A 141796-nucleotide genomic window follows, 5' to 3' on the forward strand; every position below is an offset into this window, starting at 1 on the left:
GGGCCACACCTGGAGAAGCAAGAGAGGGCAGGTGACATCAACCGCTGGTTATCCGGCTTCCATGCAAAGGAATAAGGAGCAGCCCCCAGGCACAGGCTGGGGGTTGAGGGGGTTGAGGTAGATGGGCCTCTCCAGGATGAGGACGGGCCCCGGGTGCAGGGCAGGCCTGTGATGCCACCCGCGATGGCCGTGGTCACCAGAGAGACCAGGGGGGCTGGGTGTGGTGCGGACCAGCCTGGGGGCCAGAGAACTGAGCCAGGCCTGGACCCACACCCGGAAGTGCGGCCACCCAAGAAAGGGTGTGGGTCTGAGCTGGACCCCCACAGTTGGTTGTCCATCCTTCTCCTGCATATCACACCTTCTGTTTCTGTTTCTGGGTCTGTCCCTGTCCCCCTAGACCATGAGCTTCCCCCGATTGGGGAGATCAGGGGTCGGGCATCACTCAAGCTCATCTGAGAGCTACATCCCAACAGGGGACCACACTGCACACCTCTAGGGGCACCATCACCTTCCTATCATATCCAAGTTTGTCTATTCAACCTGACAGCTTTCCAGCAGATGGCAGGGGAGCGTCTTGGGGACAAATGCCCACAAACCACCATCAGGGCTGCCGCTCAGTGATGGAACAAAATAACATGAACCCAAGCTGGGCTGGTGGCTTAGGCTCTTAGGGGCCAGGAGCTCAGACTTGCTGAAGGCAGGGAGGCGACTGTCCACCCCAGGCTGGGAACCTGAGCGTTCCTGGGTCTTCAAGCCCAGGAAGCAACCGGAAGACTGGCCCAAGTTCATGTTGAGGAGGGGCGGGCACCCACCCTCCCACTGGACCTTCCAAGAGGGCCTCTGCCCCGTGGCCTGCCACTGCTCAGGAGGCATGTGAGGAGGACATTCCCGAGCTGTCACTGGGGTGGTGGCTCTGAGTCTGGCTGGGGGAAGCATCACCAGCTAACATGGTGGCAGTGATCTCTGTGTCCCATCCGAGATGCAGGCAGACGGGGCATAAGGCAGGAGCACGTGTTCCTCCAGGCTTGGTGGGGCTCCTGGGGGCCTGGTTCATCCTCATTCCACAGCAGCCTGTCTGGGGGCAGTGCAGAGGGGATGCCAAGAATTGAGGCCCTCAGGAGGTGCTTCCGGAAGAACAAGCTGCTGGCTGAGGGTGGCGTCCCAGGAGGGGTGGGGACATCCGATAGCTTCACGGTGTTCCTCTCCAACTCGTGGTGATGCTGGGTCCAGGCTGGCAGGCACAGGGGAGCCTTGATGAACTAGTTCCTAAGAGGACTGAGGCTCTCGTGGATGTGCTGAGGGGAGCTTCCAAGGGGAGGTGCTGCGAGGTCTGGATAAGAGCAGTCCTGCCATGGATGGAGAAACTTTGCAAGGGTAAGAGGAAATCGGGCAGAGCTTAGAAAATGGAGAGGGTTCCTAAGACAGACGGGAGTCTGGAAGAGCCCCAAACACAAGAACAGTTCACTCGACCCAGAAATCCCCTCCACTGAGTTTGGTCAAGAAAACAGCAGTAGGCGTAGGGGATGATGAGTAGAAAGAAAGCGTATAATCCCAGCCACTCGGGCGGCGACTGGTTCCGGGGGCTCTTCCAGAGTCTAAACAAAGATCTTTCACCCTTCATAAAAAATTAACTCGAAATGGATATAGACCTGAGTGTAAAAAGCAAAATTATGAAACTCCCAGAGGATAACAGAGGAGACATGACCTTGGACATGGTGATGACCTTTTCTTTACAACCAAATGGATAACCCACGAAAGAAATGACTGATAGGCAGGACTTCGTTGAAATTTTCTGGGACACCTGGGTGGCTCAGTCGGTTGAGTGCCCAACTCTTGATTTCGGCTCAGGTCATGATCCCAGGGTCGTGGGGTGGTCGAGCCCGCGTTGGGCTCCAAGCTGAGTGTGGAACCTACTTCAGATTCTCTCTCTTCTTCCCTCTGCCCTGCTCTCTGGCTCAAGAGCTCTCTCTTTCTAAGAAAGAAAGAAAGAAAAGAAAAAGAAAGAAAGAAAGAAAAGAAAGAGAAAGAAAAGAAAAACTAAAAATTTCTGCTCTGCAAGTGACATTATCAAGAGAACGAAAAGATAAGCCACCGACTAGGAGAAATATTTGCAAAAGACACATCTGACAAAGTGCTATTATCCAAAATATACAAAGAGTTCTTAAAACTCAACAATAAGAAAGCAAACAACCTGATTTAAAAATGGCCATTATTAACAGACACCTCACCAAAGGAAATATTCCAATGGCAAAGAAGCATATGAAAAGATGCCATACATCAGAGATCATCAGAGAAATACAAATTGAAATAGCAAGGCAACACCACCACATACCTACTAAAATGGCCAGGATCTTCAGGGAAGTGAAAAAAACCTTATGGATACGTGTCATTGTACATGTGCCAAGACTCACAGAATGTACAACACCAGGGAGGAAGCCTAGTGTAGACCATAAGGCTGGGTCTTAAGACCATGGGTGATAAGGACACGCCAATGCAGGTTTATCAACTGTAGCAATGCCCCACTCTGGTGGAGGATGTTGATGACGGGGGAGACTGTGCATGAGTGGAGGCAGATGGGATATGGGAAGTCTCTGTGCCTTCCTCTCGATTTTACCGTGACTCCAAGATGTTTCTTTAAAAAAGATAGTCTTTTTGGGGGCACCTGGGTGGCTCAGTCAGCTAAGCGTCTGACTTCAGCTCAGATCATGATCTCACAGTCCGTGAGTTCGAGCCCTGCGTCGGGCTCTGTGCGGACAGCTCGGAGCCTGGAGCCTGCTTCGGATTCTGTGTCTCCCTCTCTCTCCTCCCTTCCTCTACTCACATGCTCTCTCTCTCAAAAATAAACATTAAAAAAATTTTTTAAAAAAAGATAGTCTTTTGAAAAACCTGGGTACCATTAATAAAGAGCTGGAAACCACCGACTCTTCTCGGACTTAAAATAGAGGCTTTCAGAAAAGGACGTGTCAAAGGGAAGTCTGAAGATTCAGAACAGGTGGAGCGGGCAGCCAGCATCGTAAGAAACCTTCAGTCTTCAGAAGATGTGTCAGAACACATCGCTGTCACGTACCTGCAGCCAGAACAATCTTCAAAATACATCAGAAGGAAAAAAAAGGACAGCTTGGGACGACGGTAAAGACGCTTTGGATGAAAACGATGACCTTCAGGGATGCGCGAAGTTGATTTCACAAGAAGCCAAAGAAGGGAATAGGAGGGCCAGTGAACAGATGAAACAAAGTGGAATGTTAGAAAACTCGGAAGAGGGGCGCCTGGGTGGCTCCGTCGGTTAAGCGTCCGACTTCAGCCAGGTCACGATCTCGCGGTCCGTGAGTTCGAGCCCCGCGTCCGGGCTCTGTGCCGACGGCTCAGAGCCTGGAGCCTGTTTCAGATTCTGTGTCTCCCTCTCTCTGCCCCTCCCCCGTTCATGCTCTGTCTCTCTCTGTCTCAAAAATAAATAAACGTTAAAAAAAATTAAAAAAAAAAAAAAAGAAAACTCGGAAGAAAATCAGATGACGCCTCTAGGTGACCGCTCACCAAGGAGGAGCGCCTGGGTGGTGGTCTCGGGGGAAGATGGCCCGGATGGTGGGGCTGGGGACCCGGCGTAAGGAACACAGGAGCAAACAGACGCTTCCTGGACAAATCGAAGCACTTTTGAAGAAACCGGTTGATGCCACTGAGTTAAAAGCGTTATTTCAAAACACTTGAAAGGAAATCAGATGCACACTAAATCAGCCGAGGAAGACGAAGTATAACCCCGCAGATGTAGAGTCTTCAAACTGCGAAAGCTTCGCCGAGGTCAGGAAAACACAGAAAGGGCGAGGCAATAACGCCAGCAGAAGTTTTGAGTCCTTCCTGAGTTACAGCGAGACAAACAAACGAATGCTCAGCAAATAGCCAAGCTGGAAGGAATCTGCCCTTTAACGGGAGAGGAGAATCTTTCCAAAGCAGATGGCAGGACCGGCCGCGCTGGACAACTGCGGAACAGGAGCCAAAATTCCATCGGGAAAATTCAAAAGGATCGTGGGCCGTTACCGAAGCCGGTTTATTTCCCACGAGAGAAAAAACACTCTCGGTGATGGGCGGAGAGCACTGGCGGCTGGGAAAAAAACGCTTGGAACGTTGAGAACATTCCTACATCCAGATGTAAGTCACTGGGGAAGAATGTATGTATTTGGAAGAGTATTCTTACATCCCCGATGTTCCACGGGGACATTTGGCAGAGGCCAGGAGGACCCCTGGAGAGGGTAGCCCGATAAAAGGCAGGATGCCCAGGTGAACTGACCAGCGTCTCCTCAGCCTGGTGGTCAGCAGCATCAGGGGTGAGGCATGTTGATAATACGTAGCTCTGACATGACGCGGTAAGAATGACGCTTCACCTCTGGTCCTCCTCCCCCAACCCCCTAACCCCCATCTAATGGTAACAAGCACATCAGACAAATCCCCCAGTGGGACTTTCTACAAAATACCTCAACACTGTCAAGGTCATCAAAAACAAGGATAGTCAGGGGCGCCTGGGTGGCTCAGTCGGTTGAGCGTCCGACTTCGGCTCAGGTCACGATCTCACGGTTCATGAGTTCAAGCCCCGTGTCGGGCTCTGGGCTGACGGCTCAGAGCCCGGATCCTGCTTCGGATTCTGTGTCTCCCTCTCTCTCTGCCCCTCCCCTGCTCATGCTCTGTCTCTCTCTGTCTCAAAAATAAATAAAAACATTAAAAAAAATTATTTTTAAATAATAAAAAAAAGACAAGGAAAGTCTGAGAAACTATCACAGCCAAGGGGAGCCTAAGGAAATGTAATTACTATCATGTGGGATCCTGGGTAAGATCCTGGAACAGAAAAGTCACATTAGCTAAAAACTAAGGAAATCTGAATAAAGCATGAACTGTAGTTAATAATAGTATATCCATATGGATTCCTGATGTGAATAAAACATCTACATGTAAGATGTTAATTGTGAGGGAAATTGGATGTGAGGCATCTGGGAACTGTCTGTCCTTTATATGTAATTTTTCTGTAAATCTAAAACTGTTCTAATAAATGAAGTTAATTTTTTTTTAATGTTTGTTTATTTTGAGAGAGCGGGGGAAGGGCAGACAGAGAAGAGAGAGAGAGAGAATCTCAAGCCAGCTCCACACTCAGCGAGGAGCTCAACGCGGGGCTCAGACCCACAAAACGTGAGATCATGACCTGAGCTGGGATCAAGAGTCAGATGTTTAACCGACAGAGCCACCCAGAGCCCCTGAAGTTAAGTTTTTAAAAAGTTACTGGGGAGGGGCGCCTGGGTGGCTCAGTCAGTTAAGCGTCTGACTTCGGCTCAGGTCATGATCCTCCCGTTCGTGAGTTCGAGCCCCGCATCGGGCTCTGTGCTGACAGCTCGGAGCCTGGAGCCTGCTTCGGATTCTGTGTCTCCCTCTCTCTGCCCCTCCCCCGCTCATGCTTATTCTCTCTCTCTCTCTCTCTCTCTCTCTCTCTCCCCCTCAAAAATAAATAAAAACTTAAAAATCATAAAATAAAATAAAAAGTTACTGAGGATACAGGAGATTCAAATACTACCAACCAACCTGCCGTAATCGACATTTGTAGAACTTAAAACCCCAAACTGCACAAAATACACAGTTTTTTCAAGTGCACGTGGAATGTGTGTCAAGATCAACTGTATACAGGATCACCAAGTGAGGCTCAACAAATCTGAAAGAAAAAGTATTTAAATTATTTGGGGTCCGTTCTCTGACCACAGTGGAAATAAATTAGAAATCAGTTACATAAAGACAGCTCTCAAATCCCCCAAATATCTAGGAATTAAAAAACACTTTTCACAATGATCCTGTGTCAAAAAAGAAGAAAGAAAGAAAGAAAGAAAGAAAGAAAGAAAGAAAGAAAGAAGAAAGAAAGAAAGAGGGAAATGAGAAAGTATTTTAATATAAATGAAAATAAAAACCTAATATATCAAAAGTCATCCTGGCCTCCGGCTTCTTTATCCAGGTGACTTGACCTCGTCCCATGACTTTAAATTCTGTCTGTAAACTGCCGAATCCCACATTTTTAGCTCCGGCCCAACCTGCTTGCAGAGTTCACAAATCAAGCTGCTGTTTGGTATCTCCTGGATGCATTATGAGCATCTAAAACCCCAGATGCCTAAGAAGATTCTAGATTCCCCTTCCATTTCCCCATCATGCATCCTATTCCTTAGCCCTCCAACCCAGGAATCATCCTTAGGAATTCTCTTTCCTTCCCACCTCCCCATGGATCCAATCCCTCCCCACATTCTTCTGACTCTACTTCCAGCCCATCTTGAATCCACCCACTTCTCTCCGTATCCAGAAGACAAAGCCTCCCTTTTCAGGGACCCTGTCAACCCCCCCCTGTGTATCTCTAGTGCCTGGCACAAAGCAGGTCCTCAATTTATAAAACTTGGCCGGGGGGGGGGGGTGGCGAAGGGAGGGGGTAACTCTTTCCCAGTCAGGGGACGTAGAAAGCTCAGTTGGAAACTGGAAGGTTGGTGAGCGTCCAGCAGGGCAGAAGGGTGGGTGACGACAGGGCAGAGCTGAGGGGCTATCTCAGCAGATTCTGGAAAAACCTGATGACGTCTCCTTGACTCACCAGCGCATCTCTCTGTTGTCTTGTTTGTCCCCAAGTTCACGCGTCCCTTCCTTAGCTTTGATTCACTGCCATCCCCTGGCCGGTAGGTGACCCTACTCAGTGTTGGCTGAATGAGTGAGTTTCTACAAGCTGCCTGGTCCCCACCCTCTGAGCATCCACGTTCTACCTTCTTCCCGCTAACACATTCCCTCCTCACCCCAGGGCCAGCAGGATCCGTCAGGTCTCCCCTTCCTTCGGCTTCACCGCATTCCCACCTCATGGTTCCCCACTTGTAGGTGCTCCTAAACCTTCTAAGCTCGTGTTTACAAACATTTCTTAGAGTAAGCCCTTCATTTCAACCATCATCAAGCTTCATTTCAACCAAACCATTAAGTTTCGTTCTAAAGAGAACATTCATCTACATGGATTAGTCCCCTAGAGCTGCCCTAACAAGTACCGTAGCCTGTCTGGCTTAACCGTAGGAAATTAGTTTCTCAAAATTCTGGAGGCTGGGCGTCCAAGATCAAGTTGTTGTCAGTGTTGGTTCCAACTGAGGCCTCTCCCCTTGGCTCGTAGGGGCCGCCCCCTCGCTGTCTTCACGTGGTCTTCCCTCTGTGTGTGCCTGTGTCCTGATCTCCCCTTCTTCTAAGGACTCCGGTCGTATCGGATGAGGACCCACCCCCAAGCCCGCATTAACTTAATTACCTCCTCAAACATGCTGTTTCCAAATGCCATCGCGTTCTGAGGTAGTGGGGTCAGGACTTCAACTTGGGAAGGGGGGGGGACCCAATTTAGCCCAGGACGCTATGTGTCATCGATTCCTAGGCTTGCTCTTTCGTATCGACAACAATAATTACAGCCTAAAAAGATGTCATTAAGCCAGCCCGAAAGACAGCTCAAAGCCAAAAGAGAAATGCCTCCCACACCCAGGCCAAAGCCCCGACAGCCACATTCCGGTAACAAGAGTCACTTTCTGGGCCTGCAGACCCCACTTCCCCACGTGATGAATAGGAACTGTGCTCTTTCTTGTGGGTGAAACACAACAGCATTGTAAACTATGGCTATGAAGGAATGCACAAGGCAGTAAGAACGTATATATTCCACTTTTCTCCTAACTGAATTTCCACTTCTGTAAAGAAAAGACGGGCTCCGGACTGGACAAGAGCGAGTCGTATCTAGCTCGCCCGTCTCCACGCGTGGACCTCTCGTTCCCCTGTCCCTCCATGGGACACCTCTTCACCTGCCCTGGCCGCTAGCCAGTGCTGGCCACGCCCACCGCCTCTGTTCCTGCTTTCTTTTCTTCAAATTATTTATTTCTCTTGGAAATAATCACATTGACTTACTTGATTATCTGTGTCTCCTTTCACTAGAATACACTGTGCAGGGGAACAGTGGGGCCCTTGTCTGTCTCGGTTCGCGTTTGTATCGCGGCGGCCTGGCCCCTAAGATCTGTCGCATCAGCCGATTCGGAGTGAATACATAAATAGCTGCTACATTTTCAAGTGGCGGTTTGGCTTTAGGGTGACTTTTTCATATTCATCTTCCGAGGTGTATTTTGCTGAATCCAAAATGTTGAAAATCGTTTGCCTTCCTTCACGGGGAGGTGACTCGACAGTCTAGCCGGGAAGGTGATGCCTGCGTGGCATTGAAAGGCAGCAGAAGCGCCACACTGGTAACGGCCACCAGGGGGCGCCACCGAATCGCCGTGGCAGGCAGCGGAGGCGGCAGCTCGGGACCGCGGGGCGGGTTGCGGGTGGAACTGGGAGTTCCAGTTGTCCGCGGCGCCGGTGCGCTCACGCCCTCCAGGTATCCCAGGGGCAGCAGGAGGGGCCCGGCCTGCTACGGGGTCCCCAGGAAAAGAGTCGGCCCCGAAAGCATTCCCTTCACGAGAACAACGACGAATATACAATACCTGGGTAAAGATGAGCCACAAGGGGCGCCTAGGTGGCTCAGTCAGTGGGGCGTCCGACTCTGGATCAGGTCATGATCTCACCGTTGGCGAGTTTGAGCCCCGCGTTGGGCTCTATGCTGACTGCTCAGGTCCTGGAGCTCGTTTTGGATTCGGTGTTCGCCTCTCCCCCACTCACACTCTGTCTCTTCCTATCAAAAAGTGAATAAAAAATTTTTAAAAAGTCACAAAATTTAGGGGGCCCTAAAGCTTAAAATAAATGGAGAGACAAACCAAACTCCTGGATAGGAATACGCATTCTCCCCCAAATTAAAGCAGCCCCCAACAAAAATCCCAGTAGGGTTTTGCAGACAACTAAGGAAATTCATTCTAAAATTTGTCTTGAGAAGCCAATACATTACAACTGTCAAGAACTTTTTTTTTTAAGTAGTGAGTAATGTTTTCGATGTTCTATATATAACAATGCTAGAAGGAAATATTGGTGAATATATAAGTTTAAAGAGGAGAGAGTCTTTCTAAGTGCACAGGCAAGGAAGAAATCCTAATGGAAAATGTGATGAATTTACATATCAAAACAGTCCGTGAATGCGATAAAAAGGCAGATGTCAAAATGGGAAAAATACCAGTGACTTCTGGTGGACGGAGCTAATAATCTTAATATGCAAAGGAGTCTTCTCTGTGTTTTTATGAGATAAACACGGGACTGGAAAAACGGGGAAAGGACACAGGCAGGGCCTCACGGAATAGGATCTGGAGCCCCCTGGCTAGGGCCTTGCGGTTTATTCTGGGAAGTCCCAGAAGAGGCGGGCAGGGTCTGATCTGCGTTTTAAGGTGCGCCCTCTGGCGGCTGTAGGGAGAACAGACTTTGAGGGGGCGGGGCAGACCCCGGTCAGGTCAAGGTGAGAAACCAGGGAGATGGTCCACGTGAGAAGATGATGTGGACCAAGGTGGGGGAAGGGGTCCGATTGGATAGACTTTGGGGACAGAGCTCAGGGAACCTGCTGAGAGCTTCAGTGCGAGGTGTGAGGCAAAAAGGCAACAAGGATGACTTCAAGATTTGACCTCGGGGCGCCTGGGTGTCTCGGTGGGTTAAGCGTCCAACTTCGGCTCATGTCATGATCCCCGGGGCTGAGCCCCACATGGGGCCCCGTGCTGACAGCTCAGAGCCTGGAGCCTGCTTCAGATTCTGGGTCTCCCTCTCTCTCTGCCCCTCCACCACTCACGCTCTGTCTCTCTTTCTCTCAAAAATAAGTTAAACATGAAAACAAAATTAAAAATAAAAAAGGTTTGACCCCGGCTGCTAGAACGGAGCTGTCCTCGCTGAAGTACGGAAGGCTGGGGAGGAGCAGGTATGGAGGAGAAAGTGTTTTGGCGGCGGGAGTGTGAAGGGTCACCTCCCCGCGTTTCTGGAGGGCAGATTGTCAATATGTGTCAAAATATTTTGCAAGACACGGGCCATTTTAAACCAGCGGACCCACCTGCAGCCAGGAATCCAGAGAGCACTCTGCATATGGGCATCTTCGTGGCGGCTCTGCTTGAAGGGCAAACGTGGAAAAACAAACATTCTTAGATCCATAAAACATGGCTCATCAAAGCACAGAATTCTATACACCCATTTAAATATCATCTGTGTCTGGTCACGTGGAAAGGTGTTCAGAACATTTTGTCCAGTGAAAAAAAAAGCAAATTAGAGAACTGTATGATTCCATGTTTTACAAAATAAATTCCGCGAGTGTTCGTATGCGTGTAGAACAAACCTGGAAGAAAATACACCAACTGCACGGTGATGGCGAGACCAGCAGTCATCCTAGGGAAGGGTGACTATGAACAAGGCTGCTGTTACGCGTCGAACCGCGCCCCCTAGAATTCATATGTTGAAGTCCTAAGCCTCACAGGACCTTAGAATTTGACCTTATTTGAAAATAGAGGCAATGCCAAGGTAATTAGTTAAGATGAGGTCATTAGGTTGGGCCTTAATCCAATATAAAAGATGTCCTTGCAAAAAGGGGAAATTTGGAAGCACACACACACACACACACACACACACACAGAACACCTTGTGAAGAAGAAGACAGACATCAGGGTGGTGCTCTACGTACCAAGGAGCAGCAGAGATGACCAGGAAACCAGCAGAAGCCAGGGCAGAGGCCTGGGGCAGACTTCCCCTCACAGCCTCAGAAGGAACCATCTGTGGCAACAGTGTGACCTTAACTCCTAGCCTCCCAAACTGAGAAACCCTACATTTCCGTTGTTTGAGCTACTCAGTTTGTGGGGCTTTCTTCATTAAGGCAGCCCCAGCTAACTAATACAGCTGACTTTCTCTACTGTCTGAAGTTTCTGCAATGTGCATGTACTGAATTTATGCTCAGAAAAAGAAAGCATCTCCCTTTTAACTAAATTTTCATTGAAAATTAAGTCTCTGATGTCATGTGATAAAACAGGTAGAAACAATTTGCCTCGAAATCTATTTCTTTTTTTTAACGTTTATTTATTTATTTTTGAGAGACAGAGATAGAGAGCGAGCAGGGGAGGGGCAGAGAGGGAGACACAGGATCCGAAGCAGGCTTCAGGCTCTGAGCTGTCAGGACAGAGCCCGACGCGGGGCTCGAACTCACAGACCATGAGATCATGACCTGAGCCAAAGTTGGACGCTTAACGGACTGAGCCACCCAGGCGCCCCAAGCCTAATATTATGATTTAGTCATTAATACCTATGAAATGGGATTACCTATTTCCCCGAATCTGAACATCAGGAAAAGAAAGTTCATCTTCAGTTGCAATGAAAAGAAAAGAAAAGAAAAGAAAAGAAAAGAAAAGAAAAGAAAAGAAAGGGAAGGGAAGGGAAGGGAAGGAAAGGAAAGGAAAAGAAAGGAAAAGAAAGGAAAGGAGGAGAAAGAAAAGAATACACATGAAGAAAAGAGAAGGAAATTAATTTTTTAAGGCAGAAATAATTAGAAAACAGGGGAAAAAACAGAACTGATAGACCCAAGAGGTAATTCTTTTTAAAAAGTACATAATTAGCAAATATCTGGCACTTTAAATTATGTTAATGGAAAAATTGACAAATTATTATTATATCAAAGTATACGTTTTTACTTATCAAATTAAAGGGTACGTCTTATGTGACTTCCCTAAACGTTGGTAAGGGCAAGATGTAGCCATTTCTCTCCAGTATGGCTGATGATGAATTGAAAGCACATTTCCAGAGAGAAACCGGGCGACGTTTATCAAAAGCCCATGAGATGGGGCCAAAGATCTACATACACAGATGTTCGCGAATACGGCGGAATTGTTCATCGTGCCAGATGTATTTGTTTTCTATTGCTGCGGGAACCTTATCGTAAATTTCACGGCCACACAATTCCCCATCTCGGAGTTCTGTTGGTCAACAGTGTAGGCAGGCTCTGCCGTTTGCTCTGCTCCTGGGCTCACAAGGTCAAAAGCAAGGTGCCGGCCAGCTGGAGCTCCAAATCTGGAGGGTCTGGCAGGGGAGGGGGGAAGGCACTACCCGGGTTCATTCAGGTTGTTGGCAGAACTCAGTTCCGTGAGGTGCCTGGACTGAGGTCCCTGTCTTCTTGTCCTCAGCTGGGAGTCTCTCTCTGCACCCGAGGGGCACCTGCATTCTTGTCACGTTGCCCCTGCCCCATCTCCAATCGGCGACATCACCCCCGTCTTTCCATGCTTCAAGTCTGTCCGAATTCTTCTGCCTCGCCTGTCTCACTGGAGCCAGAGAAAGTTCCCGATTCTAAGGGCTCCTTTGATTTGATGAGAGTGGGACCACGCACATCATCCAGGATGTGCTCCCTACCTTCAGGTTCCTACCTGAGTTATTTCTGTGAAGTTCTTTTCACAATGTGAGGTGACAAATTCACAGGTTCTGGGCAAGGTGGGCGAGGTGGGGTGGGGGGATTCTGCCCACCTCTGAGAAAATGCTGACTTTTTTCATAATAACTTCTTTTTTCTTTAAGTTTATTTATTTATTTGGAGAGAGAGAGAGAGAGAGAGAGAGTCCCAAGCAGGCTCTGCACTGTCAGCACAGAGCCCAATACAGGACTCAAACTCACAAACCCTGAGATTGTGACCTGAGCTGAAACCAAGAGTCCGTTGCTTAACTGACTGAGCCACCCAGGCGCCCCTGAAATTATTTTAAAGAGAAAAAAAGCAAGATATTAATCAGGGTTTCCCAACCTTGGCCCTATTGGTATTTTAGATTGGATAATTAATTCTTTGTTGTGGGGAGTAAAAAATAGTGGGTGAAAAGTAGCAAAGTATTCACAGTGGTTATTGTGGGTTTTGTCGTAATAGTTGTTTTATTCTCTTATGCTTTTCTACACTTTTCAAGTTTGAATGGCCATTACTTTTAAGCACTATTTTCCAGAGCAATTTCTCCTCAGATAGGTTTTCCAACATGAAATCTGTGTCTTTCTTCTCGGGAGAAGTTCTACTTGACGGCACTTCAATGCCCTCCTCCTGTACTGTTGCATTTTTTGTATATTCATATATTTTTGCATATTCATAGCTAAAATTCTATTTTTCTTGTTTATTTTGTCAGATTTCTGTGTCAGGATATATCATCTGTGCCTAAAATAAACAGAAGCATCCATAGAAGTAGCCGTTCCTTCATTATGAAAGAACTATCTAGTTAAGGGGTCTGCCTGTTCAGACCATTTTTTGAGATCATTTCTTTGAGAACTTTCTTCAGTAGCTTCCTTGATTACAGGGCATTATGATATTCTAATTCTTCTTTAGTTCATGTTGGCCATTTGCACTTTCCCATAAACTCATCTAATTCAAAATATGTATATTGATCAGATATGATTGTATATAAAATAATTTATAACATCCACCTTATCTATAATTATATCTTTCTCACTGAATTAATATTTTCTCTCTTATTTATTACTAAGATGGTCTATAGATTTGTCTCTTTCCGCTGATTTTTCCAGAAGAACTCTCTCTTCATATAGTCATCAGGTATAGCAATTATGGAAAACAGTATGGAAATTCCTAGAAAATAAAAAACAGACCTATCATATGACTGAACAATTCCACTACTGGGTATATACCCAAAGGGAATGAAATCAATGTCTCAAAAAAGATACCTGCACCTCTCTCTGTGTTCCGTGCAACATTATTCACAATAGCCAAGACTTGGAAACAACCCAAGGGTCCGTCGACGGATGCATGGATAAGGAAAACTATATATATAATGGAATACTGTTCAGCCATAAAAAAGAGGAAAACCCTGACACCTGGGACAACATGGATGAACCTGGAGGACATCATGCTAAGTGAAATAAACCAGAGGGAGAAAGACTGTACGATCTCATTTACATGTAGAGTCTGACATAGTCAAACTCATAGAACCAAAGAGTAGAATGGTGTTTACCACAGGCTGGTGGGGGGGGGGGGGGGGGTCAAAAGGTACAGATTTTTAGTTCTAAGATGACTAAGTCCTAGGGATCTAAAGTGCAGCGTGGAGACTAGTTAATCGTACTGTGCCGTATACTTTAAATTCGCCAATGGAGGAGACCTCAAATGGTCTCATCACACAGACACGAAATAGCAATGACGTAAGGTGGTGGATGATGTGTTAAGTAACTTAATTATAGTGATCACTTCACAATGTATACCTACATCAAACCATCACACTGTACCCCTGAAGTACATACACAATTTTCGTTAGTCAATTTTACCCCCATAAAGCGGGGGGGGGGGGGGAGGAGATAGTTCAGAAAAAAGAAAAACAATATATATACTTACCAGTTCTTCCATTTTTCCATTTTTTCATTAATTCATTTCCTTTCTTCTCGTCGGATTTGTTTTGCTGTTCCCTCCCTCGGTTCTTGGTGTCCATACTTAAGTCATTCACTTCATCTTCATTCCTCGTATTATTAATTTGTTGAGGTTTGGTTTACTTTTTTTTTAGTAATCTCTACACCCAACGCACGCTCCTCTGACTAGTTCTGGAAATAACCAGAACGTTTCCTGTTTGACATCCGCCTCTCTGTTTCATACATGGTATTTTCATATATGTAAATATATCAAAATTTCCATCACGATTTCTTGCCTCGTGTAGTTAGAAAATTCTCCACACCAGTATCTTCTTCTTCTAAATTTCAGCACACCATTTGTTAGGTTGAAACTGTAGTCATTTCTTCTTTCTTTTAAAGTTCTTGGCGATTGCAATGACCAATTTGAGAATAGTATTTCTACTTGTCTGCAAAAGGCTGTTAGGATTTTAATTGGATTTGCTTTGATTTGGAGGGGAATCAACATTTTCGTCATCTTCCCATCCAGGAATACCGTTCGGTTCGCCTCTCCGTTCTACTTAGGCTTTCTGCCTTCAGGAAAACGTTGTGCCTTTCTCTACACAGGTCATCAAGTTTATTCCTAGGAATGTGACGTTTGTGGTTTCGCTCTCTTGAAGGGAATGTCTCACCCATCACAGCGCCGACGGCCTGTGCCAAAGCTGCTAGGTTGATGTGACGATTTGCAGGAAGCCTTTTTAGTGGGGTCACTGCGGGAGAGTCCCCTGTCCCTGCGCTCCCACGACCTGGAGAGAGTGAGAAGCCCCCGGAGTTAGCAAGGGGTGGGGGTGGAGATTCAGTCCCAAGGGCTGTATGGCCGCAGCCCAGTCACCATCCCACCTCTCTTCCAAAGTGACACTTTCCACCAAAATACTTCCACGGCACCGATCCAGCTTTGCGGGTCACACCGAAGGCCCTGGGTGTGGCACGAGGATAAAAGAAAGGGCTGGCGGAAGATTCCAAGTGGATAACCGAGAGCTTTGTATCCCGCCCCTCGGCCAGGGTGGCTCTGGTGGAACGCGCTCGCTGCCGTGAAAGTCTCGCCTTCCGGTCTGTGGCCTGACGACGACACACTAAAAAGGAAACCCGGCCCCCAGTATGTACCCAACAGTAACGGGTGGACCGTTCTCGAAGGAAGGACGCTGTAAGAATGTGCACAGAAGCTCTGTTGGTAAGAGCCCCACACCGGAGACAACGCAAGGGTCTACCAGCAGGAGAGCGGATGAGCACATGGGGGTGCGCTCAAGGCTGAGCCAGCCCCCAGCACCCTCCCCGCGGGCCACCCTCACGGTCGTGACCTTAAAGATGCCAGAGGGTGGGGCGCCTGGGGGGCTCAGTCCGTTAAGCATCTGACTTCAGGTCAGGTCATGATCTCGCGGTCCGGGGGTTCGGGCCTCGTGTCAGGCTCCGCGCCGACAGTTTGGAGCCTGGAGCCTACTTGGGATTCTGTGTCTCCCTCTCTCTCTGTCCCTCCCGCACTCATGCTCAGTCTCTCCATCTCTCAAAAATGAATAAACATTAAAAAAAATTTTTTTTCTTAAGATGCTGGGTAGAAAAGAGCACACACTGTGAGATTCGTGTGTAGGTAAATTTTTTTTTTCAATAGACAAAGCTCCTCACTGGGCGGGAAATAATGGTTACTCTTGGGTCCGGAGTGGGGACAAAAGGGAATGTTCATGTTCTGTTTCTGTCGCTGCTGGTTACATGCGTGCGAATATTTCTGTTTTGGTTTGGTTTGTGAATATTCCTTGAGCTGCACACTTATAATCTAAGAACATTTCTGTATATATATTATACTTCCATAAAATGTATTCCTCTCCCTCTCCCCCCCCCCAAAAAAAAACTGTCTAAATCAGCAGTTCTCAAATTTTTTGGACTCAAGACCCCTTTAAACTCTTAAAAACATCAAGGAGCCTAAAGATCTTTTGTTTATGTGGGATATACATTTAATGGTACTTAACATATTGAAAATTAAAACTGAGACATATATGGGATATTTATCAAGTCATATAAAAGTAACAGCACAAACCTATTACATGTTAATATATATAACATTTTGATTTTTAAAAACTGTGTTTTCCAAAGCAAAAAAAAAAAAAAAAATCGGACGAGCAGTGGAGCCTTTTACTTTTTTGCAAATATCTTTAGTATCTAGCTTCAGAGGAGAGAGCTGGTTCTCCTACTTGCTTCTGCTTCCAATCTGTTATGACACCGCATGTCATGTAACCTCTCAATTACCCCCACTGTACTCTCATGAGAGAATGAGGTTGAAAAAGGCAAATAACATCTTAGCGTTATTAGAAAAATAGCTTTGGCCTCCACATCCTCACAAAGAGTTGTGGACATGCCCAGGTGCCCCCAAAACACACTTTGAGAACCAGTGATCTAAGTAGATTAAAATTTGGGGAGGGGGGTGTCCAGGCTCCTACAACTTTAAGCCAAACTTACGGGCACCTCACTGCTCCCTTATGAGAATTTTCTGGTGGTGAATCGACTCCCAAGAATGTTTCACCTGTTCTTCCTTCACAAATGGCACGTGATCACCAGGCCAGCTTTATTGTATTCTCTCTGCAGTGTGCTGAAAGATCCAGGCAAAGGCCTTGGTCTAGAGTTCTCTCTTCTGGCCTGCTGAGGTCCCGAACTTCCACACTGACCTCTCCACTCAAGATGTCACCACCTTGATGATTTAGATGGCATGGGTAAATTCCTTCCAAGACACAATTTACTAAAACTGACTAAGAAGGAATAGAAAATCTGAATAGCCCCATGTTTCTTAAAGAAAATGAATTCATAATCAAATGCCCACCCATCATAAAGATGCTGGATCCCCATGCCTTTATTGGTGAATTACATCAAACATTTTAAAGAAGAAATAACATCAGTCTCAAACTTTCTCAGAAAACAAAACAAAACAACAAAAAAAACGGAGGCTGGGAAATTCCCTAACTTATTTTATGACGTCAGCATAACCCTGATACCAAGAACCGGCATTACAGAAAAGAGAGACTGATAGCCCTCGTGAACATAGATGAAAACAAAACAAACAAAAAACTTAATGAAATATCAACCAATTGACTCCAGTAATATATAAAAAGATCAATACAAGTGAGGTTTATTCCAGGAATGCAAGACTTTTTTGATATTCAAGAATCAATTAGTAAATTCATAATAAGAGACAAAACCCATATGGTGAAGATAATATATTTGACCGAACGTAATACCCATTCATGATTAAAACTCTCCGCAAACTAGGAAAAAAAGAGAATTTGCTCAGTCTTATTAAGGATGTTACAGGTTGAATTGTGTCCTCCAAAAAGATATGTTGAAATTCTAACACCCTGTACATGTGACTATATTTGGATATAGGGACTTTTCAGATATAACAAAGTTAAGATGAGGTCATTATTGTGGGCTCTAATCCAATATGACTAGTGTTATTATAAAAAGAGGAAAATGGGGCGCCTGGGTGGCGCAGTCGGTTAAGCGTCCGACTTCAGCCAGGTCACGATCTCGCGGTCCGTGAGTTCGAGCCCCGCGTCAGGCTCTGGGCTGATGGCTCAGAGCCTGGAGCCTGTTTCCGATTCTGTGTCTCCCTCTCTCTCTGCCCCTCCCCTGTTCATGCTCTGTTTCTCTCTGTCCCAAAAATAAATAAACGTTGAAAAAAAAAATTTAAAAAAAAAATAAAAAGAGGAAAATGCCATGTGAAAACAGAGACACAGGCAGAAGCGAGCCATGTGATGATGGAGGCAAAGATTGGGGTGATGTGTCTGTGAGTCAATAATGCCAAGGTTGCCAACAAATGCCAGAAGCTAGAAGAGGCAAGGAAGGATTCTCCCCTACAAGAGGAAGAGGGAGCATAACCCTACTGAAACCATGATTTTGAACTTTAGAGCTTCCAGAAACTTGAAACAATAAATTTCTGGTTTTAAGCCACCCAAGTTGTGATGTCAGCCTGTATGTCAGCCCTAGGAAACTAATACAAAGGACATCTATGCAAAACCTATAACTAAATTACATTCCTGGTGAAATAATGAACATTTTCCCTCCTAAGATAGAAACAAGGTGAAGATGTCTACTCTCACCATTTTTATTCAACATTGTACTCGAGTCCTGACCAATATGGCTAGGGGAGAAAAGGCACAAAGATTGAGAAAAAGAGTAAAACTGTCTTTGTTCTCAGATGGCATGAGTATATTGTAGAAAACCCGAGGAATCTATAAAAATACCGTGACAAAGAAATATATTAAATTTGCAAAATATAAGATTAATTTTCCAAAATCAATTGTATGCCTATATACTACCAGTAAAGAATTGGAAAATAACATAAATGATAAGTGCAATAACATCAAAAACAGAAAACACTTAGGAATAACTCCATCAAAAAATATGCAAAACCTCTGCACTGAAACCTACAAAATATTGGTGAGAGGAATTAAAGAGCTAAGAAAAAAGGAGATCTACCACGTTCATGGGCTTAAATTCAATATTGTTAAGACCTCAGTTTTCCCCAAATTGCTCTCTAGATTCAACTCAAACCCAATTTATATTTAACAGGTTTTGTTTTGTAGAAATTGATAAGCCAATTCTAAGGTTGTATGGATCTAGAAGGGCCAGAATTACCTTGAAAAAGAATAAAAAGATTTACACCTGATTTAAGACTTAATAGAAATCTACAGTTAAGATAATGTGAAGTAGCATAAGGATAGAAAAAAAATAGAGGAACGTAACAGAACAGAGTGCAGAAATAAGCCAATATATAAAGTGTCAATTGATTTTGAAAAAAGTGCCAAGGCAATCCGATAGAAAAAGGAGTTTCTTAAATGAACGATCCTGAAACATCTAGACAAGTGTATAGAAAACAAAACAAAACAAAACCTCTACTCCTGTACACAAAAAAAACAACTAAAAATAGATCATAGACTTATATGTAAAGCCTAAATCTACAAAGTTCCTAGAAGAAAACATACTCAAATATCTTCACAATTTCAGGGTGGACAAAGAGTTTTTAGACAAAACCCTGAAAGTGCTAACCATAAAATTAAAAACTGATACATTGAACTGTATCAAAACTAGAAACTTCTGCTCGCCGTAAGACAAAGTTAAGAAAACGAAAAGACCAGCCACAATCCGAGAGGAAATATTCACAATAAATATATATGACAAAGGACTTGTCTTCAGAATATACAATGAACTCCTATGAATCAATCATAAAAAAGATAATCCAACTTCTAAAATGACCGAAAGACTTCAGCAGACAGTTCACAAAAGAAGTTACACAAAGGATCAATACCGTAAGATAACATACTCAACATCATTAGTCATCAGGGAAAGGCAAATTAAAATCACAATAAGATATAACTTGTTATATCAACTAAAAGTGCTAAAATTAGACAGGCTGACAGCACCAAATGTTGGTGAAATTGTGGAGCCACTGGAACTCTCATACATTGCTGGTGGAAGTGTAAAGTGATACAATCCCATTCCTAGGCAGTAGGATACCAAGGTGGGGGCAGGGCCGTGTGACTGGTCTGGCCCAGGTCAGTCTGCAAGGGGGTGCAATATCTGTGGAGAATTTAAAAACAATAATAAGATGAAACCAACTAAACTTGGCTCACTTTATATTATTTCTAAACAATGTCATGTGATAAAATATGCCTGTCTGCTGGAGTGGACCATTCCCACCTCACCCTTTGTGATGTTCTTTATTCAAGACAAATGACAATAAATGTCAACCGAAAGTGCCGTGTACACAAATGTTCACAGCACCTTTATTCATTATAGCCAATGATGGAAAGCAACCCAAATATCCATAACCAGGAGTTTGGATAGACGACTGCAGTATGCTAACAAAATGGAATATTACTCAGCAATAAAAAAAAAAGAACAAAGTATGGGTAAATTTCATGAACATTGTGAGAATTTGGCAGGTGGAATGTGATTAGGTCCTTGGTTGCAAAGTTGCATCTTAGGGCTTTCTGTGTTCTGCCACAGGGATTAATATAATGCTTGATACGCAGGGGCACTTAGGAAACTCTTTCTTTTTTTATTTTATTATTATTATTATTATTTTAATTTTTAGAAAGAGAGTGTGAATTGGGGAGAGGGGCAGAGGGAAAGAGAGAGAGAGAGAGAGAGAATGAGAATCTCAAACAGGTTCCATGCTCAGCACGGAACCCGATCCCACAATCCTGGCATCGTGACCTGAGCCAAAATCAAGAGTTGGTTGTTCAACCTACTGAGCCAACCAGGCTCCCTGAAAAACACTTTCTGAATGGAGGAATGTATGTTGGGGATGCTAAGTGGGAATCTAATCAAGGGTTGGGACTTAACTCTTCAAACACCAAGATTCATCTAGGAGTTCTTAGAGTTGGTTAACAAGAGTCCATAGCCCGTTCCTCTCTGGCTCTTGTCCAAACCAAATTTGTCTCCAAATTATCTTCTTCCACCTTCCCTTTCCCTCTCCCAGTTCCCCAGGACAGTGACCTTAGCATCAGGTCAACCTTCCTTCTTAACGTGTTTGTCCTCAAGTCTGATAAATTCATCCAAGACCTGAACCAGGATGGTGGAGTCTGGGATGTGGGTACCCAGGGCTCAACACAGCCACTCAAGACCTGACAGGTAGGACAGGTCAGTGGAGGGCTTCAGACTGTCCTCAGCAAGCTTTCAGACTCCTCTAACTTCCCCTATCACCCCAACTGCAGAGCCAAAAGCCAGTGTTCAGCCCAAGGCTGTGTGTGTGTGTGTGTGTGTGTGTGTGTGTGTGTGTGTGTGTGTGTTGCTGGGTGTTGTCTCCAGTCCAGTCTGGACCAGGAACAGTAAGGAAAGATCCAGGGTTGGGGGGACAAGAGATGCTCCAGTAACACAAGCCCCTGGTCTTACACAATACCAGTGAGGCTTTGCAGGGGCAGTCTTGTCTGGGACCCAAGCCTCCAGACACCCGCCCCGCCCATCCTCCCACCACCCTAGATCCTTCTGGATAGGGGAGAAATGGGCAACAGGGCTTGGCACTCACTAACCGACGCTGCAGGCTGCCCTTCTTTCTCTACTCCCAGCATCCTTAGCACACATCCCCAGAGCCCCTCAGGAAGGTTCTACAGGAATGAAAAATGAAGGAAAAAGGATGATGGAGAATGAAAAGAGACGTGGATGGATGCAGGATGCAGGCAGGCAGTTGGGCACCTGGACTTGAAGCCTCCTCCTGGGTCAGGACAGGTGGGGAGCAGTGGGGACAGGTGCAGTAGGGGCAGTCAGTGTTTCCAAAGAGGAGGGTATGAAAGGGAGCAGGAGAGACGGGGCATTTGTGTAGAAGGCGCATTTGCTGGGCAAACATTCTTTTAACAAAGGCTGTGTTACGGGGATGCTGGTCTCGGAGAGGAAGCTAGAAGGAAAAAGTCTGCGAAAGGGGCTTAGTCCATGGGTGATTGGATGGATGGATGAATGGAGTGAGTGAGTGAGTGAGTGAGTGAATGAGCGAGTGTGTGAGTAAACCTCAGCCCCCCCTCGATCGGAGCAGAGCGCCCGGCAGGGGTCACTGCGCGCCCCAGGGGCTGGAAAGGGGGCGCAGGCGCGGCCAGCGCCAAGACCCTCCTGTGGGGGGCGGGGCGGGGCGGGGCGGACTGGGGGCGGGGCCAGGGGGAGGGACGCGAACCCCGTCCAAACTTCCGGTGCCTGCAGAGCGCGGAGAGGCGGCTGCACAGATAGAGGCTGCACGGGCAGAGGCTGCAGGGCGGACGCGCGGCCGGGCGCAGCCATGGTGAAGATCAGCTTCCAGCCCGCCGTGGCCGGCATCAAGGGCGACAAGGCCGACAAGGCTTCGGCCTCGGCGTCGGCCGCGGCTCGGGCCCCGGCCGCTGAAATCCTGCTGACGCCGGCTCGGGTAAGAGGGGCCGGGGGTCGAGGCGCGCCCCGCCGGCCCCGGGAACTGCTCTAGGTGCATCGGGGTCCGGGAGCCGTGATCGGAATGGAGTGAGGGTCTGCAACGGGCCATTCATCCCAGAGTGGGGAGGGGGCTTGGGTCCTCTCTTAAAACGGCAACCGAAAGCAAAAGTCCGAAGAGTGGGAGGGGTCCGAGTCACAGGTCCCCAAGGAGGGAAACGCTCGAGGTCTCTTCCAAAAGTGGAGGGGCTAGGCGGCTGGCCCCAAGACAGGGGAAGGGGCTGGTAGAAATAAGTTGGAGGAATGTTGGTGGGGGGTATGCGTCTGGTTCTAATCAAGGAGGAGGGGCCGAGAGAGTCGAGTCCCCCGGTGGGGGATGGGAGAGGGGTTGGACTGGGTTTCCCCAAACTGGGGGTGGGTCATGATTGGTAGGGAATAGCGGGGCGGGGGGGGGGGGAGTCTGGTGCCAACGAAGGAGGAGGGGCCATTGATTTCGTCCCTAATGGGGGGTGCTGTGGGGGGCGGGGAATGTGCTGCTGGTCTGCACCTAAATTGGTGGACAAGAAAGTGAAGAAATGGAAATAAGCCAGAACCGGCCCGGCTGCACGTTTGGGATTCGAGGTTCGAAATTATGAGGCCAGGCGCCCTGATCTCCCCACCCCATGCCGTCTGGGTCTCCCTGCTCCCGGCTTCCTTCCTCTCCCGGCTCTCGTTCTGGGCGGCTCTCTCCATCCCGCCGGGAGGCTCCCCCACTGCCCCGGTGCCCTCCCGCATCCTGGAGGCTCTTTGTGGGGGCGGGCCTCGGTGCAGCCCGCCCCCTCCGGCGTCCTCCCCCTCCTCCCCCTTCCCTCCTGCCTGGGGGAGAGAAGGCATTTCCGCCAGTGGAAAACTGTCTGAGCTGCGTGGAGTCTGACCCGGAGAGGGCAGGACGCGTGGCGGGCAGGGAGGCGAGGGGAGGGAGAGCTGGTCCGGCCAGGCTGTATTGTGCCCCGGCAAAGGTGTCCACGTAACCGTCGGTAACCGTCGGCTGCGGCGGTCTTTGGGCGCGCCAAGCAGTTCCGTCGAGACTGGACTTGCGACGTCTTTGTCCACCCCCCTTCTCTTCCCCCTGCTGGCTTCTGAGTCTTCCTCGGGGCAAGATCCCTCCCCAAGTTTTGTGGCTCAGACTCAACCCTGCCTGGAGTATTCCGGGGGCTGCGGGGCAGGGGGGGAAACCTGGGCCCTGCTGGAGGGCACGCTGGAGAGGGGCCTCAGGTGGGTGTCACAGCCCCAGCAGAGACTCTGAGTGTGAAATGCACCGAGCAGCCTCAGGCCAGCTCCCCTGCCCTGGTGTGGTTACTGCATCATCCAGGACCACCTGGGCTGGGTTGGGGGGTTGCTCTGCACCCCCAACCAGAGCAACTCGGTCTTTATCCAATGTTTAGATGGGAGGGGACATTCCGTATTTGAAGACCATGGTCTGCAGCTTTAAAAGTTTGCAAGGGTCTCTTCAAGCTTCTTTCCTCCCTTCACCAAGGAGCCCACCTCCTCCCCTCCTCCCAGCCCAGGGAGGGAGTGGGGATGGGACCTGGCTGGCCCCTCTCTTCTCCCAGGGCCTGCTGCCCAGCTCAGGCCTGGAATTCAGGACCCTGCTTCTGAGAGCTACAGGCTTCAAGCGGAAGGGGAAACCAGCCAGACAGTAGGAGGATGTAATTCAGACTCTGAGAAGGTCCACCAAATTTCACCGGAGTGGCACATTCTCCAGCAGCCTCCTGATGGTGCCGGCTAGATGGCAGATGCCAGCATCCTCTTGGCAGTAACTGACAACCAGCTTCTGGCTCTGACATCGGGCATCGTCTTTTCCCCCTCACCCAGTGTGAAGTGGAAATCTCAACACCTTCCTGGTGCTGTTTGGAATGGCCTTGGGCCTGATGAGCCAGCCTCCTCTCCCAAACCTTGTTAGCTGGGCGGGTCCCCTAGCTGTCTTCATTGGCAAGGAGGAGCACTGGGGGCCCAGGAGGAGGATTAACCACCCCCCCACCACCACCACCACCACCACTAGGACAGAAGTGCATAGCAGTAAACTATCGAAGCTTCCCGAGGCCCTGTTGGATGTTGCCTGTTGGCTCTGACAGTTGCCTGATGGAACTGGAGCGGGGAAGAGAGTTCACGACTCTGAGCCCCATGTGCCCTCACCTGGCCAAGGGGCACACTTCTCACGTCCAATAACCAGGGGGCGTAGATCAAGTCCCCTCTCCTGCCTCCGGCAGCGAGCGCAGCAGGCACCCAGCATTCAGACACAGTGCCACCATTATTAGGGTACCATTTATTAGAAGGAGAAGGTGGGTGGGACAGACAGGCAGACTGGGAGGCCCGGCCATCTGCTTTGTCAAGACAGAGCGTTTGAGGTTTGCCCCGTGCTGATGAGGATGCGGAGGAAAGCTTTGCAGAAGGTTTCCTCTGGCTGAGGGTGACCCGAGAACCCTCCTTGGCCCCTGAACTGGACTCCAAAACCAGATTTAAAGCCCCAGAAGGACCGCTTGATGAACAGATGAGTTTGCGAACGCCCTCAGCAGTGAGCTCCCCCGTGGCCGTTAGAGCAAAATGTCCACCTGTGTACGGGCCGACAGGGCCAGGGTGAGACCTCAGCAGCACCCCCACAGCGGGGCTCCCCCTGCTTCTGAGCAAAAACTGAAATACAACGAGGATTCTGTCCCCAGACCTGCTGCTGGAAGGAAGTGCCTCAGTGGGCCGGGAAGGGATGGGGGTGGGGGCCCAGCTGGGCCTCCAGCTGCCCACCCTCCCCTTGGCGCTCGCCTCTGAGATAATGAGAAGCCTGCGCTGATGGGCGACTGGCCGGAAGCCAGCTTGGAAAGTGGGTTGGCCGAGAAGCACCCCCTCTTAGCACCCTCTGGCCAGCCCTGCACCTCTCAGCCTGGCTCCCCTCTCCCGTCCATCTGCTTGTGCTTGAGTGCACACGTACACACACACACACACACACACACACACACAGCCAGGTGTGGGCGTGTACACACGGGACTGGGCTGGGGGGCTGCAAGTGGTGGTGGGGGGGGGCTGCAGGAGGAGAGAGACATGTTCAATACCATCATCTTCTCAGCCCCGGGTAATTTTCTCCTTGGCCTTGCCTTTGATTAATGGCTCCTGTGTCGCCCCCTCCCCCAGCTGCATACCTGGGGATCAGATTTCACTTTCCGAGTCCTGGCCTCGGGCCCTTGGCAGGCGGGAGCTGGGTCTCCCGGAGTGGTTGGGGGAGGGTCCCCTGCCAGCCTGGAGGGCGGTACTGGTGGGCGTGGAGTCTTCCTGCCCCAGTGCCCCAGTACCCGCTGGCCCTGCCCGCTGAGCTGAAAAAAAGGACCTTTGTGGACAGGTGGTCCTGTTCCTGGTCCTATCTCGTAGAGGGGTGGGGGGTTTGGCCCCCTTCGTGGTCTGTCCTGGGCCTTCCCAGAGGGGCTTTGGCTTTGGGGCACACAGCACAGTGGTTTTTCTCTTCCCTCTCTAGTTCCCTCTCTTTTCTACTTGCTTTTCTGGGCCGGTCCTTGCATGTTTCAAGGCTGTCAGTACCGCCAGGGAGGATGAGTTCCTCTTAGAAGAAAAAAAATGTTTATGGTAAGATCACGGAAGCACAGCCTGGCTATCCCCCAACACACACTCTCCAAGTTCTCTCTCCCCCAGGAGAGCTCTGTCAGCAGCCAGCTTTGCTTCTCATCCTTCGGAGCCTTTGTTCTCTAGAGTCTCATCTTGACCATCAGGACCGGAATAGATGAGAGAATGGGCCCAGCCTGGCCAAGCAAAGCAGAGGGTGGTGCAGGGGTCCACGCTGCGCTTACTCACCCGGCGTGTGTCCAAGCCGCTGAGCCACACGATAGGAATGGGGTTCCACTGAGAGCGAGTCCATGAGTCCCCGTGGACATTTGTACATAAAACATAGCTGTCTGTGCTCCTGTGGACAGTGGGCATTTGCCCACTCCCCTCACCTTCACTAGGTCTCTCTCTCTGTCTCTGTCTCTCTGTCTCTCTCTCTCTCTCTCTCTCTCTCTCTCACACACACACACACACACACACACACACGTTGGTGCCCTTGAATCTGTGGTCTGCAGCCTAGGAAAGAAAGATGCTGAAGAAGAATGATACCAAGGAGGCCGGTCAGGAACCCCTCCCTCTCCAGCTGTCAGCCTGGGCTACAGCAAGTGCATTTCTGACTCCCCTGCCAGCCTCCTCCCAGCAGCCTGCGACTGTAGTTTAATCTGCTTGCAGTTAATTTGGGCATTGTTACTGAGAGGCTCTAGCTGGGGGGATCTCCAGGAGCCGTGGGAATCCGCTGAGTTAATGCTCCAGTTGGCTGGGTTCCCCTTGACCGCCGTGGCCCTGGCTTTGCTAAATCATTTAATGAGCGCCATTGCGGGCCTCGGTGCCGTGGGCAGAGGAGGCCCGGGCCCCTCCGGGTCCCCGCACGGCTGGCTCACGTGCCCCACACGAGTGCACAGCAAAGCACTTTGCTCAGAAAGCCCAGTTGCCTTGGAGACAGTATGCAATGTTTTTCCACTTTCCAAGTGAAAGCCCCCCCAAATGTCTGACTGTTCCATGCGGGGGTGGGGGGTTGGGGGGGGCAGCATTTTCCTGAGTCTCCAGCCTAAGCGAAGCAGCTCAGGGGTCTCGGGAAGCAGGCTTCTCCACAGTCCTTCCGGGTGAGCTGGACAGCCAGGAGTCCCCAGGTTCTCCGTTGTGGAGCTCAGGGCCCAGCAAGCAATGCCGGGCTTGATGTCTGAAGTGCCTTTTGTCTCCAAGCAGGGACATCCATGGCTTCCAGTCTGCTTCCTGGCAAGCTCTGGTCCTGCTTTCCCTTCCTGCCTGCTGCTCAGCCCTGAATGTTCTGAGGTTTGGGCCCTGCAGGCGGGAGGGGTGTGGGCTTAGGGAGGGGAGCAGGGCAGCTGAGCCTCAGGCAGGCACTAGGGGGCGTCAGTAAAGGTGGGATAGGGAGCTCTGTGTTAGCCCCAGACACGTGAGGGGTATGTCCCCACACACCTAGGACAGCCGGGGATCCTCAACCTTCACCGTGACCCCCACAGAGTAGGGACGGAGAGTGGTATCCAGGGGGCCCGCTGGAGGCTGCGTTCTTCTCGGCCCTAGAGCCGCAGCCGTGCCCCAGGCACTGACCCAGCCAGAAGCAGAAAGGCTGGAAAGGCTGCTCTAAAACCATCGGCCTCCTTGTCTGTGAACTTCGTTGTGGAGCAGGCCCTCAGGCTCTCGCTTGTGGCCCTTTGGCTTTGTTTTGTTTTGTTCTTTTTAAAAGCAGTTCTCACAAGCTGGCTTCTCTGGTTTTCTGACCGCATGGCCAGGGTGCAGTGTCTACAGCTGGCCCTGGCATTGGCCCTGAAAAGGAAAGTCTCAGCTGATAAAGGTCTGCTATTTTTATCTAGCACTTCATCCTTGACAAAGGGCTCTCGGGTTCCTGGTCTCCTTCAATCCCTGCCTCTTCACACTTCCTGAGAGATGCTCCTCTCGCGGGGGATCCCGGCCCCCGCTGAGGCCTCTCTCAACTTGGGGCCACCACTCACCCCACTGTCTGTGAACGTCCAGCCCCAGGGGCAGGACCCGCAACTGGCACAGCAGCCTGACCTGTCTCCTGGGTCCGCCACCGGTGGAGGAACAGAGACGCCACCATCCTCCTCCACAGAGGCCCCCAGGTGGCGTGTGCCTTGTGGCACTTGGGCTGTCAGGCTGCCCCGTCCTGCGCTGCTCCTGGGAGCCCGCTGAAAGTCAAAACCATTATAATCCCCTGGCTCCTGTCGGACCTTGGTTAGGGGGCCCGAGCGTGTGGAGGAGATGCCAGCCAAGTGGGTGGTCTCATGAATTTAACTCTCTGGTCTGGATCACAGGACCCCTGTGGCAGGGCCGGGCTGGGGAGGGTCCCCAGGCCTGCAGAGGGGCTCAGCTAGTGAGTTTGGCACAATGGGTTTGACCTCCCACCCGCGCCAGGCGACCTCCCCGGAGGGCAGACTGCGGCGTTGGGGAACAAGATGGGCCGGGGCACCTGTCCGTCCTGTGTCTGTCCCGTGGTGCAGAGGCGGGGGACCAGCTGGTCTGGTGATGGGTGTGCCCAGTGAGGGGGAGGGTCCTCGTGGTATTTTTGTCCTTTTCCTGGGCTTTGAGGGTGTGTGGGAGAGCCCCAAGCGGGAGGCATTTGCCCCATCTGATGGTTACCCCTCCACTCCCTGAGGCCTGGGCCCCAAGCCCCGTATGCTGTAAGCCAGGGGGCCTCAGGGATTGGGGCCTGGCCATCACAACAGGCCCCGTGCCCCACCCCCACCAGGCCAGGCGCCCTGTGCTGGGCTAAGAGATAAGGGCTTCTCCAGGGTAACTTGGACCTGAACTGTGTCCCCAGCCCCCCAGCGTAAAGGGAGACAGGAAACCTGGCACAAAAGGGGCTAAGCAGACAGTTTGTGGCTTACGTGGAGACTGGAACTCCTTCCCTTCACCCACCCTGCCTCAGCTCCTGGAGGGTGGGGAGTCCTTGGGCCTGGACTCTGACCTCACCGTGACTGTGTCTGGACGTCATGGAGGAGGGTGTGAAGGGTGGACAGTGGAGGCCGAGACAGGCCTGGGCTTTTGCAACATCTCCCAGGGTGGGTGAGGGCCCGGGTTAGGGCAGGGGTGCGAAGGAGGACGTGCACAAACAAGAGAGATGGCCAAGGCTCATTAAGAGCCTGAATCCTTAGACTCTCAGTCCAGTGCTCTGGGTAGAGCGGTGTCACCGAGATCTACGCACACACCTTCGTCCACCAGCCCAGACCCGTGTGCCCTGAAGTTCAGTCAGTTGAACTTGCTGCTTCTTGGCAGACCTGTGGCTACTGTTCTGAGCCCAAGTCTGGCTTCCCCAGAGCAGGTTTTGTCCAGGAGCCTCCAGACTTCAGCCTTCAGGCTTCACTCCTGACAGCCTATTTAACACTGCCAGCCGGTGCCTGTGTGGGGCCGTAGCTGAGCTGTGCCCAGCATGGATCGCAGGCTTAGGGCCGCTGGGTCCGAGGGAGACCAGCACTATGCCCAGACCCCATGCGCCTCCTGGAGCCTCTGTTTCCATCAGCCGGTGACTACTCCCTGCCATGGCCTTCTGGGGGGAGCCCAGCAGGCACCTCCCGCTGCCCCAATTCCAGCCCACCCTGTGCACCCCAGCTTTCGGGTGGATCCAAAGCCTTCTCTGGCTCCCAGCCTGCCCAGTGCACCCCATTTCCTATAGGTTCCCAGGTCTGGTGCAGTTATTAAGGCCACATCTGTGCTTCCCCCATTCTGTGTTTAAGAGTATATATCGTGGTCACAGCCGGCATAGTAAAGGGTACTAATGGCATGGATAATCCAAACGTGCCCGCTTAATCCCAGTGGGTCGTTATGTATGGCTTTGATGCGGGTCTCAGTTTCTCTTTACCTGGGAGGAAGCTGGGAGGACCCTGGGGGGGCATCCCTTCCAGATGATGCTCGTGTGTCCTCGGCCCTGTTCTCCCCTCCCCTTTTTCTCAAGGCTCGCTCCCGGCCGGCAGGGTGAGATCTCACTTCGGAGAAGGGGGTGGGAGGGTCCCCAGAGGTACGGGACCACCACCTGTCTGGCTGACCCAGCACTGCTGTCCACAGGAGGAACGCCCCCCCCACCACCGCTACAAGAAGGGGGGCTCTGTGGGCGGCGTGTGCTACCTGTCGATGGGCATGGTCGTCTTGCTCATGGGCCTCGTGTTCGCCTCCGTCTACATCTACAGATACTTCTTCCTCGCACAGGTGAGGCCAGGCGGGAGGGAGGCACAGGGCTCGGGGAAAGGTAGTGTTTAGAGAGGAGCTGGCAGGACAGTGAGCATGGGCAGGTGACAGCCAGGTCCTTAGGGCTTGTGAGGAGGGGGGACAGCAGGTGACCTGCCCCCCAGGTGGGAGTGAATGCCCAGCCAAGCACCAAAGACCCGCATCCTCCCTCCATGGGGCCTCCTTGGGCTCATGCCAGCCTCTTGCCTGGTCCCGGAGACAGAACTGGAGCCCCGCCCTCTGACCCCTATGGACCCTGGTAGAGTGTCCTTAGCCACGTCTTCAGACACACCTGAGGCCACCCAGGAGCTCTCCCAGGAACACAGTTAGTGGCGGGCGAGCTGGGACTGGAATCCATCGCCCCTTCCCACAGTGTTACCCTGGAGTGTTACCACCAGAAACTCAGATCCAGCAGAAATCGGAACTCTGTGGTCCCTCTAGAGCTGGACCCTGTGCCCGAGGGTCATGCCTTGGATGTTTGCTTGGATCACAAAACAAGGAAGGCAGAGAGCCGGATAGTGGACGGATGCACCCCCACCTCCCGCAAGGGGTGGCCTCCGCCTGTGACAGCACCCCCGTTATCTACTCACACAGCCAAGTGAGGGCATGAAGCTGGGCGGGAGGACTGGTCATGGTCACGGTGACCTTGCGATCAGCCCAGATCTGGGGAGGGAGACAGTTGCCACCAAGGGAGTTAAATTAAAGCTCAAAAGAATAACCGTAAATGTACTGAACAGGGAATTTCAGAGTGACAAAGAAGCTGAGAATTGCCAGTCATTTATGACCCAAGTGACCTCCCAGCCTCAAGCATTGGCTTTTCGCTTTGTTACTTAGTTTTTCCATGATGGAAATTACTGAAGAGTTTTTATATTCCATGTGACTTTCCCCTAGAAACCTCAGCTCCCACACACCTGCCGACTTCCCCTTTTTTTTGCCTCCCCCCCCACCGCCTCCCCATCTTCCCCCTCCACGGCCAGCTCCCCGCGTGTTCCCAGTTCTCCCTTTCCCATGGGAGTCCTCTCCTGGGCCCTTTCCTGTGGCCCTTAGGAGCCTGCCTGGCTCCTGGTCCCCTCTGTCCCCAGCCCCAGCTTGTGCCCTCCTGGGGCTTCTCACCCCATCCCAACTGCTGGGGACTAGGGGAACCTCAGAGCGGCCTCTGAGTCTGTGCCCGGGACAGTATGATTCATGTGCGATGATTCATGCTCTGGGAGAACTTACACTGCAACAGAAAGGGGAATTCTGCCCGTGACAGGCCAGGAGTCTGTACACAGATCTGGAGGAGCCCTGGAGAAGTGCACATGGGCACATCACTGGGCCTCAGTCAGGTCACACAGCCCCCCTGCCCTTGTTGGTGGAGTCGTTAGGCCTGCTCTGCAGATAGAGGCGCAGTGTTGCTCGTGGGGCCTGGTGTCCAGGGAAGGTGGTGGAACTTGAGTGAGGTTGGACACGGGGTTGGCCGTAGTGATGCCTCCAGAATCTTCACGCAGCCGATTTTCTCTGAGCGACTCTCCTCCCTCCTGGGCACCCAGCCTGTTCAGTCCCGGGCTCCTGTGTTTGCCGCTAAGGGCCCCCCCATCCACTCCAGGCTCTTGCTTGGGGGTCTGTCCCTCTGTGGAGGGCACGTGGTGGCCGGGTCCTACCCCTGCCGATCCATCCCATTTCAGTCACAGGCTCATGGACCCAGAGGCCAGAAAAAGCCTGACGGATCACCTCGTTTCACGGATGGGGAGACTGGAGGCCAGAGAGGTTGTTCACCTGGGACCTGGCAGATCCCGCTCAACCCTCCCTGACTCCCCGTGTTCCTCAGTTTCTCCACCTGTGAAATGGGTCTCATTAGTCCCACACTTCGTGCTTGCCCAGGCCTTGGGGGTCGTGGCGCAGTGGGGTGGGCGGGGTGGCCGTGCCGGAGGCGCCGTGTGACCGGTCTGCCTGTCTCTTCCTCCACCTTGCCCAGCTGGCCCGGGACAACTTCTTCCACTGTGGCGTTCTCTACGAGGACTCCCTGTCCTCCCAGGTCCGCACTCGGATGGAGCTGGAGGAGGACGTGAAGATCTACCTCGAAGAGAACTATGAACGCATCAATGTGCCCGTGCCCCAGTTCGGCGGCGGGGACCCTGCAGACATCATTCATGACTTCCAGCGGGTGAGGCCGGCCAGGGCCGGGGCAGGAGTGGTGGAAGGGTGTCCTAAAGACCCAGAACCCCCTTCCACCAAGGGTCGTGAGAAAGGAGAATACGAGTGCCCGTAGTACCTCCGTCTGTGACGGCAACTATGTCTGGCGGACGTCTACGGGTCCGCTTTATCAGGATTTTAAAGACCTCGCTTCTGTGGCGTAGGGGTAGCGTTTCTCACTGAACGTGAACTAGTGCGGACACTGGCTGTCATGGCGAGGCCGACGTTCCTTTCAGTTGGGTATTTTGCGGTGACTTTTTTTTGAGGTAGAGCACGCCAGTCAAGCTCATTAAGCGTACAGCTTAGTGGGTTTTCTCCGAGGCCCGCATGTAGTGCCACCCGGATGAAGATCTGGACCTCGGCTAGCATTCCGGAAGGTTCCCTGGTGCCCTCCCCTCTCCCCAGCCAGTACCCCCTCCCCAGAGGTAACCATCCTTCGCACTTCTGTTGCCAGTGACCGTTTTGAGGCCCGTGAAACACAGGCTCTCCAGCCATCTGTCCCCCCGTACTTGCCTCCCAGAGCTTCCTAGGGATTGTCCGGTACGATCCCTTCACTCCGTATCCTGGACAGTCTTACAGCTGAAACCCCCAGAGAGCCAGGGACCCAGAGAGCCATCTCCTGCTGAGGGTCCTGGCTGTCTGCAGGGATGCCGGGACCTCAGAGGTCTGATGGAATGCATGATTGGAACATTACTGGCTTCCCCACACCTCAGCTCTGTGATCCCATGAGAAGAACCCTTGTAACAACCGAGGCCCTGGACGGTTGGTGTTTTTCACGTAGTAAGTGGAAGTCCCCGCAAATACAGGCTAGGAGACGAGCAGGAGCCCAGGAGCACCCGCCCGGGTGTTCGGGAATCGGAGGTGCAGCGCACCGGTGTGGTAGGGCTGGTGCCTCCCAGCCCACCCAGGCCAGGCCCTCGACTGCAGGGACTGACGGGGCCCCTCCTCCTGCCCAGGGGCTCACCGCCTACCATGACATCTCCCTGGACAAGTGCTATGTTATCGAGCTCAACACCACCATCGTGCTGCCCCCTCGCAACTTCTGGGAGCTCCTCATGAATGTGAAGGTGAGCAGGGGCCCCGCTCCCTCGTAGAGGCCACGCCCGGGGCAAGGGAGCCTCCTGCTGTGGGGGTCAGGGGGCTCGGGGGTGTTGCTGTCAGCGGGGCCCAGCACCCCGGATCGGTTCCCGCCTTCTCCATCTTCCTTCTCCCACGCCCAGAGTCCACACGTCTCCTTTTCTTCTCCCCACCACGCTTCCGCTCCCTCTCCAGCTTTGTAGCCTCCTGGGCCGTGCCCCGCTTCAGCAGTGCAGGGAACAGGTGGGGTCGCCCCCCTCCCCGAGTAGCACTCCCCGTGGGAGACCAGACCCCCCACACGTGCGGCACGGCGGGCACCAGTGCTTGGCACAAACGGAAGGTGCCTGGAGACGTCAGAAGGGCGAGGCCCGGGGCCTCTGGATGGGGGAGGCGGACGCGTGCGGACGGGACCCTGCCGGAGTGAGCAGCGTGGAGACGTGGGGAGCGGACAGTGGGCCAGGGGACCCCGAGGGAGGAGAGCCCCGGGTACTGAGCCGACGCTGCGGCTTCTCCCTTCGCAGAGAGGGACCTACCTCCCGCAGACGTACATCATCCAGGAGGAGATGGTGGTCACGGAGCACGTCAGCGACAAGGAGGCCCTGGGCTCCTTCATCTACCACCTGTGCAGCGGGAAGGACACCTACCGGCTGCGGCGCCGGGCTACCCGGAGGCGTGAGTGGCCAGCTCCTCCCGTCTGGGCCCCTGCCCTGAGCTCTAAACCATCATCCGGCCGTGCCGGGCCCCGTGGCTGGAGAGCAGCCCTTCCAGAGCTCAGACGGTAGCAGCAGTAGTAACAGCTAATGGTGACTGAGCACGTCCTATGGGCCAGGCCCTGGTTTACACTCTTTATGTCCTTCTGAGACGGTGTGAGTTATCCCCACCGTCATTATTCTCGCCGTCCCTTTGAAAGATGAGGAAACGGAGGCACAGAGAGGTTCAGTAACACCCCTGAGGTCGCACAGCAGGGAAGATGGCAGAGCTGGGCTCTCACCCCTTCAGTACACTGCCTCTCAGTGGGTCTGGGTGTCACTTCCGGGGCTGCCTCTTCCTCCCACCTCCCTGCCCCGGGATCCCGAGGTCCCGTGGTCCCGCTCAGGTTCCCAGTCTGATTGCCTTTGCAGCCCAGCCGGCAGTGGGCCGGGACACAGTCCTCACTGAGATTTCTCTGTTCCCTCTCAGGGATCAACAAGCGAGGGGCCAAGAACTGCAATGCCATCCGCCACTTCGAGAACACCTTCGTGGTGGAGACCCTCATCTGCGGGGTGGTGTGAGGGCCTCCCCTTCCAGGCCCCGCCCTTGCCCTCTTCCTTCTTTCCCTTCTGGCCACTCCGGCCCTCCTCCTTCCCCTCGCTTAGCTTGTACTTTGGACCTTTCCATAGATGTGACGTGTCTCCTGGTTCCTTTCCAGCCCTGCCCGCCTCCCTGTACCAGAGCCGTGACCTCTTGAGGCCCCACCTCTTCCGAGCTCCCAGGTCTGGGGGACAGGAGGGCGCCACAGGGTGGTTTCTGGGACCACCATCCTGAAGTCAGGTCCGCTGGGGCCAGCCCACAGCTGCACTGGCAGCCCAGGGGGAGGGCTAGACGGAGGGACCGGGCATGCGGGGGTCCTGGGCAAGGGGACAGGGTGGGGTGTGGTATGGGGTTCAGAGATATCTGCACAGTTGGGAAAGTCCCAAAAGGCTTGTTCCTTGGACAGCACATTTCCTCCTGCGTCCAGATTCCCAGACCTGGGCTGAGGGTAGGGTCATGTGCCCAGGGATGGACCCCCCTCCCCCCCCCCCCCGAGCACAAGGGAAGATGGTGTCCTGGGGCTCTCCCCCCAGGACTCCTGTCAGTGCCTTCAGCCCACCAATGGGAGCCTGGAGCGAGGGGTGGGGATGAGTCCGTCAAGCACAATCGTTCTCCGAGTGGAACCAAAGAAGGGAGGAGCCAGGGCCCCCCCGCCCTGGCCCCCCAGGAGCACAAGTGAGGTCCTGCAGCCATGGCCACAGGAAGGGGACAGAGCGAGGTGGGCGGCCTTGCGGGGCTGAGCGCTGAGCAGAGACGAGGGGGTGGGCTCGTTGCTTTCTCCAAGCTTGGAGCTGTTTGAGAAGATAATGTGGGGGGAAGGGAGAGCCACCTGGTACTTGTGCACCCTGCCTCCCCCTCGTTCTGAAATTCCGTCCCCCGGCTTTGGAGGAATGCAGCCTTTTTTCCCTTTTCCTTCTCACTTTTGCATGTTTTTACTGATCATTCAATATGCTAACCGTTCTCAGCCCTGAGCCCTGAAAAGGAGGCTTTGACGCCTCCAGCCAGACTTAGGTGCTCTCTGGAGATGAAAGTCTTAAATGCTTTGTATATTTTCTCAATTAGATCCCTTTTCAGAAGTGTCTGTAGAACAATAAAAATGTTTGACTTCTGACGTTGACTTGGGAGCAGTGGGTAGGGGAGGGCGCCGGGCAGGTGCACCCCATCCCGCAGGCTGGCCAGGGGTGCCTGGATGTGGAGGGCGGGGAGGCCAGCAGAGGTTCAGCCAAGGAGCATCCGTGTCCCCTCAGTCCCCTTCAGTCCTCACACCAGGCCGAGCCGGGTCGATTCACATTTTACAGGAAGAGTAGACCTGGAGTAGACTTGGAGACCGGAAGTAACTTGCCCAAGGTCATGGCTGCTTTTAAGTGCCTATAAACCATCGTGCTTAGTTCTGCACGGAAGATGACATCATTATTGCTTGTCCTCAAGCACAAGGACGATGTAGTGTTCTTCGCAGTTTCGGGGCAATTAGTAACCACCTCGGTGGGTCCGAGCTGAGGTTGGCATGAGTCACAGGGTCTCATTCTACAGAGGAGGTGGTGGGAGAGCTTCCCGGAACTTTGGCGGGGTGGACCCAGCGGGACCGGGGTGAGGGTGGGTGCCTACATCCTTGCCACTGGTCCGGCTCAATAAACCTGTGAGGGACATAAATGACTCAAGTTTGCAGACACACCTTGTTCTCAAAGGCAATCTTGGGAAGACGTCAATCTGCATGCAATGCAATCACAATTAAAATGCTGACAGGATTTATTGTTTAACTTGACAAGGTTCTTTTGGGAAAGTAAACATGGGGAATAGTCTGGAAGTCCTTATAAGGGGAAAGAACAGCCTCCAGGTATTAAACATCATAAACTACTATAATTAAAGAGTTCCACGTAGCAAAGGAAAAGGTCAACGGGACTCAATGGAGGGCCTGGAAATGGTCTTAAATATGAGGATATTTAATGGGGCACATGTGGGGTTTTTTTTAAGTGCAGTTATTTGTTTTGAGAGAGTGCGTGTGCACAAGGGGAGAGGCAGAGAGAGAGGGAGAGAATCCCGAGCAGGCTCCACACCGTCAGCGCAGAGCCTGATGCAGGGCTCGAACTCACAAACTGTGATATGACATCACGACCCGAGCCAAAATCAAGAGTCAGATGCTTAACCGACCATGCCACCCAGGCACCCCTGTTGTTGTTGTTGTTGTTGTTGTTGTTTTAATGTTTATTTATTTTGAGAGGGAGAGGGGGAGAAAAAGAATCCCAGGCAGGCTCTCCAGTGTCTGCACAGAGCCCAATGTGGCCTCGAACTCACGAACCATGAAGTCATGACCTGAGCTGAAATCAAGAGTTGGACGCTTAGCCAACTGAGCCACCCAGGTGCCCCCTGGGGTTTTTTTTTGTTGTTGTTTTTTGGGTTTTTTTTAATGGAACAACTGGCTAGCCATTTTGACAAAACTTAACCTGGATCCTACTTTCCAGTAATAATATTAAGTCTGCATAAACCAAGGTTTTTAAGTATGAAATGAAGCCATAAAAGTACTTAAATGATTTAGAAGAATCTTAGAGGAGGGAAGACCTAAGTATGATACCCACCAATTACAACTTGGACTACGAAAAACTAGAATTTATGGACAGCAAAATATACCACAAAGTCAAAAGGTTTTTAACGGGCACTGGGGGAGATGTTTTTGAAACCTAGGACACTTTAAAAAGGGCTATTTTCCTGATAGGCAACATTTTTATAAATCATGAAAAATGAACAACCCAATAGATAAATAGGCGAAGAATATGAACAGGCAGTTCACAGTAAGGGAAATACAAATGGATCATTGCTTAAGCATGAAAAGATGTTTAATTGCACGTACATAGAAAATACAAATCAAAATTAAGAAGATGCATTTTTGCACGTCAGGTGAAGCTTTTTTTTTTTTTTTTTTTTTTTTGGTTAAATATGTTACACTGCGAAGCATTCACTACATACAAAATGCTGTATATAAATCACTAGTACGTAGGGGCACCCGGGTGGCTCAGTTGGTTAAGCGTCCGACTTTGGCTCAGGTCATGATCTTGCAGTTCCGTGAGTTCAAGCCAGGCCTCGGGCTCCGTGTTGACAGCTTGGAGCCTGGAGCCTGCTTCTGATTCTGTGTCTCCCTCTCTCTCTGCCCCTACCCCACTTGTGTGCTCTCTCTCTCTCTCTCAAAAATAAACATTCAAAAAAGTTTAAGTCACTGGTATGGAAGTTATAAAGCATCATGACCAATGTGTTTCTGGAAACCCACCAGCCAACTAATGAAACAAAAGATGCCAATAGCACTGGTTTTCTTGCATTCACCTCTCCATTTGCTGCTGCCTAACAAACCACCGCAGAACTTCATGGCCTGGTTCCTAGGGATGGCCGGGTTTGACCAGCTCTCACTGGCTGTTCACTCCTGCTTTGCATGCAGCTGAGAGCTTGGCTGGACTCCGCATCCAAGGTGCCACTCCCATCCTGGCCTGGCTCAGCATGGCCTCCAAGCAATAGCCTGGCCTTTCTTACAGTTTGGCAACTGAGCTCCCAGAGAGAGGGAGCCAGGGACTCCAGTCCTCATAAGGCGTGCAATCCAAAGTTCCAGAATATTAGTTCATTGCATTGTGGTCAAAGCAAGTTACAAAACCAGCCCTGACTTAAGTGGAGGGGAAGTGGACCACCTCCAGATGTGAGGAGAAGCATTCATGCTCAGGGATGCCGGGAATGTTGGCTCCCGTGTTCGGGAACCCCCACAGCATCCCAGCTTCTACCCTCCACATCCCTCACCTCCGTATCCTGTGAGGGACATTAAAGGCACCTCTATTCTCTGGGGTGCCTGGGTGGCTCAGTCGGTTAAGCAACAGACTCTTGGTTTTGGCTCAAGTTCTTGAGATCTTGAGATCTCACAGTTCTTAAGATCAAGCCCCGTGTCAGGCTCTGCACTGACAGCATGGAGCCTGCTTGAGATTCTCTCTCTCTCTCGAAATAAATAAACTTAAAACAAAAAAAGACACATCCATTCTTAGAGCTAAAGGCCACCATGAAAATGTGTCAATTTCCCATGTATTAGCCAATCTCTTTATAGTAATTACCCAAAACAGGTGAATTAATAACTCCTGAGATTCTCTGCTTTGCTTTACAATTCTACCACATACCTATGAACTCCTAGTGTAGTTTTCCTTGGATTTGAGTATTATAAAAGTAATAATGAAATACATGTCTTATTCTCTGACTTGTGTCCTCCCAAACCTTTTATTTCTAAGATTCATCCATGTTAATGCCTCTAATATTATTTAATTCACTTACACTGCTGTATATCAGTCTATTATGTGAATATGCGATGCAATTGCCTACCTATTCTAACAATGAGTATTTGGGTTCTTTCCAATTTTTCGCCATTACAACAATGCTCTTACCAACATTTCATTTACAAGGCATCTGATGTAGCTGCGCGAGGATTTCTCTGTTATATACACCTGAAAGCGGAATTACTGGGTCGCAAGTGTGCAAGTATTCAAATCACAAGATTCTGCCATATTGTGTTTTGTAAAGAATTGAACCAATTTACATTCCCACCTGTGGTGCATAGGCGTTTTCCTTCTTCCACATCCTTGCCAACACTTAATATTAACAACCCTTGGGATCTTTTTTTTTTTCTTTTTGCCAATGGATTGAGAGAAAAATGGTAGTTCATGATGGTTTTCATTTTCCCTTCCCTGATTACTAGGAAAGTGAGACGAGCTTCATATGTGTATTGGATCCTCAAATTTCCTTTTCTAGAAAATGGCCGTTTGTGTTCTTTGGCCTATTTTTCTATTGGATGTTTTGTTTTCTTCTTATTGACTTGTAGGAGTTCTTTTATATTTACATATTTTATATAATCGTTATGTATAATGTCATTAGTGTATGAGAAATCTCTTACCCAAGTTTATGACTTGTCTCCTCACTTTCTTTGTTGTTTCTTTGATGAACAGAAATGACTGGTTTTAATGTCAAATCTATCCATCTTTTTCTTTATGATTATGACTTTTTGCCTCTTGTTTCAGAAATCCTTCCTATCCCAACATTGAAGAGATACTGTCTTATATTTTCTTCTAATCCTCAAGGATTATTTTATAATGCTTTTAATATTTTTTATATTACATGTAAACATTCCCTGGAAGTTATTCCTTGGTATGGTGTGAGGTAGGGATAACCAATTGTTCTGTTTTTGTTTCTGTTTTGGTTCTTTCTTTCCCCACTGAGCTGCAGTGTGTGCCTACAATGATCAAGTTTCCATCTGTGTAAGGTCTATTGCTGGGCTTTCTGTTCTGTCCTAGTAGGTCTATCCTTTGGACCATAACCACACTTTTAAAAAGTCCAGATATCTGGTAATGCAGGTCTCCTACCTTGATTTTTCTGCAGCAGGCCATGCCCATTCTCTGTCCTCTGTTTTCATACACATTTTGGTTTCATGTGGTTGTATGAAATGTTGAGGTTTTAATGGACTTGTATTGAGTCTACATATCCACTTGAGGAGAATTGAGATTGCTCTGATACCGAGTGTCCTGAGCCATGAACACAGCATTTAAAAAATTATTCTGGATCTTCACTGTCTTCCTACTGAAAGATTGGCTTATACTTATCTCAGAAGCCTTGCAAATCTTTCATCAGATTGATTCCTGAGTCTCTTCTATTTGTTGTTATAGTAATTATACCTCTTTGTTGCTAATGTATAGAAATGTAATTTCTTTTTGAGTATTGATCCAGTGAACTTGCCAAGCTGTCTTCCTTATTTATTCTAAGACATTATCTGAGGATTCTTTTGTGTTCTCTACATAGGCCACTGTACCGATTATGAATAGATTTTGTTTCTTCCACTCAAATAATTAAAACATTTCTTTTCCTTATCCCACCTCATAGAGTAGGAGCTCTGGTATCATGGTGATAGTCATAATTTTTGTTTTGTTCTTGATTTTTAAAGGGAATTCACCTTGAGTATAGTTTTAGTGATAGATATTGAGAGAATACTCTTTTGAAGTTAGTTGGAGAAGTTGTTCTCAATTCTTTGTTTACATTTTTAAGCGGGATATATGTTGAATTCTTTTATCAGATTTTTTTTCTGTACTTAACCAATATGATCACATATTTTTCCTTTTTTAATTTGTTAATGTGGTGTATATGTCTACGCTATTGGATTCTGTTTGTTAATATTTTATTTAGGAATTTTAAATATATGTTTATTAGTAAAGCTGACCTGTAATTTTCTTTCTCATGCTCTCCTTGTCAGGCTCTAGTGTTAATGGTTCACTGGTCTCATAGAATGAGTTAGGGAGATTGGTTTGCGGTTTTGTTTTGTTTCAGTAAAACCCAGTTTTCTCAAGTATGCACAAGCCCTGTTGTATCAATAATGGCAGTAAAATGGGTTTGACAAGAATCAAATTTTAACATTCCAGAAATTTCACTGCTAGGAATTTACCATATAGATATACTCAAACAAGTATACAAAAATATGTGTACAGGATATTTATTGCTGTAATAGCAAGAAACCAAAAACAAAAGTCCCTCGATTGGGGACTTACTTTTTTAAAAAAGTATAGATGAGGTAGATCTATTTGTTCTGATGTGTAAAGTTCTCCAAGATCTATAATTAGGGGAAAACAGATGGTAGAGAGACAATATATATCCCATTAGTGAATTTTCTAAAAGATGGCTCTATGGATGTGCATATACTATTTCTGGAAGGATGCTCAAAGCCAACTAACACCAGTTACCTCTGGATAGCAGGGACGGCAGGGAAGTGTAGGACTTTATATCCTTCCTTGTCTAAAGATGTATTCTTTTTATAATCCAAACGTGTGTGTGTGTGTGTGTGTGTGTGTGTGTGTGCACATGCCTCGCAGCGGGTATGGGGGAGGGCCTGCTGGTTGAGGAGATGCCCTCACTGTCAGCTAACTGCGCACAGTTTCACCCATCTCCCCTCTGGATCTTGAGGTCTGTCACCCCTCCCTCCTAGAAAGCAATTTCTGTATCAGGCCCAGGTTTGGCCTGAAGACTAGAGTAGTTGGAAATGTTAAGTTGACACATATAGGAAGCTCTGTAACCTCGTGCAAGTGTTACTATGGAAACCAGAGCCTGGGCGGTCTCCATGGAAACCCTTCTCAGCCTTCTGCCTGAAGGAGTTACCACCCACTGGTGTTGAAGTCTTACTTAGCAGGGACCTCAGAGCTTCAATAAATGCTTAGGGAGAAAATGGCACACGAGTCCCTGCCCACCCCAGGGATGTCTGGTGGGCTGTGGGCACCACTAGTTGTGGGGAGTGCCCTTGTGGGGAAGCAGAGTGTATATGGGGCAGATACCTGCGGTAGTGGTTGCAGTGTCCCCAGAGTGGATGTGGGGTCCGCGTCTGGAGGCCCAGGGCGTCTGGACTCCTCTGCTGGCCACTAGTGAGGCTGACACCATCTTGGTGCTAAGTCATTCCGAAGGCCTTTTCCAGCTTTAAAAACACGGTTTCTGGAGCCCCTGGATGGCTCAGACGGTTAGGCCCCCAACTTTGGCTGAGGTCATGATCTCACAGTTGGTGAGTTCGAGCCCCGTGTTGGTTTCTGTGCTGACAGCTCAGAGCCTGGAGCCTGCTTCCGATTCTGTGTCTCCTTCTCTCTCTGCCCCTCCCCAACTCGCTTTCTGTCTGTCTCTCTGTCAAAAATAAACATAGAAGAAGAAGAAGAAGAAGAAGAAGAAGAAGAAGAAGAAGGGTTGCATGCGGCCTGGCACTGTGGGGCTCAGAAGAGACCAAAAAATGGCCAGTCAGCCTTCCCGGGATTCATCTGAGCTTTGGACAACAGTGAAGAGGAATGGCAGGGTGTGGAAAAATCCAGCAGGGAAGAGAAGTGCACGCTCCTGGGCCAGAGGACACAGCCTAGTGCGATAGAGCTGCTGGCCCTCCTGGGACCAGGTTCCTCCAGGGGTCTTGGGGGCTGGAAGGGAAGCTTGAAGTCCAGGGCTTGGGGGCACCGGGGACGGCCAGTGCTCTCCCAGGACGGTGGGTCCAGAGCATCGGTGATGCCCAGATGCTGCTGCCCACCACGGGCGTCTCATCCTCTCCATGTGCCACATGAGCTGGATGAAGGTCTGGGTGCCAGCCTCCCACCCGTGAGACAGAGAGCTTGTCACTGGAAGCTAACAAGTCCTGGCTGGGCCATTCCTGCAGGAGGACTGAAAAGAAATAGAAGAAGGACAGCCGTGAGGTGATAAGGGGGTGGGGGGTCACGGGGGGGGGGGGGCGCTCTGTGACTTTGACCAGCGTGGTCCTCCAACACCTGCTGAGCCGGCGCCCACCATGTTCAAGTGTGTGGCCTGGGACTTTCAGTGATTTATGTTGCTCATTTCTTGCATTATCTCTGAGGTGAGTGTGAATTCCACAGCTGAAAACTCAGGCGTGCAGAAAGGTACTTTTATTTTCCCATAATAATCTGTTTTGTATAACAATCTAGTTTTCAAGTCCCCGTTTATCCTGGTGGTGGAAAAATGTAATTTTGGTCATTTGCAGGGTAAACTCAGCCATTACGTCGCTTTCAAGCTCCATCGATTAAAGGCTCACCCTTTTAGTAACTATCAATTCCGTTCCCCCCTCCCCCAGGGCCCAGCGCCAGAACCATGTTCCTGTATTTGAGGTCTTCCCTCCAACGGAGCGCTGATGGAGACAGCCGCTGCCTCTTTTTATAACTGCTAGAAATGTGCGGGATGGGGGACAGTGGCCAGCACATCACCCAGCATCCGTGGGCAGAGGTGGTGGCATCTTCTCCGTGGTTCCACGGCCAACCTTCAACCGCGGTCACCGCGTCACCTCCCAATTACTGAAGCAGTCTCTCCAGCCGCCCAGTGATTCTCTAAGCCACCCAGCATCCTGTCGATAAATCCCTATCTGGCTCAATGAGCTAGAATTCTAGAATTCTTCCTGCTTGTGCACCAGGGTTGCTGAGCAAGAGAGGCTTGTGGGATACTGTCAGAAAACAACTGAGTTCTTTCTTCCCCGCTTCCTTTCCAAACCTGCTCAGTGAAGTTGGTTCTCCCCCGACCCCCGCACCTGGGGTGTTTTTGGAGGTCAGTCTGAGATAAGAAAAATGCCTTGGGGTCACGTTCACGACAAAAATCCGATTTCGGGAATTACGGTGTCTAGTTAGGAAAAATAACCCAGATTCCGAAGTTCATCTGAAGCCGGAGCTGCTCCCCTCCACCATCTGAAAGCTGCACCCCGTGGGAAGCCTGCAGCGAGCAAAGGAGAGCTTAGCCAGCTTCTCCTCGCCCCTGCCTGGTGCTCCCGCGCCCCCTCTCCCTCCCAGGCGGCTCCCGGGTGAGGGCTTGGGGCCCGAGCACTCGTATCGGGCACCTGTGGGAGTCTCTGGCGTCCACCCCACCCTCACCTCTGCACCTCGATGCACGTGAACGTGCTGCCAGCTCAGGGCTCCTTGGGCTGGAGCTAATTCAGACCCGCTGCTGGAACATTCCCACATCCTTTGATGCCACCAGCTCCCACAGGGTGGGCCTTTCCTGGCACAGCCACCCCTCCTTGCTCTGTGCTCCGGCCACAGCCCGTCACCCAGGCTTCGAGAGCCTGTCACACACTGTGTCCTCAGGGTCCTCCCCTCCCAACATACCAAGCTCTCCAGCAGTCTTAGGAAGCCCTTCTCCCCAGGCAAAATGCAGAGGCATGGCTTTGGGGGACTCTCATTATCATTCTCTCCTTAGAAATGTTCTGCCCAGGGGCACCTGGGTGGCTCAGTTGGCTAAGCGTCCAGCTTCAGTTCAGGTCATGATCTCACTTTTCGTGAGTTCAAGCCCCTCTGCTGTCAGGGAGGAGCTGGCTTTGGATCCTCCGGCTTGGCTTCCTCGTTCTCTGCCCCTCCCCCGCTCACGCTCTCTCTCCCGGCCTCTCAAAATCAAATAAACATTAAAAAGAAAGAAAGAAAGAAAAGAAAAAGATAAGTGTTCTGCCCAGTTAGCAAGCCAGAGTCGGGGGTGGGAGCAAATTGCAGGACCGGTTTGGAGCCTCCTCCTTTGCCAGTCCTTTGTTTCGGGGTGTGTGCCCAGTGGGCACAATCCCTCCCTCTTCTCAGAGCCCCAAGGGGTGCTGATGGGTCTCCCTGGGAGCTAACCTCAGGTGATTGGAGGCAGGAGGACCCAGACCCCCCTCAATGACCTCACTTTGCCTCTCTGACTTCTTTTTCTCTCAGCTTGTGGGATCTTTATCTACACTCGGATGACAGGTGGGGGAGAGGGAAGAGGAGAGAAAAAAACCTCATTGGGTTTACTTACTGCTCAGGCCTTGCAGGCTCGCCTGTGGGCATCCCAGGCAGCTGGTTCTCTAGCTGAGGAAGGTGCTAGAACAATGGGTCTAACTTGAGGCCAGCTCTTTGCACCCCCTGGCTGGGCTGGGAGTTCAGGGAGCATGTGAGGAGGAATGTTCCGGTGCTCCGGGCTCCTGGGAACGGAGGGCACCAAGCTGCATCCGGGACACAAAAGGAAGTCTGCACAGCCTCACTTCAGGGAGGATGGTCAGAGCTCCGGATGCCGCCGTGCGTGTCCGTGGTGGCAACGCAGCCCGGGGGGATGGCCGCAAGAGAGGGGACCCCGGGCTCCCAGACCTGGGTTTGGAGACCACTGCCGCTATTTATTGGCCGTGTGATTGCTCTGGTTATCTGTTGGCTGCGTAATAAACACTGCAAAACCTGTGGCCGAAAATAGCAAGCATTTGCTCAAGGTTTTGCAGTCTGGGCAGGGTTCAGTGGGGACGGCTTGGTTTTGCCCTGTCATCAGCTGAGTTGTCTTTATGGAGGCAGGAGGACCTACCGCTAGGAGAGCCTCACATCAGTTCAGAGTTCAGCCGGGCTGGTCAGCCGGGAGCCTCAATTTTCTTCCAGATGGGCCTCTCCGCTTGACTGCTCGGGGTTCCCCACATCGCTGGGGCTGGGTTCCAAGAGGGAGGAAGCAGCAGCGGCCAGGCCTTCTAACTGCCTGGGCTGGAGGCCCCGGCACACCACTTCTGGTATGTTCTATTGGTCAAAGCAGTTCTGGGCCCAACCCAGATCAGAGAGGGGTGACGTGAAGCCCCTCCCCACCGGTTCCCACTACCCGGGGGGGTGATTTATTGTAAAACTATAGCTAACCTCCTGGGGGCTTCCAGAGTCTTCCCTTGGTGGTAAAATTAGCTCTGTAGGGAAAGGGTGAAGCGGGAGAAGAGAAAGAAGTAGTCAAACCTGGCTTTGAAGAGAAGACACCAGCCCCTACCTCCCCCTCTGCCTGGGCAGCTGTGCGAAGGCAGACGCTTGTTAGGCCACAGGCCCCGCCACAGGCCCGGGGTTCCAGGGTGCAGGGCCCCAGGCTGTGGGCTTTCTGTGGGAAGCAGGGGACGCGGTGACCCAACCCCGGGAGATCCTCAGGCCTCTGTGGATTGAGGGCTTTGGAAGCAGTGGGCGGCAAGGTGACAGAAACTAGGAAATTGCAGTTTGGGAAAGGGGGCAGCCCTAACCAGTCTGGGGAGCAAAAGTCCCTTCTTCCCAATTCACGAGAGATAGAGAAACCTGATTCTCGGAGCCTTCAGAAATGTCCAGTCCGTAGCAGGGACAGGGCGGGCCTGGGCCGTGGAGGCTGGGGGACTTGTCGTGCGGGGTTTCAGGAGTGCCCCCTTCTCTCAGGCATGGAAGGGCATCCTAGCCCCTGACCACCCAGGTGCACCCTCCTTCCAGGCCTGTGATGTGGATGGAGTCCCAGCGCCCACCCAGGTCGTTTCTGCCGCTTGTGAATCCCCCCGCAGCAGAGCTGGCCCCAGAGACCCCCCAGCAGGGCCCGAGCTCCCCATTCTGGCCTGCTGTTACCCAGGAGACCGTTGTCACCGAGGATCCCCCGGCCAGGCTTTGCTGAGCAGAGACTGTGCCTCCGAGACCAGGAAAGTTTCCAGCGGGATGTTCTCCGACCCTGTCTTTGTGCTGTGGCCTGCTGTTGCTGCTGGCAATAAAACTTGCATTTACCAGAACTGGGGCAAACACGAGGCGGAAAGAACAGTATTTCGGTGACTTGTACCGAGTCCCAGGGCTTCAGCGGCCACCCTCGGGCGGCTTGGAGCCCAGGGAACTAGATGCTGGCTTAGGAGTGCCGTCTTCCACCAGTTTTGTGGGGCAGCCACGTGGCCCAGCCCTCCTCGGGGGAGGCGAGCGCACCCCGGGGTGAAAACTCCCCGCGCTGGCTGTGCTCCCATCCTTGGGAGGCTGGAGCCGTGAGGAAACCCGCTCCTATCTCTGCACGGAGGGGGGCGTCACAGTTTTCCTAGTTAAGAGAAGTTTCTTTGCACATCACCCAGCTGGCCCTGGCCACAGACTGAGGTGGAACCAAGAAGGAAATGAGTGAGGAGGCGATGTCAGTCCTTCATTCCACGAATGGTTTGGAGTCCTAGTGTGTGCTAGTCCTAGTGTGTGTCCAGGGAATGGGGACAGACGAGCAGGACACCGGCCCTGCCCTCCAGGAGCTCCCAGACCTGACAGCCAGACTCCGGGCGGGGGGCACACCCGGTACCTGGACTGAGATACAGACACGGGCCCCTGAGCTCACCTGGGAGCCCGCAGCGGGGCGGGTCCTGGGCGTGGAGGGGTGAACAAGAAACAAGAAAGGCCCAGGCCTGGCCCTCCCAGAGCTCACATCTAGTGGCACAGAACAAACGGGACGTGATGGGACACTGTGCCGTGTTGCGAGGGGCAAGCCCAGGATACCGTGGGGGAGCTGTGTGTTGGGTTCATGTCAAATCTCATCCTGCGCCATCAAGGCTCAATGTCTCACCGTGTTATGACTCCCCCGTGCCACTCTTGTCACCTCTCTCTTTGACCTGGGCCACCTTCCCAGCAGACCACAGAAGCCCTGACCATCCCGCACAGGCAGATGGTGACCGCACCCCGCCACCAGCCGCCAAGGGCCACTCTCTCCTCACCCGACCTTGAGGCCAAGGGGTGGGACCCCCAGCTTCTGGAGCAACATGACCTCCTGGCTCCCACCCTGGAGAAAGGCTGGGGTCTGAGCATGATACAGTGAGATGAGCAAACGCACGGTGAGAACAACTCCCCCCGTCCTCCCTTCGGCGGTGGGCCAGGCCTGGGCAGATCCCAGTTCCTTCCAGATCTGCCACCCATCTGCTTTCCAACCCTCCACATCCTTTGGCAAGATTTCGAACCTAGCCGTTTATCTTTGGATTCCCACCGCCACACCCAAGTGCTCTGTTTTAGAATTTCTCTACTACAGGCAAGAAAGCGTTCGGGAGTTTATGCCTTCTTTCAGCTTCATTTCACATTTGCCGAGCGGCATTTTAAGACCACTCTGGATTCCACAGGGAGGAGCTCACTCTGCCTTTTCTTTTGGGGGCGGGCTAAGGACTTGGTCCTCACTAGAGACAGAGGACCTTCCCTCAACCCGATGACTACTCCAGCCCCGGTTACCTCTTCGTGCAAACGGCGGTCAGCTTCAGTGAGAGGCGGAGCTGAGCTGGTCTGGAGAAGGACAGAGGATGCTCTAATTGTATCCCAGCCCGCCCTCTCAAGTTCCTCTGTATCAGACGCCTCTGTGTGCCACTTTGGGCCCCTGTCACTTGTCTTTGGGCCATTGGCCACCAGCCCCAGGCACTACGGAGACCACCCCCCGTGTGTGGACTCGGACCCGTTTCACCCACGCACAACGCAGCAGCCTCTCGTCCCGGAGGTGCCCCTCTCGCCTTTGGGGTTTCCCTGGATATTGGGGAATGAGACACTGCGTCCCCCCAAGCTCAGCCAGGAAGTCCAGACAATTAACGTGCTAGGAGTGAAACTGCGACGGAGCCGGTGGACACATTCTTCTCCTTTTCTCTTCTGAAGGACCGTGCCGAGAAACAGTCCCTTGCACAGCCTCTCAGAGGACGGCCCCCCGCGACTGAGCAACCGGTTTGTGGCCAAGCTCCATAACACACTCTGGAACTGGCCTGTACTTCTTCCCAGCAGATGCTCCTTTCCCTCCCTCCTGCTCCGGGGGGTCACCCCCGCCCCAACAAAGGGGTGTCGCTGGACCCTTTGCTTCCTGCTCTGCTTTGCAAGGAACCCAAACCGAGTCATCCTCACTTCCTTTCCAGAGTCCCTCTTCCAGCCCAGAGGATGCTCTTGGTGCCACAGTCGGTGCCCCACCTGCCGCCCCCAAGATGGGCGCGTGCCCCTGGCTGGCCGGCCACCCCCCATCCCGCTGGTCACAGAAATTGGCTCAGGACCTGGTATTGACACTGGGACACTAGGGGCCTCCTACACCAATAAGGTCACTGCCTTCCTTCTTCTCTGCCAGCGATGGACTCCTCCTCTCTCAGTCAAGACCAGCTGGACGCCAGCTCCCGGGAAGTCTTTCTTCATCCTCTGTGCCTGAAGAGACCCCAGCTGCTTCCTTCAGTGACATCCAGAGTCTCCACCGCCACGGCCTCTCCAGCCCCCGGGCTACCGTCATCGGGCACTGCCTCGCTCTTTTACCCGCTTGTTTGAATCCGTTGCCGTTACGTAGGTGCTTATGTGTGTGACTGTTTCTGTCGGGCAGGCGGTTCTAGACAGCAACCCGCAGTGCATCGATTGGCCAAGTGCAGCGGGCGGTGCTTCTGCTTAGAAAAAGGCCAGGCTGCTCAACATAAGGTGAACAAATCGTTCAGCTTTGCCCAAGGCTTTCCCAGCTTTTGCACTGGTTGTCCCATGTCCTGGGAAACCCACCGTCCTGGGCAAAGTGGCTCAGTCGCTCACCCTGTCCAATGGGCGGGAGAGTGAAAAGGTTGCTCATTCTAAAGTGAGGGGTGCGGAGGGTTCAGAGCCAGCCCAGAGCCATTCATTCGTTCATTTACCACGATTTATCGAGTTCCTACTCCACGCCGGCACTCTGCTAGGTTTGGGGAGTCCAGGCATGAACGAGACTAAGCTTCTGCTCTCAAGAGCTTGCAGTTCCGAGTAGAGGTCAGGAAATGTTTTCTGCGAGGAGCCCTATTGGAAATATTTGTGGCTTTGCAGACCCTACGGCCTCTGTTGTAACTACCTGACTCTGCGGTTGTAGCTCGAGAGCAGACACAGAAGGTACAAACGGGAGCGACCGCGTTCCAGTGAGACAGCAGGGAGTGGCCCCAGGCTTAGGGGCAGGGACCCACACGTGGAGCCTCAGAACGCCTGTCTGGCGGCACCTCCAGAGGTGGCCACGTCACGCCCTGCGTGGCCCCGTGGCACCCCTGCCGCGGTTGACTGGACCAGCAGTGAGTGCCTGACCCACAAGCAGCCCATCTTCAGGATCCCAGCGATCAACATAGGCGGACTGGCCAGGGAAGACAGTGGCCGTTAGGAGGGGCAGCGGTGGCAGGAGACAGAGCTGAAAGGCTAGAAGGGGAGATCAGCGTCAGCAAACTTTCTGGAAACGTCTAGTCCTTCCGAGCACTGGGCCATGTTCCAGGCCCCGTGAGGCCCACCCAGGGAGGTCTTGTGGTGGCTCTGGCCAGGGCTCTAGGTGGCCTTGCAGTGGAGCTAAGCGTCCTGTTGGCTCTATTTCCGTATACGTCCTGGCCATGAAGCAGCTGGCTTTCCCTCCCTCCCACCCTCCACCCTCCTTCCTTGCCCGACAACGCGATAAGTTTTAGTAAATTTATAAAATCGTGTAGTTAGCATCATCATCTGCCTTTCCTGAAGGAATCTGAGGGAGTTTCCTGCAGCCAAAAGACCCTCACACACCTCAGCTCCACGCGAGAAGCCGGAATACGATGGGGACACATAGGAAGGGCCTAACTGGGGCTTGGGGGTCAGGGACGGCTTCCCGGAGAGATGTGTGTCTGAGACCAGAGGACAGTGAGAACCCCCCGGAGATGTGGGGCAGGTGAGTTTACTGTCGCCTCTTTGACCTTCAGGCGGCAGCTGCCAGGTGCTAAAATCCGGACCAGGTACCCGGACTGTAGACAGAACACTCCATCCAGTGCTGCTCACAGGCCCAGAGAACTCAGAGCAGCTTCCTGTTCCTACACATCCTCCTGCGGAGACCACCCTGGTCTCCGTGGACGTGGCCCTTGGAGGTCATGTCAGGCCTCTGCCCCCTTGGCCCCAGGAAAGGGAAGAATCCGAGCCTCTCCCCCCCCAGGCGCCATCTATGACCACTGTCCTGCCTCCACCACCCCAGAATGTTTTCATCCCAGAAAAGACCCTCATTCAGTGTTTCCCAAGGGATGAAGGTGAGATTATCCAAAAGGACTTACTTGCAGCTCGGAGGCTTATGGGAAGGGTCTGTCCATATGACAGCCCCTTGTCAGCCCCCATCGAAGAGGGAATCTTCTAGTCCCACTTGCACCCTGGAGGCCCTGATCCCCTCTCCCCACAGCCAGCCTTTCTCCTTCTGGAACAGGAAGCATCATTTCCCTAACAGGAGGGTTCTTGGTTGCCTGCAGGAGAAACCAGTTTGAGTTACCCCAAGTAACCAGGAGAAGCACCAGGTAAAGATGAGTTGCTGAGGGCACCCCAGCAGGGGAATGCAACCTCCTGGGGCCTCCCAGGGCTTCCCTCCAGGAGAGAGAGCTGATGTCGGTGTGATGCTGGGGTCCCCAGCCCCGGGCCCTCGGGTCACCCAGGTGTGGCAGGGAAGCAGACATGAGCCCAGACACTGCCTCTGGGGCAATGCCACCCCTCTCTCCTTCCATGTCCCGAGAGAAGAATCTGGACTGGCTCCACCTACACAGACCTGCGTTCCTCCAGGAACCATGGGCACACGCCATCTCTGCCCAAACCTAAGGCAACCTTGAATATGAGGCATCTTCCACCTGGCCACGAAGAAGACGCACACACAAAAGAAATCATCTTTCCAAATGAGAAGATTCAACTCGAACGTACAGACCATGAGGGTGAGCCTGCAATTGTTTAAATGTCTCTCACGGTAATAGTTCCCAGGCGCCCATTTTCAAACACCTATTTGAATTCCACAGCAGGTAAATAATACATTAATTTGGAAATGTTGCTTGTTTCTACTTTCACGTGTCACGGAACATTTTTATCTCAACTTTTCACCAGGGGCTTGGGTGTCTGTGTCCTCATCGTCCCCTGGGCCTCAGGGTAAGTCACCAGGGACTTCCAGAGTCCCTGTGACCTCCCCTCAAGTCTCAGTTACTCCAATTCAGCACCGTTCGAATCCCTGTGTGACACTATCACCGGAAACGTTCTCCCAAGCCACAGGTGGCCTTTCCCATCACGCTGAGTTGTCGCGTGAACTTTAAGAGAAACGTGGCCTTACTTGTAAGTGGTGATGGGAGACACCCCAGTTATTCCTGCATTGCCGTCACCTCTACCAGGACGGCCGAGGCTCCCTCACCGAGCTGGGGATGACGGGCTCGGGGGCAGGACTCCTGCTCTCTGTTATCTCCAGCAGGTGCTAGGGGACCCTGGCTCCAGGGGGAGCCAAGCCTCCAATTGCCCCCGAGTTCGAAGCGAGGTCTGGGGCAAGGGTGAGGCCTGCAGCTGTCGATCACCAGGCATTTACGGGCTCTGCTGTGCGCCCAGCCTGCGCCAGGCACACGGGAATGGAAAGATGTGAGCCCTCGCTGCGAGCGACGGTTAGGAGGGATCGTTTCTATTTAGAACTCCTCGCCCCGGTGTAGGGCGCCTGGAGGGCAAATGAGGCAGAACAGGCAAGCAGAGAGTATGTCTGTTCTCCGCCAGGTGCTGATCGGGTGGAGGCTGGCACTCGGGCTTGTGCTAACCTCTGCTGGGGAGGAGGTGGGTCACCCCGTGATGGCGCAGGGTCTGTGAAGAGCCCGAGAGGGTCTTGGAGTGGGGAGGGAGGGCACAGAGACCCAGAGTGCTGTCGCGGAAAGAGCACTCACCTGGGAATCAAAATATTGGTGCCATTCCTACCTCGGTTCCATATGTTTCCGCATCTGTAAAGCAGTTCCCTTCGTTTTGGGGTGGTTTTTTTTTCAATTTTTTTAATGTTTATTTACTTTTGAGAGACAGAGCGTGAGCAGGGAAAGGGCAGAGAGAGGGAGAGAGACGCAGAATCCGAAGCAGGCTCCAGGCTCCGAGCTGTCAGCACAGAGCCCCGCGAGGGGCTCGAACTCACCAACTGTGTGAGGTCATGACCTGAGCTGAAGTTGGACGCTTAACGGACTGAGCCACCCAGGCAGCCCTTGTTTTTAGTTTTTCAAGTAAGTTCCAACGTGGGGCTTGAACTCACGACCCAGAGACCAAGAGTCACATACTCCACTGACTGAGCCAGCCAGACGCCCTGGTAAAGCAGTTCCCTTTGAAGGCAGGTCCTGGCCACACCCATCAGTAGCCCCAGGGCCTCAGTTTTATGGGCTCACCCTCCCTTTCCTCTTCAAACGGAAGAGCTTGTGATTTCACCCGCCGGGACCTGGCTGCCCCCACAACAGTCCTGGAAGTCTCGGGGGAAACTGCGCCCTTCTCCAGCTTAGCCACGAGTCTGTGGGTCTGACCTCACCTGGGAAATGTTCCCACCTCCTTTCTCCCATAAAGGGCAACTGACCCAAGGCGACTGAGTGGGGGGGGGGGGGCTTTGTGGAAAGCCAGGGGTAATGGAGACGGATTATGATGCACGGAAATTTAACACGCACCCGAGCCCCGTCCTCTGCCGAGGTGCCTCGCTTGCTTGGTGCGAGCCCCCCCCCTTCCGGGTTTGCTGGTTCCAGATGCTCCTCGTGGGGCGGAGTGTGGGGTGGGGGGTGGGGGTGGATATTTCTGAAAGTGTCTCCCTTTTGCTCTCTTGATTCTTTGTTTGAATGACAGTTTCTCCCGGTTCCAATGTAAATATCCCAAGACGGAAAAACCATATGGCCGAGCACTCATACCAGGAGTAATGACTCCTAAGAGCAGATGATGAAGAGCAGAGAGAGGACACGGCCTGGGTGGGGTGGGGAGAAGTGAGCGGGGGAAGGGGGTACTGGAGGAGGGGGCGGAGGGTAGGGGAACAAGTCACAATGGTGCCAAAGACCGGATCTGCTGGCGTGATAGGCCCTTGGAGATGCTTTACGGCATGACGATGATGTCCCCCAGGACCTTTACATAAGGTTAGGCGAGGTCATCCTCTGAGGGTGGAACTCATTACATCAACACATTGGAGGAACAGTACTGATAATAAACTATCACATATGATATGATGACGATGATGTTACTGGCACAATCCACTTTACCGAAATATGTTCACATTTCTTTTCTTATTCTAATCCATTGGACAGGGGGCGGCGGGGGTGGGGGGTAGTTGCCTCAGTTTCCCCAAACGCAAGGGTCCTCCTTAGAGCAAAGAAGAGGTCAGCTTGGCTTCCTAACCCCAGGAGGAGAAGCAGGGTCCCCACGGCCCACGGCTACTGTTGCTCCCTGCTGTCACAAGGTGTCACTGTTGAAGCTTGCTTGCACAGAGGATGCTGCTGCCCCAAGGCTGGGATGCCCTTGTCCAGGTTCAGGTTTATGGCTCCTTGTAGTCCACTTTTCCACACGCAGGTGTCATTTCCCAAAGCACTGCCCCTGGGGCAGGGTGGCTGGGTGGGAAGGGACATCAAGCGCCAGCCACCTTCCACGCGGGCCTCAGCCCTCCAGCTTTGAAATGAGAACAGCATGTCAGCCTCCCGCCTTTACTCAAGGTCATTTACTTTGAGGGCCTCACTGTTTTTCTCTGCCGTTGCTCCTTGGACCACCCGTAGCACTCCTGCTCAGGCACGCCTGACCCTGCATCTCAGAGATCAGGGGTGGGGACATGGGTGTCTTTGCTTTCCGAACGCCCCAGAGAGCCTCCCCCTATATACCAACAGACCAGCGTCTCTAAGCCCCACTGCCCACAACCCCACGAGGAAAAGGGCACACTGGTGCGCACATTTGCATAACCAAGAGGGCGCACACACGATCCTTCCTCAAAGGAAAAGCATCTATTTCTAGGTGCCCTTACGTCTGCCTAAACCAGAGGTTCGTAACCTGGAGGTCAGGCGTGAAATTCAGGGCAGTCATGAACCGGCTGGGGAAAAAAAACATTACACGCTTGTTTTCACGAATCGCTAATTGAAACTAGCATTTCCTTCCACGGTGTGAGCGGGCCTCGCACCAGAGGAGAGCAGACGGTCCCTGGGACCCGGCCGCCAGTAGAAGCCCCAGCTATTTTCGTATCACACCATAGTCGCTGCAGAAATTTCAAAGCATTGGTTCAGCTCAGCTCATCACTAATTCAAAAGTATGATGATTATTAACCATGGTCCCAGACCTTCTTATGCCAGGCCTGAGTAATGAAGCATGTACGTGGCTCTATCACAATTTTTAAATTTTTTTTTTCCAACGTTTATTTATTTTTAAGACAGAGAGAGCCAGAGCATGAACGGGGGAGGGGCAGAGAGAGAGGGAGACACAGAATCGGAAGCAGGCTCCAGGCTCTGAGCCATCAGCCCAGAGCCTGACGCGGGGCTCGAACTCCCGGACCGCGAGATCGTGACCTGGCTGAAGTCGGACGCTTAACCGACTGCGCCACCCAGGCGCCCCTCTATCACAATTTTTAAATTTTGGTAACTGCATTTTAATATATCAGCTTTCCTTTGTAATCCTATGCATTTTACTGTATGCATTTAAAACCGCTGTCCTGGGGGCGCCTGGGTAACTCAGTCAGTTGAGCATCTGACTCTTGATTTTGGCTCGGCTTGTCATCCCAGAGTCACGGGATCGAGCCCCGCGTGGGGCTCGGTGCTGACCATGGAGCTTGCTTACGATTCCCTCTCTCTCTCTTCCTCTGCCTCTCCCACCTCGCTCTCTCTCTAAAAAAATAAAAAAATAGAAAAAAAAAAATAAGACTGCTATCCTGGGGAAAGCCCACAAGGGTCTCCAGACTGCAGGAGGAATCCATGCACAAAACTGATTTGAGACCCGTGACCTACCCAGAGAGCAATAGGCCACTACTTCGTCTTCTTTTTTGTTTGTTTGTTTGTTTTATTTTGTTTTATTATTTTCTTAAAATTTTTAATGTTTATCTACTATTGAGAGACAGAGACAGAATGCGAGTGGGTTAGGGGCAGAGAGAGAGGGAGACACAGAATCCGAAACAGGCTCCGGGCTCCCAGCCGTCAGCACAGAGCCCGACGCGGGGCTCGAACTCACGGACCGCGAGATCATGACCTGAGCCGAAGTCAGACGCTTAACCGACTGAGCCACCGGGCGCCCCCTTTCTTTGTTTTAAAAAGGAACTCACCACAATCCTAACTCAATTATTCTACGTGATTGCAAGTCTAATTCTGAATAAATTATCGAGCCCTCGCCGCGTGCCAGACATCTTCCATGTGTTGCTGCATCGTGGGCAGGGCTGAAGTAAGGACACTGCATGGGGTACCTTGGCCATGAGCACACATGGTCAGGGGTGGAGACAGGAGTCAGCCTTGACCTTCTGACCCAGCCCCCGAGCTTTCCCCATTTGCCTCCAAGGCCTCGGGAGCCCACCTTGAATGTAGCTCAGGGCCATGGCCAACTCTGGCCACAGGAGGGAGGTAGTCTTGGGGAGTCCAGCATTCAGCCCACGGGAGTGGCCGTGGCCTGCTCTGGTCCCACAGTTACCAAGCAACCTTCAGTCCCCCAGGGTCACCCTGGCTTCCTGCCTAGAAGGCTTGGATAAGCCTCACTGAGACCCCAGTGTCACAGCCTTGAGGGGGAACAGAGCCCGGCCCGTGACAGCCACATATCCCATGGGTGATGCCCTCGGGCATCTCTTTCCCTGATGCTGCCTCAAGGCTGCCGGCTGCCAAGCCTCCCTTCCCTGTTTCCACATCCGCCCGTGCTGGGCACTGCACAACTTTCCATCATTTACTAGAGAGTTCCCAGATCACACTTGCCCTCTGCTATCCTTTTCGTCCTTTCCAGCTCCCTGAATCTCTCTGGTCTCCCCTCCTTCTCCTCCCAATGTATTTCGGGGCCTCCTGCCCCAGGACACGCTGCCAGGTTCCCCACGTGCCTCCCGGCTTTGCCTTCGTGCCCCGCTCCGCCCTGCGCCACACGTTGGATTCCCGTCAGTGAGAGCTGAGCCCCAGCTGCCGCTTTAAGGTCACGCCTGAGACTTAGGAAAACCTGCAGAAAAGCACAGCAGGGAGGCTTGTATCTGCCACTGGAGGTGGCCACACCCAGAGCCCAGAGCCCAGCCCACCTTGGGGAGGGAGACATCTCCCCACCCATCTGGTGCCGGTCCTCTAGTCCGTAAGGCCTCTCTGCCCTTCGGGGAAACCCCCACCCCTCCACGGCCAGAGCTGTGGTTGGCCCTGGACCTCACCCGCGACCGCTGGCTTACTGGACACAGTATGTGCCCCAAGTCAGAGCCATTCCGTCTTAAACGCACCATCCATGAGAATCAGCTTTGGACCCTTGGATCTCTGATTCTTTGGACCCTTGGGCCACCTGCATCTGGCCCCGTCAAGTCTGATTCCTGCGGATCTCTCCTCAGTTCTGTGCGCCACCCCCCCCTCCCCCACCGGCAGTCCTCTGCGAGTCCTGGCTCAACCGAGAAGCACACACACACACACACACACACAGCTGCACGCCCTCACCTGCACGGAGGTACCCCCCGAGCTGTCCTTAGAGACGAGGGCTCTCTCAGGGGGACACGCTCTGCAGAGACGCTTGTGTGACTGTGGGCGCCCCCCGGAACCCCGTCCCAACAGCCTCCCCTCACAGGGAGTATCTTGGTTACACCTGCTCCACGATGGCCCCCAGAACGAAGGTGAACTCGGGGCCCCTCCACCGAGCAGAAGTGACCTCGGGCTTTGATGTGACAGCGCTTCGAATCTTCCCTCCCAGACTTCAAGGTGCAGAGGGCCACAAGGAGGTTGTAGCTCACGATCAAGGCTCCATGCTGTCCTTCCTGTAGTGGCTTTGTGAGGAGGACACGTTCTGCGGGCTCTTGGCTGGGGGGGGGGGGGGGGGCGGGCGGGCAGAGGAGGCTCAGGCCCGGATTGGGCAGAGCGGCATCTGCTCGGCCTTCGGCTTCAAGCTCGGGGCGTCCACCCTGCCCAGCCACCCACCCTCCCTTCAACGCCCGTTCACGGCTCTGTGTCCTGGGCTCCCTAGCGAAGCCGGCTGTGGGTGGACAAAAGCAGGAGGGGGCCGTGACGGTAGCTGCAGGGGGTGCTGCTTCCACAAAGCGCTGTTCTTACGGATCCTGAGCCCCCTGCCCCCTCGGCAGCGGGGTTCTCGCGGTGACCCCAGCTGCCTCCTTTCCTTGGCCCTGGGAGGTCGCTGTCCACGGCACCGGGATCAGCGGAGGGCGGTTCGGCGTGGGAATCTCCACCACCATTTCCACGCGGTTCCTGAGAGCCCATGCCGGTGTCTCCACCCCGAGACAGCGCCGCGATACCGGGCTCTCCTCGTGATCTCTTAACAAAATCCCTTTTACCTCTACCGGTCTCCACAGTCACCTGCCAGGCCTCAGCCCTTTCAAGCATCTTTGCAATTAGCGCCTACTTGTGGCAACTTGCCATTAGGCGGGGATCTTTCGAGTGCAAATGTCATCAGGATCCCGTAGCAGCTAGGTAGCATAAATATCATGACTTTCAGCTTCACAGGGTCCCCGGAGAGAGAGTCAAGAGGACTGTGCAGCCCATGGACCAGCTCCACGGGGGCCGATATCCCCAAGGAAGGTCAGCCCTTGTCCCCCCAGGGGACGTGGCCCAGATATGAGGTAGCCGCTGGGTCAGCAGGAAATGGCTGTTGTATCGGTCTTCCTGGGCTGTCTTAACAACACACCATCGACTCTGACAACAGGAATTTATTTCTCACTGTTCTGGAGCCGGGAAGTCCAGGGTCGAGGTGCCAGCGGGGTTGATGTCCGCTGAGGGCTCTCTGCTTGGGTTGCAAATGGCTGCCTTCTTTCTCCCAGTGTCCTCACATGGCCTTTCCTCGGGGCATGCAGGTGGAGAGGGAGACAGCACTCTGGTGGCTCTTCACGTCAGGGCACCAATCCCACTATGAGGGCGCCAACCTCAGGAAGCCACCTAAAACTAAGTATCTCCCAGGGCACCCAGGTGGCTCAGTCAGTTGAGCGTCCGACTTGGGCTCAGGTCATGATCTCACAGTTCATGAGTTCAAGCCCCACATCGGGCTCACTGCTGTCAGCACAGACCCTGCTTCGGATCCTCTGTCCCCCTCTTTCTCCCCGCCCCTCCCCCACTCACTCGCGCGCATGCTCTCTCTCTCTCAAAAACAAACATTTAAATAGACAAATAAAACTGAGTATCTCCCAAAGGCCCCATCCAAATACCATCATACTGGGGGTTAGGGCTTCAACATATGGATTTGCAGCGGGCGGTGGGGGGCACATATAGCAATTGTCAAGGAGCAAGGATGTCCCCAGCTAGCCCTCGGTACCCAGGCCAGAACTGGGCTGTAGTTGAGACTGTGGGGAATTTAGGAGAAAGAGGTGGCCCCGGGGCCAGCACCCAGGAGTTCACACTCTCCAGGAGCTCTGGATAGGTGAGCAGGGTCCACATGTGCGGAGCCATAAAGGAAAACTCAGATTTAACCCGGGAGAGTCAGACTCGCTCCGCAGGCAGTTAGTGAAGGGACGGGTCACAGCAAAGACCTCTGGAGTACTGGCCCTGGGTCTTCGGCCCCTTGGTGGTCAGCAGGTCTCCTCTGCTGGGCCTCACGATGTCTGTAAAAGGAGCCAGGGCCTTGGGAAGCAGCTCCAGTATCATGGTGGTGGTCGGACAAGATGGAGGGAGAGGGTGCAGCTGCTATCGCGGAGAACCAAGTCCCCGAGCAGATGCGGGGACCTGCACTGAGCCAGACTCTGCAGGGTCCGGCTCCTGGCCACTCGGGCAGGCCCCGGCCCCGCTCCTGTGTCTGCTCACACTCGGCGTCCATGTGGCTGCTTCCGCCTGGGCCCTTCTTGGTCCCTCCGGCCAAGATTGTTGGGTCACCAGGCAAGGGGCCACCAGGGACCAGCTCTACACTGGAGCCGGTAAGTGCCCCCCAAGACCAGGTCACGCAGCATCCCAGGAATCGATTTATTTGGCAAATCCGATTAAACAAGTCATTTTCCACTTAATTGTGCTAGCTTCATACATGCACATATGACAAGTATGTCTCAGGTTTTTCCAGACTGGGAGGAAAAATAGGTCACATTTATGGCCAAATAACGTCCCCCAGCCTCCTTTGATGGCAGGAATTTCAGTGATTTCCACAACTAAGCTCAGCGTTCGCCAATTCGAATGGGCCCTCGAATGCCTCAGCACCTGAACCCTGACCCTGACCCTGACCTCTGTCCCTCCTGTGCCTGCTGGGCCTGACTGCTTGGCCTACAGTGTGGACCCTCCTGCAGAGCGGCCTGGTCTGAAGCGCTGGACCTGAGCCCACCCCTACAGACCCTGCTGAGTCCTCTGTGACTCGCAGACCAGGATGGGTCCCCATGGAGAGACAGAAGAGGCTCGTGGGCTCCTCCAGTGTGTTGGGATCAGTGGCGGGCGGGTGGGGGGGTCTCCAAGGCTCACCCACAAGTCCACGGTTGCCATATCGACCTGAGCTCATAGGTCTAGCTTCCCCTCTCGCCTTCTCCATCACCCGGCTCGGGCAGGGTCATGCTGCCCCCAGGACAACATTTTATGTTTATGAACATCACAGGGGGTGATGGGTTGTCAGGGCCCTGCCATCAATTTTCTCCCAGGAAACCTGTCTGGCCCTATGTAAGTGGTAGATATAAGTGCCACATGTTGGACCCCCAGCTCCCAGTGCAAAGAGAGAAACTGAGGGAGAGGCGGTGACTGCACGTACCCATGGGCTCTGACCGCTCCCCGCCCCCCCCCCGCCCCGCCACCAACCCCCGGCACCAATGTCCTGCTGGATGTAACAGCCTGGCTTTCTTAGAGCCTCTGTCCAGGATGGCCGCGAAACGGTGCAGGGTGTAGGCACCTCAGGGCAGCTTGGACTGCAGAGCCTCTGCCCCAGGCTACCGGTTCCTGGATGCCCAGTGTGGGGGAGGGTGGGCGGGAGCCTTTGGTCCTGGTCACGATCATTCCTCCACAGCTATTTCCACCCTTTCGTTGACGCCGTGTTCTCACCCTTCCCTCCACCTGACTGCTGAGTTGGCCGGGGCGGAAGCAGGAGGCAGAGGGGCTCCTGCCCTTGGATGCTCTCAGCCAAGCTGGCGATTCTCAAGCAGGAAGCAGCTCTGCCCTCCACGCTTCCTCTCCACCACCCCCCGCCGCTACCCCACCCCTTCACAGAGCCCCGTGGCTTCGGGCCTCACCTCGGTAATCACCCAGCCTCCGCCCCCGCCTCCTGGCAGGATTATCGAAATCGCCCTCTTCTTCGGCCACAAGCCACCTACCTTCCACCCACCCCTTGGCAGTGGAAGCCCCTTTCCCTCCAAGTAGAAAGTGGTTCTTTTCTTCCTAAAGACCTCCCCCTTTCTCACATTAGGTCTCATCCCTTACATCTCGTCCCACTCACTCCGTCTCGCAAAACCACCCCACAACCCATCCTTCTAGTCATTTTGCTCTCTGGAGCGGCGGCTGTGTCCTCGCAAGGCTCACGCCGCCACCGCTCCTCCTCCTCGGGGCCACTGGAGAGAGAAGCCCGGTCCAAACCGGGAGGCAGTTGTTTGGTCTTCGAGTAGGAACTGCCAGGGGCTCCATGCCATCGAGATGATTCCTCCCATTCCTGGCTGGCTCATTTGCCCCCTCCCGGCCACTGGAGAGGGACAGTTCTGTGGATAGTGGCTCCGAGCCAGCCGTCCTGGCAGGATTCAGGTGGGCAAGACAAACACATGTTCCTTATTCTCCTCTGGCTGAACCAAAGCAAGCCTGAATCCTTAGATCAGCCTCTTCTAGGCTACATCATGATGGCAACAGGGGGTCCTTGGCCTGTCACCTTCCTTCCCCAGGTGTATCCAATTCCCTTGTGGCTCTCAGGTGTCACCAGTGCCTTTCCACTCTGTCCCCAATTCTTCCACGAAGCGTCCATAGCTTCACCATGGCCTGGTTCACACCGGCTCCCCTCATCCTTCTGCAGCCTTGGGGAGAACACGGGAAGCTTCGGCTGGCTTCCCAGGCCCTTCTTTCCCATAGGAAACTTGGGGCTCTCTGTAGGTTCTTTCTCTGCCCCCCTCACCCCCACTTGCTATCATCTCTGTGAGGTTATTGGCCAACAAAGCCCCAGAAAGGATGGGGAAGTACAAATCTGCTCTACCCTGGGATCCCCGAACTAGAAAGGAGCTTGCTGCATCCCTCCTGCTCCGTCTGTTCCCAGAGCATTTCCCACCATGACCAACCCTCTCGGGTCTCTCTCCTAACTCGTCTCTCTTCCTTTCCAGAACCTTCTAGTCTAACAGAAGGATGGGGAAGAGCTGGGAAACAGCCTTGCTCCGATGGTCTCCTCTTTCTCAATTCTTCTGCCTCATGTTTTTGAGCTTAGAAATAAAGAATTCACCCGTTTCTCGGGTCCTTCAGAGATTCCCAAATACTGGGTGATTCATGTCCAGTTGTCTGCATGCTGGGGAAAGCTCTTTGGAGCATAATGAGCAAAGACAGTGTTCAATGAGCACCACAAGGGAAAGCACACCAGCAAATGTGCCACATCGGTCCACCACATCAGAAACGTCGGAACGCGATATCTGCTACTGGGATTTGGGGCCGGGGGTTCCTTCTTCTGTGTAGGTCTTTCCTTCCTTAGATCCTGCTGGTCATGGTATCCTGGCGGACGAGCTGGACCCTGGAAGGCCGGTGGGCCATGATGTCCGTGCGGAATTCTTTGATGACAAAATAGTAGCAGAAGACATCTAGGCAGCAGTTGATGTTGGAGAAACACATGGACAATTGCAAGAACAAGCTGATGTTCTGCTTAGCTCTACACTCCACAATAAAGCCATTCCGTACCAGGAACTGCAAGAAGAAACCCAAATGGACCGGAAGAAAGGAGACCACGAAGACAGCCAGGCTGGCTGCAATTGTCCAGATGCAGGCCTTCTGCTGGACCCAGTCCTCGGTGAGGCCCCGACGGCGGACCAGGATGTGAATGCTCCTGGAGGAACAGAAACCCATGACACCCAGGGGAAGGAGGAAGCCGAACACCTCAAGGGGGAAGAAGACCTGGGGACTCCAGGTGCCATCGGACATGTTGTGGAAGCACGTGTACTTTTCCGCCTTCCCGTGGAAGCTGTAGATGGGAATACTCCCCGCCCACACGAGGACCCAGATGGTGCAACAGATCCCAAAGATCTTCCTGGGGGACCGGAGGTGGCTGACCAGGAACGGGTACCGGATGACCAAGAATCTATCCAGACTAATGAAGCAGATAGTGAAGACACTCCCGTACATGCTCACGAAGTAGAAGCACTCCACGAAGGTACAGACGGAAGGATGGGGAGCCCATACGTTGGACATCGCCATCTTGAACGGAAGGGACAGCACCAGCAGCAGGTCAAAGACTGCCAGGTTGATCATGTAGATGGAAGTGGCAGCATAATTTGGCCACCTCTTCTTCAGGAAGGTGCTAAAGCCTCGGATGGCCAGCACGTTGAGGAGGAGGCCCAGGAGGAAGGTGGGGATGTGGACCGTCAGCTGCACCGTCTTCATCAGCTCATCCACATCGCTGAAGGAGCAGCTCCGGCTTCTGTTTACTTGCTGACTCATGTTCTTTCCTACAACACCAACAGCAGATTAGACGAAGTTCCTCTCGCTCTCTACAAGTGATGGATCCAAGTGACTTTGTCCCACCGCCATTCGTGCCCATTAAGTAACAACTAGAAAATGCAAGAAAACATTGCCTCTAATCCAGCTGCCCAGGTATAACCACTATTACCTTTTGCTGTGTATCATTCCAGACTCTCTCACACTCGCACACACACGTGCACACGTGTGTGTCCCTTTTTTCTTTTACAAAAATGGAATTGTGTGTGAACATCTGTCCTTTTCTTCAGTCGGAACTCTTTCTGTTGAAAGTAGTAACAATCACCAGGATGCCTGGGTGGCTCAGTTGGATGAGTGTCCAACTTCAGCTCGGATCGTGATCTCACGGTTTGTGAGTTCAAGCCCCATATCAGGCTCTCTGCTACCAGTGCGGAGCCGGCTTTGGATCCTCTGCACCCCACCCCTCCCCCGGCCCCGCTCTCTGCACCTCCCCTGCTCACTCTCTCTCTTTCAAAAATCAAGAAACATTTAAAAAGAAGAAGAAGAAAATAGTAACAATGACATAAACCTGACCCAAACTGGCTTAAGCAAAGCGAGAATTTCACACAGCTGAGAACATGAGAACTAGGGCAGGGCTGACGAGCTACAGCTTGACCGGGAACTCAAATGCTGTTTCGGGGACCCAGACCCTCTTTGCATGCTGTCTGTCTGCTTCCCGCCACCCGCATCCCGGAAGGCTGGACAGAGTTGACCCCACCCCTGCCCGAAGGGCTGGTCACAGACACGGTGACTAGTTGTTCATTGGTTCAGGGATAGACATTTGACCCACCCAGAGAGGACAAAAAGCAACAGTAACTCTTACCTGGGTTTCTAGGAAGGGAGTTGGGGCTCTCTCTCAGTGGGACTTGACGTTGGAAAGACATAAAGTCTAGAGGTGCTGCAGCCCCTTGTTACATCAAGGAGAAAACCAGGCAGAAAACGGAGAGACACGGAAGAAAGGACATTCCCAGAGGGGATGTGACGGCTTGAGTTCTCCACGGGGCAAAGAAAGGCTTTTACACAGGTGGACAATTAGAGCCGGTCTCAAGGACAAGAGGACCAGGCTGCAGTGTGGCTGCATGGGGAAGCTGGTTGCCAACAGACAGAAGATCCCAAGTCAGGGCTTCCGATCAGGCCAAAGATGAGGGTCCGAGGCAGGCCCTGGCCAGGTCTCACTTAAGAGCTGGCCAAATTGGGGGGAGGGGGGCGGGTGCATGCCCTTGTGGACTTCTGTGTCGTGGTAGGTGACTGCCTCGGTTCAGTGGGCTGTGTAGCTTATAAACAGCAGAAATCTGTATCTCACAGCTCTGGGGGCTGGAAGTCCGAGATCAGGGTGCCGGCACAGTTGGGTGAGGGCCCTCTTCCAGGGTGCAGACTGCCAACTCCTCTCTCTGTCCTCACGTGGTGGAAAGAGAACAAGAGGGCTCTTCGGGGTCTCTTTTCTAAGACCACTGATCCCACCCACGAGGGCTCCGCCCTCAGGATTTAGTCACCTCCCCCAAAGCCCCACCTCCTAACGCCACCACCTTGGGGGTTAGATTTCTGCATTTGAATTTGGGAAAGGGAGGTTGGGACACAAAGGTCCGTAACGGTGGTCCTGGAGCAGATCAAAGCCAGGGCATGTGCAGCCCAGTGGACAGAGAATTCAAATATGAGCCCGAGTCCACCCACCCTCCTTTCTCCCGCCCCCACCTCCCGAGCAGATGGGCAGGTGTGGCTGGTCTGAGGCGCTGGGCGTGCCCGGTGCTGGAGCACACAAGGTCGCTGCATGTGGGAGTCAGTCGCTCTGGGCCACAGACTACTCATTAGGACTCTCCTGCCCTCAGTGACTTCCTGGCAGCAGGGGCTGAGGTCCAAAATGTCGATGTGGCAGGGAGAAGGTGCCAACATAGTCTGTGACCAAGAACCCTGTACTAGCGACCAATGCAGCTATCAGCTGAGCTTGTGTTGTTCTACTAGGTCTTTTTAAGTATATGTATTTATTTTGAGAGAGAGAGAGAACGTGCGCGCACATGCACACGAGCCAGTCACGGAGGAGCAGAGGGAGGGAGAGACAGAGAATCCCAAGCAGGATCCCCACTGTCAGCACAGAGACCAATGCGGGGCTTGAACCCATGAATCGTGAGATCATGACCTGAGCCCAAGTCAAGACTCAGACACTTAACTGACTGAGCCACCCAGGCGACCCTAGTAGTTTTTTTTTTTTTAATTGAAAAAGTATTCCATGCATTCCATAAGATATTCAGACAATACAAAAAAAGAAAGAAAAGAAAAGAAAAAGAAAGAAAGAAACAGAAGCCTCTATTGTACCCCAGGGCCTCAGTTGTCTTTTCCAGAGGCAACCACGGTTAACAGTTCTGTGCATACTTTTTCCAGAAATTTTCCAAAGATAGGCATACACACACACACACACACACACACGCATACACACACATATACATACATACATATATACATATGATGCTTCTTTAAATTTGGAAAATATTACACCCACAGCTCTGACCTTTGCTTTGTCACTTTGCAATGTTTCTTGGAAATTGTTCCACGTTAACATCGATGAATTGACTTTTTCTTCTTAATATGCACTGTTGTTTCTTGTTGTGAGGAGATACCACAACTCATTTAGCTAATAGCCTACTCACGAACATTTAGGTTTTCTAGGGGTTTTAGGGAACAAAAACTTCCACAACAAACATCTGTGTGACTTATTTCTTTGCTCCACAGATATGGGTAAGAGAATTCCCATTCTGCTATGGTCTATTAGTATAATTCCCTTGTAAGCCTTTGGGAAGGAAAGATTTGGGTATTTTTGAGACCCTATATAGAATGCCATTCCCAGGGCACCTGGGTGGCTCAGTCAGTTAAGCATCTGACTCTTGATTGAGGCGCAGGTCATGATCTCACAGTTCATGAGTTCAAGCCCCATGTCAGACTCCACACTGACAGCAGGGAGCCTGCTTGGGATTCTCTCTCTTTCTCTCTCTCTCTGCCCCTACCCCAATCTCTTTCTGTCTCTCTCAAAATAAATAAACATTAAAAAATATGTAAAAGAATGCCATTCCCAAACCCTCTCTAACTGCTAGCAAAAAAGAATAGATTTTTGTATCATCCATGGAGAACTATGTGTTAAACATTTAACATACGTTGCTTGATTCGGTGGTTTCCTTATGTGTTAACTATGCTTAGGGGTTTATATCACAAAAGATGTAGGAAAATGTATTTCCTCACATTTAAAGCTTCGTGCTCCCGAGGTCTCTGAGAAGAGCGCCTCCTGGAGTTGTGCAGTGTGGAGCCCCCTGTGCACCTGCTCCCGCTGGAGGACACCCGTCAGAAACACAAGCTGGCAGGCTGCTTCCTCCCGGCTAAAAGTGCCAAACTATCCCCAGGCCTATCTCAGAAAATAGCTAGAATAACTTAGAACCAGCAAGAGAAATTTCAAAAATGATGACAAAGGCAGGCCAGAAAAAAAAAAAAAACAAATCCCGGTCTCACCGGAAAGTGTTGCAACACCAAACAGGAAGACTCGATTGGCTCAGAGAAGTCACCTTCAATAGCAGAAGCAGCAGTAAGCCAAGAACCACAAGAATAAGAGCAAATATAGGTTTGTGTTTAAAGAAATTCAACGAGGCTGCAAAAAAGAGGAACTCAGGCGTCCGTTTTCTGGCTGGGTCATGCTCAGGCGTCCTCCATGGAAGAATCTACTGCATCACCAGTGGTTCAATGACTACAACTAAAGCGGCCAAGAAAAAAAAGTCAGTGATGCTCAAAGGTAAAACCCAACCCAGCCCCAGCATGTGGCTGAGTCAAACAAACCAAAGAAAAACAAAGGGAGAAAAATGGTCTGACGGAGGCTGGGGCTTGTCTGACTCGATGGCACCGGGTGTATGTGTGGGAAAGAGACACAATTCAGCTATCTGTGTTCTCCGGGAGGACCATCCTAAAGGGCACATTTGAATTACTGACAGACTTCAAATGGCAACTTTTCAAATGGAAATCTTTGAAGTCAGAGAAAGCACTCTATGGACTGTCAAAAAGAAATTAGGTTGAAAAAAAAAAAAAAACCTTCCAGTTAACGGCAGAGTAAGCAGAGCATCTGAAAAATTAATCCTCTAAATTCCCTCGGAAAGTTCAAGGAAACCATCTTTCTAAAAAAATCTTCTTTAAAAAAAAGATCAGGAACGTCTCTGGAAGAAGATAAAAAGGCTCCAGCCTGCAGCAAGAGATAAAGCAGTCATTTTTCTCGAAGATCAGCTGCCAACAACGGCCAGTCCACTTGTGCTAGGAGCCAGCAAGCTCCCCACACTTGACCTGTTGCCAGGGGCCCTCGATAGTTCCTGTTCCCGCCAACCCGGGGATCCGCACCAACCCCCCTGTCCACCTGTTGCATTGAGGTGGGGGGTGGGGGGGTTGGGACGCTGCGAAGCAGACGCTGAGACAGGATTAGACATTTGAGAGATTTCTCGGGACAAATGTCGGTGTGGGATAAAGAGGAGAGGCAGGTCGGACACCTGTGGAAGGAGAGAGGGAAGGAAGCCTTCTGTGGGAGGAGAGTCAGCGCACGGTGAGGCTCTGAAAACCTGCTGGCCGGACCACCGGGGAGCCCCTAAGCTTGGGTGGCCTGGTGGAGGGGTCCCAGGTCAAGCGGGAGTCACCGGGGACTAGTGCCTCTTCCGGGCTCGGTGATTGGCCGGAAGCAACACAAGGACAGTGTGGCCCCAGGACCACCATCACTGTGGAGCTGAAGGGGCAGAGCTGGGCTGCAGGTCACCAGTGCTCCCATGGGGCAGCGGGGTCTCCTGAAGGGGGAGGCTGGAGCGGCCACCTGATAGCCACCCCCGAGGCTGTCGTAATGCTTCTATTTACGTCACAAGCTGGTTAGCGCGTGACGTGCAGTAGTGGGGACGTTCCCAATTCCCATTCCCATCAGGACCATCTATATGTGTTCTCTTTCTTCAGCAGGGATGGTGGGTCTGATCGCCTCACAAGAAGCATTTGAACGGGCCCTGGTTCCAGCCTCAGACCAGGAAGGAAATAGAATTGAATGGGAAGAGGTCACGGGTCAAGCAAATCAGATGTGTGAAGAGACCTGAAGGGTCCAAGATGACCTTTGTTAGTCACCGACAGGCAGCGGGGTGCCTGAGAGATGGGGCTGAATGGGACAACAAAGAAGATGAGAACTTGGATCAGAGAAGCCATGTTTTGTGCAAAATTTATGGAAAGAGAGCCCCTCCCAGATGTTCCGCTCACATCTTTAGATGACATTAATATCGAGGCCTACAAACATCTGTGAATAAACAAAGCAAATTCCTTGGAAACTTCTCTGAAAAAGTAATTCACGACAGAAGAGGTTTGAGGGAGAAAATGTGGACACGAGTCTTTCCTACCCATCTGGGTTGCTGTGACGGTGTGAAGAACACAGAAAACTACCCTCAGAAATGTGTGGCTTCCAGAAAGAAATGGACTCCGAGACGCAAAAATTTAGACCTCCGTGAGGTAATGACAATGAAGAATGAAAATATCAAGGTGGAAAGCTTAGGGCAGAGCATTAAAAGCAGGGAACCACGAAGAGACTTCAGTTATGATGATTATGGTTACAAATGTAAACTTAAAAGAAAAGTGCTGTAAAAGAGGTCACTTAAAAAAGACAAGAGGTAGGGGCGTCTGGGTGGCTCCGTCGGTTAAGCATCCGACTCTTCATTTCAGCTCAGGTCATGATCTCTCTGTTTGTGAGTTCGAGCCCCACCCTGGGCACACAGACTGCTTGGGATTCTCTCTTTCTTTCTGTCCCTCCCTCAAAATAAATAAATTAACTTAAAAAAAAATAGTAACAGGGGCGCCTAGGTGGTGCAGTGGGTTAAGTGACCGACTTTGGCTCGGGTCACAATCTCGCGGTCCGTGAGTTCGAGCCCCGCGTCAGGCTCTGTGCTGACAGCTCGGAGCCTGGAACCTGCTTCGGATTCTGTGTCTCCCTCTCTCTCTGCCTGTCCCCAACTTGTGCTCTCGCTCTCTCTCTCTCAATAATAAATAAACATTAAAAAAATTTTTTTTAATTAAGGTAAAAAAAAATAATAACAAATTTTTTTAAAAGACAAGCGGTAATCCCTTAGATCAATTGATGAAGAAGGAAGAATGCCCTTGGGGTGGTGGGGGCAGGGATGGTGGTAAGTAACAGGACACGGGCTAAGCAGATATTCCATAAAAGGAAATTAAAGTTATTGTTGCGGGGTTTTTTTCACTTTGATAATTACAGAGAATGTAAGAGGTTTTTTTTTAAACCTTGAAGTAACTAACCACGGACTATTAAAAACAGGATGCATATCTTCAAATCACCAAAGAAGATAGAAACAAACAAACAAATCAGACCATATAGCAAAGGAGTAAATAAATTGGAAAAAGAAACCGAGCAGAGAAATTACAATAAACATAAAAAAGTCATGCTTTCCTTATTAACTAACGTTTTTAGGTCAGCTATGAAATACAACTCTTTGTTGCTTATAAAGGACACACTTAATGACAGAGACATGTTCAAAGTAAAAGTCCTATGATGGTATAGCAGACAAATCTGAATAAAAAGAAAGTCAGTGGTAATATTCACATCAAGCATTATAGAGTTTAATAAATCCACGCATCAGAACCAAGGTTATTTAACATTAACAAAAGAAAAATTATGAAGGCCAGTAGAGTTATCTTATGCACTGAATAATAGTCTATAAAAGTACATGAAGTCTAATCGCTAGAATCTGAAGGGCCATTGGCAAAGACACGGTGTAGCATCAGACTCTAATGTACTATAAACTTGAACAGATCAAGTAAGCAAGATATAAGTTGGGATGTAGAGTTATATAAACAATAGAATGAATACAATTTGATTAATAGCTCTTGAATTTGGTTTGAAACAGAAATGTAATCTACTCTTTTCTCAAGTATCCAAAAAAAAAAAAACAATTGCCAAAATGAATTATCTGCCTACCAAGAACAAAATCTTCTATTAAAAAAAAAAGCAGAAATTATGTTGGCTATATTCTGACCACAATGTATAGAAACCTAGGAGATTTTCTTTCTGTTAAAAAAGGTTAACATCAAGAAATATACTAGGGAAGGAAAATACACAAGTAATGTCAGACAAATGATGTTCTTTCTTTATGAAGAGTATGAAAAACATATACATTATCAAGACCCTCAACAGACAAACAGGCAGAGGACACCAACGGTTCCCAGGGGAGGATTTACAAAGACATAAATTTTTGCTCATCATTTCAATAAAGAAGCTGGTAAGGGTTCTGTGAAACAGTCATTGACATGCTGGTGAGTATACACAGCTGCTTGACTTGATCATTCACAGTACAAGTCAAAGAAATGTTATTAATCTCTCATCCGGTGATTAGAAATTTACCCCAAGTCAATTACGAAAACGAAGGAAAAGTTGTGTACGGAAACGTGTTTACTTTAGCATTTTTTTCTGACGGCAAAAAACGCACAAACTTTTAAATAGAAACAGGAGCTTAATTTCAGGATGGTAAATCTACTCAATGGAAATTTTTTCTGTCTGATTATGTTATGTTTATGCTGACTATGCTAAGTAAAAAACCCACAAACTACAGAACTATACATTCAGAATGACTTCAACTATGATTTTAAAAGCCCACACACAGGGAAAAAAAACCTAGAAAAAACTTTCCATATGCCAAACATGGGTTGCGTTCTAACAGGTAGTGGGTGCAGAGTCAATCTTTTATCTCCTTCTCTTTTTCTCTCTGTATATATTTTTCTAAGTAATTAGCGGTGACACAAAAACAATTTTAATTTTTGTAAGGTGTAGTAAATGCTAGCTAGGAGAAAAGGAAGAAGAGGCTTTGACTTTCCCTTAAAAGAAGAAAAGTCTGGGTGTGTGTTTGAGGCACGGCAGGGGTGGGAGTGAGGCTCATACAAAATTTAAAGAAATGCTTTGAACTAACCAGTGCTCAGCTGATGAAGCGTAGATCTTGCCAGGTCAAAGATGAACATCTCAACACGCAACGTCTGAGAAACTTGGGAACAAAGCACGAAGTGACAGAGAGGATTGGAAGTCACAGGTGAGAGAGCAGATGCCACCTAAGAGAGGAGAAATGGCCACAGAAACCTGATGTGTGATTTAAAAAGGAAAAGTTTCGGGGCGCCTGGGTGGCTCAGTCAGTTGGGAGTCTGACTTCGGCTCGGGTCATGATCTCACAGTCCGTGGGTTTGAGCCCCTGCTGACAGCTCAGAGCCTAGAGCCCCTTTCGGATTCTGTGTCTCCCTCTCTCCCTCTCTCCCTGCCCCTCCCCTGCTCATGCTCTGTCTCTCTCTCTCTCCTTCAAAAATAAATAAACATTAAAAAAAAAAAAAGTTTCATCTGTCCACAGGTCAGCCATTAGGAGTAAAGAGCGATACAAAAAAACATTCAAAATGCTGATCAGCAATGGAGAGAGGGGCAAGGGAAGGGAAGATATTTAAATAAATCCTCCCAAAGTCTGGACAGCTGTTAATAGAAACAAATGTGGGAGTTCAAACTTAAATAGTTTCTAAATTCGATATTCAGGTTAAATTATCTTGTCTACCGTAAAGAAACACAAGGAAGAGAAAATTCACAATAGAAACTAAACATGAAAAAACTGCCATGTCTCTACGTAGACAGTAACCCCGTGGAGGTTTACAGAAATGTGACATTTATAATAAAATTATAATACTCCTTAGAAATGATAATACTCATATAAAAAGGAGCACTCATTTAAAAAAAAAAAAAAAAAAAAGCCCAAACCCAATCCTCTTTTGCCAGTAAGAAACACAGAGAAAACAAAGAGACACAGACAGAGTAAAACGATGGGGTAATCTCTGGTTTATCAGGCACACAGAACTCTAGAAAAAAAGGGAGTATGACAAAGTCATTTTTTTTTTTTTTAGTAAAAATAGAGTAACACATAGACTTTCCAAAGGTAATAGTTACAATAAATAATTAAAACATAAAACAATTTATGTTCCAACGTGCACAGCAAAGAAACACGTAACGGGAATGCACCAGAAATGCACAAAACAGTAGAAATGGAAATATAATTGTAGGTAGAGACCTTAATGCTCCCCTCTCGGAGTATCATCGATCAAGTGGACAGAGAACTTTTAAGCTCTGAATGGCCCAATTAAAAAGGCAGATCGGTGAGGACTGCATCATAAATCAGGGGAATAGACTTTTCTTGCAAGAAGACAAGGATCTTTTGCCACATTGATCCCAGGAATGGGCCCCGCCGAGTATGCCCCGGCGGTGCCACCCTTTCTGTTCTCAGACCACAAAGAAGACAGCGCTATTTGCTGAGCACCATGATATTAATAATATATAATAGGTACTTCTATGCATTCTCTTAAGTAGTCTCTTAAATAACGTGTGAGTCAGAGATAAAATCAGAACTATGTCACTGAAATATTGGGAAAGAACCAATGTTTATACACAAAACACAGAGGCGGCCACAGCATAAGGGGAACCGGGGATTCCTAAGTATTCTTGCAAACACGAAAGCCAGCCAGGAATGATGGCAACCAGGCCTGCATTTAGAGAATCTAGAGGAGGAACACAGGGAGACAGAGGCCTTTGTGCTGTTTTGGTAACCTGTGCACTCTCGGCTGGGGCTGCACGTGGACAGGCAAGGAAGCCACAACCCAGGGGGATCGTGGAAAGGACTGGAGTTGCCCATGGTCTATAAAAGAATAGCCATTTTAGCACCCTCAACGCTCAAGGCACGCTCCCCTGTATGACTCTGCAGAATGGGCTCCAGGTGCCCTAGAAAGAGACCTGTCTCGTTACTGGAGCATCTGACAGCAGACAGAGTGGCCTTGCTCTGTACTGAGCTCTCCGTCACCAGGCGTATGTAAGGACAGACAGGAGATCCATTTATCCAGAATGTTGTCAAGGGAATTCACGCTTAAGAAAGGTTTTGGGGGTTTTTGTTGTTGTTGTTGTTGTTGTTTTTAACCCTGAACTGGAATCTTCTGTCAATATATTAATGTTTCCTAATGTTAAGTAAAGAGGAGAGAAAATTGTGTGTGAAGAGGGACTGGCCTAGGAGTCCAAAGGCTCCTAGCTGCTCTGGCTGTGTGGCCTCCGTCTGGGTTCTCTCATCCGAACGGCACCGCCTAGCTCTGCGAGCCAGGAGCCCGTGGCCTCACCTTGCCGGCTCTCTTACTAAAGCAGGCTGGCTCTGGGCTGTGATTCCTGAGGCCGCCTAGGCCGGTGTCGCACTTGGGGCAGACCCGAGGCCTAGGATGCACAGCTGTGGCATCCAGACCGAGCTGTGTGGCTCAGACCAAGCCAGCCCTCCTCCCATCAACAGAAGAACTTTCCAGAAACACCAGCAACAGTGAGAATGGAACTTTGGGAGGTTTGCGGGCTGAGACGGTCCACCCTCCCCCCTTTTGCTGCCAAACTCCTCATCCTCACGGAGCACTGTGGTGTGAGCCACCTACAAGATGGGAGGGCCAGCCATGGCTGAGAAGAGTTGGTACAGCCCCTGAGAAATGTCGTTTGAGGAGGAACATGCCCCTGGACCAGTGTCATCCAGGTTCCTCGCCTGAAATTCCTGTCTCCTCTGGGAGTGCAGTGTTGAATCCCACAGGCAGAATATAAATATTTATTTGGATGCCATTATCTGCCACCAACACCATAGCATAAATAAACTCATCTGTCTACACCTGAGCTGGGCTTCTGGGGGACACGATGTGAAAAGGAACAGGACACAGGTGGGACAGAGCACATAGAATCTCCCTGACTCCAAAGTTTTGCCGAAGCTGCACCCCGAGCCTGGCGGGTTGGAGTGGGGTTCGGGGAGTCAGAGAGGGGTCGGTTCAGGGACTTGAGATGTGGCTGTTCCTGTGCTAAGTGCTCTCCGATGGGAACTCAGTCCATTCCTGGACCGTTGTTATAATGATGCCCATTTGACAGGTGAGGACAGTGAGGCTCACAGAAGCTAGAGTCTACCCGAGGTCAAACAGATGGTGGGGGGCCTCCCTGGCCCTCACGTTGAGTCTCTCCTTTATCTCCCCTCCCCCAACAGCATCACCAGTATCACCGGCAAGAGCCTTCGATATAGCCAGGAGCCCCCAGCTCCCCCTTCCTCACTTTTTGGGGTGCCTGATTCCACTTACCGCCTCCCATTTCCCCTCAGACTCTCGCCTCCCCTCTTAAAAACCTCATCCCTTCCTTCAAGTGTCCACCGTCCCGATCCACCTGTATCACCTGACGTGATTTCCCTGCTGTGGCCAAGTGGGGCCAATCATCCGTGTGCACCGTAGGGGTACATATAGGGACCAATCCAGTTATGATATATAACAGCAGGCACAGCTTCCCAGTTGCTGACTGCACGGCCAAGCTCTTCCATCACTCACTGCTCTTAAGAGCCCCAGGAAGAAAAAACCATTATTGTTTCCATTCTCCAGAGGGGTCCACTGAGGCCGGGGAAGTTACTCACGGCCCTGGCCTGCCTGGAGCACCTTGCCCAGGGGCTAGAGGGTGATTCCTGAGAGCGTGTGGTCTTGGGCTCTTGGTGCTTTCCAGGGCCAGGTTCCGGGAGGCAGGCAGTAGGGCCGGCAGGAGGTAGTGACACGCAAGCCAAGCCCCCCTGGGGAAGGCTCCCGGGCTGCCTACGGTGAGGTTTCCCCACCCCAGCAAGATGCTACAACCCTGAGTCAAATCAGGAGGAAGTTGAGGGTTCGTAGGAAATGTCACCGATAGTCAAGAACAAACCAGCCCTCCGCCTGCTGCTGCTGTTGTCGTGGAGGCTGCTGGGGGCTGCGGCCACCCCTTCCAACCGGGACGCCGAGTCCGGGCAGGTGTGGACGGAGCCCAGACCACAAAGCACCAGCAGGCCTCAGGAAGTCACCCGCCATCCAGGAAAACGAGGTCAGTCCGTGGCCTCTGTGTCTCGATTTTTCTAAGTGGCCCGGGGGGCTGTTACCTGTTGGGGGTCCGGTGCAGCTGAGTGAGCCGTGAGATGTCACTTGTCGTCCCAGCTCCGTCACCAGCCTGCCCTGGAGAGAACCACTTCCCTCTCTGGGGTTCGGCTTCCTTATCAGTGAAATGAGGGGGTGGGACCAAGATGCTTTTCAAATGGCTCTAGCCCCAGCCTTGTCTGGCTGGGGGAGGGGGTGGTGAGGGGGGGCTCTTTCCCTTGGCTCTGGAGAGGGGCTGTGTGGGAGTCCCTCCCCACCAAGCGAACGACAATGGGGCATGAGAAACAGGTTTCTAGGGGGACGGTCTCACTCTTAGGCCCTCTGATGTTCACTCAGCTTCCGAAAAAAACAGGGAGAAGGGGGGGCAAGAACCATGGCATGCACAGAGGTGAGACACAACTGAAGAAAGGCTGGGGGTCACACAGGGACAGCCAGCGTCTGAAGAAGGCTCTCCCGACTTCCAGCCCTTCTGGGGTTCAGGATTCAGAACTGCCGTCCACACAAGGAGTACGATGGTGCACGCCTTCATGTTGAGGGGACTGGCGGGCCAGGAAGGCCCCAGCCCGGGGGACGCGTCAGCCCCTGTACATGCATCTTCAAGGGCCGGGCAGCAGGGCGGGTGTGGGCAGCCGTGCCGGGAAGCCAGGGCCTCCACCGCAACATGGTTCGGCCTTGGGCCACATAGTCCCCGAGGGCCCTTCAGGCAGAGATTTCCCCCACGCCTCCCACATGCAGGGCTGGGAGAGCTGAGACTCACTCATGGACCCTGGGTGGCTCTCAGCAGGGACCCCCTCAGAGATGGCAGCCGCTCAAGAGAGTCTGGGCCGAAACACCCTGACGGATTCAGCTTCGGTGCCGGGGAAGGACCGGGAGATCCCGTTAGAGACCAAAGCACGGGCTATTTTTACAGGCCGGGCACGCTGTGACTTTCGGGTGTCTACAGGAATAGAAACTCCCCATTCTGGGTAATTCATCCCAGCATAGGGCCATCTCTGTTGAAACAACAGCTGTGTGTGACCGTGGGGAGGTCGCCTGGCCCTCCAGAGCATGGGGTCCCCATCCCTGGGAGAAGAGGTTCACAGAGCCAACCATGACATCCTTTTAGGTTGTCACTGTATGACTCTGATCCTGCCCGTGCCTGTGCTATGGGCAGAACAAAGTTCACTCCCTGACCCGGACTGCAAGCTGGCCTGGGAGTGAAGACAGCAAGGCCCCCATAGGCCCCTGGCCCGATGTAAGCCCCCATGAGTCGGCCAGGCCTGGGCATCGTGGGAGCAGCTTCGGAGGCTGGAAGCGTCCCGGGAAGGACAGGGAGGAGCCATGCAGGTGTCCAGGGCCTGCGGCGTCGGGAGCCCTGGGAAGGGGTCAGCACGCGGGGGCCCACGGCGGGGGACTCTCCACTCAGCCCCTCCTCAAAGGGAGCCTCGCCCCCTGGCTATCCTCTCTTTTGTAATTACTATTTCTGTTTTATTGCTGTTGCTTTTGATTTAGAATTTTGAGTACGTGCACATGATCCAAATACATATGTAAACACATACGGTAAGATGTCTCTGCCCAACCACCGGGCCCCCAAATCCAGTGCCCACCCACCCTTCAGGGTACCCCTGATGACAGCTTCTTCCAGAGCTTCTATACCAACATATGTACATGTATGTTCTCATTTTCTCCCTCTTTTAACACAAAAAAACTGTGTATGACGTAAGCTGTGCTGCATACAAATCATCTCCCACTCTTACTTTTCTTTTTAATTTTTTAATGTGTTTATTTTTTTAATTTTTTTTAATGTTTTATTTATTCTTGAGAGAGAGAGAGAGAGAGAGACAGAGCAAGGGAGGGGCAGAGAGAGAGAGAGAGAGAGACCCAGAATCCGAAGCAGGCTTCAGGCTCCGAGCTGTCAGCACAGAGCATGACACGGGGCTCGAACTCACAAGTGGTAAGATCATGACCTGAGCCAAAGTCCGACGCTCAACTGACTGAGCCACCCAGGCACCCCAATGTGTGTTTATTTTTGAGAGAGAGAGAGAGAACGAGAGGGGTAGGGGCAGAGAGAGAGGGAAACACAGAATCTGAAGGAGGCTCCAGGCTCTGAGCTGTCAGCACAGAGCCCGACGCGGGGCTCGTGGGGCTCGAGGGGCTTGAACTCACGAACCCTGAGATCACAACCCGAGCTGAAGTCATCATGAGCCAAAGGTGGACGCTTAACTGACTGAGCCACCCAGGCGCCCCATCTCCCACCCTTTTTTGAAGAGCTTTGCTAATGACCTTCATCAGGAGCGTGATGGGGGACCCCCCCCCCCGAGGCAGGAGCCTGTTTGGGCCAGAGAGACTCTCCTCAGGGGTAGGCCAGGCAGGGACTTGCCCAAGGCCCCACCCATGACTCCCGTCCCTCCATCTAGGTCCTCTCCTCCCCCTGCCCCCGCCCCAGGCCTGGGGAATCACAAATATGAAGACTTTTTTCTCAGGAGATTCCTTAAACCTCCCAGAAGCAGCCACCCTGCCCACCCTCTCACCTTCCCGAACAAATCAGAAGCTTTGGGAGCCTGGTGTGGGGGCAGAGGTGGGAGGTCCTGCCTGCCCACCAGCTGGGAAGCCCAGAGTAGGGGGCTCAGACCTCCAACCTTACCAGTGTCCTGGGGTAGCATCTGAGCTCCAGAGTCACTTGCGTGTAGGGTGAGGAAAGAGCCACTCTGGGTTTGGCAAAGGGCGGCTCCTCAGCACCTGGGGACTCACCACACCCTCTCCTGATGCTGCTTAAATTTCCTCCTTCAGCAACTGAAGTTCTCCCTGTACTCATGGAGCGTCTCCTCCAGAGACGAAGACTTGCCCACTGGGGGCATCACAGGGTGTAAGAGCTGGGCCAGAGCCATCAGGATGCCCCCCAATCCCACCTGGGGGAGTTGCTCAGGGACCGGGGCGGGGGGGACAAAGTAGGGACAGAAGATGCTAGAAGCACAGAGAATAGCCTAAGTGCAGACAAAAGGAGGAAGGAAATTGACATCTTGGGTGAGGTCAGGAGTCTCTGTGCAGCTGAAGCCTGGGGACATGGGGGGCTAGCTGGAGCCGAGACTGGGGGCCTGGCCAGACAGGATAAAGGCAGGGGTGCTCAGAGGACCCGGGGAACAAATTCGGTGGACAGGAAACCATCCCATCAGAGAGAAAGCTCTGGCTTTATAGTATAGTGCCTTTCTTCCAACAGCCACCCAAATCCAGCTACGGTGCGATGGGCAGTTCGGGGACTGGACACAGGACAGACCCACTCGGGTGGCAGGGCCAGGGTGGGGTGAGGGCAACAGCAGTAACGGGAAAGGAGTCGGGAGGGGAAGGGGGTCGCCGTCATCTGAGGCAGCCTGGTTCCAGTGAGAGCCTCAGGCAGCCCCAGGTTCAAGTAGCCACAACCTCACGTAGTTACTATGTCAGCTTGGCTCCTGGCCTAACTTCTGGAAATTGCACTCATGCATTCATCTAGCCAACGAGGATCCGTTGATCACGACTCTGCACCGGGCACTGGTGATCAAAACAGACAGTAGCACCTCTCTCAAAAACTGTTTTCAGGAGCTGGCGTGACAAGAGGGGTGCGGGGCTTGAGGCTGCTGAGACCCACCCCCAGCCCCCACTGCCATTATGTCAGCCTCAGTGGTCTCCGGGAAAAAGAACAACATAAAAAACTGAAGGCGGTGGGCAGGGGCGTCCCAGAAATGAGGATGCCTCAGCAAAGAAGGGAGTGCAGGAGAAACTGATGACCAAAAGGCAGGAAGAGGGGGATGGGTCCAGCCCCCCTGTGCCCTCCCACCCTCTGATCCAAAATTTCAGGCTCTGCCACAGTTCTGTCCCCAAGCTCGTCCTATGCATTTAGCCTGTACGACTCCACTGGAGCAGAAATGAGGCCCTTTCCTGGGGTCTGAACCGAGTCTCCAAGGACCACCCCCACGCTGCCCCACCCCCCTAGTTGCTTGAAAAGACAGCTGGACCGTCATAGCCACCCATACAGACGGAAAATGTTCGGCCTCCTTGGAAGTGGGCACCTGGTGGCCGGCAGCTTCAAGGTCACAACTCACAATGTCGAGGCAGGGTGGAGTAAAACACACAAGGGGGCAGCAACCCTTTAGAACTCACCCCTTCCCCTCCCACACGCCCCCTCCGGTTCTCACTGGAAATGTAGCATTGAGGTTGCAGGCCTGAAGTTCTGGACAACTGGGTGTGGGCTTTCCTTCCGTTTCTGCCACGGCTCTCGTAATTCTTTCAGAGCTCTCTGCTCCCTGCCTCGTCCTGCCTGTAGCCATTTATGGCCCGAATTGGGGGGGGGGGGTGCCAAGTCCCCCTGAGCAAAGGCTGTCTTCAAGCCAGAGGCCGAAATTCCACATCAGGCAGAGAGGGCCCTTCACTGGGAAGGTTGTAAAGACCGTGGGGTTCTGGAAAAGACGGACACCCAAAGCCTCCCCTCTGGTTGCACTCGGGGGAGGAGAGGTTCTGTGGTTTATACACGAGAGGCCGGCACTTCTAGGGAGCCTCGGAACATCTCAGGACTCGAAGTGGATGCCCCCAGGTTAACACAAGAGCTTCTAGTTCAGGCTCCCCAATGCCCTGTGGGGGTGCAGGACTTTCTAGGCCTTTCCTCTGCTCCCACCTGGCAATCGGGGCTCCCTGCCACCCCTGCCTGGGCCCTGGGGGCTTCTGGCCTATAGCCTCCCCCTGGCTTCTCTGTACCTGTCACCTGGCAGAAGCCACAGCTATTGGGCTGCACTTGTATGTTTCCTAGGGACACGTGGGGGGGAGGGGGGTTGGAAAGGGTGGATCCTTTTGAAATCGTTTTCTCTTCATGTTTCCTTTTTTTAAACATTTTTTAAAATTTTTTATTATTTATTTTTGAGAGAGAGAGAATTAAATGTCTGTCTTATTTTTTGTGACATGTTTTCTCCCCACACCACCCCTCCCGACCCCTCCCCATGGGCACACATTTTTATATTTGTTTTGCTGCATGGAAATTGTCGATTTGGGTGTTAATAGTACTTTCTTCTGTTCCCGTAAACTGTCTTGGGCACTTCGATAATGTATGTATCTTCACTCCTCCACAGTTAGAGTAAGTATGGTATTCATTTCCTTCCTGGAAATCTCTGAATTAATTTTTTTTTTTTTTTTTTTTTTTTTAGCCTAGGTTGGAGGATTAAAAACTTCTCCATTACCTAGTGCCCGGCAGGTCAGAGTTACGGGGGTCCCAGCACCCCCCCACCGCCCTGGGGTGAAGGAAACACTCTCACTCTCAGGCGAAAGCCCTTTGTTCCGAGTGCCTCTTGCCCCCCACATGGAGTCCTCCTTTCTGCTTACTTATTGTCATCAAATACCTGCCCGTCCCACCACCGCTATCACCCCAGCCCTGCAAGGAGACTTCATTAATGACAGAGACACAACCCTCCACCATTTATATCGGGAGTCCCAAGGGTCGGTGAGCGATGCACTTTATAAATAAACTCAGTACATTCTCCAAACCACCCATGAGGTGTAGACTATCACTAGCCTCATTCACAGGTGGGGAAACTGAGGTGCAGCAAGACCGAGTCACGAGTCTACACGCGCCCCAAGAGCACAGAGCAGAGCTGGGGCTGGAAATGGCGGGCTTAGGGCTCCAGCAACCCTTCTTGGCCGAAGGTCAGCCCTTGTGCCAAGCTCCCCCCAGCTCCCCACATCCATGACACCTTTGCCTCCAGCTTCACAGAGAAAATCTGGCGAGTCAGGCATGAACCTCAGGCTCTTTGTCCTCAAACCAGTGCTGTCTGCACCCAACCAACAACCTCAAGGTGCTTCTGCAGCTTAGAGGAACTCACCCCCACCTGCAGCCCATCCCACCTGTCTCCTCAGGGGACTCTACTCCCTCAAGCTGTCACTGTGGTTTCTGAGAGGTGGCCACAGGGCACAGAAAATGTCAGCAGATGTCACAAGAACAAAAATTCATCCTCTCCTTGTTGATTTTGAAGGTAGAAAATTCTCCATGAACTGGGTGGATCCTCATTCTAAGGTGACCAGAAGTCTTAATTTACGCATTAAATAATTTTAAAACCATGGAGAGTTCTGTGAAAGCACGTTAAACTCCATCATAGAAGCCATGTAATGTTACATGAAGAGAAAGCTATTATGGAAGGGGAAAGTTTTCAGGATTCGTTACAATAATTGGACCCACACGTCTTCTACGAGAAGAGGACGTGACGAATGAGTGTGAATGAACACGAGTATGATGAGGTCCCGAGGCCTCGCCTAAACCACTCCCTCAGAGTCCAACTTAAGAAGATGGTAAGACGAGGACAGTCTCCCCAGGCGGCCGAAGGTCTAGCATCTTCCAGCTGCCCGGATGTGTCTGCAGCCTGGCTCTCTTACTGAGTCCGGCCCTCCAGCCTGATCCGGGATTCTTCACTCCATTCCCAGACCCCACCTCTTTCTGGTTCCTTGACAAAAACACACCTATTTCCAGCCCAAGCGCTGCCTCTGAAGGCCTCCGTCAGGGCCTCGGTTTCCTCATCTCTGCAATGGGCACAGCTGTGCTGCAGGCAATTCTCTCTCAAGAATTCTCCGCCTCTGAGGTCACAAGGACAAATCCTAAAGCAACACAGGCCGATGGACCTTAGATTCCAGAACCCTGGGGTCAGGTTCTCACCTGCTCCCTGGCAGCAATGAAGAAAAAGCAGCCCTACTATTACCCTACCCCCCGGCACTCCCCCTTCCCCTGCCCCTCCCCTTGCCTCTTCCCCCCTACCTGCTGCCCTCCAGCCCTGCCTCCTGCAGGCCCCCACTCTGAGCCCTTGGCCCGGCCCTCCTCCTGCTGGCCCACCTTGCCTGGCCAAGCTCCTGCCTCTCACCAGCTGGCCCCCTCCTCACCTGGACGCCCACAAGGCCCACTGTCCCCACATGCTCCCTGGAGTCCCCTGCTGCCCCTGCTGCCCCTGCCCTGCCAGCCCCCCTTCCCCACCCTGCCTCCCCTTTTGCTGCCTGGCCTCCCTCTCTGCTCTTCACTCTTCCTTTGCCCTGGACGCCCCTTCTGGCCCTTGTCTGGCCTCCAGCCACCTGGGCAGACCGCTCAGCCGCCCCTACTCCCCTCCCACCCAGTCGCCTCCTCCCACCATCTCCCCGCCCTCGGGCCACCCTGCCAACCGTCCCAGGGACCTGGCCCTCCTGCCAGTGGGCACCTGGACCTCTCGGGGCTCCGTGAGTGGGGCACCTGCTGGGCACAGGGAGCAGCACAGGCCTGGCAGGTGTGGGGCAGCCTCGAGGGCCCTCCGGCGCTCCAGGAAGCCCCCATCTCCAGAGTGAGCTCTCAGCCACGTGGGGGTCTGGCCTGGGTCACCGGGTAGGTGCCCCTTCTCGGGATCGGTCCGTAGGCCAAGGAAGAGGTGACAAGCAGCTTCGTGTCCACACTCGAGCCCCTCCAGGCTCTCAGAGTTACCACTGGGAGGGGGTGGCTGGGCTCAGTGGACTCGGGGGATCTTTCCCTGCAGGGCCGTTCCCCGCCCTGGGGCCAAGCGGGCTGGCTTCCCTCATTCAGAAGGGGCAACAGTGCCCTGTGCCTGGTACACACCCCGTTCTCCAAGCCAGCCTCCCCGGGAGACAGCGACCAGGGCTCCCTACGGCAGAGGGAGGCTGTGGCAGCGGGGGGAGGGGGGAGGCCTTGCTGCATGACATTAGGGCACGGGTGCTTACAGGGAGGAGTCAGGAAGGGATGTCTGGGTACTTCGGCCAAGGATTGCCAGGCCTTCCCTAGCCAAGCTTGGCCTCAGAAGTCCCTGGCTTTCGTTTCTGAGGTCATGTCTACAGCCACCTTAAAGCCTCCCGCCATACCAGAGGGGACTCTGGTCACCCCGTCCTGCCCCCACCCCCTTGCCTGACCAGATTGCCACCTGGGGTCAGACGCTTTCCTCGCCCACCTGATAAACTCCCTTTCCCCGCTAACAGCTCATTTGCCTTCACGGGGCACGGGCCTCGGCACTTGAGCTGCCTGTCTGGGGGGACCCTTCACTGCCCTGGCTGTTTCTCCTCTGAACCTTTTTACTCAAAAGGCTGATTGATGGCCTTCCTCCTCAGATGACAGAACTTGGTGGCTTCTACCCCAGCCCTGGCTCCAGAATCACAAAACCTCAGTCTGCAAAAGGGGCAGGACCTCTCACACTTCTCTCACCAAAAGAAGTGCAACAATGTCAAAATCAACGCTTGGGTTCCGAACCCCTCTCTCAGCAGCAACCCCCTCCCCGCCCCAGCTCCATTGGCTTTTTCTGCCCCGGGACCTTGGGGAGGTAGGTGTGGAAACCAAACTGAGGTGACTGACAGCTGTTACCAGCCTGAATCTCCCACTGAAAGCCCCAACCCCAAGTTCCTGGTGCCAGGGAAGCTGGACACAGGCCAGAAGCAGCAGGAAAACCCAGACTTGACCAATCTGAGCGTGCTGAGCAAAATCCCCAGACGTGCCCCAACCCTTGGGCCCCACACAATGCACTCAGTGAGGATACTTCCTGGGCAAGAGGCAGCTTCCTCTCGGGAGACCCCAGTGCTACCTGGGATGGGGTTGGCGTGACCAACTATCCCGGGTGCCCGAGGCCGTGGGGACCCCTGGGATACTGGATCTCTAGGACAGCCCTTGACAAACACGGATGAGCTGGCCACCACGGGTCAGCGAGGAAGCTTTGGGGACCGGCCCTCTTTTCATTCTGTGAGTTTCTTGCCCTACCTCACCCCCAGGGAAGGACATTGTCTTGTTGGGGTTTTGACCCCGGGGTCTCTGCTTCTAGCTGATTGTACCCAGCATGCCCTGACCCTCTTTGGCTTCCAGAATGCACACGGGCCCCTCCTTTACTCCACGCAGACAAGTGAGCACACACAGCAGCCTTCACTGCAGCGTCTCCGGGGTCTGAGAGCACACACTTGGGGGTGGAGCGGGTACTTTTCCCCTTGCCCTCACAGAGGGCTGGCAGGCACCCCGGCCTCAACACCGCAGTGAAACACATTTCCAAGAAAAGTCTCCCCGCACCACAGCGAGACAAAGGGGCTGTGAGTCACCTGGGCTGCATTTGGCTGTCAGCATGTGGGAAGGTCTGGAACCTATCAGAGAAGGGGGGCTTCAGGTTACACGAGGCAGCCCTGTGGAAAGGAGGGTGTGTGGTCCCCGGGCCAGCGGCCTCCCCCAGCCCCAGCCGGGCCTCCTGGGCGGATGAGGGGCCCGGGCAGCAAAGGATGACGGGACTCCATGTGTCTGCTCACTATTTTCTCGGTCAGGAAGTCTTTCCTTCTTCATGGCTCTTAGGGAGCCTTAAACGGGCAGCATCCCACCTTGCCATCAAGGGGGCTTTGCCCAATTAGTTCAGTCCCTGAGTCCAGAATCACTGTGCTACGTGTGGTGGTCTTCCCTCAGATCTTCACGGGCTTACAGCCAGAATCATGCATGCCCACCCCTAGACACACACGCACAGGGGCACGTACCCCCCCACACACGTATACACCCAGAGATACACCCAAACCTAGAAACGCACACAGATTCACCCAAACACACACGTACAGAGGCACAGGGACCACCCCCACCTCACACACACACCTCCAAGGACGCGCACGCACACACACACACGCACACACACGCGCGCGTGCGCTCATTCTCTCACAGACACACTTGTATCCAAATACAGTAAGACCCTGGTTCACGAGCATCCTTCGTGCTGGAAACATGCTTGTGATCCAAAGCACCTGTACATCAAAGCGAATTTCCCCAGAAGAAATCATGGAAATGCAGATGATTCGTATGATTCGTTCCACACCCCAAAAATATTCATAGAAAAGTGATCGCAATGCCGTAATATAATACAAAATAATAAAGAAGATACAAAGAAAAATAAACAAATTAACCTGCACTTAGCTGTGAAAGCCTCTGTGGCTGGTTGTGAGGGAGATGAGAGGAGAGTTGCTGTGTAGGACGACTTTCGCTATCACTAATACAAGCACCGTTATCGGCTCGGTGGAATCTTTTTCTGCATGGGGGCCATCGTATCAACGGATGTTGAACTCTTGTCATGTATTTAATGTAACTGGCAATCAGGTAGCGGAGGAAAGGGTCTCTCTCTGCAGGCAGCCTGAGCTAGAATGAAGCAAAGTATTCCTAAGCTCACTCTTGTCTGGAAAAGCAAAGGACTGTCCGTAGGTGCTTTGAAGTGACAAAAAATACACTAGTCCCAGTTGTGGGCACCTTCCAACGTTCTGAAAATCACTGATTTCTGCCAAACACCACAGCCTGAGACAGAGCATCCTAGTATGGGAGATGATCACCCACAATCCCTCAGAGAGAGAGAGAGAACCGTTGGCTCAGTTGTGATCATGCGACATTTGCCACCCCATACTACTTGTATCACAAGACGTGGCTTGTTCATCAAGTTAAGATGTATTATAAATGTTTGCTCGTCTTGTGGAACACTCGCAGAACAAGTCATTCGCAATCCAATGCTTTACTGTACATGTATTTATCACATCGCACCAAATCACACTCACACACATCACACAAATGTGTAAGGAGACCTGAAGTCAGAAAAAGTACGCATGTGCACACACACACAGAGCTAGCACTCCCAGGGAAGCACACCCTGAACCCCCCTTAGATCCTATGCAGCTGCATCATTGCACAGCTGACTCGTGGCCACCTGTCCGTCCCCCATCGGCAGTCCCGGCATCCCAAGCACCCCATGCCCAGGGCCCTTAGCGGAAGAAAAGGTGACAGATCGTTCAGCAGACCCCCAGAGAGGACAGAGCCAGGGGACTTGCAAATTTGGCCTGAGCCAGTGACACTGACATAGTCACTTTTCCACCGTGTGGCATAATCCAATTACTCATGGCAGGGCCAAGCAAGGAGAAGTCCCCAGACCTCCCGGCTACCTCAGGACGCAGTTGAAAAATTTGAAAATATTCCTTCAGCCTTCATTCCAAGAGTCATTTGGTTTTCAAAGCGTCCCAAACCCAATAAAAACAAACGACTGAAGAATGAATCCTATGGAGAATTACATATGAGAAAAGAAAATCACAGTGCTTACAATAGTGAACATTTGGTTAATTATGGTGTACCTTGCATGAAATGAAATGTATTCGATTTGTAGCTTAATGAAATAATACATAAGCTATACCATAACTTGAAGGAAATACACTTGGATGGAATTTTTTACTATGATGACAACTATGCAAATAAACAAGCAGTTGACAATTTAATGGGAAACACACAGGAGAGAAAATGCAAGCGAGAAGGGGAAATAGTCTTTCCCTACACTTCTGTAAAATGGGCAAATAAACATTAAATCTAGTCACCCACAGAGAATAAAGTCACCATCCCAAGTGTTTAAAGATATCTTCTTTGTAGAAGCAGAATGAGTCCTATTTCTTGAGTTTGACGCTGGGGGACACACTCCTGCCAATTTGCCATTTCAGAACGATCCAACTTTAAGGATGATGTTTCCGGTTCACTGATAAAGCATTAAAGCATTTATGCGTGGCACTGGAGATACACAGATGAATAAAACTTCGCTTTATACTCTAAGTCTTCTTGGAGGAGATGGTCCCTGAACTGAGGGTGAAGGACAGGTGGAAGGAAATGTGGATTCCAGTAGTGGTTAGGAGACTGGGGGACCAAAATGAACTAGGTGAGAGTAAGGAAGTTGTTTGTGGAGTCCACAATGACTCTGAGGTTTCTGACGCTGGGACTGGATGGGTCATAGGGGAATTCAAAAGGAGAGGCAGCATTGGGTTCCAGGATTAGACTGGGGAGAAAGTGGTTCCATTTTGGACCCAAGGATTTGGGGTATCCAAAGATGCCACCCACTCTCCATGGAGATGTAGAAGAAGGAGTCATCAGGGTGAGGACAGTGGAGAAAGCTTGCAGGGTTGTAGAAAAGAATTCAGAGTGTAAGAAAATAATCTAGGAGCTAACTCTGGGGAAGAGAACTAGTAAAAGGCGGACAGATTGGAACCCGGGAAGACAGAAAGGAGCTGGTCAGAGGTAGAAGGCAAGTCACAAAAGGCAAAGGAAGGTCAAGGCGAAGGGCTAGTCAATACATGAAGGAGCCTTGAAGTGAGGAGGGGCCAGTACTAAATCTCGGGAGGGGAAATCAAGAACATCTTACTGACAGCGATGCCTTTCGTGGTCCTACTCACTCAGAGCAGCAAGGAAAGCATCAAGAAGTAGGTTTCAGCTTATAGAAATCAATTGTCTATAAAAACTTTGAGTCCAGCATGATCCCTAAAGATAAATTGGTCAAAGCTTGTCATAACACAAAAATGAATTACCGGAATCTTCTTTAGCACCCAAGTTACCATAGGCTGATTAGGTGGTTTGCCTGGAGACTAAGTGGTAAGTAATATCTATGATGATTCTTCCTATATAACTCTTTGGTCTAAACTTGAGCCAGATCTCAGGTCTCCTAAGCTTATTAAGAAATTGTAAAACAGGGACATCTGGGTGGCTCAGTTAAGTGTTCGACTTCAGCTCAGGTCATGATCTCACAGTTTGTGGGTTTGAGCCCCATGTCGGGCTCTGTGCTAACAGCTCGGAGCCTGGAGCCTTCTTCGGATTCTGTGTCTCCCCCTCTCTCTCTGCCCCTCCCCAGCTCGCACTCTGTCTCTCTCTAAAGTAAATAAACATTTTTAAAACCTTTAAATATAAAAAAAAATAAATTGTAAAACACATGTTAACAAATTAAACACAAACTTAACAAATTTTCAGTTGGTTTCCTTGGATAAGATGGCCCAGATTCTAGGTTGATATATATTGAAAAATATGACATATATTGGAAACACTAAATAAAAACATAGTATGTAACAATTTGTAATTGTTTGTGTGTGGATTCTGGGTAAAACTGTAACCCATTGAAAAGTCTTGCCCTGGCTTGTTAAAAAAAAAAAATCACGTGGCAAGAGTCCTCATCCAGGAGAATATGAATGCTAATCTCTCAAAATCTATAAACTACGCAGTGTAGCTGCTGATGAAATCACCAAATAAAACAGAGAATTTATCCAGGAGAGCAAGATGTCTGAATCCTTTAAAATTTGGTTAGTTGTTCTCATATTAGGAATGGGGGGGCTCAGGTAAAACCTCACATAAAAAGCTAGCCAGGCAAGGACTGTCCGAGCTTCCTCTCGAAGGGAAGCTGTCAGGCTGGGCTTCAGACGGGATCGGTTTTCTTTACAAAAGACCATGTAATGCTGTTCACTACTCCTAAAATACATAAGAAGTATGATCAGGGTTCTCCTTCTACAACCAGATGACCGAAAAATGGTTGAGCCAGCCCTGCATACCTTGGCCTTTGGCCCCGTTTCTCGAGGAAATGGTTTTAACAAATATTTCATATCGCATTGAAAAACATTTGCTCGTTCCTGAGGGCGTCTCATCTGAAGGGAAGAAAGGCTGGGGTACTTTAACTGGTTGGTGCTGGGGATACTGGAATCAGGAGGAGAGTAAGTGAAGATTCCAGGGACTCTTGACTTGATCCTCCCAGTTCCGGAAACTATGAAACTCTACAGAATCCCTAGCAGGAGGAGGCTTTGGGCCCTTGTACCCAGGCACCATCAAGGCACTGGGGCAGCCATAAGCTCTCCATGAAGTCTCATGGCCTTGTTTCTTTTTGCTCCTCTTGAGCCTTGAAGGACATCATTTTGGGTGAGAGGAAATAAGGCCTCAACGTCCAACCATTTGTTCATAAGAACTTTGATTCCAGCTGCCTTTCTTCCAGGTCTCCGTAAACAACTCCCAGTTAAAGCAGGAGAGCCTGGCCTTTCTTAAGAGCTCATTAAATGTTACCTCCAAATAGCCCTTGGGAAGGAAAGTCGGCTACGTGAGTCCCATCTCCCCACCTGGGCTAGGAAGCAGTGTGCACCTTGGAAGCTTATCCTAAGAGAACAAGCTTGCAAGATGGACAGCGATGGACCAGGGACCAATGAGCCCTTTTTAGTCCTGGGGCCCGGCTGAGCCTCTGAGAACCCAGCGCTTACATTGCCGCCGGCAGGAGGCTGGGGTGCTCTAGGCGACGGGAGTCCTTCCCCGTGGCTCCAAGGAGCTGGGTCATTGGTTTTCTTACAGGAGAGGACATTTCACAGTTCCTGTTGCACAGGAACTGGGAGGATCAAGTCAAAAGAGTACCTGGAATCTTCACTTACTCTCCTCCGGATTCCAGTATCCCTGTTGCACAGTTCAGGCTGTGTGGCCCAGCCGGGCAGACAGGAGAGTACAAACACGGATGCCCCCATTTCTGGCTGGTCTAGCCTGTTCTTGCTTCTGTCCTGGGTGGAAAACAGGAATAGCTCTGGCTGTACTGGGGCCTGCAGGGAAGGGAGTTGAGCACAGCGTGGAGGCCAGGAGGCCCGGGAGGCTCAGAGAAGCCCCTGAAGACAGCCTTCACCTCCAGCTGGGATTCTCTCCCACAACCCCCAGGAGCCTACAGCCGGCCCAGGGAGGCTGCAGGAGCACAGTCCTGACACAGCAGGACACTGATGGCCGGTTACAACCACAAAGCTAAGCAGCTGCCCTCTGAGGGGCCAGGACCCTCAGTGAGCAGGGTGCTTTGCTCAGTGAAGGGTCCCAACCCAGCACTCAGCACCATACACCCCTCCCCCCGCTGCCGCAGCCTCCCTCTGCCATAGGGAGCCCTGGTCGCTGTCTCCCGGGGAGGCTGGCTTGGAGAACGGGGTGTGTACCAGGCACAGGGCACCGTTGCCCCTTCTGAATGAGGGAGGCCAGCCCGCTTGGCCCCAGGGCGGGGAACGGCCCTGCAGGGAAAGATCCCCCGAGTCCACTGACCCCAGCCACCCCCTCCCAGTGGTAACTCTGAGAGCCTGGAGGGGCTCGAGTGTGGACACGAAGCTGCTTGTCACCTCTTCCTTGGCCTACGGACCGATCCCGAGGAGGGGCACCTACCCGGTGACCCAGGCCAGACCCCCACGTGGCTGAGAGCTCACTCTGGAGATGGGGGCTTCCTGGAGCGCCGGAGGGCCCTCGAGGCTGCCCCACACCTGCCAGGCCTGTGCTGCTCCCTGTGCCCAGCAGGTGCCCCACTCACGGAGCCCCGAGAGGTCCAGGTGCCCACTGGCAGGAGGGCCAGGTCCCTGGGACGGTTGGCAGGGTGGCCCGAGGGCGGGGAGATGGTGGGAGGAGGCGACTGGGTGGGAGGGGAGTAGGGGCGGCTGAGCGGTCTGCCCAGGTGGCTGGAGGCCAGACAAGGGCCAGAAGGGGCGTCCAGGGCAAAGGAAGAGTGAAGAGCAGAGAGGGAGGCCAGGCAGCAAAAGGGGAGGCAGGGTGGGGAAGGGGGGCTGGCAGGGCAGGGGCAGCAGGGGCAGCAGGGGACTCCAGGGAGCATGTGGGGACAGTGGGCCTTGTGGGCGTCCAGGTGAGGAGGGGGCCAGCTGGTGAGAGGCAGGAGCTTGGCCAGGCAAGGTGGGCCAGCAGGAGGAGGGCCGGGCCAAGGGCTCAGAGTGGGGGCCTGCAGGAGGCAGGGCTGGAGGGCAGCAGGTAGGGGGGAAGAGGCAAGGGGAGGGGCAGGGGAAGGGGGAGTGCCGGGGGGTAGGGTAATAGTAGGGCTGCTTTTTCTTCATTGCTGTCAGGGAGCAGGTGAGAACCTGACCCCAGCGTTCTGGAATCTAAGGTCCATCGGCCTGTGTTGCTTTAGGATTTGTCCTTGTGACCTCAGAGGCGGAGAATTCTTGAGAGAGAATTGCCTGCAGCACAGCTGTGCCCATTGCAGAGATGAGGAAACCGAGGCCCTGACGGAGGCCTTCAGAGGCAGCGCTTGGGCTGGAAATAGGTGTGTTTGTCCCAGGGCAAAGCCTCTCTACAACCTAAGCCAGCCCAGGTTAGGCCCCATCCAGGGGCCTGGGGGGCACAGCATCCTGGCTGGTTCCTTCCAGGGACATTGCTGAGACCTGCCTAGCTGGTGCTCTGGCGTGGCCCCACCTTCCTGTGCACATTCTCCCTCCCCCAGGAGTCCCTCCACGGGGGAATCAAGAGGCTCAGCCAGTCTCTGAGCTTGGGTGGACTCAGGAATTTTCTGGAATGGACAGGGGTCCCATGTTTGTCTCTGGGCATCCCCGGCCCAGGGAGCTGGGGGTCAAGACAACAGAGGTAATGATGGACTCAAGAAGCAAGAGCCTGGAGAGCTGAGTCCTCCTCGGGCTCTGGGCTGGGACGTGGTGAGCCCGGCCTGGGGTGCCCCAGGCCAGCCCTGTTCTGCCTGCCTTCCTCCCCCAGGCCCAGTAGTAAGGACAAGTGAGAAGAGTCAGGCAAGAAACCTCTCCGCTAGGACACCTTCATCATTTGTCACTCACGTAGCAACATCCCTGGGCTACTGGGGTTCCAGGAAGGACCTGGAGAAGGCTGCCCAGGGCAGTGATGAAAGTCACCTAAGATTGGACACCGGACGGGGCAAACCTCATGTGGAAAGGGGTGAATCAACATCCCTCCCACATGTGACTTTATGGTTTTTCCTAGAACTTCTGTGAGCTTAACAGCCGGGACTAGGAAACCTTGTTTGGGGGTTGGGGGGGGGGGCGGCTAGTGGACTCACCTCCCAAGAGCAGCTGACCCTCAAGATCTAGATCCTTCATTGTCCCCTAGCAAATGCCCGAGGAATCCTGAACCCCATCGGGCCACCCCTGGGTCATGGCCACTCTGGCCCCACAGGGCACAGAGCTTCGGTCCAACAGTTGTCAAGGCCCCGAGGCCACTGTCGGTCTTCTGCCTGCTCTTTGCTGACCTCCACGCCCCTCCTGGCCTCACTTGCCTCACGGTAATGGCTCCCTTGCAAACACCCCGAGATGCTGGCAGGTCGTTGAAAGGGAGCCCCGTGCCTGCCTCTTCTGTGCCCACAAAGGGAGCAGAGCCCCGGGGGGTTGGTTTGACCGAGCCCCAAGTGAGTGTGGGGATCCGAAAGCGAGGACGGTGGGGATGCTCCCCCTGCCCGGGTAGAGACCGGGGCAGCGTGTCAAGCCTCCCAGGGACCCCAGCGGCCCAGCCCGGCATGGGAGCACCTGTCTGACCTCTGTGCACCCAAAGGTGGGTGGAAAACCATGAGGTGCCTCATCCAGTCAGCTCTGGGTTTCTTCATCAGGGGCCATAGCTGAACCCTGAGCTTGTGAAGGGGCGGGAAGCCGCTGAGCATCCAAGCTGGGAGGAATGGGGACGGGTTAACACAGCCTGTGGGAGCTGATGGCCCAGGCCACCTCTGTGGATGTCACTCAGCATGGATCCAAGAAGTCTCAAGGACTGGAGTCTGACCGGCCCCGCACCCCCTACACAGCCTCACCCCCGCACTCATGCAATCCTGGGGAAAGAGGAGAAATCCTGACTTAACCAAGCCCGGGGTCCTCAGAACAGAAGTTAGATCCTGGAAAAACTGAAGGCGCCTGTGGTCCCATCCCACCTGAGTCTGGGGACTGGGAGGTGTGCCGGCCTCACGAGCGTGACTCGAATCCCCGGGGAAACCCCCCAAGTTTAGAGATGAAGGGAAGAAAACTCGCGGAGGGGACTGGAGGGGACATGGTTCCAGTAACCACTGCGGTTAGTTCAGAGGGAAACATCCACAGCCCACAGCCGAGATGACTGTGCCACAGCACGAGGGCTCCTCCTCAGGGCGAGAGCGAGGACGCCGGCGTGAGTGGGAGCCCCGAGAATGACTCAGCACTGAATGATGTCAGCCAGGAGGTGCAGACTTTCTCGGGAGCGGGAAGAATATAACCGAATGCTCTGTCACAAATTTACATCGGGCTCGCTCATCACGACCCCTCAGGCACAGGCCACTGGCCCAGCGTCGCCACAGAGGGCCCCCCGGCCCATGCTCACACCAGGAATCCTTCTAGAGGCCCTGCGGGCAACAGGTGCTGCACTAGGCCCCGCCGATGCAGTGCGGTGCTGAATTAAGGCTCCGTCCCAACCGCAGGCGCTGCCTGGTGCAGAAGGGAGATACCTGAACAGATAAGATGCCCCCATATCCTCCTCTGCCAAACGGGGCCTACGTTCTCACCACGCTGCGGGAGCCCGCACCGCTTCCTTCCTCCCCCCGCCTCCAAGGGAAGGACGGACGGTGCCTGCTGCCCCGGGCCCCGGGGCTCTTCTCCGTGCTAGCCCATCCTGGTCACCAACAAAGCACAGAGAATACTGAAGAGCCGGAGGCTCAGGGCATCTGTGCAGAAACACGGTGGAGGGCGGGGGGTCAGGAAAGCCCCGCGTTAGGGGGAGGTGGGGTTGCGTGGCTGGGATTTGAGAGACACAGAGCGGGAGCGAGTGTCAGGGAGGTCAGGGAGGCAGCTGCCTGAGGACGCAGCAGGTTTCCAGGAGGCTGGGGGCGGGAGGGGGGGTTGGATATCTGAGTATGGATTGAGTGGTAGATGATATTAAAGTGACTTTCAACTTTGTTTCCTATGATGCTGGCACATGATGGTTGCATTAAAAAGGGTCTTTGGGGCGCCTGGGTGGCTCAGTCGGTTAAGCGTCTGACTTCAGCTCAGGTCATGATCTCACGGTTTGTGGGTTCGAGCCCCACAGCGGGCTCGGCTGCTGGCACCATGGAGCCTGCTTGAGATTCTCTGTCTCCCTCTCTCTCTGGCCCTCCTCCACGCATTCTCTCCCCCCTCCCTCTCTCTCAATAAATAACCTTTAATAAACTAAAAAAGTGTCCTTCACAGAAGAGAGGCATCCTAAAGTACTGGGCTGAGATGTCACGAGGTCAGCGGGAGCGGGCAAAGAGAAGAAATCCATGAAAGAAGGTTGGTAGGAGTTGACTGTGGTGGCAGCTGGGCACAGGGTCCCGCGGAGGCAGGGTGAGGTCCTGCAGCAAACCACACCCGGGCCCGGCTGTAGCCCGGGCAGAGTTTCTGCTCTGGCAGAGACACAAGCAAACAGGACTGGCCCGTTAGACCCTCGGGGACGTCCTGGGCCAGTCAGCACCACGCCAGGTGGGAGCTCAGTGTGGTCCTTTCAGGACTCTACCAGGGTTGAGACATGCTTCCAAACTAAACCCCTCCGTCACATACGTGAATGAGCCCCACAAAGTAAATGAGAATCATCAGAGGTTAGCGATGCTTAACCGTGGTTGACCTAATCTGCTTTCAACTTCCCCATGTTTGATTTTGGTAGACTCAACTTTCCAACAGCCCTATCACCCTTGTCCGCAACACAGACCCACGCCCTCCACCCCTTTCCAACACCCAATCCAGAGACAAATCTGCGTTTTGAACTACGGCCTGGAGCACCTGCGTGGCGTCCAACAGCTGGCAGTGCACCTGCCCCTCTTGGCCTGCACCACCGTGGTTTTGCCGGTCACGGGACTATTTCACGGAGGCGCGTCTTTACGGTTTTATGACTGTGAATGGAAAATGGCAAAGTGAAAGCATTGACGCCGGCAGTGGGGAACAACCACGCAGGGAGATGGAAATTGTGAGGTGTGCAGAAGCGGCCAACCTTGAACCTGAGTCGGCTGTACCTGGGACGTAAGCCAGCCAGCCATGCTCCAGTGTGAAGGATAAGAGCACAGTCACAGAGCTCGTGCTGGACTTGACATCTCCAAGGCTTCTTTTTTCTTTCTTTCTTTCTTTTTTTTTTTCTTTTAGCTCATTGCACTGCTTACAATTTATTTGAAGAAGCCCATGGAAAGAGCAATCTGTACAGTTTTTTTTTTCCTGCTCTTCCTTTTCTGAACTCCATTTAAAAAGAGAAACCCCTTTTTTTGTCAATTCTGAGGTTTCGCCTTTTTACCTCTTCTTTCCCACTTTTATTTCTTCTGCTCTTCTCATTCCTCTTCCTTGCTTTCCTCTTGTTTTTCTCCTTTCCCTCCCCCAGCCCAAACTCTCAAAACAAAAGTTGTACAGATAACAGCACCTTCCCTTCTTCATATGAATTGAAATTTTGTCTCATATCTAAATAGAGACTTAATGACATTTGAAATAGGCTTTTCATTATTACTCATCCCATTCAAAAGAGACAGTGTGTATATTTCTTCGCATGTAATCAAAGGACTGAAAATGAAAATGAGATTTTTTTTTTTCATATCAAATTGGCAGAGATTTGTTCAATGGCAGTCCTTAGCGGCGGCAGAACTGTAGGGAGGACATTCTCAGGTGACTTCTGAAGGCGATTTGGCAACATGTATCAAGAGCCTTAAAAATAGCCTACCTACTCTTTGACCCCAAGGAACACAAACATCTGTCAGTTCCATTTTGTACTAGATGTAGTTTGGAGTGGCCTGGAATCTAAGAAGGGAGAGTTAGAAAGAACGTTTCTCCCTTTTGTTGGGCCCTGAGAAGATTACACTGGGGACAGAGGGGGTTACTGGACTTCAGGTAGAGACCACATGGTCAAAGGTGAGTCCTCTAGGGGACTGTTAGGCTACAGAGAGGGGGAAGCCTGATGTAGGGTAGCTTGGGCACAGGGAGCCTGAAAACCTGGTGACCACCTTGAGAGTTCTTCACATTGGAATGCCCTCCTGTTATCCCCATACCTTCAGAAATGTATGGCTGAAGGGTGCAGCCTGGCTTTAGCTGTGAGATCTCAAAGTCAGCTGGATTCTAGCCGTCCCTTGAGCTCTAGGTGAGATTGGCTCTTCTGGACCTCAAGGGTCTGGGGAAGGAAAGCCCTCCGTGGGATGTTCTGTTCCATGGACTACAGATGGCCAAAGCCCTCCCAGATTTTCTGCAAGTTCCCAGGGCAGGGGTGGCTGACACCTCCATGAACCCCTCTGGCCACCATGCTTGTTAGCCTCTCCCCAACGTTCTGCCAAGACTCCCCGCCCACAGGCAGTCATCAGTGTTCTGGGCATTTCTGAAGTTTGGGGGCTACAGAGAGATGGGGAGGATTCATGTCCCAGAAACACAAACTTTGGCTTCTCAGTCCAGCATTTTCCCAGCTAAAATGGCCACGGCCACTCTGTCCCTAGGGGACAGCCTCAGGCCGGCTTCCACATGGGCCCCAGCCTCTTTCTGGCAGGCTTCTCTCACCCCACTGCTTTCCTGACCCTCCTCTCTCTCTCTCTCTCTCTCCCTCCCTCCGTCTCGAGCCCCTGAGTTGTGACCCAGGGTCACGCTGACACCTCCACCCTCAGGTCCCACCTTCTGCCCTCACAGTTGTCAAGACGCTTCCCTGGCTAAGAGGACACTTGGTGCCAGTTGTTATGGTGATCTTTTCATCCCGTTTTAACTGAGCCTTGGGGAATCGGGGTGATGCCTGCGCCCACCCTTGGGCTCTCAAGGAGAATGGACACCCCAGAGAAGCTAGTTCTGAGGTGGCCAGAGGTGAGGAAGGAGAGACGCCAGCTGAAGTGACCAGCAGCAACCAGGAAGATTTTGTGGACCATGGGGCATTCCTCAGGGTTTCTGAGGTGGGCAGGATAACACCCTCCCCACAAAGATATCCGCATACCCATTCCCAGAACCTGTGAATGTGTTATGTTTCACGGCAGGGGGAATCAAGGACACTGATGAAATTAAGGTTGCTAATCAGCGGGCCCTAAAAATAGGGAGAGTAGCCTGTATTATCCAGGTGGACCAAATATAACCACAAGAGTCCTTAAAAGTGGAAGAGAGGGAGAAGAGAAAGTCAGAGGGGTACAGTGTGAGAAGGACCCAACCCTTTGTTGCTGGCTTTGAAGATGGATGGAAGGGCCAAGAGCCAAGGACCACGAACAAAGCATTCTCTGGAAATTCTCAGGAAATTCAGAGCATTTCCTGGCCTCAAGAGCCAGGAAAATAGGTTCTCCCCTGGAGAAAGCTCCAGAAGGAATGCAGTTCTGCCAACCTCTTGATTTTCACCCAGTGTGACCTATGTCGGACTCCTAACCTACAGAGCTGTAAGAAAATAAATTTGTGGTGTTTTAAGCCACTGAATATGTGGTCATTTGTTACAGCAGCCAAAGAAAACTGATACAGCTTCACAGACGCTATCAGGGAAGAGAACCTGGTAAAAGTCTGTGTACGTTGGGTCCCTGGGACTGTAATGAGAGCATTGAAGGCAAGATGGATCACCCGGGACGCTGTAGAGGTAAGAAACGTCCAGGCCACATGCGCCCCGTGTAGACCTCATCGAAGACCATGAGGTGAGTAAGTTTGAATCTACACATGACCAGGTCTCCCAGGTCTCCTGGAGCCACCTGCCCTGGGGGGATTCCCAAGGGAGGTCCTGCAGGCCTGGAGGCTCAGAGATCTGATGGGTGGGCCTCATGGAGCTCACGTTAGCCAAGCTCATTCTGAGAACCACAGCTCCCAAGGCTGCAGGACCTTCTGATGAGAAGGCCTTGTTCCACTTGAGCCGAGATCCCCAGGAAGTGAAATCATAACCAGAAGGCGTCTGAGCAAGTTCTGTGATTTGACTATTTCCAACCATGGCTACACAGCCTGACAATCGCGTCCACAAGAGCCTCCCCTGGCATCAGATAGGCTACGCGTACCCATGGGCCTGGTCTCCCCCAGCCCACCCCCGACAGAGGGTAGACGGGGCTGCCAGTGGCCCATCCGTGACAGTTGTCCTTTTTCAGTGTTCTCACAATGACAGCCAAGCCCTTGTTCTGGCCCAGGAGCCATTCTGTCTCCTGAAGGAAACTTAGCTTAGGGCTCTTAGACGCCATTATCTGTTGATTTTAACCCCTAGCTTTCGGACAACAGTCTTATTTCCCTTCTTTCCACGTCATTGGCAGAAGCCTCCTAGTAGCTTCTGTGCACTGTCAACCTCTCCCAATTTATTTGTTCTTGAGACAAAAAACAAAATCCTCGGAGAGAGGGGTGTGAGTGTGAACAGCCTGGGCACCCACATGGCCCCAGGTGTCCCCACCCAGGAAGCTTCCTTTGTCTCCATCCCAGCAGGCTGCAATTTCCAGCCTCGCCTCTCTTCAGTGGAAGCCCCCCAGTGTGGACAACCTAGCGCCTCGTACCCAAGATGCTCCTGCTCTGTCAGTCCGGAAGCCTCTTTGGCTGGAAGACCAGCCCCTTCCTCTCCAATTTCCTCTCAAAATCTGTAAACCTCATATTCTCTGTGGTCTCTGGGGCTCTTTGCCATATTTGGTATTCTTTTCAACTGCCCAACAGAAAGCCAACCATGAGATTCTCCCCTGCCCCCTCACCTGTCACACTAAGTGGCTGTATGACCTTCGGGGTATTTAACTACTCTAAGCCTCATTCTTTAATTCCACAATGATTTATTGAGCACCTATTAAGTGCCAGGCAGTGACTTAGAAAAGGTGCCAGAGGGGCACCTGGGTGGCTCAGTCAGTTAAGCATCCGACTTCTGGCTTTGGCTCAGGTCATGATTTCGCAGGACGTGAGTTAGAGCCCCGCATCAGGTTCTGTGCTGACAGTGCAGAGCCTGCTTGAGATTCCCAATATCTCCTTCTCTCTCTCTGTCTCTCTCTGTCTCTCTCTCTCTCTCTCTCTCTCTCTCTCTCCCCCTTTCTCTCTGCCCCTCCCCTACTCACACTGCCTCTGTTTCTCTCTAAATAAATAAATAAACTTAAAACAAATATTTTTAAAGGAAGAAATTTTGCTAGAAATATAGCAGTAGGCAAACCCAACCAAATCATCCAACCAACAAAAATCCCAGCCCTCCAGGAGCTTACATTCCAAGGAGAGAAGACAGAGAATAACTAACTAACATATATACAAGGTCAGGAGGGTGGCAGGTGCCAAGGAGACAACTAAAGCAGAGAAGGGTGATGGGGGTTGAAATGTGAAATACAATAACCAGAAAAAGCTTACTGACAAGGTGAGCAAAGACCTGAGGAAGCCGGCTTCAGTTCCTTGGTTGCAACGCGAGCATCAGAATGGCGTTTACCTCATCAATCGTGGTGAGGATCGATTAAGTTAATCCATGCACAACATTTAGGTTACTGCCCGGCCCACTGCAAATGCTTCACAAATATTAGATATTGTTATGATCCATTACTTTAATAAATGCTTTTTTGAAGGCTTCAGTGTTTCTCAAGCATTCAATGTAGTCTGTGTTGGGAACTCAAAGATGGCGAGCGTGACACGCAAACCAAGGTAGTCTTTCAAAAATCATACACAGGGGCACCCGCGTGGCTCAGTCAGTTAAGTGTCCGACTCTTGATCAGCTCGGGTCTCAATGTCATGGTCGTGGAATTGAGCCCTGAGCCAGGCTCCGCGTTGAGTATGGAGCCTGCTTGGGATTCTCTCTCTCTCTCTCTCTCTCTCTCTCTCTCTCTCTCTGCCCCTCCCCTGCTCAAGCTCCCTCTCCCATGCCCCCCTCTCTGTGTCTCAAAATAAATAAATAAATATATATTTTTTAATCGTAACACAAACATCACTAGTCAGCTACCGCACTCTGCCTGCCTGAGCCAGGAGTCCTTCTTAACATAGTCTTCCAGGACCAGTCGTCAGCAAATAATTGGAATTGGCAAGCAAAAAGAACCTAATACGCCAGTCCCTGATGCAGCTGCAGTTAGGGACAGATTCATCTTTTGAACTCCCTCCACTATCCTTCTCCATGTACTACGTGACAGTAATTTCCTCTGTCACCAAGAGCTGACATTCCATCTCAGTCATGCTTCCTGTGAAATGATAATCTCCATCTGCTTTGTGGGGCAAAGAAAAGAATAATTCGGAATCCGCTACTGACATCGTGTAAGACAATACAAACCAGCCTACGTGGCTAGTCGTCTAGCTGTTATGTGTTATTTCTTCAGGCATCACCCAGTAAAAAGATCTTAACCTCCTACTTGCTGCGTTTCCTTGATGTGACAACAGGTCTGAGTCATTGTTAGGGGCATGTATGACAGGGGATCCGATGTTCTTGGGAAGGAAAGCGGCTGTCACACAGACGCCTTGTTCTTCCCACATAATTGTGAAATTTCCACAATATAAACACAGGCTTCTTCTCACTGCACCCTCTCCTGAGCCTGTTTGAGACAGTCCCAGTGCCCAAATATAGCGACACATTAGTAGTATCACTACCTGGGGGCCTATGAAACATTAGCTCAATGGAAATCTTCTTGGAACTGTAAAGCAAGACCAAACACAATTCAAGTGTAGAGAATGATTACACTTCACCTTTTATGGACCAGATGTTCATAAAGAAGACACACAGGAAAAGAACACCAGGCTCGGTCAGCTGAACGTCCGACTTTGGCTCCGGTCACGATCTCACGGTTCATGAGTTCAAGCCCCGCGTCGGGCTCTGTGCCGACAGCTCAGAGCCTGGAGCCTGCTTCGGACTCTGTGTCTCCCTCTCTCTCTGTCCCTCCCCCGCTCGTGCTCTATCTCTCAAAAATAAAATAAACATTTTAAAAAGAAGAAGGCGAAGGAGACACACAGGAAAATGCAACCAGAAAAAGTTATGCCTCAGCATTTACACCAAATGCTCTCTAATTTTCCTTAGGAGGGACGCCCGATGCCTAGGCCAGTGGGAAGTCTTGTCCTAGCATTCATCTGGAAGCTAGATTTTATTATGAACTTTTAGTTTTTGTAAATATCAAACTTGCAAAAAAGTTGAAAGACACAAATACTTGGTTACCTGTCACCAATTTTATATATATACACATATATGTGTATACCCACACCTTTTTTGCTGAACACTTTGGAAGTAAATTGCAGACACAAGCTCGCTTTCACCCTTAAATACTTGACTTGCTTCTACAAAAAGAAGGACCTTCTGTTATATAACCAAAATACCATCACCACACCCGATAATAGCAGGAACACAATAATATTATTTAATAGTCAGTCCTTATTCAAATTTCCCCAATCATCTCCTAAATGTCATTTATATCCTTTTTGGAAAAAAAATACCATGTGGCATCCAGTCAAGGTTCCCACACTGTTTAACGGGGTTTCACGTAGAGCTGTCCCTCCACCTCTTTTGGTCGTTCACGACATTGACATTCTTTAAGCGTCTCGTGGACTATCCCTCAATCTCGGTTTACCCAGTGGCTTCCTCATGATATAATTCAGATTAACTATTTGGGGCAAGATGCTACCGAGGTGAGGTTGTGCCCTTTCCTAATAGATCACATCAGGAGGCACATAATGTTAGTCTGTCCCGTTATTTATGAAGCTCATTTTGCACGTCTAGTTAAGGCGAGGTCTGACAGAACTCTCCACTGTTACCAAAACGTAATCTGCCAAGAGATACTTTCATGCCACGTGAGCGTCCCGTACCCAACGGTGCTTTGCTCAATGGCTTTGGCAAAGGTTGATGATGTTGACTGAATCTGTCATTATGGGAGTCTTTGCAGAATGGTGATTACCCAATTCTATTATTCCTCCTTTATTTATTAGCTGGCTTTCCTCTGTGAAGACGCACTGAAACCTGGGAACCTGGGTCTCTAATCGCCATAAATCCCATTTAAAACGGCAGGAAATCGTCGGCTGGAAGTATGATCAGGCACCATGTCGGTACACGGTTTCCGGTTCCTTCTCCTCACGCTTCTTTCCCTCCAATAGATCCATTTATTGAGTACTTTGCTCCCAGCACTGTACAAAGCACTTTAGGTACACGAGATCATTTAATTAACTCCAACCCCCCGGGGGCTAGCTGGTGTTAGTCTCGTTTTGCAGATGAGGACACTGAAACACCAAGAGGCAGCTTGCCCAAGGTCATCCCGTAAGTGACAGACCTGAGATCTGGAACCCGGACACAACTGACCAAAAAGGCTGTGTTCCTGCCCGGCCACTTTCCTAAACCACTGTGTTATCCTCTTTTGTATATAGATACAACAATTCGGGTAGTAGCTGTCCTTGATTTTTTTGCTGATTCCTAGAGAACTCCTCATCCTTTCCCCCTGAGTATTAGCCATGCATAGTAAAAAGGCCAAAGGACTAAAAATAGTGACTGTGGGATCATGGATCATTTTTATGTTCCCCTTTATACTTGTCTGTATTTCCCAAGCTTTCTACAATGAACACGCATCGACAGTGTGGGCAAATTTCTAGTTGACAGATTCAGAAAAGCTCTTCTTCAGAGCCATCTGTCCCTGTTAGAGCCAGGCCCAGAGGATCAACACGTGGACACATGCCTGGGCTTATGTGCTGGTAAGTGGCCTTTCAGGGACATAGGTGATTCGTTCTACACCGAACCAACTGGGGGAAAGAACGCAGTTCAACCGACGGTCCATTTTCCCGGAGTCCGAATCACAGCCTGGCTTTGTGGAAGGCTGCAGATGGCTCTCAAGGACAGAGACTGAGCCTCTGGGGCCTCAAACCTTACAAGGTAACAGCGAGACAAGGAAACACACAAGAAACACTTTTTGAGAAAGCCAAGCTAAGAAATGCCCTGTCAGCAGAGCAAGAGAAGTGGCCACCTTCCCTAAGGCCAGATACACAAGAAGTTACTGAGGCTTCGACAAATTTCCAGAGGGGGAAGTCAGAATCACAGACCACAAAGTCCTTCCTCTGAGACAGTTTATAAGATTCTGGGCCTTTATAACTTTCTCATGCTTCTTACGCTTGTTACTGCAAGTCTGTTTCCCTATAGTCTTCGGCAGAAGGGGGGAAATGCCTTTAAAAAGGAAACAGAAGAATTAGTAGGAAGATGGAACTGAAGGGCAAAACTGTGTAATTCGGAATAACAAAAAGCCACGGCGAGACAACTCTTACATGTGGAGCGCTGGGAGGTCAACTACTTCCAACCTCAAGAGAAAAAAACCGTGAACAGGCTGCGAGTCAACAGCTTTTCTTAGATGCATTGGAGAAATGAGGTCATAGGGTGAAGCACCAGCCTGAAATCCAGAGAGAGGGGGTTAGAGAAGACAGAAAGGCGAGACTCACCGGGAACAGAAGTCACCATGGGAGCCGGCAATCCGTAGGACCCCTCAAGCAGTCTGATGAATTGCTAGAGGCTGGGTGCAGACTAGCCTGAAGGTTACAAGCCCCTGGAATACTTTCCCGGGGTTTATTTACTTCCAGGAGCCCCACCAGGCTCTCACTGTGAAAGTAGGGAAACTTCTCCAGGCGTCAAGCTCGGGGAGGGAAAAGTAACCATTTTCAAACACACTCAGGGAGAATGTAACGGTTTTGAAAGAGCAGAGCATCTTCTCCTTAACAAAGGCCTGAATCCAGGCGAACTGCTTTACCAGAGCCTTATCTGCCCTGGGAGAGGGGCAAGGAGACGATTCCAACGCCTCCAGGCTTTCAATCCGCTTTCTTTCGGGCTGTCTCCCCCTCCCTTTAGAGCCCTCAACACATTAATCACAGTTATTTCAGATTCCCTACCTGGTAATTCCAAAACCATTGTCATTCTGAGTCTGGTTCTGATGCTTGCTTAACCGACTGAGACACCCAGGCGCCCCAGTCATAATCTACTTTTATTATACTGGAGCTTGTTGATGTGGTAAATGTAGTGGGTTGAATAATGTCCCCTCCAAATTCATGCTCACCTGGAACTTCAGAATGGGACCTTATCTGGAAATAACATTTTTTGTAGATGTAATTAGCTGTACTAATATGAGGTCATACAGGGTTAGGGTGGACCCTAAATCCAATGATTGATGTCCTCATAAGAAGAGAACACACAGGATACACACAGACACACGGAAAGAAAAATAATAAAGCTATCGTTGAACTGAACAGCACCATCAATCAATTGAATCTAATTAGCATTTACAGAATACTTCACCCAACAACAGCATAATATACATTCTCGCCAAGCTCACATGGAACATTCACCAAGATAGACCACATTCTGAGCCATAAAGCAGATCTAAATGAGTTGAAAAGAATAGAAATCATGTAAGTTATGTTATCAGGCCACAGTGAAATTAAACTAGAAATCGATAACAAAAAGATAGCTGCAAAATCCCAAAATATTTGGAGATTAAACAACACATTTTTCTTTTTTTAAATTTTTTTTAAATTCGTTTTTGACAGAGAGAGAGAGAGAGAGAGACCGAGCACGAGCAGGGGAGGGACAGAGAGAGATGGAGACACAGAATACGAAGCGGGCTCCAGGCTCCGAGCTGTCAGCACAGAGCCCCACGTGGGGCTCGAACTCATCAATCGTGAGATCATGACCTGGGCCAAAGTCAGCAGCTTAACCGACTGAGCCACCCAGGTGCCCTTAAACAACGCATTTTTAAATGACATATGGACCAAAAAAAGTCTCTAGAACTTATTTTGAAAATACTGTAAATGAAAATGGAACTAAAACTTATCAAAATCTGTGGGATGCAGTAAATGCAGTGCTTAGAGGAAAATTTATAGCATTGAATACACATATTAGAAAAGAAGAAATATCTAAAATTAATTATATAAGCTTCTACCTGGATAAACTAGAAAAAGAAGAGTAATAGAAACCCAAAACCAGCAGAAGAAAAAAAATGGCAAAAATTGGAGCAGAATTCAATAAAATTGAAAATAGGAAATTAATAGAGAAAATCACCAAAACCAAAAACTGGTTCTTTGAAAAAAAAAATCAATAAAATTGATAAGCCTCTAGCCAGACTTATCTTAAAATTGATAAGCCTCTGAATTACTAATACCAGAAAAGAAACAGGGGCAGTCAATGCTGAACCCACGAACATCAAAAGGATAATATAGGAATATGATGAACAACTCTATGCCCACAAATTTGATCCTTTAGATGAGATGACCCAATTCTAAAAAAGCACAATCTACCAAAACTCAAGTAAGGAGAAACAGATAATATGAATAAGTCTATTCAAAGAAATTGAATCAAAAGCCTTTCAAAAAAAGAAAGCCCAGATGATTTCACTGGTGAATTCTACCGAACATTTAAGGAAAAAAATGATCTAACTAACAGACGAAACTCTGCAAGAATTAGTGATGACTGGGAGGCATTTATTTTATAATCCAAAACAGTTATCAAGAGCTTTCCAATGGATACATCAGAAAGCAGACTGATAGTTGAGAGAATGTGTTAGCTAGATAACTTCTGAAAAAAAACAACTTATCTTTTATAGTGTGACACATAACGCAGATCTAAATGACAATATTAAGCAGAATAACAGATTAGATTGTATCACAATTTTAATCTTTATAAAATTGTTTGGTGTATTTGCATTTGTAACATTAAACTAAATAACCATTAAGATGGGCTGTCAAATTTTTAGTTATACAATTCAATTATACATTTAGACTATGAATCATTCAAACAAAAAGCCTCGTTTGGGGATTCTTTATAGCTCAAAATTTTGCAAGATTGAAAAGTTCCAAAATCATACAAAACAATATCCATGACGTGTTTGATAAGGGATTAATATTCAGAGTATATACAAACCTCCTAAAACTCAAAAAAAAAGAAAAATTGAACAACCTGATTCAAAACTGAGCAAACAACTTGAATAGACATTTCCCCAAGAAAGATATGGCCACTGAGCACATGGAAAGATGCTCCACATGACTAATCATCAAGGAAATGCAATCAAAACCACAGTGAGTCCAGGGGCACCTGGCTGGTTCAGTAAGTAGAGCCTGTGACTCTTGATCTTGGGGTTGGGAGTTCAAGCCACAGGTTGGCTGTAGAAATTACTTAAAAATAAAATCTTAAAAAAAAAAAAAAACCCGCACTGAGTTCACAGAAGGCATACAGAGGGCTAACAGACCATGAAAAGATGCTCCACATCACTTATCATCAGGGAAATGCAAATCAAAAACACAATGAGATATCACCTCACGCCTGTCAGAATGGCTAAAATCAAAAACACAAGACACAAGTGTTGGTGACAATGTGGGAAAAAAGCTACCTTCGTGCCCTGCTGGTGGGAATGCAAACTGGTACAGCTACTGTGGAAAACAGTATGGAGGTTCCTCAAAAAATTACAAATAGAACTACCCTACAATCCAGCAATTGCGCCACTGGGTATTTACCCAAAGAATACAAAAATACTAATTCGAAAGGCTATATGCACCCCTATGTTTACTGCAGCATTGTTTACAATGGCTAAATTATGGAAGCAGTCCAAGTGCCCATCAATGGATGAATGGATAAAGAAGATGTGGAATATATAATATACATACAATGGAATGTTACTCAGCCACAATAAAGAATGAAATGATGCCATTTGCAACACTATGGATGGAGCTAGAGAGTATAATGCTAAACGGAATAAGTCGGTGAGAGTGAGACAAATACCATAGGACTTCACTCATAGTGAAATGTAAGAAACAAAACAAGAGGCTCCTGGGTGGCTCAGTCGGTTAAGCATCTGCCTCTTGATATTGGCTCAGGTTATGGTCTCATGGTTGGTGGGATCCAGCCCCATGCTGTCAGCACGGAACCTGCTTGGGATTCTTTCTCTCCTTCTGTCTCTCTCTGCCCCTCTGCTGCACGCTCTCTCTATATATTTATTAAATACATAAACATTTTTTAAAAAGAAACAAAACAAATGCGCAAAGGGAAAAAAAAGAGAGAGAGACAAACCAAGAAACAGACTCTTAACTACAGAGAACAATCAGATGGTTAGCAGAGGGGAGGTGGGGGGGGGAGGAGTGAAGTAGGTGAGGGGAATTAAGAGCACATTTATCATGATGAGCACAGAATAATGTATAGAATTGTTGAATCACTATATTGTACACCTGAAGCTAATATACCACTGCATGTTAACTATACTAGAATTACAATTTTAAAACTTTTTAAAAAGAGAAAAAAACCACAGTGAGAAAAATTAGAATGGCTACTATAAATTAATTAGCAGAAAAAAACAAGCGTTGAAGAGGAGGTAGAGAAACGGGAACCCTCGTGTGCTACCGGTGGGAAGGAAAGTGGAACCACCCCTGTCGGAAACAGGATGGCAGTTCCTCCAAGAATCAAAAGTAGAATTTCCATATGACCCAGCAATCCCATTTCTGGAAGTGGAAAGACTTGAGGGGGGCCGGGGTGGCTCAGTCCCAGCTGAGCATCAGACTCTTGATCTCAGCTCAGGTCACAACTCCAGGGTCGTGGGTTTGAGCCCCGCATCGGGCTCCACACTGAGCATGGGGTCTGCTTGGGATTCCCTCCCTGTCCCTAACCCCCACTCATGCTCTAAAAAAAGAAATAAAATAAAATAAATCTTTAATAAAACAAAAGGAAAGAATTGAAAGCAGAGACACAAGAGATATTTGCACACCCAAGTTTATAGCGGCATTATTCACAGTAGCCAAAAGGTAAAAGCAACCTGATTGTCCATCTATAGATGAATGCTTAAAAACATCATGCTAAGTGAAATAAGGCAGTCGCAAAAAGACAAACACGGCACGATTACAGTTATATGGAGTCCCTAGAGTAGTCAGATTCATAGGCACAGGATGTAGAATGGTGGTTGCCAGGGCCTGGGCTTGGAGGAAGGAATGGGAATCAATGTGTAATGAGCACAGAGCTTGCAAGGTGAAAGTGGTTCTGGACATGGATGGTCGTGATGGTTCACAACAACGAAAATGTATTTAATGCCATCGAACTATACCCTTCAAAATGGTTCCAAGGGTAAATTTTTATGTTATGTATATTCTACCACAATTTTTCAAATAAATAATAATAATAATTCGTGATAAATCGGGCAACCATGTGAATTATTGTCCAAACTGAGACACTTTGGATTGTGGAAGTCGACGCTTTTAACAACTAGACCTGGCCCCCAAAGGGAAACCTGACTGTCTTGGGTAGCCCAAGTGCCCCCCAAATATCCTGCTCTGACCTCAGCTGAAAAATACCCACTTATCTCAGTTGAAAGTGAGTGTCTTTCTTCATTAGAGTAACTAGGGATCTCACAACTAACCATGCCAAGAAATAATTATCCCTGTTTTATAACCTCACGCTTTTAAAATTTGGCCATGAAACTTTTATTTTTTATTTCTATTTTAGAGACAGAGAACTTGCGAGTGGGGCGAGAGGGGCCGAGAAAGACAGAATCCCAAGCAGGCTTTGCACTCAGGGCAGACCCCGACGCGGGGCTCGATCCCAATACTCTGGTATGATGACCTGAGTTGAAATCAAGAGTCAGATGCTTTCCCGACTGAGCTACCCAAGTGCCCCACGGCCATGAAACTTTTAAAATAAAATTGCCATAATAATTTTTAGATGTATTTCAGATTTATGGTTTTATCCTAGAAATCCCTTGTACTTTGTGACTCTGACTTTGGTTTTCAGGCTCCGCTGTCAGTATGTGCATGTGGGACACACCTTTCCTTCCTGCCTCTATCCTATCCTTCCTCTTCCCTTTTCCATCTCAATCGCATCCGTCCTTCGAGGTAGGTCCCCCCCAAAAGTCCAGCCTTTCCCGACCCACGAGGTAGAGTTCCTCCACTTTCACACTTCACTGGTCCTTTATTTGGCATGAGGATTACATAAGACCTCGATTACTGAATGAATGTTATTAACATCTGCTTGGCTGCCAACGCTGAAAAATAACCATAATTAAAATCATTAATCGCCATAAGGAAAATTACCTGGGGCCTCCTCTCTTTAAACCCTTTGGATTTTCAGGAGTTTGGGGGTGCTTGAGGCTGAGGCTTGGAGAAAGAATCTGATCTGGTTCTTGGCCATGGTGGGAACTGACATTCCTCTTAGTGTTTTTCATGTACAGGAAGTGGTAATTCTCACCCTCCCTGGTCTCAGAGCTCTGACTCATTGGGGTCCCCCACCCCCCAGGGCCTGGCCTCCATGCCGCTAAGGCCCTAAACAGTAAGGTGCCTAGCTGAAAAATTCCCCTGGTGGGGAGGGGACGCTGGTCCTGAGAGGTGTTACTCTCCACACTCACGTGGTTTTGTCAGGATGCCTGGACCCCACAAGCCTGGGCCGGGTTACCTTGATCACACGGGTCATTGTAGGTTGAGAGACAGTCCGAGAGGTCACCTGTCTCATTAAGCATTTCACAGCCCTCCCCCGAAGTTAATAATGTCACCCCTGTGTTTCTGTACTCCCAGAGTACATTGTGAGTATGACTTTGTGCAGTAAAAATTTGGTTTATTTGAGGTTCCTTGCAAACGTCCAGCTACCGTCACGCTTAGTATGTACCTAGATTCCTCTCGTATGGCCGTGGATCCCCAGGGTCACCAGCCTAAAAGACAACAAGGACGGGGCGCCTGGGTGGCGCAGTCGGTTAAGCGTCCGACTTCGGCTCAGGTCACGATCTCGCGGTCCGTGAGTTCGAGCCCCGCGTCGGGCTCTGGGCTGATGGCTCGGAGCCTGGAGCCTGTTTCCGATTCTGTGTCTCCCTCTCTCTCTGCCCCTCCCCCGTTCATGCGCTGTCTCTCTCTGTCCCAAAAATAAATAAACGTTGAAAAAAAAAATTTAAAAAAAAAAAAAAAGACAACAAGGACTAATCCCACAGGAAATGGAAGCCTCAGGTAGCCCCGCGAAACCAAAGGGCAGCATTATGAGAACATATAACGTGCATCTCCAGCTCGCGAGCCAAGTGTGCAGTTAGACCACTTCACACCCACTAGGATGGCTGTAATCCAAAGCACAGAAAATAAAAAGTGTTGGCAACGGTGCAGAGAAATGGGAACGCTTGCACGTCGCTGGTGAGAATGTCAACTGGTGTGGCTGCCGTGGAAAACAGTTCGGTGGCTCCGCAGAGGGTTAAACATCTAGAGGCACCGTACGGCCCGGCCATTCCACTCGTCGGTACACACCCACACGAATAGAAAAAAGGTGCTCAAGTGGGTGTCAGATGTGTGTAAGAATGTTCATAGCAACACGAGCCGTAGCGGCCGGAAGGTGGAAACAGCCCGGCCGTTCATCGGCTGATAGACGGGTAAACGGGCTGGAGCACAGCCGTGCTATGGAAGGTGTAGTCATGGGAGGGAATGGAACACTGATACATTTGCAACACGGACGAACCCTGAAAACATTAAGGCAAGCGAAAGAAGCCAGACATAAAGGGCACGTCCGTATGATTCCCCTTATACGAAATGTCAAGAATAGGCAAATGCATAAAGGCAGAAAGCAGCTTACGATTGTCAGGGGCTGGGGCGGGGCGGGGGGGCGGGGAGAGAAAATGGGAAGCAACCTGTTAACGGGTGTGAGGTTTCCTTTGGGGGTGATGAAAATGTGGTCACACAACTTTGTGAATGTACCGAAAGCCACTAAATAGACCCTTCAGAGTAGTGTTGAGTTCTATGTAATGTGAATTTTATCTCAGTTTTTTTTTTTTAAGTGTGTACTTTGACGGAGGCAAGAGTTTGTCGCAGGAACTGTTTCTCTCTTTGCAATATTTCTTAATCCTCCGGGGTCACCCGTCCTCTTCTCCAAGGCCACCCACATCCCAAGAGATGCCCGAGGACTGGAGGCGGGGACAGGAGAGGTCAGCCTGCTGCGTGACCTTCACCCCAATGTGCCTTTTGCTTTCCCGCCACTCGCAGAATCTGGAGGTCATCCGAGCCCCAGGAGGACCTAGATATTCCCAATACCCTGGCGTCAGACATCACAGGGGCCTCCCTAACACCCAGCATCAATTGACAAAAGTCAGCACTGAACAGGTTCCATGTGAAGTCAGAACATTCTAAAACAGGAGGAAATGAAAGTGAGCCCCAGAGGTCTATTTAAGTGGGTAACAAAGTTCAGGGTAATGTGAAAAAGAGGAAATAGACCCTACTGTCTTTGTATAAGAAACCAGAGAAAATGAGAATACGTGTGTGTTATTTTCACGAAAAGAAACACAGGAAGTGTAAGAGAAACTAATGAAAAGGGTTAACTGTGTTGGTGGGAGGGAATGATGTAGAAGGTACAGAGAGGGTGGTGAGACTTCTCTTATACACCTTTCTCTATCGTTTTAACTTTGAACCATATAAATGTCTTATGTAGGCAAAAACTAAAATTAAAGTCTGCAAGGATGGGATAAGGCAAACCCTACCGCAGAGTGTGAACGGGAACAGAACAAAGTGATACTATGTCAGACTGATAACCGCACAGAGCAAGGACTGAGGTCGAGTACTCGGTACATCCCTAATGGGATCTGTTCTAAGAACAAAATCAACTGCAAAAAAAAAAAAAAATCTTATGCTTTACTTAGTAGGTGTTCTGTTAGTAATGACATTGGTCTTGTAATTCTGAAACTCTTTGATGCATAATATCGTATCAAGAAAATACATATTTGACTGTAAGAGAAAAAAACACTAGTAATAAGTAAAAGAAGTTAAAGAAAAACCCTACAATGTCAAATTTGAGGTGGAAATATCAGTTTGAACTCATGATTGTTTTAAAAATGAATTTCCAGGTTCTGTTCCCTGACAGACACTGCTGTAGCAACGAACACATTATATATTCAATAGAGCCCTGCGCTCTTGTGATCTAGCTAGCTGTCATTCACCACGAATGGAGCCAGGACTCCTTGAAGAAACAGTTAGCTCTAGGTCTAGGGCTAAACATGTACAGCGTGAGCCCAGAATATCCTGTAGTGCCAAAGATAAATGCGATCGTGTCAAAGGGATGACCTACGCGACTCCCCACTGCTCAGTGTGGGATTATATTAATGCCAAAATGGATAACGATAGTAGCAGGTTGTAACACATTTTTTTAGTAGGCTCCATGCCCAACATCGGGCTCGAACTCATGACCCTGAGATTAAAAGTCACGTGTGTGCTCTACCGACTGAGCCAGCCAGCCGCCCCATAGAACACATTTTTAAAAATCCATGAATCCACTGTGATTTTTAAGGGGGGGGGGGCGGTGTGTGGAGTAAATTCCAGCTACTAAATGTGGAAGGAATAAAAGAATGAAAAACCCCCACTTTTTAACCTCCGTTGTGGTACTTGCTTTGGGCAAGCCTCATCCGTGATTGCCAGGAACTATTGGGTGAACGGGATACTCCCTTGATGTCAGGACCGTGTGAGGATCCCATGAATTACTGATCAATCGCAAAGGAGAGAATGGAGAACGTCACTCAGCGTCACCACGAAGGCACCACCTGACATCACATGATACAAGTGGCAATAACGACATCACCTAGGGAGTACTCTTGCCAAACACATTAAGCCTGAATCTAGCCATGAGTAAATAACCAGACGAATCCAGCAGGTGGGATGTCCTACAAACCCAAGTGGCCGGGACTCTTCAAAAAAGCCTATGTCACCAAAAAACCCAAACAAACAGCAATAGCAACAACCAAAAGGTGACAGACTGTTAGATCCCAAGAGACTAAAGAGACATAACCAAGTCTCATGGGCGAACCTCGACTGGATTCTGGAGAGCAGGAAAAACCTCCAGCTTTAAGAGACAGGTGGGGGACAATTGGAAAGATTTGAATACAGATGGTGTCCTGGATGCTATTATGGTTGTGAAAATAGCGTTGTGGTTTTGTGGCAGAACATCCTTGGTAGGAGATGCTGAGATATTTAGAAGCGAAGCATCGAGCTGTCAGCAACTAATTGTTCAGCAAAATAAAAGTAACACAGAAAGGGGGAGAGAAAGAGAAAGCAAACCTGACAAAACGTTAACAGTTGGAGAATCTAGGGGAAGGCGGAGGGGTATTTGATGTACCCCTTTTTTCAACTTTTCTGTGGGTTTCACAGTGTCAGACTAAAATGTTGGGGTGGGGGCAACTGCACGGTGAGCAGAGCGTGCTAACAGGCCTGCTGCCAGGCCAAGGCCGGCTGCCACCCACGCGGGAAGCTCAGAACAGCTCCCTGAATTGCACTAGACTAACCTTCCTTTTTTTTTTTTTTTTTTAAATTTTTTTTAACGCTTATTTATTTTTGAGACAGAGAGAGACAGAGCACGAACGGGGGAGGATCAGAGAGAGAGGGAGACACAGAATCGGAAACAGGCTCCAGGCTCTGAGCCATCAGCCCAGAGCCTGACGCGGGGCTTGAACTCACGAACCTCGACATCATGACCTGAGCCGAAGTCGGACGCTTAACCGACTGAGCCACCCAGGCGCCCCTAGACTAACCCTCCTTTTAAGTCTTCCTGAAGGCAGCAGGAAGGGTGTACATTTCACTTTCCTTGACCCCCCCTTCCCGCGCTCAGCATCTGGTAAAACTCCCACTATTTGCGGATGCTCTGAACGCAACGCCCTTTGGGAGAGTTTAGTGAATGGCAAACGCACCTGGCAAACACATACGGGGGGAGAGAGGAGTCTTCCAGAGTCCCGGGATGAGGACTCCAGGTTCCAGGACCTGTGAGGCTTCTGGCTGGTTGCAGCCCTGTGCTCAGATGGGGGGAGGGGGTCTACCTGCCAAGTCTCCCCCCCTTATCTTCTAGGACACCTGGGGCTATTCCTAAGTGGACCTCGGACTCTGCTGGGGAAGCCTTTCTATTTCTTTCCAGCACCACCCTGGCTCAAATATAGCATTTGTCCACTCACTCGCTCATTTATTCAACCATTTGACAAGTATTTCTTGAGCATCAGGCACTGTTTGGGGCAGGAGGGATGCCCTGAAGAACAGGTAGCCATGGTTTCTGTTCTCAAAGCAAATCGCAACCGTGAAAAGAGCCACGAAGGGGAGGAACGAGGTGCCAACAGAGCTGGTAAGGGGAAAAACTGCTGAGGTGACATTTCAGTGACAAGCAGGAAATACAATCTGGGGCTCTGGGGCTGGGATGGATTTGGGTGACGATAAGGAGGAGGGTGTGGAGGGACACTCCCAGGGTTCTGACCTGTATAACTGCCTAGATGATGATGGTGGCCTCAAAAGGACATCCTGGAAAAGGCCTGCAGTGAAGGGGAGTGACAGACATCCACGCAGGCCACCGCACGGCAGAAAGGCACACAGAGGAGAAGCATGGGCTGCGCTGGGGACCTGTGAGTCACTACAGGGGCTATGTGTGGCCGGAGCAGGGCAAGGCGGCTCTGGCTGGCTGGCTGGAAGGATGCCTTCCCTTCCGCCCCTGACAGCAAGGGTGGCGGGGATGTGGAAGAGGGGAACCGCTTGGGGACATACGCACAAACACCCTCTCTGTCACACACACACACACACACACACACACACACACACACGCACACTTCTGTTTCTCAGGATTTGCTATCCCGCACGTGTCTGATTAACTATGCAAAAGTTGGGCATCATTTTATTTGCCCAAATTCCGTTGAGGGAAAACTCAGTGTCAGCACTGGAGAATGGAGCCCCTCTCTGCCACACTCCTGCCCCATGGTTTCCCCAGAACAAGAAACTCGGGGCGAGCACGTCTCACACGCAACAAGCCCAGGGGACTGTCTCACTTCTGGGTGGACCTAGAGCAAAATGGGGCAAAATAGGGCACATGTGGAAGAAGGAAGAGTCATAGGGGTGCAAACCCCCAGGGATGAGTAGAAAATGTGGGTTGGGATGTGCATTCATTTCCTGGGGCTCCTGCAACAAATTAGCATAAACTCGTTGGCTGGAAACAACAGAAACTTATTGTCTTGCCTCTCCGATGGCTGCAAGTCCAAAATCAAGGTGTCAGCGGGGCCACACTCCCTCCGGAGGCTCTAGGGAAGATTCTGTTCCTGCGTCTCCCAGTTTCTGGTGGCTCTGGGCGTTTCCTGGCTTGTGACCACATCACTCCAATCTCTGTTTCCGTGCTCACGTGGCGTTCTCTTGTCTGCGTGTCTCTTCCCTGTGCGTCTCTTGTAAGGACACTTGGACACTTGTCATGGGATACGGGGCCCATCCAGATAATGATCCCATAGATCTCTTCATTTCAAGATCCTCAACTATGTCTACAAAGACCCTTTTTCCAAATAAGGTCGCATTCACAGGTCCCATGAATTACTACGTGGACGTATATTTTGGGGGCCACCATTCAACCCACTACAGGATGAGGCTCTCACAGAACATGGGGGTTAGGAGGCAGCGGTTAAGATCTCTCTCTTTCTAGCGTGGTACTAGCAGCTTGTGGGCAGGGCCACTCATACTAGAACTGCACTGAGAAACCCATCACTCCCTTGGGCTCTCACCACTTCTCAAGAAGAAAACAGAAGGCATTCTGGGAAATGCTGATAGGCCCCAAAGCCCTTCCCAGCTATGCAAATGATACCTCCTCTTCTGGGCCTATTTCCAAGCCCCCCCCCCCTTTGCTGGCCACCCCAGGACCTTGCTATCTCATCTTCCAGTGGACTCTATGACTCTGGGCTTCGATCTTGTTGAACCCCTGGACAAGCATTTGCCAGCTGCCCACTTTATGCCGGACCCAGGCTTCTGAGAAAACCCATTTGGCAATTAACCCTGCTAATGGCTGTGGCGTGCTAGCCTTGGACCCGTACCGTGAAGTCCCAGATTTCCTCGAGGGGGAGGGGAGGGTTAGCAAGAGGTTCAAAGGTCAGTACAAGACGCTAAAATTCCTTTAGCCAAAATCACTCTCGGAGACCACCTTTAAACCACCAAGAACCAGACCCTGAAGTTCTAAAGCAAAAATCTGTTCCCTTGCTCGGTTGGTAAGCTATTCCTTACCCTGGGGCAGATCTAGTTTGAAAACGGAGGTGGGAAGAGGGTAGAGGGATTTTTCTCTTTTATTTTTTCATTTCCAGATTTCACAGTTGGCTTTCCTAAATTATGGGCATGTTGGTGGCAATTCACTGTGTGTTATTCTTCTCATGGATGAGCCACGCTGACCCAAGCTCCCTGAGAGCAGAAGGAAACCACTTCATCTCCCCCTGGATCGGGCCAAAGAGCAGCCCGTACAAGGCTGGACAGAGCAGGAGCCGGATAAGGTCACTGAGGCGACGTAGGGAGGAAGGAGGAGGATGTGAGCATCCTTTGGGTCTCACTAACCCAAGTGGCTCTCGGATATTTTCCCAAACGGAGATTGTTCCCATCAAGAGGAATTCTGGGGTGAGCTGTTAATAGATGGCTTTCTCACCTCAATCCCCAGGTTCAGTGCCTTTCCTCGGGGCCAAATACCCATCCAAAGCCACGACAAGGACAGACAAAGGCCCACCCAGCCAGCTCTGGAGTTATAGGCGGCAGCCATGAAAGAGAGCCACTGTGCCCGGTGCCTGAGACAGAGCTCAGCACATAGTGGAGGCCTAACGAATGTTGACTGTCTCAGAGATTCTCGGTCTGCCAATCTCAGCCAGGGCCCTGGGGCTCCCTGTATCAGTCAGCGTTCTCCAGAGAAACAGAACCAACAGGACGCATAGAAAGAGAGAGATTTGTTTTAAGGGATTAGCTCACATGATTCTGGAGGCTGGCAAATCCAAAATCTGCTGGGTGGGCTGGAGACCCAGGGAAGACCTGATGCTGCAGTTGGAGTCCGAAGGCATTCTGCTGGCGAATTCCCCCTCTCTTGAGGGAGGTCAGTCGTAAGGTCTTCAACTGATTGGATGAGGCCCACCCACATTATGGAGAACAGTCTGCTTTACTCGAGTCCACTGATTTAAATGTTAAGCCAATCTTTAAAATACATTCACAGAGGGGCACCTGGGTGGCTCAGTTGATTGAGCGTCCGGCTTCGGCTCAGGTCATGATCTCACAGTTCGTGAGTTCGAGCCCCGCGTCAGGCTCTGTGCTGACAGCTCAGAGCCTGGAGCCTGCTTCGGATTCTGTGTCTCCCTCTCTCTGCCCCTTCCCTACTCGTGCTCTGTCTCTGTCTCTCAAAAATGAATAAATGTTAAAAAAAATAAAATACATTCACAGAAACATCTAGAAGATTTGACCAAACATACGGGTGCTATGGCCCAGCCAAGTTGACACATAAAATTAATTAACCATCACACTCCCCAACACCTGTCCCACCAAGGCCTTCTGGGGATCGCTGAGGATTCTGGTTCTCCCTCTCATTCTCTCTGCCTCTCCCTTTCAGGCTGGGCTGACCCTGAAGCTCTCCCTTGCCCTGTTCTACCCAAAGAGGTCCAGGCACTTAAACTCCTCTTTCCTGGACCTTTCTTTTTCCAGCCAGGCAGTTCCCAATACTTTGGCAGCTCCCAGAATTCTATTCTCCTCGAGACCTCTAGATGGAATCAAGGGTTGTTGGCTGTGCAGGTGGCTCTCCCCGCCCCCTCTTCCTGCTCCTCCCTCCCCACTGCATCACTGCCAGCCGGGACCAGCAGGAAACAGGATTAGGATTAATTGGGATCAATTACCTTGCTTACTTTTCTTCTAGAGTTTAACACCATGTGAAACAATAGTATTGTTCTACCCGTTTGTTGTTTGTCTCTCTCCTACGAAAATATAAGCTCCGGGCGGGCGGAGATCTCATCCCCAGAGCCCAGCCCAGCAACGGGCACAAAGAGCGTCTCAGAGTATTTGTTGATTGAATGAAAAACATTTACTAAACTTTTTTGTTCAACATATGCTATGCTTAAGTGTGGACTTAAGCTCCGCTAGTCAGCAACTTACGATCTCTGAGCATCTCCACACACGTGCCAAATAGCCTTCCTTTCTCTCTGCCTGGGAACTAGACCCTGCCTTCTCTGAGCCGTGGATTCGCCTCCCCGCCTCTCTCCTGGAGTCCGCCCCCAGTTGAGAGTCCCAGGGCAAGGACTGCGTCCCCAGAGGCATAGGAGCTGAGTCAGTGAGAGATGCGTGGGGTCAAGTTGGAGGAAAGGGAGCAGAGCACACAGGACGAGGCAGGTGGCGGCTAGCTCTGTTCGGCCCGCGGATCCGTCCACACAGTCAGTTCCGGGGCGAAAGAGGCGAGGGGTGTGCTTCGGCGGCAGAGCTCCGACTTTGCACCCAGCTCTTCCTGAAACCCCGCCTGGCCCTGCCCCTGGGGACGCCTCAGGGCCACCTGGATCCGAAACGCACCTGGATCAGAGGAAGCACATTGAGCTTTCCCCCTCCCGGGACTCTGCGAGCCCAGGCCGCCGGGACCGCGGCCCGGCAGCGCCACCTGGTGGGCGGAGTCGCTCCGCCCGCGCTGGGAGTCGCCGGTCAAGCCGGCGACCCGGTGTGGGAGGGCAGTTTCTACCGCAGGTGACTTGGCCCTTGGGAATGCAGGAATCCCCGCGCGCCTCTAACTAATCCTTACCAAGGCAGGACTCCGATTGATTCCCCTTTTTATTTCAAAAGTAATGTATATTTAATATGAAACACACTAGTAAACAAACAAAATCCCACCCATAGGGTTGCAAGATTAAAAAAAAAAAAAAGAAAAGAAAAAAAAAGGACATCCCGTTAAATTTGGATTTCGGATAAACAATGAATAATTGCGTGGGCCTTGCTTGTTCTAAAAATTTTCTATTTATCTGAAATGCAAATTTAGCTGGATGTCCTTTTTTTTATTTGCTAAACCTGGCACCTCTATATTCATAACCTAGTTACACTCTAGTCAACACATTGAAGTATATTTATACAGCTTTTTAAAATCCGTATATGTACATTTTTTTACCCAAAAAAGCAGAAAGAGGCTCATAAGGTAGACTGTTTTGCAACCTCATTTTTCCACTTAACAATATCCCGTGAACGTTTTTTTAATAGCATCAAAGTTTCTCTTATAGCCTAGTTTTCCGTGCTGGCATAATATAAGACTCTGACATCTGGACGTAATTATGCTTTCCTGACCTTCTTCTTGTTTTCAAGGGCCCGACTGCCCTGGGCCTTCTCTGGTTTCCGGTACTCCACTACCAGGCTCGCTTTCCTCCGCCCTTGCTGCAGGTACCAGCCGGAATTCTGCAACCCAAGAAAGCAACAAGTGGGCCTTTCCTCAGAGAACCACTGAGGCCCGGGCTCAGGAATTAGACTGTGGGGTCAAAACCCTCCCTGCCACTCCTCACTCAACAGCACCAAGGCCTTGGACATGGCCCGTAACCTCTTGGCAACAGCCTCCTTGATTGCAAAGTGGGGCTGGTGATCATGGTAGGGTTACTGGGAAGATTAGCTTTCCACTTCCTCACCAGATGGCAACCTCCACGTGGGCAAGAAACTTTCTTGTCCATCATGGCCACCATTATATTCTCATAGAATATACTTAATGCTTGCACATCGCAGGCATTCAGGAAATGTATGCTGACCGGGGTACCTGCATGGCTCAGTCAGTTGAATATCCAACTCTTGACCTCAGCTCAGATCATGATCTCAGGGTCATGAGTTCAAGCCCTGCACTGGGCTCCACAATGGGCGTGAGGCCTACTTAAAATACACGTGCTCACACACACACACACACACACACACACACACACACACACGTATATATATGTATATACCAAATGAGCAAATTTCAGATGCTTTTCCACAGGAGGAAAGAGTGTGACCGTCCACTTTGAGGGAGATAGTACAATGCTATTAGGATCTGTTATAAGATGAACTGAGGCCTTTTAAGATTTTTGAGTTTATTTGAGCAAAACTCAACTCAGATTGGGAAGCACCAAACTGGAACTGGTTGGGAGCACTTCGCTGGTCAGAGCCATGGGAAAGACAAATAGAGAAAGTGTAGAAGCAAAGAAAGGAAATTCTTTGAGTGTAGCTTAAAGCCTCGTTGGCTGTCTGTGATTGGTTTTTCTTAGCATTTTGATTTCTTAATCCCGAGGCATTTACAGGCTTAGATTTTGGTTTGCCTCCACAGGCCGCCACAGCATTAGAGACACATGAGTCTAATGGCTTCCTTGTTGAATTAATTTAACAGATCTGACCTGTGTTGTAGCTACAGGTTCCTGAACAGCCAGATTAGCCTGCGTGGCCTCTTCCCACAATAAGACAGCTGCCACACTTCCGGCTCAAGTAATTCAGTCATCAGGTTTGTGAGCTCCTTCTGCGGCAGAAAAGGTAAGTCTGTCTAGTATGTGGGTGGGCTTCAGGTTAGACAGACCGGACTTGAATCCTGGCTCTGCCACTTTCTGGCTATGTGGCTTTGTTTTTTTAATGTTTATTTATTTTTGAGAGAGGCAGAGTGAGCGCATGAGCAGGGGAGGGGCAGAGAGAGCCGGAGACACGGAATCGGAAGCAAGCTCCAGGCTCTGAGCTGTCAGCACAGAGCCCGACGAGGGGCTTGAACCCACAAACTGTGAGATCATGACCTGAGCCCAAGTCAGGTGCTTAACTGACTGAGCCACCCAGGTGCCCCCTGGCTATGTGATTTTGTAGTAGTTTCTTACGGCTGCAAATGACCACACCTTAGCAGCTTAGACCAACACACATTTGCTGTCTTACAGTTCTGTGGTTTGGAAGTCCCAACACGGGTCTCACTGGACTAAAATGCAGAAGTTGGCAGTGCTGTGTTCCTTCCTGGAAGCTCAAAGGAAAATCCATTTCTGCCATACACCGAACGCTTGTGTTCCCCCCAAATTCACATGTTGAAATCCCAACCACTGATGTGATGGCATTGGGGGTGGGGGGGGGGTCTTTGGAGGTGACTTGATTAGGTCTTGAGGGTGGAGCCGTCTGGCCCACCCCTTCCACACAGCAAGATGACGACTGTCTATGAACCAGGAAATGGGTTCTCACCAGACACGGAATGCGCTGGCGGCTCGATCTTGGACTTTCCAGCCTCCAAAAGGAGGAGAAATACATTTCTGTTGTTTATAAGCACCCCTGGACTATGATATTTTTGTTATAGCAGCCGAAGATGACTAAGACTGTTCTCTGGCCTTTTCCAGCTTCCGCATGCTGCCCACATTCCTTGGCACGTGGCCCCTCCCCTCCACCCTTAAAGCCAACGCTCTGGCATTCTTCTACAGTCGCATCTTCCTCTGACTCATCCCTTCTCCTTCCCTTTTAGGACCTTTTAATTATATCAGGCCTACCTGGGTAATCCAAAATAACCTCCCTATTTTAAAGTGAGGGACTAGCAATCACAATTCCATCTGCAACTTTAATTCACCTTTTACCAGGTAACCTAACAAAGTCACCGGTTGTAGGGATGAGGACACGGGCAACTTTGGGGGACCATTATGCTGCCTACCACAGACCTAGAGTAATTACATAACCTCCGAGCGTTCACTTCGTCATAAAGTTCCTAAAGTTCGTAAAGGTGGCTGGAGCAGGGATTAAGGGTGGTGATCACATGAGTCATTTATCGCTGTGTAACAAGCTACCACAAAACTTAGCGGCATAAAACAATATTATCTCACCCCCTTCTGAGGGTCAGCTATCAGTGAGGAGGTTAGCTGGGTAGTCTAGTGTGGGTCTTTCACAAGGCTGCAGTCAAGGTATCCGCCAAGGGTCCACTCATCTGAAAGGTTGCCTAGGGCCGAAAGCTTCCAAGACGGCTCCCCGTGTGGCTGTTAGCAGGACGCCTCAGTGCCTCACCCGTGGACCCCTCCACAGGCTGTTTGAGTGTCCTCACAAGGTGGCAGCTGGCTCCCCTAGAAAAAGCAATCCGGGAGAGCCAAACAGAAGCCACAATGTCTTTTTACCTATTTAAAATAATTAAATGATTTTTCAAAATAAGTAAGAATCACCCACATCACTCTATTTGATCTATTTCAGGGGTTTCTAAGCATTATCAGCGGAATCCTTCCTCAAATGAAATGTCACAGGGCATCTCAATTTGGCAACCGGCCATAAAGGCAAGGGACCCCAATGAGTGCAAGGCGTGGGACCGTCTACACACCTCTCACACTTCAGTTTACAAACCTCTGGATTCAACCTTTTATCTGAGCGGGAACTTCCTGACTTTTCAAAGTTAGAAATGAGAGCTTTTATGAGATTTGAAATAGTCGATCCTTTCTTCTCAATATCTTATTATGAAAGTATTGTATTTTATAAATATTTTAGTCAGAAAACCCCCCACCTTAGGGGAGCCTGAGTGGCTCAGTCGGTTAAGCATCCACCCCTTGACTTCGGCTCAGGTTACGATCTCACTGTTTGTGGGTTCAAGCCCCACATTGTGCTCTGCGCTGGCCGTGAGGAGCCTGCTTGAGATTCTCTCTCTCTCCCTCTCTCTTTGCCCCTCCCCTGCTCACATGCTCTATCTCCCTCTCTCTCTCAAATAAAAATTCTTTAAAAAGGAAAACGTCTTAAAGAAAAAAAAAAAAAGGAAAGAAAACTGCCACCTTCAAAGGAAGGAAGAAAGGGTTAATCATTTGGTTAGAACAGAAATTTCCAACCTTTTCTCACTGTGCCCTTAAAACTGTGTACCCAGAAGGCTTTATAACCTAAGAGCCTAAAATAAGTAGAGGAAGGGGTTTTTTCCGGGTAATCTCCTCTCCCCCTTCCTCAACCAGCCTTCCCCTTCCCTCCCTATCTCCCCACCCTATATCAGTCAAGATTAGCCTCCAGAAGCCAGTAGGACAGACGGTTAGCCCCACCTCAGCCTCAGGATGCCATGGGACTCACTAGGTCCTGGAAGGTACCTACAATTTGCAGCCCGTCCAGTCTGGGTTTAGATTCCAGACCTAACTCACTAGCTAGTTGAATTTCTCCAAGTTACTTAATCCCTCTGAACCTTGGTTTCTGCATCTATAACTTGGAGACAGTGCCCTATCCATTGCCGATTCGCAGTAAAGATGACATATGTTTATACCCAGCACATGGAAGGACCTCGGTCAATGGGGGCAATTATTACCAGACGCAAAGGAGAGTCTGTTAAATGTCCCTCAATATCTTCTCACCCTTTCTTCCTTTTTGTAATAGAAGGGTTAACTGGGTGCCTGGCCACTCAAGCAGAGGCCACATCTCCCAGCCTTTCCTGCCACCAACATGGTCACACAGCTAATTCTGGCCAATGGCATAGGAGTAGAAATGATTCACCCAACTTTCTAATCATGCCCTAGAAAGGATGCTTCCTTCCTCTCCCTCCTGTCTTTGTATGTCTCACTGTCCGGGAGATGAAGGGTCCCGGGCCAGCTGTCCTAGAGGCAGGAAAGGAAGCCGCCTCTTGAAGGGACAGAGAGCCTCTCCACCACCTCTAGATCACTGAGCTCCGTAGAAATAAATGTCATTTCTAAGCCAATATGTCCTTGGATCTATTTGTTACATCAACTTCTAGATGAGTCATGAAGGAGTTCAAAGTTGTTGAGGAGGAAACTTTTTCCCTCCTTCCCTTCTGGGTTCTTTAGGTGGTCTAGGAATTAAACTGACGTGCAACAGATTAACAGGAGAAAAACATTTAATTCTGTACACACGGGAGCCCCATAAATACATGAGACTCAAAGGCAGTCGGGCAATTGAGGCTTATGTGCCATCGTGAGCTAAGAAAAGGGACAGGGGCCCTGGGTCTCCAAAGGGGAGGAAGACACTTCACAGGACGATGAGAAGAGCAGACGTTTAGTAATCAGATGTTGAGCTCACCATGCGGGTAAGTCTATCAGATAAATTATCTCTGGTAATATCTCCCTTTCTGCGCCGGACCCCCATGTAAATTCTTTTAGGCAGTTAAGAGAGGTAAAAAGCTTTTCCTGAGTCTTTGAGTCTTGACTGCCTTCAGCTCAAAATAATCCACATGCCCAAGTAATGCATTTGGGGTCATATATTCTGCCTCCCTTCAGAGCGTCTGCTCAGGAGTCTTAGAATCCACTTTTTAACACTAGCACATACAGCACCTGCTTTTAGTGCCACTTCCTGCCAGATCTCTCCCTCCCGGGGGGAAGAAAAAAGGCCCCAAGAAGGGCTGTTAGGGATGGCTGGGCTCCGGCCTCATCCTCCTACTCTCTAAGGTCACACAGAGTCCTGCCACCTCCCTGCTCCTCTCTCCATGCTGTGTCTTCACTCTGCCCAGGGATGTGGCCTAGGTGGGACCCTTTGGCAGTGGCCCTTGAGTCTTAACCTTGCGCTGAAGGGCAGTACTCCGTGTCAGACAGGTGAATGCAATGGTCCTCTGATACCTCTGTCTGACTCTTTGAACTGATGTCGGGGAAACAAAACATTGGGCCCCACCCCTGCAGCCTGGGGCTGCCTTTGCCCCCAGGCGTGGGGGACAGAGCAGGAGAGCGAAGCACCCTACCCTCCTGACAGTTCAGTTCAACTCTAGCCCTTCCTAACTGGTACTCCCCAGTTCGGGACTTGATAAAAGCAGGGCGAGTCAAGTCCTGGCCCAGGTAAGGGCCTCCTCCCTCGCAGCGTGATCCAAATCCTAAGACTCCCGTGCTCAGCCCAGAGCTGGGATCCTGCTTCAGATTCTGTCTGTCTGTCTGTCTCTCTCTCTCTCTCTCTCTCTCTGACCGTCACCCGCTCTCACTGTCTTCTCAATCTCAAAAATAAACATTAAAAAAAATTTTTTTTTAAGATTCACGCACTCAGGTTAACCTGTGCAAAGCAGACACCCGGGTGGCACGGCGACAGGTATGACGCATCCTGGAAGAAACTCGCATCGATTTATAATACAGCGGCCCAGCACCCTAGGGAAGGGTCACCCTTGAGTCCCTAATTCTGACCTTTTCCATTTGCTGAGGGGAAGGGAAGGGGCTGGAGATGTTCTTACCAACACTGTCCAGATGGAAGGTGAGCTGAGTGTCTGGTCCAAGGCTGAAAAACCAGGACCCCAACAATGTCCATCCTGCTTCCGCAAAGCTGTGGGGGTCTTCTGCCATTACCTGGTCTTCCCCAGTTCCCAGGCCTGAGGGGTCCTGCAGCTTTCGGCAGGATTCCAGCTGGGGTTTTCTGGTTGACAGGTTGCTTTTCAGAGTCTTCAACTTACATATTTTTAAAAATAATTCTAAACAACCTAAAAAAGCTCATTTAAACATTTTTTTCATTTAATTGTTTTTAATGTTTTATTCATTCTTGAGAGAGAGACAAACAGAGCATGAGCAGGAGAGGAGCAGAGCGAGAGAGGGACACAGGATCCGAAGTAGGCTCCAGGCTCCCAGCCGTCAGCACAGAGCCCGACGCGGGGCTCGAACTCACAAGCTGCGAGATCATGACCTGAGCCGAAGTCGGACGCTCAAGCGACTGAGCCACCCAGGTGCCCCTCGTCTAATTCATTTTAGAGAGAGAGAGATCGTGCACGCCAGCAGGGGAGAGGGGCAGAGAGAGAGAAAGAGAGAATCTCAAGTAGGCTCCACGCTCAGCACAGAGCCTGAAGTGGAGCTTGATCCCACGACCCTGGGATTGTGACCTGAGCCGAAATCAAGAGTTGGACACTCAGGGGCGCCTTCAGCTCAGGTCATGATCTTCGTGGTCTATGGGTTCGAGCCCCATGTCGGGCTCTGTGCTGACAGCTTGGAGCCTGGAACCTGTTTCAGATTCTGTGTCTCCCTCTCTCTCTCTGCCCTTCCCCCAATCATTCCCTCTCTCTCTCTCTCTCTCTCTCTCAAAAATAAATAAAACACTTTAAAAAAAATTTTTTTAAAGAGTCGGACGCTCACTGACTAAGCCACCCAAAGCTCATTTATTTAAAAAAAAAAAAATCAGCAAAGGGAAAAATCTTCCCCACCATTGAACTCTAGTCACTGTGGCCATCTTGACTGCCTTTGTCCCACCTCCCCAGGGCAGGGAAGGAGGTTTCATGCTTTTTGTTTTGGTTTTGCTAAAGATTTTTCTGGCACTTTGACAAGCCTCTGATGCCATATTGGTCTCTGCCTCCAGTTCCTGAAACCCTTGCGATGTCTTAAGTCATAAGGGCACTAAGAGCATTTTTTTGTTCTAACATTTGGTCATTGACCCTGTCCCTGACACTGAGCTCCTAAATCCCTTGGAATTTCCTAGGTAATAGGAGTGGCTTTTGTTCTAATGGAGTGACTCTGGGTAGGCTCTTGGAAGGAGGCAGGCCACCAGAAAGACCAAGTCATGATTAAAAGCTTGGGATTTCCAGATTTTTCACCTCCAGAGAGGGAAAAGGGCTAGGGATAGAGTTCATCATTGATCGCGCCTACGTGAAATCCCAATAGGGTTGGGGTTTAGAGAACTTTCAGGTTGAGAAACACGTGGGAGTTCAGGGAGAGCGGTGTGCCCCGAAGTGGCAGGGAGGCTCCGTGCCCCTTCCCACGCCCCTTGCCCTTCACATCCCTTCCCTCTGGATACCCATCTGTGTCTTATATCAAATCCTTTTATAATAAACTGGTCAACATTGAGTAAACTGTTTTCCCGAGTTCTCTGAGCCATTCTAACAAATCAGTCACACCAGAGGAGGGGACAGTGGGAAACTCAGATTTACAGCCAACTGGTCAGAAGCACAGGTAACGACTGGCAGCTGGAGGTGGGGGCAGTCTCGTGGAATTAATCTATGGGATCTGATAGCATCTCCAGGAAGATAGCGTCAGAATTTACTTAAATTGGGGCGCCTGGGTGGCGCAGCTCAGGTCACGATGTCACGGTTGCTAAGTTCCAGCCCCACATGGGGTTCACTGCTGTCAGCATAAAGTCTGCTTTGGATCTTCTGTCTCCCTCTCTCTCTGCCCCTCCCCAACTCATGCGCTCACGCTCCCTCTCTCTCTTTCAAAAGAAGTAAACATTGAAAAAATAAAAAAAAGAACTGAGTTAAATTGTAGGACTCCCAGCTGGTGTCACAGAATTGCTCAGTGTAGGGAAAACAAAAAAAACAAAAACAAAAACATGTTTTGGTGACCAGAAGTGTCAGAACGCGGTTTGGTGTGAGTAGCAAAGGAGAAATACAGTGGGGAAAGGCTAGATTTTTCTAATACATACACATTGAAGACTGGATGGGAGCGGACCCCAAACCATCTCCTGCAGCCCCAGTAGTTCAGGCTTGGACCGGGACCCTGGCTCCCAGTTCATCCAGAGAGCAGCTGGGCCCAGCCGCCGTAGGGCGCGCCTCCCAGGCTCAGCCGTCTAGAACCAGCCTCTTTGTTCCTCACTGTTTTTCAAATATCGCAGATGCAGTGAGCACCCGGGTCCACTGCTTTTTAAACGTCCACCAGGTGCACAAAAAGCTGTTTTACTTGGAGGCTGGGGCCTAATGGTGCATCCGCGAGGTAAAGGCTTTTGCCCTTTTGACACCGAAGTCATAGGAAGTGACAGAGAAACTAAACACAGCTGGCGTTAGAGCAGCCAGCAACAGCAATTTCCCTGTGTTGAAAGATTTCCAAAAAGTAGAGAGCGCAGGCCCTTGGTCAGGACAGGGAGAGGCAGGACCCCGGGGTATTGTGGCCTGCTCCGGGGAAGGGCAGCTTGGCCCGTGACCAACAGGGGCCCGGGCCCGGAGGGGCAAGAGAGCCGGACTGGACACGGAGCCCGGGGACGGGCCCTCCAGGGCCCCGCACGACGGGACGGATGAGTCACCGCAGCGGGCTGCGGCCCAGTGCGTCGAGGGCCACCGCCTGATACTGCTGCTGGGCGAGCTTTGGAAGAGCGACCAGTGCTGCCTGACCCTGCAGGACATTCCGGAGCAGGCCCCTGCCCATCGGTCCTCCCGGCCCTCGTCCACCCGAGCCACGAGCGGGCACAGCAGCTCCAGCAACTGCGCCGCGCGGCGGCCCAAGCGCTCGGGCGACAGCTTGTGGACGCCCGCCGACTGCCCCGCCGCCAAGTGCAAGCGCCCCACCCAGGAACGGCCACGCCACAGGTGCAAGACTGCGGACCCGTGCGAGCGCGTGACGGCTCGGGCTCTGGCCGGGACCCGTGGTTCCGAGGCGGTGGAGGAGCCGGCGCCGGGACGCCGGGAGCCTTGCCAGCCGCCGGAGGCGCGGGAGCCGGGCGCGCCGCCGCTCCTGGCGCTGTGCTGCGCGTCGGCCGCTGCGCTCCAACCTGCGGCGGCTGCCGCTGCTCCTGCAGCAGGTGCACGCGCGGGATCGCCAGCCGCTCGCCGCGCTCGTCGGAATCGTCGTGCCGCCGCGGCCCGAAGAGGAGGAAGAGGCGCGCCGCCCCGCGGAGACCCTGCTTTGCAGCGCCTTCGCGCCCCACCGTGGAGGTGCACACGGCGGTGTTCAGCCCGAGCCGCCCCGAGGGCAGCCTGGACGTCCCGCGCGTCGGCAGCCGAGCGCGGGGCTGCGTCCCCCTAGCGCGTCCGGAGGCCCAGACGGATGGTGAGGGGCCCGAAAGCGGGGGTGTGGGAAACTGCAAGGACGGAGGGAGTGCTGTGCTGGTCCAGTGTGGTGGACAAACCCCCGATGTCACCGTCCCTCTCCTCGTGGCCCTACCTGCACCACTCTGGGTGCAGATTAATTAGATTTCTCACCCCAGGTGTGCTCACCGGGCGATCTCCGGTCAAAAATGTTCGAATTTATTTAATTTGTAGAGTTACACTTGCACCCACCCACCCGACCCCTTGCCCCCTTGCCCCGTACTCCAAATCACACTTTTTTGCAAGGTACAGGTTTGGGAGTTTGTAGGACCTGGGCCCACACCTCCCTCCTCACATCCACTTATTTTTTGCTTGGTTCTGTGGGCTTCTCCTCCAAAGAAATCACAATTTACAGTAAAAACTGCCTACTGTGAACCAGGCACTGTACTGAGGGCTTTTTGGGTCTTAGCCTCGCAGTTGTGTTCCGGAAGAGGTGCTATGTCAGAGTAGCTGGCCGCCTGCGCGATTCTTATTCAGCCCTTGAGAGCTTTCCTATCAAGGAATCCAGCCTGTGGGCCCAGAGGGTCAATCTGTGGGTCTCGGGCCCTGGACAGGGGGCTCAGAAACGAGCACCAAGTGCCTTCTGTCTCTGAAGTCCCCTCCAGAGGCAGCAGCAGGGAAGAAAGAAGTGCTCTGGCCAGGGTGGTCCAATGTCCAGTTGTTCAAGGCTCTGCCACCCTCCCACTTGGTGACCAGAGCAAGCTGTCTCCTCTGAGGACGAGTTGCCCTCCCGACGTGTGGGGGCCAAGGGTCAGTTGGTGTCTGAGGTCTCATCCAACTCCACGACACTAGCTTCAGGACAAATATTGACACGCTTGCTCTCGTGCCCTGGACACAGCCAGAGGGCCAGGATCACTGGGTGTGGATTTTAACACCCTCGGAACTGTATCCTGACTGCCTGACCTCGCATCCCCCATAGACTCCATCTTTCTCACTTTCCTGAATAGTCCATGAGGTTGCCCCATGGCTGCCATGTCCGGGAGGAGAGCTCAGACTGTTGGCTGGTCCTCAGCCAAGGCCAGAAAGCCCCAGTCCGTCCTTGAAAAGAACCCCATGGTGATGCAGTCTGTGAGTGCCTTGTCCCCCGTCGTCCATGCCCACCCTGCTTGCAATGATTTCCTGCTTTCTTCTTCCTCCTACCGTCGCCTTCAAGCAGCTTGTGTTGAGTTTCTTCTCTGGTCTTTGGCCCTCCAGGGCATGCACTGCCTGTGAGCAGGGACCACGTGAAAAGACAGGAGAAACATCATCCTAACTCCACGCAGTATATGAATGATCTGGGGCTTGGAAAGGGAGGGGTCACTTCCAGGCAGGGATCTCGAGAAAGGCTGTAGGAGGAGAGGAGTCCACTTGGGATGGATCTGGAAGATGGGACAGAAAGGGAGAGGGGTCTGATGGAGGGGAAGGGCTTTCATACATGCAGGGAAGCAGGCCTCCGCGCTCGCGGCTGCCAAGGGCTGGACAAGGTCAATGAGCCTGGGACACTGGTCTGTGACTGTGTTCTAGAGGAGTCAGACTCCTGCCAGGACCTTGTGCTCCAGCCAGAAGGCAGAGGGGGCCCACGGAAGACCTGCTAGCAAAGTCCTGCAATGCCCTTCTTCCTCGCCCCTCTGGGCCAGCCTCACTCACCAGGCACTGTCTCCCTGCATCTTGCTTAAAGAACGCACCCGTATTTTCTCGCGCCGTAAACCTCTCACTCCTCTGTGTTTCCTCCATCACTCTCCCCGGGAACAGGGACTTCTTTTCTGTGCCACTTGGCCCCTCGGTATGACGTGGCACGTTTCTTTCATCTGCCAGGAAATACTGCCCACAGGAGTTTGCCTTATCTAATTCATTTAAACCAGTGGTTCTCAACCAGGGGCAATTTTCACACACACACGCACACACCGGAGACATTTAGCATTGTCTGTAGACATTTTTGGTGGCCACAACTTGGGGCGGGGAGGGCAGGGGGACATGCTACTGGCATCTCTTGGCAGAGGCCAAGGATGCTGCTAAACTTCTCCAACACACAGGAGAATTATCTGAGCCAAAATATCAGTAGAGCTGAGGTTGAGAAACCCCGGGTTAAGCCAGGTGGAAACCCCAGGCAAAAGCCCACTGGTGTCTGAAAATTGAATACTGCAGAGATGAATGCCTTAGGAGTTCTTGACCTGTCTGCTTTATCTGGACGGGGTCCCTGACCCGGGTTTCCAGTCTCTGATTCTAAGTTGAATCCCCCAGACGGATCCATCGCTCTTGACTTCAGGGAGTTACTCACCTGCTCCCTGAACCTCCTCATGCTAAGGGTCAACCAAGTTCGATGCAACTTTATCAATCTGAGCCATCTTCCCCTTCTAATCCCTGGTGCCTTTTTTTTTTTTTTCTTCTTCTTCAATCTTCTCAAGACCTTTTTTAGTTCATTAACTTTAAGGCCTATATAATGATCCGATTCCCTATTGCCTTCTGAAATCATGAAAGAGCTCTGAATGGGAATTTGGCCTTGTCGATGCTTCCAACCAGCTGTGTCACCTTGGAAGGTGATTTAACTTCCCTAAACCTCAGTTTCTCTTCTTTAAGTTCTTTTCAGGTTCTAGGATCCCTAAACTACTTTCTGTCATTTCATATTTCGTATTGGCTCTGGCCTTGCGTGGAGGTGACTTCTGGCTACGTCTGCCCTCAACCTTGTCCTGGAGCAAGGGCATCACCCCCTAGGAACATGCAGTTAACAGCTGAATATTCACCCACCTGGTGATGCATCAGTAGTGGAGATAGGGTCTTCTAATCTGAACACATCCTGTGCTGCAGTCAGTGTGACGTTTCAGGTTGTCTTTCAAAAATGCTTTATCCGCGTCCATCCTAAAAGGAAAATCATATTTTCACCTTCAGGAAAGATTCAGGGTCCCCTGATTGACCCGACGACTTTGGGGTTTAAGAGGTAGTCAGTTGTTGCCAGCGTAATGAGTTCGAACAAAGCTGGTATGTTTTCAGGGAAACTTCTTTCACCATAACTAAGGGTTCTTATTACACCTGGGGATCCCCTGCCCCTTCCCACAGGAGGGAGGGCAGGTTTGGGAAGAAAGGAGAAGCTACTTTAAGAGAACCTGAGTGGGCAGGGGGAAGGGGGGATAGCTGATCCACACACTCCCCAGTCTTCGGTAAAGTTACCTAAAACTCCCAGAGCACGTGGTGAAATCGTTTGGTTTTGGTATGTGGAAACCGGTGACAGAGCTGAGCGTCACATGAGCTACAGCCAGGGTGCCTCCGAGCGACACAGGAAGCGCACAGGGACCCAGGAACACACCAGCGGGGAGGTGCCTGAAGGAGGCGCTCAGGTAGCAGAACCGTGGGGGCCCAGGTTGTCACAGGCCCTGTGGCCAGGCGGAACTAGGTGCTGGAGGGCCCAGCAGGTGCCTTCTGCCCATCCCAGTAACTGGGGAGGAGGGAGGGCAGCAGGCTAGTGTGGGCAGAGGACGCCGTCCGCAGAGCCCTGCCACAGGAGCCCCCCTGGCTTCTGTGACCTCACAGGAGGGCTGTAGGTGACTGTTCTCTGCGGGGCTGAGGTCCGCAGAGCCTTCCCCCAGGGCAGGGGCAAACGGCCCCCTTCCGGGAGGGAGCCGGAAGATTAGGCAGCTCCATGTAGGTCCACGTGTAGGTGAACAGAACCCACCATGAGGAAGGGCAAAAAGAAGAAGCCGGAGTCCAGACGCCGCGGCTCCACACCCCAGCACGCCAGCTCGGAGTCCACACCCCAGCACGCCAGCTCGGAGTCCACACCCCAGCACGCCAGCTCGGAGTCCACACCCCAGCACGCCAGCTCGGAGTCCACACCCCAGCACGCCAGCTCGGAGTCCACCCCTCGGCCCAGCCCTGGATCCGTCCCCCAGCAGCCTGCACCCCAGGCTCTCCCAGCTCCAGAAAGCAGACCCTCGGCCCGGGCCCCTGCACCGGCCCTGGGCCGGTTGCCTCCGGACCCTACCACAAAAGCACCCTCTCGATCCAGGAAATCAGGTGGGCGCAGGGTCCCCCAGAGGCTGGCTCGTTTCGGGTCGTGGCGTTGGTTGACACGTATCCTGGACCTGTGCTTGTGGGGTGTGCGGGTTTGGGGGTTTCGCGTTTACCCAAGAGACTGGGATTCCTGGATCTCGCCATTCCCCACCATGCTGAGTCTCAATGAAGAAGGCAGCCACGCGTACATGTCGACATTTGCCTTGGCTCTGCGACCATACTAGCTCAACAGGAGTCAGGAGTGCCGTGCGGCTGCTCAAAAATAAAAACCACGGATGTGTTAACAGAAATATACGATTTAGGACGAGGGAGGTGGTCATACTCCGCCCTCGTCGGACTATCCTTGTGTGCTGTAAAAGATGCTTTTTCACAATCCAGTCCAAAAGAGATAGTGCAGGTTAATGGGGGATGAGAGGGCAGGGAAGCAAGAACCATTTGACGTATGAGGTTTGGTTGAAGGCATCGGAGGAAATCTGTCAAGTGAATGTCGGGAGCACACTTGCTCCGTGTTGCCCTCCGACGTCTGACTAAGCGCCCAGGAGTAGGGTTGCTGAATACAATACAGGACACCCAGTAAAATTTGAATTTCGGACAGACAAATGATTTTTTAGTGTGTGTCCTAACATGGCATGGGCATTCTGCAGTTTTATTTGCTAAATCTGGCCGCCTTCCCTGTGGAAGACACCGTGGAAGACAGGCAGATTTCTGCTCAACACGAAGAAGACATTTCCGACGATTAGTTCTGTCTGAAAATGGAATGGCTGTCTAGGAAAAGTGGTCCCCCGTCTTCCTGGGTAGCCGGGGTCCGAATGAACCTTGGATTGTGTAGAGGGAACTCGAGTGGCGTTCAGGAGACGGGCTGGTTCATACTTTTGCTAATAGTGGTAATAACTAACTAACTCTCGCCACTGGGTATCAACGATGTACCCAGCATTCGGCTCAACTGCCTATGTTAACCTTCCCGTTTGACGGTCCTATAAAGGAGCTACTGTTATCATCGTCTCCCTTTTATAGATGGGGAAACTGAGGCTCAAAGAAATCAAACCACACACTCTCAAGCAAGCAGTAGTAGCGGGGAGAGGGCAGCCTCCATCTACTCTGATTCCACTACCCTTGCTCTTCACTGTGACATTGAGTGACCTTCTGGTCCCAAGAGTCCGGTGGTTTCCCCGGGAGGAAGAACACCCTTCTCTGGGATTCTGTTGAATTCACAGTGAGCCAGTGCCGGTGGCTCTATGGTCGTGAGCAGGCCATGCTCCCTGGGCTGCAGCTTATTCCTCTGCGACGGTGTGGATACAAAAAAAAAAAAAAAAAAAAAAATGGGGTTTAGTGAGAGAGCCGGATCCAACATACCACTGTGACAACAATCCTATTTCCATGGCTGAGAATCAATTCATTTTTAACATGTAGAAATCGTTATAAGTGTGATATATCATGTGTATTGTGATCATCAACCACGGACATAAACATTTCTGGATTACGGCCTTCAGAACGGGTGTCTGTAGAAAGCAAAATTTTCCATCCTCAAATCTTTTGATGAATGCATGTGGCTCACCCCTGGGGAAAGGATTCTGCTTCTTGAGATGGCCGAGCAGGAAACAGTGATGACCTGTCAGCGGTTACAGTGGACCCCCTACACTTCTTCCGCCAGAGGAATTTTCTCCCTTTGAACCGGAGTGGGAAACAATGTTGGCGATAAGGGGCAAAGGCCTTTATTTAAATAAAGGGTGCCATTTTCTAAAATCCAAATCTCTTTGTATGCAGAAAACATTGTAGTTCAGGAAAGTACAAGTCTTCCACTAAAATGGCTGTAATCAAAAGATGGACAGGGGCACCCGGGGGGCTCAGTCAGTTGAGCAACCGACCCTTGATTTCAGGTCAGGTCACGATCTCATGGTCATGAGATCGAGCCCTGCGTTGGGCTCTGCACTGACAGCATGGAACCTGCTTGGGATTCTCTCTTTCTCTCCCTCTCCCTCTCTGCCTGTCTCCCCAGCTCATGCTCTCTGTCTCTCAAAATAAATCAGTAAACTTTAAAAAAAAAAAAAAAAGTGAAGTTACCATGTGACCCAGCAATTCCACTCCCAGGTACATACCCAGGAGAATTAAAAACACAACATCCGTACAAAAACTTGTACGTGAATGTTCACAGCAGCTTCAATAATAATAGTCGAGAAGTGGGGGGAAGAAACTCAATATCAACCACCTGATGAATGGATAAACAACGTGAGGGGTATCCATACAATGAAATACTATCTGACATATTGACACGTGCTCCCACACGGGTAAACCTCAAAGACATTAGGCTAAGTGAGAGAAGCTACTCCCCCAAAAGCCCACATGTGTGATTCCATTTATGAAAGGTACAGAATAGGCAAATTTCTTGCCCGGAACCAGGGGAAGTGGGGAAAGGCAGTGCCCGCTCAATGGTTATGGGGCTTCCTTGGGGGACAGATGAAAATGTTCTGGAATTAGTAATGATGGTTGTACACCTCTGTTGATTGACCGAAACCACTGAAAACTTTAAGGGGTAAATGTCGTGTACAGGAATTAAAAGCCTATTAAATAATTGTTTTAACAGAGAAAAAAGACCAGTGTTGCCTTTAGAGTCCCTTCCTTCCCCATTCCAGAAAAAGTATCTGTCGTGGGCGGGTCTAAGCAGGAAGGGTGCTGAGTCTGCCCGGTGGACCGCTGGCCGAGCTTTGGTCGGAAGAACCTGTAGCTCAGTCAAGAAGCCAGGACTGAAGTCACTGCACGAGGAGGGAGTTATCCGCCCGGAAGTCCCCTTGGGTAACAGCACAACATCTCCGAGTTCCGCTGGGATCCTTGGCAGGGGACACATGGGAGACAAGTTTGGGGAGGCGTCTCAAGGACTGTAAATCAGAGCAGCAGCTGGCTTCTGGATAAGTCAGTGAACCCCGGGCAAATGGACCTTGGACCAATGTCAGATGCCCCCTCTCGCCAAGCGGACGGTCCCCTGCTGCCGTCCGTTCCCGTGAAGTCTGTCGAAGGAGCGCCGAATGAGTTAGCACCCCTGAGCCGAAGCCCACTTCTTGAATCTACTTGTTATAAGGGCACAGCCCATATATTCTCTGAGCCTCTGTTTCCCTATTTGCAAACTGAGAATGGCGATATGATGAGAGGATAATGACGAGGGGAGGGAGGAAGCATTGCTCGGGTGTGAGCTGTTAACGGCATGATTTTGCAATCCCCAGGGAGCTCCGGTCCCTAAAACAACCAGCTTCCCCTGCTCTCTCTCCTGTGTCTCCCTGGCTCCTGCCGGCCTCCTGGAGGCAGGGGGTCCCTCATCTGTCTCCTTCTCTGTCCATCCAGGGTCTCTGACTCGTGCGGGGCCGCGGGCCTTCTGTTCCTGTTCCGCTTGCCCCGGAAGCTCTGCTTGCTGGCGTCGTCTGGGCCTGTGTCACAGCCGCATCTTTGATGTCCTCCTTCCTCTACCCTGGCCGACCATGCCAGGAAGAGGATTTCCAAGCCTCCTCACTTTCTACAGGTTCTGGAGCGCGTGGGGGGCTGGACCCTCAGGGCACAATTCCTGGGGTCAGGCTCTGCCCCGGACCATAGTAGCAGCCATGGGTAACTTCTTCTTGGGAAGCCCAGGCAGAAAGGAAACCTCTCCCGGGGTGGCCAGTTCCTGGGGTTTGGCACCCTGCCCTTTCTGACCAGACCCACATCCCCAGGGTACCCCACCTGCACGGAGGGGTGCCAATTTTCTTCCTCACTGAAAATGGCTTCTTTGGGAGGCACGTTTTTCTTTTCTCCGTAGGCCCACTGCTTCCTCAGAGTCTATGCCCTCACAGCCCTTAGTAAATCCCCTGTCACCCAGAGCTTTGTGATTAAATGCTGTGTTTGGCGATTGGCCGCCTCCTCTGGCCCATACCACAGCTGAGAGCTTCTGGTTCTTGACCCGCATCTGCACTACCCCCCAGACTTTAGTGACAGATGCTGATTGCAACTCACACGTGCCCTTGGTAATAGCAAGATCCCCACTCCTTCAGCAGTTTCTGGCTACTTCCGGCAGCTCCGCAGGAGACATGCCCCCAGGCTGGGCAGCCTCCCGTAGAGTCTTCCACAGTATCTGGCCTTCCTTTCCTCTTCCACGGAGCCATCAGGAGAAAGCCACCCCTCATGGGAAGACCCCTGTGCAGAAAACTGGACTGAACGTGTCAGTCCCCCTGCCCAGTGGTGCAGGGCTCTGTGCAAGGGCTGGTTGGAGGGGAGCCCTCATCATCTGCCCCCAGTGCTGGGCCCCAGAGTAGTTGCACCTGTATGCGGGGTCTCACCCGATGTCCACGAAGCGGCTTCCCACTTGGGGATCTCACACCCCTAACCCAGAAGCAGAGCCCACCCACCCCCTCACCCTCATCCTGCTCCTCCTCTTGGCTGGTGTCTCCACCACCAAATCCCCTGTCCTGTCCATCCTTGAAACGCACCATCTCTCAGACATACGAGAAGCAAACGGATACCCAGGTGTGTTGGGAGAACATGTGTAAAGCCAAAAATACAACCTGGTAAGTCCCCGTCGAGGAATGATCTGCCCACCACTCGCCTTTACTGACTTTCCTCCCACACACTTAGTATTCCTATCCATTTGGTGCTAAGCCGAGCCACGGATTCGTATCACTTTAAAACCAACAAGCGGGAAAACCTGTTCTGGATAGAATACTAAGCCCTGTGAGGAAAACCAGAACAGGGAACTTTACCCTTAAAAACCGTACCGTCTACGTGGTAAGCTGAGACATGGGCCTTAGGATCTCAGATGCAAGCCGGGAAGTGACGTCTGTCCTAGAGATGTTCTAAGAGCTTCAGGAAAAGAGCGCTCGCTCCTAAATCAGGGTCCAGGGAGACTTTGCAGTGTCATTGGTATCTGAGCTGAGTCAAAAAGGGTCTTGGGATCCTCTGTGGCTTAAGATGAAAAGACAGAGCATCCTAGGTGGCAGAGGGAAAGGTAAAAGGCTCAGAATTAGGCAAGTGAGGGGAAGGGGCAGAGATCCAGTCTGGCCGGGGTAAGACGTGTCAGTCTTGATTCCGCTCAAATTTTAGCACCAGGGTCCATCATCTTGACACCTCTCGGTGCAGTGGAATGTGAGACCTTGGCCTGAAACACACAGTCACGTTGAATAAGGTTCTCTACTTCAGTAGGATTGATGTCAACACGGATACTGCATTTTGTCAAAGCCGTCCTCGGGAGCGTGATCATCTGTTTTCCTCCCCCGTGTGGTGGGCGTCATATGTTGTTTCCTCGGATTCCTCACCCCCAAAATGGAGTCACGTGACACAATCCGCTTCACATGGTGGTTGTCAGGCTTGAGGAAGACGCTGGGTGTGAGATGCTTGGCACGGGGCCTGGCACACTGCGGCCTTCGCCGCCTTCGTACCCTGCTCCCTGGGTGTCCCCGGGAGCTGGCACCCCAGGCTAGCCCATCCTCAGACGCAGGGACTCTCGCGACAGGGATTTATTGGAAGGGGTGGGCGGAATTGTGTCCCCCTGAAAGGAGGCTCGGTCACGGGGAGAAGGCGTTCCTGAAATCCCGAGGCCACCCTACGATTTCTGCTTTCCCTGCCTGTAGACGGGCACTAGAGTCCCAGCTTCCCCCAACCTGTGGGCTTTCTGTTTCGCTCTACAGAGAACCTGCAAGAAAACACTCCACTCATCGTAATTCACGTGCTCCAAGCTCTCGGGCCTGCCGCTGTGGCTCTGGGAGCCCTGGGGGCTGCCTGTTACATCACTGAATCCTTGTGAACAAACCCCAGGCCCGCAGCCCGGCAGGTACGTGGACCCCCTCTGTGCCCGCTCCCCCTTGCAGAGCTGGTCCTCAAGCCACGGAGCCACCGTCCCTGCAGGACCGGGCCGAGGGAGTGTCTCTCCTTCTCTGAATAAAGGGGGAATTTATGGGTGGACCAAGCCCCCAGCCTCTCGGGGAAAGCTTAAGAACCGAGGGACTCTTCCTGGATTCAAGGTCACCTCGCTTTGTCAAGCAGCCCGACGCTCTTGGACAATGCCAGACCCATACTGGGATTGTCAAACCAAGGTTCCCCCAACACCCACTGGCCTGGGATACCAGACGGGAGGAAATGGGAGACGTGGAGAAGAGGTTCCTAGCCAGGCTCCTAGGGGCAGAGCCTGAGACAGGGATTTGGGTGCACAGGATTTGTGGAGGAAAAAGGGAGTGAGGGAGGTAAGAGGACAGAGGACGGTGTAGAGCGAGGAGGAGGTCTCAGCGGGGAGTCCAGCTTCAGCTCGGCCCCAGGGGAGCTTTGGCGCGTGAATTACACCACAGAGCTGGTGGGGATCTGGGTGGGCACCAGGAGCACCCACAGTTGTCCCCAGTGCCCAAGTCCCCATTGCAGTGAATGCCTGCTAATGCTGGTCGGGTGGTAATGGCAGCTTTTCCACCCACCCCCAGACCTCCACCGGCCCCAGAATGGACAGGGAGTGGCCACAGCAGGGCACGAGATGGGAACAGATGCTCAAAGTATCTCAAAAGCCTGACCCAGACAGTAAACTCACCACCTGCTCAGGGGCTCTGCTGCCTGATCGAGGGACTATTGTGGACGCACCTTAAGTTTCATGAAATTCCAGAGCCACCAAGAGGCTCTATTTCCCCATCTAGAAACAGGGAAGACCGTGGGGCCTTCTTCTCAAGATTATTGGAATGTAAGATAAGGTGGCCAGGTGGCGGGTCTTGTTACCCCTACCACCATGGGGGTGGTTGGAAACATGCAGGCTTTGGAGTAGGTCCCAGGCCTGACTCTGCTACCTGGTGGCTTGGTCTTAGGGGATGCATCACTTAACTTCTGTGAGAGCCACGTCATGGCTAACGTAGGGGGACTAGTGACGACCTCCAAGGGCGATGGTTTTGAGGATGCACTGAGGGGATGTTCAGACATGCCAGGCGGGTCACAGGGGATGGGTAGATGGTGACCGGCAGTCTGAAGAATGCCCTTGAGCCATTTTGTTCTAGAGGCTCCTTACAACAGGGCCCACGGTGTCAGCTTGGGTTCTGTCCCTCAAGGCACGCAAGTTTAACGTCAGATCCCGTTCCATACCCAGGATCTCTGGAGCCTGGGACAAGTTCCTTAACTCCTGACACCTCGTTTTTCTTTTTGTTAAATGGAGGTAATGATAGTATCCCTCTCACTGGGTTGACACCTGTAATATCACTTCCTCTTTTTTTTAATTAGCTTTCTTTTTAACTTCCACGCATTTATTTTCAAGGGAAATTTAGTTCTGGCCATAAATGGAAAATCCTATCCCTTTCCATAAAAAGACTACACAGTAAATATACATCCAAAATGTCATGGAATTCTAGCCGATAAGGATACCTGAGAAAGCCTCCGCTTTCAAGGCAGTGCCCTGTGTGCTCCAAGGACAGGTGTTGGATGTTAAGACAGGCAGCGCCACACTGAGACGCTGTCTTCCACTTTAACCGGAGTTGAGAGACCCCAGGAATGGCAGGGACCCCAGTTACTTAATGTGAAGCATCATATATACTGCAGTTCACACAGTGCTGAGCCCTGCGTGGAGGGTGCAGGGAGGGGAGGAAGGAGATGGTTGATGGCAAGGAGGGGAAGCGAAGGTGGCCGGGAGGGGGAAATGGAGAGGACGGGAGAGGAATGGAAACCCGTCCCGGGTCTGGAGGAGGTCACTCTCCCAGGGCCTGAGAGTGAATCAGTGGCAGAGTCAACAAGACCCCAGAGACTGAAGCCCCGAGTGTGTTGGGGGTGGGGGTTCAAGTGGCTGGTGGGCCCTATGTCGCGGATGTCACTTAGAAACGCACGCAGTGCACGAACTTCACCCAGCTTTCTTCTGCTCCGAGGGGTAACTCCTTATGTCCTCTCAGGGTGGGCCCGGTGCCTGGATGCAGGGCTAGGGTGCAGCTTTCTCGGGGCCAGACGAAACCAGCCCAGGGACAGGTCTCCAACCTGACAGGCTGGTCCGGCCAGCGACCAGGGACCAGGGACATGCTAGTCCTCTCTCTGCACGGAGCTGTCCCTCGACCACTCTGGTTTCCCCTGAGGGAGAGGGAGGCTGTGCCACCCACCCTGAGTGGCCTGAGACAGGGTCCTTCCCAGACCCCACAGCCCTGATGAGGTGGCCTTTCTCCACGTAACCCACTGCTTTTGTTAAATTACTGTTCCAGCACTGCGATGGCATTGGGGTACTTGAAATGTGTTTTAACCGACCTCAGCAGGCCTATCCTCTTCCAGACCTGCTTCTGTCCGAGCCTGTGCGACAGGGTCATATCCCATCATTGAGTAGACACTGTGAGTCTGAGGGTCTGATTATGGCACCACCAGCAGGGGGCAGGAGAGGCCTTTCTAGAAGCCTAGAGGTTGCAGTGACAGTTCCTGGACACTAGTCAAGCACAGTGTCTCCCGCTCTGACTTCCCACTGTCCCCCACAAGAACCCCTGCGAACTCTGTCAACAGGCAAGTGGGGCAGCACGGCTGTGACATGTCAGTACTGACCATGTGCCCAGCACCACACCGGGTACGGTGAGACTTGATGACACCAAGGTCCACCAACAGCCGACGGCTAGGCTTGGTAGGTCTGGTAAAGTCAGTGCATCTAGGCTGGCCAAGGCCCCCAAGAGAGGGGAACAGGGGATAATAATTCACAGGGAGACACAAATGCTTACCTGACATCCAAGCTAGAAGGCAGAGTGCAGATGGGGGGAAAGAGTGTTCATTAATTAAATAATGCATTCATTCATTAAATATTCCTGGGGTATGTACCCTGTGCGATAGGAGTAAACCAAGATGGACAAAAGCCCTCCCCTGGTGGAGCCTGCATTCTAGAGGGCACAGACAGACAATTGACAAGTTAACGAATAAACAAGATCTCTTGATTGTGTGGCAAATGTTATGAAGGAAATAGAGACATAAAGTTGATCTGATAAAGAACAGAGAAGGTCAGAATGATCGGGGGGGGGGGGGGTGCTCCTGGGAACAGGCTGGTCTGTAAAGGCTTCTCTGAACTGAGGCACACATGGCAGAAAGAGCCAGACTATGCAAATATGTCTGTGTTCTTGCAGACAGAATAGCAAATTCAATAGCCCTGAGGCAGGAAGGAGCCTCACACGTTTTGGGGGCTAGACAAGAGGCCAGTATGACTGAAGCCAAGATGCCACTGGAGGGACCAAGGTCAGGTAGGGCCTCGAAGATTTCTATTGTGTTCCAGATGGGTTGGAAGCCCCAGAAGCAGGGCAAGAGCAAATTCTTATATAGCACTTCCTGTGTGCAGGCACTGTTCCGGGTGCTTTACATATATTCATTCATTCATTCTCCCCTCAGAGGGAAGTCTCTCAAGCTGCTGATTTAGATTTCAAAATAATTGCAGGTCCTGTCAAGTAGAGAATGGAAAAGGGGGAGGAGGACGAGATGGGAATTGTTTGCACTGCTCTAGGCAGGCAAAGATGGCACTTGGAACAGGGTGATGGCTCTTACGGATATAGAACCAGCAAGTCTTGCTGATAGATTGAATGAAGCAATGAGGGAAAGGAAGCCTCGAGGAGGAGTCCTTGAGGTGCCATTGCCAGAGGCATAAGGCACAGGAGGGGGCAGTAATCAAGAGTTCTGTTCGTTGTTACCGTTAAGATGTTGGACAACCAAAAGGACATGTCACATAGGCAGATGGGTATATGGAAGTCAGCGGAAAAGCCCGGTCTTAGCTCTAAGCGTAGGAGTGATTAGAAATAGCTGAGATATACAGCCACAGGCAGTGGCTAAGATGACTCGGAGAGAAGGCATAAATAGAGTAGAGAGCCAGGAACTGAGGCCAGGAAGAGGTCGTTTAGAAGTCTGCTGGTGAAGGAAGGTGCCTATGGAGAAGACACCTACTGTGGGTCTGCTCTGGGTCTAGGCAAGTATGCAGGGTCCCTGTAAGTTCTCAGAGATAAGAAGAACAGATAGGTTCAGGTCAACAAGTGGTGTCCACAAGTAGGGAAAGGCAGCAAGGAGACAAGAATCTCAGTGGAAGGGGCTGAGCAGGGCTGAGACCTCTGATCATAAGGACCCTGCCGCTACCTTTCTG

The 141796-nt window shown here is 51.3% G+C and overlaps 3 protein-coding genes across 4 annotated transcripts; 2 read left to right on the forward strand and 1 right to left on the reverse strand.

Annotated features, from left to right (window-relative positions):
- Positions 1–21956: 21956 nt before the first annotated feature.
- On the forward strand, positions 21957–35600 carry ITM2C (integral membrane protein 2C). Its single transcript, XM_030326410.1, has 6 exons — positions 21957–22169; positions 29792–29932; positions 31905–32093; positions 33079–33189; positions 33721–33871; positions 34379–35600. The coding sequence occupies exons 1-6, from the start codon at positions 22044–22046 to the stop codon at positions 34468–34470; spliced, it is 810 nt and encodes a 269-aa protein (XP_030182270.1). The 5' UTR covers positions 21957–22043; the 3' UTR covers positions 34471–35600.
- Positions 35601–59515: 23915 nt separating this feature from the next.
- GPR55 (G protein-coupled receptor 55) lies at positions 59516–75212 on the reverse strand. 2 transcript variants are annotated; one of them, XM_030326925.1, is made up of 3 exons: positions 75101–75179; positions 63277–63406; positions 59516–63115 (listed from the first exon to the last, which is right to left on the reverse strand). In XM_030326925.1, exon 3 carries the CDS (start codon positions 63105–63107, stop codon positions 62145–62147), a length of 963 nt encoding a protein of 320 aa, XP_030182785.1. In that variant the 5' UTR covers positions 63108–63115; positions 63277–63406; positions 75101–75179; the 3' UTR covers positions 59516–62144. The 2 variants fall into 2 exon arrangements, with proteins under 2 accessions (XP_030182785.1, XP_030182786.1); XM_030326926.1 differs by lacking the exon at positions 63277–63406 and having other exon boundaries at positions 75101–75212.
- Positions 75213–131408: 56196 nt separating this feature from the next.
- On the forward strand, positions 131409–137493 carry SPATA3 (spermatogenesis associated 3). The gene is made up of 3 exons (XM_030324564.1): positions 131409–131748; positions 135079–135253; positions 137388–137493. Exons 1-3 carry the CDS (start codon positions 131409–131411, stop codon positions 137491–137493), a joined length of 621 nt encoding a protein of 206 aa, XP_030180424.1.
- The last annotated feature ends 4303 nt before the right edge of the window (positions 137494–141796 follow it).

This window comes from Lynx canadensis, chromosome C1 (assembly GCF_007474595.2).
Source record: "Lynx canadensis isolate LIC74 chromosome C1, mLynCan4.pri.v2, whole genome shotgun sequence".
Classification (NCBI taxonomy): Eukaryota; Metazoa; Chordata; class Mammalia; order Carnivora; family Felidae; genus Lynx; species Lynx canadensis.

Bases quoted from the DNA above. Each gene is read 5' to 3' on its own strand.
- GPR55 (XM_030326926.1), bottom strand. From the start codon at position 63,107: ATGAGTCAGCAAGTAAACAGAAGCCGGAGCTGCTCCTTCAGCGATGTG.
- ITM2C (XM_030326410.1), top strand. From the start codon at position 22,044: ATGGTGAAGATCAGCTTCCAGCCCGCCGTGGCCGGCATCAAGGGCGAC. The intron at 29,933-31,904 runs GTGAGGCCAGGC...CACCTTGCCCAG, and splicing joins GATACTTCTTCCTCGCACAG to CTGGCCCGGGACAACTTCTT. The intron at 32,094-33,078 runs GTGAGGCCGGCC...CCTCCTGCCCAG, and splicing joins TCATTCATGACTTCCAGCGG to GGGCTCACCGCCTACCATGA.
- SPATA3 (XM_030324564.1), top strand. From the start codon at position 131,409: ATGAGGAAGGGCAAAAAGAAGAAGCCGGAGTCCAGACGCCGCGGCTCC. The intron at 131,749-135,078 runs GTGGGCGCAGGG...CTGTCCATCCAG, and splicing joins CTCTCGATCCAGGAAATCAG to GGTCTCTGACTCGTGCGGGG. The intron at 135,254-137,387 runs GTTCTGGAGCGC...TTCGCTCTACAG, and splicing joins AGCCTCCTCACTTTCTACAG to AGAACCTGCAAGAAAACACT.